A 144179-nucleotide genomic window follows, 5' to 3' on the forward strand; every position below is an offset into this window, starting at 1 on the left:
GTATTTATTGGAAATTAAAATGAGACAATAAACAGTAAGATAAAACAAGCACTGAATTGACAGCCTTTCAGCATACAAATTTCCACGGCTATGAGTTAACAGATATCAGCGCTTAAATTAAAATACTTCTCTCTAATTTTCTATATGCCTATTCTTAGCTAGAAAAATCCATGTAGTGAGGAATTCTGTTGAAGCCCTTTCCTTTAATTTGCAAGGAAAGAAGAAGAGCCCAGTCAGCCTCCAGAGACAGTGGATTCTGAACAATATTGCAACTTGGCAATAATGAAATCCTTTCATCCTCTTTAATGTTTGCACCTGACAGCTAAATTCAGAAACTCTCAATTACTGGAAGCTAGGAATATCAAAGTGTGCTTCAATATTGATTGCAACCATCACTCCAAGAATATCTATTGGAAGAAACGTGGGCATAGGCTGCCCATCTCCTCTTCTGCGCCCAAGAGATATGGGGCAGTAAAACCTTGCATGGTGAAAGAAATTGCATCATTGCAAAGCTAGCTTGGACTGTGTCAGAAATGTTTTTTATCAGCTTTTATTTTTCAAAACCCTTTCATTTGCTTAGAAAAATACTGCTTTCCCTCACATTTATCTCCATCCTCTTCTCCTTTTAAATAATTTCAGAAGGAGAAGGTTAAGCAAACAGCCCTGAGGGAACACCTAAGTCAAAGGTTACCTTCAGGGGTATTTTCTCTAAATTTCTTCCTGTAAAAATATGCGGTGGGAACAAGTTATCTATCCCACAACAGAGAGGAAGGGAGAGCTGCAGCTGCATGAGCTCAGAGACCTGGCATGACGCAGGCTCTAGAGGAACCCCCCCACAAACCCCACTCCAGAGAACCGAGGAAGAAATGAGCTCCTCCCTGCTCCTGGGAGTCCTGCCTCTGCTTGACTTCACAGGAGCTGGCAGGAGCACTGATGGGAGTTTCCACAGAGCCAGAACTCCTCTCCAGGATATGAGATTCAGCACAGCGCTGTTAAACACATCCTGAAAATCTGCCACGTCTCATGAAAAAAAGAATTGGAGGTGGTTTCCCCTTCTCCTCTGCAGAGAGTGAAGCTCCTCACAGTGTTTGTATTACATCCAAATATCTTCTTCAAACAAAATATTTCCCTTGTGAAGCAGCACAGCCAAAAACCTGGAGGAAACCTTGGTACAACTTTTCCTCTGAGATGACAGTCCTTGCTGGGATAAATAAGAGAATAATTCTGTGACTGGGGAAGACATGCACATCAGCAATGTGGGGTGTTGGATTAAGAAAGGGAAAATACAGTTTAAATGCTATTGTTTCTAAAATAAAATCTGATCTCTTTGCTTGTTGGCTTTTTTAAAGGACTGAAGACACATTCAAATTTTTTATGTATACGCATGTGTAGGTAAATAGTTGATTTATATAAATACATTATGTATGTTAGGCATTAAAAGCCAAACTAATTGTGGAAGCTTTTTTTATTTTACCCAGAAAAAATATATAAAGATCCTTGAGGGTAGGACATTTTTCTTCTCAGTCATACAAAGATCAGCACAAGGAATCCTGGATAATACCAGAGGTTCCTGGACAGCACTGTTGCATGAAAAGTTGGTTACCTTTCTTGTCCCATTGCATTATTTGCTATCACTTGTGTTGATAAAGATATGCCCATCTTTTACCTCCTAGTTACTTCTCAAAGCTTTGCTGCTCTTGCATTTAAAAAGAAAATTTCAGTAAACCAGTAAAGATAATTTGCTGTGCTTTAGAGACCCAACTTAATTGGGCTCTCTGTTTACGGTTGTTGTACAGACAGCTACTTGTTGTCCTTGCCTAACTAAAGTGATCACACTGAAAAGACAAATTTTGAAGCTTTCTACCCCACTTCTAAGTCATCTGGCCTGTGAGCTGCAGAACCAGCAAAGTCTCGTGTCCTGAACATTACTTCCCAGCAGCCCACACTTACATTCACATCCACCACAGGTCTCCCCACAATACCTTCAGCTCCTCCTTCAAGTCCTCCCACTTGCTGGGTCTCATCCCCATCAGGCAGACAAATCAGTAGTAGCTTGTGTGGTGGCTTTTTGTGGAACAGGCATCCAGCAGTGTGTTGAGGAAAACACATCTGTTCCTCCGCTGGTGCAGCTACACAGCACACAGCTGCTGGGCTCGTGCTGCAGACGCACGCTCAGATGAGGAATTAATTTTGGCTATCCTCTTCTATCCACTTAGTAAGTTTTCACTGATTTGGTACATTCGTATCTTTGAAGTCAGTTTTGGTGGAAAGTGGTAAATGGGCTCAAAAAGATAGGGGATATGAGAGGACTAAGATTTTGTGATTGCTTAAATCTTTTCACATAAAGCTAAAATTGCCTACTCCCAAAAAATGTCTTTTAAAATATATTTTATCCACCAAACATTCCATGCAACTGGTTAATGTGCCACAAGGAACAGAAAATCTGAAAAAAGTTCTTTTCAGACTACTTTTTTTGGGCCAAGCAGCTATTTTTTTCATTTCCACATTAAACAAAAACGCCAGTCATATGTAGGTTAATAAAGTGAACACAAGGGAGATGTACCTCTAAATTGGAGCCAGACGGTGAATAACAGAGCAGGAATGTACTTAAACCTCGGTACCAGCTCGTGACAAGGTCTGCTCTCTGTCTTAGCCCTTGGATTTTGGAAAAAAGCTTCAGGAGCTAAGAGAAAAACTTTCAAGCTGACAAATACTCCTTGCCTGGAAAAGGCTCCTGTTTTAATTCAGCACAGATGTGACTTTTAATGAAAGCATTATGGCTTTGCAGCTGCATGGATGATATAAACCTTTTTAAAGGAATAACTGACTCAAAATGCTTTATTTTCACTGCACCATTATGCTTGACCTTTGCTGGGGTACAATCCTAAAAGCAGCTACGATGCTGTTTATGCTTACTTGTCTCTTATCCAGTCTAATCTTGGGGGAAATGGGGCAGCCTGACTCCTGCTAGATGAGGAAAGAGAACAGCCCCTACCTCCCATGTGGGACTTCACACTTTGCAGGATTAGGTGCCCGGTGAGTATAGACACCAATGGTAAACAAAAAGGAAAAAATCTAAATGCACCAGACAGGGAACTGCAAAGAAATACTGGGTCACATTAGCACAGAGTCACTAGATGACTGAAAACTAGGTCAATGTGAGGAACACTGGGAGCTTTTGCTGCAGCAGTCATTCTCCAGAAATTAAGCTGGATCTAAGGGCTGGCTATTTGGCTCGCATTCAGACACCTGCTTCACACAGGCACAGGGGTAAATTGTAAACCTAATTTCTTCCCTTTGTTTCATGTCTTAATTCTGCTGGGCAAGAGACAAGACAGACACCTGTGTAATAAACTTTTTTTTTTTCTGTTTAGTCAGGTAGCATCTTCTTTATCTCACCTAGCCTCTGTCTGATTAGAGTCCAGTAGTTTCCTTCAAGGCAGCAGCTTCTCTGGGGGTAATTAACAACAGGTACCTTACAACAGGATAAATCAGCTCCTAGGGAGAGGCTGTCTCTTTCCACCTATAGAAGCTCAGACCAGACAGCTTTCAGATAGCCATTAAGGTGCAGCAAATCCCACCCTTATTATATACAAGCCCAGTGAATAATTAAAAAAATAATACTGAAGATCAAGCGTATCTTTTCCATCTCACAGAACAAGCACTGTTGCTTTGAACTTACAACCTAAAGTTTATTTTAGGTAAAACCTTTCAGTCCATGTTCTTTCCTGCTAATGTTTCTGTATATTTATTTCAGATTTGTTCCCCTACAAGGAAGAAGAAATCAACCCCCTGTGGTCAACATTTTCTTTCACCCAAAATGCCCTATATTGACACTGCACAAGTCTGGCCCTGATTCAGCAGAGCACTTATCCATTTATTTAAAGACTGCTGAATCAAGGCCAGAGGTACCATCCTGTGCTCAGCAGTGAACTAATAAGCCAAATATTGTGGAGTCAAGTTCAACATGCTGACAAATTCACATTTATCAACTTGGATTCCTGGAAGTCTCCAGATTTCTGCAAAAAATTTGGACTTTCACTGATTATACTCTCTGTACTGGAGGTGCAATATGTTGCATCTTCTTACCTACTCAGTACAGTTTTAAAAAATATTTACCAATGGCCATGTAAATCATTGGTACAACAGCCTCCAATAATTGACCCATGAAATGTGTATAATATGCAGAGCATATGGAAATAAAGAAAGCATTGTAACAGACCAGTTCATTTCCTAGGGTAGCTGGAAAAGGAAATAAGGAAACCCTGGACAGCTGATGAGAAAGCCTAAACAATTCTGTTTAAAGGGAGAAAGTTTAAAGTTATTATTCTTTAGCAAATCATCCAGAATGAATTTCATCATTCTTGATTCAAATGTGGGTTTTTGACACTTTAATTATAAAGAAACCATTCCTGAACCACACAATATGAACAGAGATGCCATAAGTTTAAGTAAAATGCTATTACCAGCTCTTTTTGCAAAATTCACAGCCTCATTCAAATTAAACAGCATTTCTCTACAACAGAGGAAATGAATATTACAAAAAATGAAATTGTATGCACAGGTTCAGGAATATTTTAATTATTTTATGCTTTCTATACATATGTATGTGTGCCTGCGTGTGTGTGGTTGTCAAGAATGTCATGCGGGCAACTTCCAGTTTAATAAGTGTATCATTTTCCCCACAGTAAGATACTTTCTTATGTTCTTGAAAATGAGAAACATTCACTACAGCAGTATAATGAAGCAATGTTCGTTAAAACCAGATATATAGGTAACACATTTCTATTACCACATTACAGCATCCACTTAACTAAAATATAGATGACTCTATGAATTCACCCAAGTTTTTTGCTTGTATTCTCCTTCTCCTAATTTATTATTGAGCTACCACATTTATAACAGATTTGTACAACTTTGCCCCAGGAAAAAGCACAACCAATCTGCACAGTACAATGTTTACCCTTGTCTTTTTTTACCCTTCTCTTTTCTAGTCACAAATCATTTTCAGAAGCGCTGACTGTTTAGTTGTCAGTTTCCTCCCCATTTAAAATTTAACAAAAAACCAAACTTGAGCTCAATTTGTTTTTCTTTAATAAATACATGCTTCTGAATAATGCAGAGTGAGCAGTTACTTCAGGAATTACATAATACTCTAGCTCAATTGATAACATTTTCAGCCTGTAAATCAGTTTCTAAATTTGCATGACAAGCACAGTTCGTATGACATTTAAACTAGTGACTTGCTTTACAAATTTATGGACTCTTCTCCTCCTATAATGCTAAAAACACAGGAAGCTTTGGTGCTAAAGTATTTTGATTCCAAAACATTGCAAACTCTGTTTCACATTTACGGGATCTCTGTTCCTCTGCCATGCAGTAAATATTCAAGCAGTGAAAGGGCACTGCAGAGGGTACAAAACATAAAAGGAGACCGACTGTAAGAAGCCATTTTCAACACCAGCCAGAAGTGAGTTGGAGCCCTTTGCCCTACCATATATAAAGAAAACAAAACCAAAACCTTTTAAAAAATCTTTCCTTAGGGAACAGAGCAGACATTTGTAGAACTTCTTTTCTTATAAGTTTTCCTCAACTCAATATTAGCTGAGGGAAAAAAGTGAGATGATAGTTGCAAACAGAAGCAAAAGAACAGTAACAAACCTAATGTCTCATATTACGTCATTTCTCCATTTTCACATAGACAAACATGAAAATGTAAAAAAAATAAGATTGTCTGGTTACACTGAAGGTAAATATGGCAATATTTTTATCCCACTGGCATTTAGGCAGCTTAGGATTTCCCTGATTTACTGGGTTCCTTACTGTACATCCTTTGTCCAGCTCTATTAAAATACAGCACATGCAGAAGTGTATTAATTCAAATTGCACAGTTGTACATACACAGACTGACCTGATTTATAAGAACAGTCTTCAGTAAGTACTTAACACCTTGAATCTCCAGCTCAGCTGCACTCAAATGACTTATATTGGACTCAATTCTCACCTCAGCTTGCTCAAATACAAAACTCCCTGTGGTTTGGGGGGATGGTGGCTAATCAAATGCCAACCAATTAATGAAAAATAAGAGGTAAGACACCAGCCACACTGAAAACCACCAGCCAGCACAACAGGAAACTAGACTGAGTGAAATTATAATTTCAGAATCCTACTAATTATTTGCAAGTGAAGAAGGAAAACCAGACTTGTGGTTAAGAACCTGTAATAGGACTTGGGACCAGACAAATGATCTGTTTCTTGGTTGGGATGAAGTTTCCCTGAACAACTTTGTGCTGGCCAATTTCTCTTCCATATCATTTTCCCATATATGACATGATAATACCTACACCTGTTTCCTTGCTTTTCTGCCCTCTTTCCTCACCTTCACCCATAAGAATCACTGACATGGGAGGTCCTCTCTCCTAAATGTCTGTTACAGTTTTTTTGAAAAAATATATAGGGCTTAGGTTAAAGGAATCTGATATGTAAAATTTTACAGTAATATTTTTAAAAAAAAAAAAAATCTTAGAATTGCTAGAGAAAAGTGCTGAGGACTCAGGAAAGCTATATCTATATGCTATTCATAAAACATAATTTTTATGCATATTAAGATATTGCATATTGCAACACTGTTCAACCTTACCATATCACAAGCCCTTAGCTTGGCTGTAGAAATATTATTTTTTCAGTAATATTGCATTGCACAAAGCTTTCTGCAAAATAAATAGAATCAGCTATGAATTAAACATTATTCAATCTTAAATAAGTCTGCATATATAATTTTACAACAAAATCAATGATATTTTCCATTTTCTTATTAAACAATATAGTCAGCATTTTTCTCTAAGCAGGACTACCTTTTGGGGAGGTTCTAGGGCTTATATTATGCAAAACATCAAAATACAGGGCCCAATTCATGAATATATATACCTTTTTTCCAGGAACCTCAGCAATTATAAAACTTGTTTAATTTTTTTTTTTAACTCTGCACTGAAATATATTAATTGACTGGATGATATGCATGCTTGCTAGACCACAAGGGGCTGAGTGACCAGATAAAAGCCTTTCTTACCCTTATCAGTAGGCCATACCAATTTGCCTACTGAAAGACTTAGTTATCTTCACACAAATATAATCAATGAAGTTTAAATTTAATATTATGTAAGACAAAACCACAGAAATGCTACAGTACACAGGGAAAATAAAAGCTTTTAAAATAGTTTTCCTCCTTTTTAGCAGTCTGTACAGCATGACATATCCCAACACATTGACTACATTAATATATGTATGCGTTAATAGATCAATACTCGGAGCACACTTGCTCATAATGCATTACAGATGGTTCTCTGCTAATTATTTACATTTTGCTATATGGAGGCTATGCTGCTTACTGCTTTGATGATACTTTGAGTTACTGTTTTGATGACTCTGAATAACTTTGAAGACTTCAAGGTGATGCTGTGTTCCGCTCACACAAGCCTTCTCTTGTTTTTATATATGTGCTCAGCATGCAAATTCAAAGATTTCTATTTACAGGCCAGGCACTAAGTGAAAAACAATCTGTATCAGATAGTCTAAAGAATACAGTAACCTGTGCTTCTTATTCATTATACATATATATTCATTTATATACTTGACCAGTCACCAATTCAAAATCTAAAACTTATTTCTCCGCTGGCAATGTTTGTGTTGCCCTCTTAAGTCTTTGTGAATAACTATGTTCAATTTCTATTCTGAATTTTTCAGGAATAAATCTCATACATTGATCTATCCTATTAAGTATCATCCTCTGTCAATTAGTTTTCTTCATCCAAAATCTTATAATAAAAGATACTTTTGGGGGATAAAATTATATTATTTAATGTAATTGAAAAGAGCAATGCTGTATTTATCAGTAATAATATCATTAACTGATTCATCATTCCAAGCATGTACATTTTTCAATATACTATTTCCATTATTTAGATAGAATTATGAAGTCAATTTACATTTACATATTCTTTTCTGATCTTCCTGAAAGAAGAATTATATGAAACAGAAGAGCAAAACACTTCAGAAGTGGTCTTGTAGAAGTCAAGAGAATACTTTATTAGTTTAAAGGTGGAAGAAGGCTTCTGCAAAAAACTTCCAAATTACTTTGTTCCTCTGAGTCACTTTAATCCCTTGCAGAGAATATCTTCTGGAGTGACCTTCTTGAACCTTTGTGACCAAGGCAATAAAACACCAAAAGACCTAGAGATTAGAAAAGAGAGTCTTGAAACTAAAAAGAGTGTTCCTCAGGGCTATAAGTTACACCAGCAGAGAGAGAATGAATCCCAGTGGGAAGTGAAGATCCTGTATCCCTACCATTAATTATCTGCTTCGTAATCTACTCCCATTATAATTGTAATACTTTCCAAATGCAGCTCTCCTTTCTCATGCCTGCAGCAATGCACGTTGTTCCCTGTCTGACAAAACCAGTCTTTGTTTGGGAACCACAAGCTATGTAAACTGCAAATCAGTCTTTAAGAAAAGAATCAGATCTTTGTTGTGTTTACACTACACATTTCTCTTCAGTGTTTTATACAAATGATTTGCCCATAGAACCCCACAGATATTCCAAGAGCATAATTTAAGAAATACTGATCTACATGTCTAAATGCTGTTTTATTCCTTGCACAGCTTTACTCACCCCATGCGTCTTCATTATTTGCTCATCCTTCTCTATTATGTTTGTTCTTTCCTGTTATTTAAAAACAAAGAAAACAAATTTTATTCTGGGGTACTACTGAGGACACCAAAACCCTGCTCAGAACAATCCATGAGAATAATTTAGACCACAGACAACGAGAGTGCATATGTTTAAGAAGAGCAACGTGTTAAATCCTAGAGATTGCACAACTTGCCTCCAGCGTGTGCTCGGAGCACTGTCCACTCGCCCAGCCTGAGCTGCAGACCACACTGCCTGTCAAAGGCATCACAGCCAGACCCTCTTCACTGCCTGTCAAAGGCATCACAGCCAGACCCTCTTCACTGCCTGTCAAAGGCATCACAGCCAGACCCTCTTCACTGCCTGTCAAAGGCATCACAGCCAGACCCTCTTCACTGCCTGACCACGCCATGCCACGCTCTCCAGAGCCGGACACAGGCACCGAGTGCTGTGCTCTCTATTTGCAGAATAGAGAGGTTGATCTTGCCAGGGTTGATCTGGCTCTGTTATTGCACATGCACTGATGACAGAGCATCTCTCCCAGACATGGTCCTGGGCCTTGAAAAATACAGGAAAGAAAGTTTTCAGGGAAGACAATAAGACATGAAGTGCACGCCTGCAATTTCACAACAATGTCAAATTTAATTTTATGCCAATATTCTACATGGCCATATATAACATAGACAAATTTTAGAGGGCTTCATAATTTTCTTGCTCATGTCTTTTCCAAGGAGTACAAAATTACTGGAACAGTCACACTCCCTCAGTTGGCAATGCTATTTTTGCTAAAGCCTAACTCCTGATTATATTAACTATAATTCAGCAATGGCTCAGCTGTTAATGAAATATAAGAAAGAACATTTAAAAAAGAACGTGGCCTATGGTTTATGAAAGGATTTGTGGGAATTGGGGAACAATTACCTTTCACTAAGACACTTGCTCTGCCAGCTGCATACATATATTCTATCTCCATGAAGACCTCAGTCCACGAAGCTGAAATAGTCTTTCAGGAAAGCCAATTGTTTAGAGGTGTTCATTGTTACAAAGGCAAGCAAGATAATCAAGAATTGATCATTTATAATTGTATATTTTAATAATAGATATGCTGGCTTGAATCTGGAATGTTTCTAAATTATTTTTTAATTATTCAATACCCTTTTTGCTTCTTTGCTTTAATTTTTTTTTTTTAATAACTTGGGACATATTTTATCTTTAAAGTTTGCTGTTTAATTTTCTAATACTTTTAAAACACAGAAGAGAGGCAGCAATAATCATTTTACATTAAGCATCAGGAGAGGAGTAATGAAGTGGAATCACAGTGTTCAAGTCCTTCATTTACAAAACACTCTTTTATCCCAAACACCTGCATCTTTCCCCAGGCTAAGGGAGCATTTTGACTTAGAATGTTAGAAGCTCTAGTGCATTATCACTTCAGATCACCTACAGCCAACTGATTCTGGGTGCCAATTAATGTTATTACCACCTAATCAAATGCTACTTAATGCAAACTGTGGGCTATACCCTTGGCTTTGTATACAGCCTGAGATTCACAGATGAAGAGAAGAAACCATTTGCAAAGGGCAGTTTGCAACAACTGCAAATATTGGGTTAGTTTCTAAGCCAAGACAGAGAATTAAAGAGAATTATATGTATTTCAAGAGGGAGATCTTATTATAATTACTTTCAAGGTATTATATGCAAAGGTCATATTGTCAAGAGTATCACAGGTTTAGAGATTTCAAAAGCATAAAGCTAAGTAGGGCTCCCTCTTCTGTAGATATATTCCCAAAACTGGAGTGGGGGAAGGGTGGGCTAGTTAATCTCCAGAGATTCTTCCAACCTCAGCTGTTCTGTGATTCTCTAAAAATTAGCCTTCCAGGTGGTGGGCATGCAACTGTGGTATACAACCAGCTGTGGTACACAGCCTTGTGTCCTCTCACAGCCACATGAACGGCTGCTCACATACCACAGCCAAGGTATCTTCCTTTTCACCTTCATCTTCCTGAGACAACACCTCAGCCAGCACCTTGTAATCTAAGGTAGCATTCTCTGAGTTTCTCCTGTCTTCTCTGTAGGTGTTACTACAGTATTAATGATTAAAGGAGCAGACACAGCAAGCTTGGGCTTCCTGCACTCAGGAGAAAGCCAGACACAAAAGGATTAGCTACAGCTTTGCTACACTTGTGTTATCATATGAAACACCAAAATATGCACTAAAACCTGTTCTGGAACTCAGGAAATTTAGTATTTCTTTCCTGGGTGATGCCAGAACCACTGAACTTCCCTGTATTTTGTCCCAGGAACTGCCAACAGCTTACCCCAGATCACATCAGGTCTTCAGACACTTGCAGCTGTCTCCTGGGAGTTTGCTGGCAGAGTGTCCTATCCCTGCTAATGAGCAAAGAGGAAGCTAAACCTAAGGCAATCTTCCCTTGTATTTATTCTCCAGGTGCTAACACTCTGACCAAAGAAAACAGCAGCACCTACTCTCCTCACAAGCATGAGCACTGGTCAGCATGAACTTTTCCACCACATCAAAGTTCACTAAACAGAACATGCACAAGCCTCCCCCTATAAATTCTGATGGGGCAAAACCTGCAGTAGCTATATGATAAAGGAACTAATCAAGCTTTCACTTTCCCAGTACAAATTCATGCAAGAGTTCTGACAAAACTTTTTGACAGCTTTAATGCCCTTGTCCTGACAAGGAATGACATAAAAAACATGAGGTCTAAACCCAAGTGCATTGGTTTGGCTAATTTAACAGAAATGCTCACATACCTGTTTGTGATCCAGATCAAATGTGGACTTAACAGACCCAATACTGTACTGTGCAGCCACCACCTTCCTGAAAAGGGGAGTAAGTGCTTCTCACATTCCCAGCAAATACCATCCTATCAACATGCTTTAAGGATTTTGTGTGACAGAGCAAACAGTACACTTTTGCACTTCTGACTCAATTTCAGAAAATCTCGCACACAGAACGACATTTTCCAATATCTTCCCAGAATGCCATTAAATTTACACGGAAGCTGGGCTTCAGTATCTGGGCCTGTATAATGTGTTGGGTTAGTTGCAATCCATTCACAGAATATGTGCTCACCATCTGATACCTTATTTGAAACCCTGCCAAAACATACTTGAGATATAAGTTATCTTACAAATTATTTCTGAAGAATTTCTTTTCTATTATAATTAAAAGCCTACTTTATATACACTAGGCATCTTATTTCCTTAATTATTATCAAATAGTTCCTGAATGGTTTATGCATTCATCCCCAAACACCCCAGCCTGTTATTCCCCACTGGAATATAGCATATGCTGAATAATAATTCTATGAATATCTAAATTACAAATATTCTTTTCCAATACCTGTTTGCTGACCAAACTTTTCATTATCAATTAGGCAAGGCTAGAGAAGTTACCCAATATAGGCAGAAAAGAGCAGTGTCATGCCAGCAGATATGCTCCACGTGTTGTGTGCTGTGTGATGCCTTGAGCATGGGCTCACTTTGGACAATCCATCTGCATCTGCAGCTGATTTACACTTGACATCATTGCCAAGGGTTCTGCAGCTGGAAGGGCAAAGTCCACCACATTGGGTCCCCAGGCGTTGCAGAATCCATTCTCCAAGTTGTGTTTGATTCGAGTTCATCATGCCCAGACCTTAGCTGCTGATAGCCTCTTAGTCTCTGTGGTTTTCTTTGCTTGCCTTTCAGACCCACCTTGAGAAATTTCTCTCAGAGTTGATCACAACTGGGTTTTGATGCCTACTGCTTTTATTATTCTCTTTAGTACTATTTTCTAGTGAAATATAGACACAACCATATGCATTCAAACAAAATAATCCTTATTCTCTTTTGACCAAGTGCCAAAAAAACTTTAAAATGAATGGCATTCAATCCCTTAATAACACCTTTCTCAAACTTGAATACATCAAAGAAACACTCTGAGTTTTCTGTTCTAACTGTTTGGATTTTATTACATGTCATACATGACAATCCTAACAAACCAGGAAAACAATATTTTATTATATAAAACTTTGTTTATTAGCAAATTCAATTATTTTTGGTGAAGCTTCATGCATCTATCAGAAATCCCAAGATATGCTTGGAATTGCATAGAAATGTGGGAATTATAGTTTTAACGAAAGAGAAAGGCAGTAAAAGTCTGGGGTTTCTGTGTGCTCCAAACTCCTATCTGATTCTCAGTCTAACTGCATAAAGTCAGTGCCTTGATTCTAATTTTTGAAGAAAATAACAGGTAAAGTCCTTGCCATATTAATAGCTGCTTTCAACTAGACACCACCAAGGTAGCTGCAACTAAAGTTTACTGTAAATGGTTGCAACCATAATGAAGGCTATTGAAATTCAGAAATAGAATACTTGAAGAGGTGGAAGCTGTGAAACTAACTCCTAGAAACAGGTCAGAAAAATGCAAAGCGCAACTCTTTTGGTATGTGACTGCATATTCAAGGTCCTTTTGACTTAAACCTTCTTTTGTTGCAATGCTTCCCAATAATATAAGAGGTATAATTGTAAAATATTTGTACCAGGAAAACATAGTCAAACTGAGAAAAATGTGAAAGAATAAAAAAGGGGTTTTATCTGGACAGTTTTTGAAGAAACAAGAAGTTAGTAAGAAGTTAGTAAGAAGTTAGTAAGAAGTTAGTAAGAAGTTAGTCTGCAAACTGCAGACTAAAGTTTAAAGCTTTCTGAAGTTTTGGCTTTTGGTTGTGGGGGCTTTTTTGTTTTGTTTTTTTCATATTAAATTTCTTTTAAGGCTTTTGTTCTAACCTATTAGAAGTGTGGTCTTGCTGTAACTACAAATGAAATTTTAACTCTCACTTCGAAGAAGCAGCACAGACAGTTCTTTTTGAAGTGATATAAAAGACAAGTCCATGTAAAAGATTCCTATTTTGATATAAGAAAAATGTTGGCTACAGAGTTTCTTCAGAGAATGCTCAAAAGCAAACAAAAGCTGCTTGGGAGTTAGATTAATTTTAATGAGTTTCCAGGAACATTTATGACATATCTACCCCAGTGACCACAGGTGGATATCCCTGTGGGTAACACTTGGCTGCTCCTGAATAAAACAGTGGAGAGCAAACAAACAGAAGAGACAAAAGAAAAAAAGGAAGATATTTATGTCAGGGTGCACTTAATGAACACCTGCATTTCACAGGTATGGGTAACTATTTACCACCTTCTTCCCTCCAGATAAATATCTACTAAGAATTTAGTCCTCTTTCTGTATCAGTGACAAATTAAATGAAACCCTTGAAGAGTGCTTGGAGGCAAACTATGCATAGGTTAATTTTCTTTTTTTTGTATGTCATGAAAATAATCATCATGATAGTTCCTAATTAAAAAGGACTTAACCCTTTGTGCACAGTCATGCTTGTTGCTTCATAACAGAATGATTATTGTTTTGGATGTGGAGAATGCAGTTAAACAGAGTTTCCAACTTTAGTGGTCCAGCTGCTTGGCATCAGAGCACCCCAACAGGTTTCCATCAGAAAATCACCTGTGTAAACTTCAAACTAGCCACAGTAAGAGAAACCACAATGTATTATTACATATGGGAGAAAGGTCTCAACATCCTTTGCATCACAGCTAGTTTAGGAACTTGGCTCATTTGTCCAGATCTACCTCCCTTCCTCTCATTTGCAGTGGTGATTTATGCATCTCTGACTGGCCATGTGCAAGATATTTGTGAGCCCCAGACAAGTTACCCAAACAGGGTAGCAGCCTGAATGCAAGCTATATACATAGTCCATGGGCCACACTTAACAGGGGAAAACAGCTAACAAACACCAAGAGTGCCCAAAAGCTAATTTCACAGATAGTGTAGAAGGGCAGCAAAATAAGCAGTACATTCTAGATACTGCTAAATAAAAGTCCTGAAGGGAAGCAACCACTCTCCACTGCACACTGCAAGCAAACTAATGGCAATTCCACGAGGGAAGGCCATAAGTTACTCCAGAGCTGCCCAGAGCAGAAGCTGAAATTCTGGCATGTCCAGCACACTGTTGATCACAGGCTGACATCTGTCCCCAGCAGCACACACCATCCTGCCCATCAGAAGTGTCTGTAAAACACCAGTGTCCTTGTGGTATGACAAACGTGTATGCCAATATAGGACAGCGTGTTTTTCAAAGATGGTCAGGGACTGACAGGAATCTAGAATAGCTGAAAAATTAATTGTAAAGGCTAGATGTAGAAGTCATCTTAATGAAATTTACTTAGGTGTCCCATAAAATTAGCCACCTGAGCATATCCAGGAACTTTGTTCCCACTAAGTTTGAAATCCTGAGCACTGGTTGGATGTCAGTTCCTCTGGAGAGATCTATTCAAGTTCAACTTCATAACTGGAAAGGAAACATTTGTCTGAAATAGCCATGGAGGGTCAGATTGTTTAGACTTGTTTTAGACTAGGACACTTGCATTTAGATATTCAAGTAAGCATGTCAGACTGAACACTGCCCTAACTTCTAGCCTAGCCTAGGAAAATATTGTCTTCATGGGCTGAGGAAAAGGTACACCTGCAATAATCTTCTCCAGGATCTGCAGTCAAGCAGAAGTCTGTGCAGGAGTTTTCTGGCTCCTGACTAATCCAAATGGGTCATTTTCATGACAATTTCTTTTTCCTTATGAGCAAAGAGCAATTCAAAGTAAAATCATAGAGCAGTTCTTCCTCAGGTATTAATCCCTTATTACTTTTTGTTTTGCCTTTAAAATGTTCCAGAGGAAATAATTTCATTCAAGTAACATTAGTGCTTCTTTCCTTCTATTCATCTCGGTCCCCTCTTTACTTTCTGCTCCACCATAAATGACAGCATTTTTGCTTCACCTTCTCTTTCTTGTTTCATGGGCTCAAATGATTCTTTTATAAGTGGTCACACAATCTTCTGCTGCACTGACTTGGTTCTGAAGAAAAGAGGGCTTGTATTCTATATTTTAAATGCTAAACAAAGCGAAAAAGGATGAAAGTTCCATTGGCAAAATATTTTTCACTCAGATTCTATCTTGTATGTACTGAATGTGAGGGTTTTGCATTCAAAAATTTTGGACACACAGTAAGAGAAAAATACCTAGAGAAAGTAGCAGTACGGGTATTATTGCATTCATGTCAAAACAAATGTTCCATACTCTGATGGCAAGCAAGTCAATCCATCACCAAGGGTCAATTGCTTTTGCTAAATGTGGCTTAGCTGTCATTAAAACAAATACACTGTTGTGACAAAAGCATCATAGGAATTATGCTCTGTGCCCCTTACAAAAGGAGCCTTGACATCCTACAACAAAACTGGACCTTTGGTACAAAAGGCCAGAAGCTTCAAATACTCTGTGTATGACAGAAGAGAACAGGAGAGGTCAAAGTGCACCTCCTGGTGTCTTATGTCCTCATAATAGCCGCTAGTGAAAAAATGAATTATCCTAGGAAATTGGCCATATACAACAAAGGCAGAGAAAGGACTCTCAATGTTCTTTGCCAGCTTGTCAAGGGAAATCCTGACCTCAGGTCCTCAGTGATGGAACAACCAGGTACCCAAACTGCTTCACAATCAACTTGGGACACCCCTTGTGTCTTGCCCAACATCCCAATTCTGACTGTGGCCAAACTCCAGTGCTACTGGGAAGTACATTACAGAATTTGAGATTCTGCCTCATTTGGGAAGCGTGGATTTGCAGATTCTTTCAAAAATATTGCAAGACTTTTCTCTCACAGTATGTTGATACCAAAAAGATCCCTGCTACACTTTAGTCTTCAAAAACAAAACAATATATTGCCTCAAACTAGAATAAGACTAATTCAATACAGAAATTTACAGATAACATGCAACACTTGATTTCATTTTAAAGACTTCACTTACAGTCCCCCTTGGGTTAAAGCTTTTCTAACACATCAGGAGAATCAAGCAAACAAAGTCGATGTTTCTGCATAGAGTATTTTAAGTTCAATACTTCAATATTTATGTATGGCATTATTTACCCTACACAAAAATACAGGCTTTCTGCTTTTCATTTATTCAACACTTTAGAACTGCTAATACCCATGGGTATATTACACCCACAGGTTTATTCCTCTGACAATGCTTACCTCAGGAAAATGAAATTTTACATTTTAAATTAAAGGCAGCTCTAACTTGCAGTTGTAATGTACTGTAAGAGATTATTATATGGTATGTGTGCCAAAGGAGCTACCTTATGCTGGTAAGGTACACGATAGTAGGGACTGCTGTGAATGAATGTGACACATGAGAATGAGAGAAAAGATACATCAGGTAGCTCCAGCTTCTGACTATTACAACTCCACACTGCTGAAGTAATTTTAGATGTGGCTGATAATCTGCCAGAACCCACCAATCTCTACAGCCTGGCAAGGAAACATCACTCACACACTACTCACATGCAAAAACAAACCATGTCTTTGTAACTATGCAGAAAAAATTATGTCCCCAGGGTATCTTCCTTTTTGAATGGCCTTGGCATTAGCTCTTCTGTCATTGAATGTTTTATCAAGAAATCTTTCTGATTATATTGCATAAACAGAAAATTCTCAGTGCACCAGTTACAAATATTCATATTCCTACCAAGCCTAGATCTATGTTAGTTGTCCCTCTCTATGATCCCTATTCAAAAAAGCCATTCTGAAACAAAGTTTTTAATGGTCTTCCCAGACCATTAGCAACTGAAATGCTAGCCTGCTATACTACCATTGTTTAGTTCTACTCCCACACCAGGGAAACTCCTGGTTCATCACTGCCCTCCTCTATCTTCAGAGCCAGGAACACATTACCACAAGAGGAGGCTTGGCTGTACCATCTCCTGTACACACTTGTATACTGAGAGAGGTGTAAAAAGGCAAGTTCATTCAGGAGGATGCTGTACTATCTTATGTACAGTTGCCTAATATATAAAGATATATATATATATATATATAAAGATATATCAAGCCTAAATTGATTGCTCCCTGAATCCCAAAGATTACTCCCACAACCCTGCTACAGCACACAGTAGTTAACAAATCTTCAGAGTGCTACCATTTGTCAAGGTGTAGTTTGTCCTCCTTAAGGCAGCAAGAATAACAGAGTTCATGTCCCTTGACAGCCTTAAGTGTCCTGCAGAAAGAGACTGCCCATCCCTCATAAACAACCACAAGAGTTCATAGGATTTGTGGTCTGAAGCGGGCCAGATGCTCCCTCAGAGCACTTCCAGAGGTCAGAGGCAGCGGTGCTAAGGATGCTCTTACACTCTCTATGTGCATTGGCTGGTCTTACATCAGAAGAGTGTCTTAAAAAGCCTGTGTGAAAACAGACCGCTTTGCCTTCGGGCATTGTTTGCTGCCAGTGATTGCAGCATCAGAGTTACTCTCCCTGATGTGGTCTATCGAGTATTTTCTGCTTAAAACTAATAAGCTGTGAGAGTGTTATTTGTTCCCCCACCTCCCACTTTTTCTAATTTTCACTGCAAACACAGCTTATTTACACTCTGTCTCTTTTAAAAATCAAGTGTCAACCAAGTGCTAAACTGCTGCTATTTGCCAACGTTTCATTAACACCTTATTAACTTCCAACAGCTGAAGGTGACTGGACCCTCACCTCTGTTTATTTCCTCAAAGTAACAGTTAACTGAAGCATCAGGATAGAGGCACCCCTGTAAATATGACTGAAAACAAATATGCAAGCAGAATATAATCAGGCACAACTTCAGCCAGATCTGCTAACTGACACATCTAGTTAATTTTATGCATCGTCACATACTATCCAGTTAGTAGCTCAGATTTTTATTAGAGATTATAATAAAGATCTCTGCTTTTTCTCCCTAGCCCATATCAGAAACTGGCTAAAACAGAAATACAAACCTTGTGCAAATTAGGCCACCAGTAGTTTGCTATTTCATACAAACAAAGGTACAAAGGTGTGATCCTCTTGTCATGTAAATCAGCACAGCTCCACTGATTCCCATAAAAACTGTAGTGGTTTACACAGCTGAGCCTCTCCCATGTGTATATACATTCTTCCATACTGAATTCCAGTCCATGTAGATATAACTGTAAAAGAAAGGAGAAAAAGGAAAAAAAAAAAAAAAAGAAAAAAAAAGGCAAGCCTGAAGAAATAGGACTCTCAGAACAGGAGGATAGGAAACATCCTTCTTCAGAGGTATCTCTGAATATTAGGAATTAAAACTATTCTTCAGCTTTTCCATATTCTGCTGCCCTAACCTCCCTCTCCTTCCACCCACTTCTGTGTTCTCATTTAATTTGAAAGGAAAGGGACAGGAGAGCCTAGATATATATGTTTGCTCCATCTCTCTGTCTCTCAAATGGTTTTGTGGAAAGCAATATAGAGATTTTTGTTCCTCTGCCCAAACAGACAGGTTCTTTGAGCTCCAGTGATGCTGGAGGAACTGGAGCTCTCATGGTTGCTCTCCAGTTCATACTTTTATTTTGAATGGCATATTGCTTTCTAGGACTGCATCACATATGTATTAACTCTGGGAGCTGTCAGAGTGCTAGTTATCACTTTTCATTGTCCAAACAGGAAGAAAGCAGATGTTTCCAATAAGCTAAAGAGGGGGAGGTCTCTTCTATGAATAAGCATTCAAGAACTTGAACTAATCAACAATAAAATTTTCATACATATAGTAAAAAAATTAAAAATAAAATTAAAAAAGTAACACTTTCTGAAATAAACACTGGAAAAGCTGGTAAATCACAAAGCAGCTAGGGTGAGAAGAGTAAAAGGAAAGGAATTGGCTGGCATTTAGTCAGAAGTCTAAAGTCCAAAAGTACAAAGAATCATATGGGTGATTAATGAAACATGGATAAAATAAATGGGATGCTGGTGCCACTAACAAAAGCAGTGTACCTAGTTATTGCAAGGGTGGAACCTTGAATTATAGTTCTCATCTCAAAATATTATGTTAAACTAGAACATTTATAAATATTTGCAAGCTCACAATCTGAAAATTAATGTAGCTTTTCTGATTTTTTTTTTTTTTTCCATCGACCCAGGAACATTCCCAGGTTTTACTAGTTTTAGTATAAGCCAGTGGATAACTTTTAATCTTTTATTCTTTTAGTGTTCACTCTGTTTATGCTTATTGTTACACATAGACTTGTGTTCAAGGATTTAAAAAAGTCTGCAGGGGGGTATATTTTACTTGAGGATTGAAATGAATGCTTTGCTCTCAGATCTCTGCAAGTACATTGGACCAAATTTTGGTCTCATTATCACCAATTTAAATCTGGAATAGTTCCACTACTCTCTGTAATGTTACTCCCAATACATGCTGATTTAACTGAGTTCACAAGCTGGTCCATTGACCTAAGTGGTGTCAGTGGGAATGTACTGTGAAGAAAATTTGATCTACTAAATTCAAATCCTTGAGGTGTTGTTCTAGCAGCCAAGTTGTTTAGAAAGAAAACACTGAACTTGAATGTTGACCCTCCATCCCAGCTGGATCTCCATGTAAACTGTGCTCCTGCTGTAGCCTTTTAAATAGATCAGCAATTTACATTTTAAATAGATCAGCAATTCAAATTAGTGAAATGCCAGAATGTAGGTAGTGTGTAGTGGGGAGATTAAGCACTACCTGAAATTTCATCAGTGTTCAAGCAGCATAACTCTCCGTACATTTTCTGTGAGCAGGGACTGGATGGGCTGCAAGGATTTGGCTGCTGCGTGTCTGTACCCAGGGATGGCAGCAGTGGCTCTTAGCTGAAGGATGAGCAGAGATGGCCATAGAGTCCCAGATTGTCACCAGACCTTGACTGGTGATAGCAGGTGGGCTGAAGCATGAATCTTGCTGGGGAGAAACATGACAAAAAGGCATCTTGGACAACTGCGGGAGGCACAACAGCGTTCTGGCCTGGCATGGTTTGCTGATGTGGATGTGCCCCACAGGTATTCAGAGTGTGGAGAATGGAGTACATGGAGCAGGGATGTGACAAGGTGATGGCACTGTGCTGCAATTTGTACTCCTTTAAATGCCCCAAATGTTTCCAAAAATAGGAGGCATTTGCTTCTGGGAGTTCTGGGATCTACCAATACGGATGTGGTTGCCTCTAGGTTTAATTGCAGTGGCCTGTAGGGTTTTAAATCATATTCTTAAATTTTAGTGACAAAGTCGGTGGTCCAAATCTCACCAAAGATAAATTACTGGCTGTGAGACCAATGCATAAACAGAGGAAAATGTTAATGGAAAGGCCAGCGTAAAAGTGTACGACCACATGGTGTTTTCTTCAGAAGGCCCCAGCCCATGTCAGGCTGTGTCATACTCATGCTCATCATGCTCATCAGGTCCTGCTAGACAGGATCTGTCCTTCTGCCCTCCCACAGAGCCACACACACAGCAACACGCACTTGTCCATGAGAGCCCAACACGTGCTCCATACAATAAACCTGTGGGATTATTTATAAGGTAGAAGCAGCCAGTTCTTCTGAACAGTGGTGGGAAAAAATGCAACCGACACAGAATGAGATTTTAATGAGATGTTTTGTTTGTTTACTGCTTTTTGCGGTACTTCCCAATTTATTTGTCCCTCCCTTCATGTATTTAACCATTGCTGCTGGGCAGTGAAAAGACTTTGCGCTACATTACCTGCACCTTTAACCTTCAGCACTAATTTTACTTTGAACAGGCCAGATGATTTCGGGGTGATAAAATGCTGCTGCAGTTCTCAAGCCCAAATAATTTCCCCCTCAAAGAAATGGTGAAGCTTCGGTACTTATGCTCATCTACGTCCCTTCCTTCACACAACAAAGTGACTTTAATTGCTGCCACCGATTAAAGGCGTGTAGTGCAGGCATGCACCCCTCACCCCGCGCTGTGCTAGGTCTGTCTGCCCCTGGCTCAAGGAGCACCACTGCATTTTATCTGCCTCCCTGAGGGCCTGACACACAGTGCAGAGCAGTGTCACACACCTCAGCGTCTGCCTCAAAAAGCATCTGCGCCAATCACAACACAATTATTCTTAATCCCTCCAGCTCTGGCATTCGATCACCTCACACCAGGAGGAAGAATAGGGGGCAGTTGCTTGGGATAAACACGAATGACTGTGGGAGATGCTCTCAGGACCAGCTCTGTCAGCGAGGACATTTGCCTCATTGACAGCCCCACGCAGCCTGTCGGCTTGGCTGCCGCTCTCCACAAGAGAAATGGCAGCATTTCAGGCTCTTAAGGGTGTGATTGATGGGTGTTGTCGGTCCCTACCTGTCAGCTCATTGCACTGACAGGAGTGAGATCCCCCAGGGGAGGCAGCCGTACAGAATACAGCCCACCCGTGCTGCTCAGTGAGACCCTGATGTCCTGCTGCAGCGCTCCTGGCAGGTGGCAACCTGCTCGGCAGGACGGGGGAAGGGCAAATGAAGAGCCGGGAGCACAGCCTTTGCTGGCAAGGGCAGTGACATCTCTCTCAGAAGTACCTGGAGACGCTGGAGCAGGGCTGCCAGAGCAGCTGAGGCAGGCTGGCTGCTGCAGAGCGCTGGTTCAGCCTGGGGTTAGGATAGATCCTGCTGCTGCAGCTGCAGCTGAGGGGACGTCAGTGGGAGAAACTTGTGGGATGCTGGCACGACTCCATGGCTTTGCATGTGCAACATTAAACACGTGCAGAGGGTTTGCAGTATGTGCTCCTGAGCCCGAGGGATGACAGAGGTGATATAACCATTTACCCCCGCCTGGAGGAATCCCCCACAGATGCCCATGGCAGAGCTGGCAGGCGTAGGTGTGAATTCCTTACCCCGCAGGAGCGAGGCTCAATGTCATCTGACTGTTCTTCTGGTTTTGCATCTAACTACACAGAAGAAGCTGGTCAGAAAAATAATTCACCCTAGGAGCCAGGAGCTTTTTTTCTGTTTTGTGTTTGACAGCAGGAGGTTTAAGGCTATTTTTCAACATTGAAGTTTAAAGAGGATCTTTTCATCCACAAGAACGTACGAAACCTCAGACCATTCAGCCAGTGTTAACAGGAACAAAGCAACAGCAAGAAAATCCAGCTGCCTTTCTGCAGTTCATTCCCTTTCTAGCTGTCCCCTTCTCTTCCCCACCCTCTGCCCCTCCAAACCAGCAGTGGTTAACCTTCGAGCAGCTTGACCTGCCTCTCCCTGCACCTGGCTCAAATCAACCCCGATGCTCTGGAGCCAGGAAAGCCCAGCGGGGCCATCCAAAGCCCAGTGAAGTCAGTGGAAATACTCCCACTGGCTTCAGGGGAGGCTGCATCAAGCCCAGTTTGAAGCAGAGCCATCTTTCCTTTAAAACATTTGCTCGACAGTTCGGATCCCACAATGTCTACGCATTAATACTTTTGGGGACTTGCTAGGGTGGCTGCAAGGCAAGCGCTGACGTCACAGCTGGATCGCTCCTTTCAGCTGGTGCCTGGGATAACAGCCTCCCTCACAGCTTCCCTTTCCCCTCCAAATCAAAGGCAGCGGCTGCAGCTGCACAGACCAGCGAGTCTGTTTAGTTTCTGTGGGCCAACAGCCACCAGCTGTAGAGGCTGCTGTGCTTTTTACTGGATGGGAGCTTTTAATTCCAATAGACAATGTGTACAAATATTTCCCATACCAAAATTGTTCCATATCTTCCTAAGTTAATTAAATGCTAATTTTCTAATGAGGTGGCAACAATGGCAACAACCTGTTATCAACATGCTAGCTGGTGCCCGTAACCAACCGGTGAACACAGAACCCTTGTGCTGTTACTAAACTGCATTCCTATATTAATTAATTACTTTTGCAGCTGCATTATTCTGAAGCTGGACACAAATGTGAATAGTAATTAAATGAAAAAAACATTTACATCATTTGTAGATTCCAGAGTTGCTTTGTGGAATTTATTATTTCACAGTGTTGTTATAGAAACCCCTCATGTGTTTTCATGTCTGCTGTATGCTAGTTTAGCAAGAAATGGTGAAAGGAAAACTCAGGACGAAAATGCTATTTGTTGTGGTCTAACCCCAGCCAGCAGCCAAGTCCCACACAGCTGCTAGCTCATTCCCCCACCAGCAGGATCAGGGAGAGAATCCAAGGAAAAAAGGTAGAAAACCCATGGGCTGAGATAAAGACAGTGTAATAAGGAAAGCAAAAGCCATGAACACAAGTAAAGTAAAGCAAGGAATTAATCCACTGCTTCCCAAGGGCAGGCAGGTGTTCAGCCATCTCCAGAGCAGGGCCCCATCACACATAACAGTTACTCGGGAAACAAACATCATCAATCTGAACACACCCCCCCTTCCTCCTTCTTCCAACTGCTTTATGTACTGAGCATGATGCCACATGGTTTGGAACATCCCCCTGGTCATTTTGGGTCACCTGTCCCAGCTGCATCTCCTCCCAACCTCCCATACACCCCCAACTTCCTCGCCATCATGGCAGTACAAGAAGCAGAAAAGGCTTTAGTTCTGGGTGAGCCCTGCTCAACAATAACTAAAACATCTCTATATGATCAGCCCTGTGTTCAGCACAAATCCAAAACACAGCCCCATATCTGCCACTGTGAAGAAAATTAACTCTACCCCAGCCAGAACCAGCACACTCCTCAGTATACATTCAGCATAAATTAAGGTTTAAAAGTTCCCTGACTTGTGCAATAAGAATGAAATCTTGGAGTTCAGGTGGAAGGCTGTGCATCTGTCATGGCTTTATACTCAGAAGAGAATTTAGGTGCTTAAAACGTGGCAGAGTTGGAATTTATGTGCTTACATCCAAAAGAGAGATTCTGCTGTCTGTGTCAGGAGGTTTCCAAACTCTAAGTTCAGCTGCCAGTACAAAAGTTTCCCAGGCATCTTGAATTTGGTTCATACACAAGAGCTCTTTGGTGTTAAAAAGGTCAAGTTGCTCAGCATCCACTTCAGGCACCACCTTAGTTCAGACACAAAAATATGTTCCTGTTTATCTTCCCCCAGGGCTGGTTTGAGCACTCCAAGAATTTCTACCAAAGAGCTCTGAAATTGGATTTTTCATAAAACACAATGGCAGCTATTGATTTCTTTTGAAATATGGCTGCTAGAGTCCTCCCCTGTTCTAAGCTACTGTAGTATTTGAATGGGATATGAGAGATGCAGCTCAATGCCTTACTACACCCAGTCAGAGCCCACAGAACCACAGAGTGTCCAGAGTTGAAAGCGACCCACAAGGATCATCGAGTCCAGCTCCTGGCCCTGCACAGGACCTTTCCCAAGAGTCACATTATCTGCAAAACAGCATTGTCCAAACAATTCTTGAACTCTGTCAGGCCGATGCCGTGACCACTTCCCTGGGGAGTCTGTTCCAGTGCCCAACCGCCCTCTGGGTGAAGAAGTTTTTCCTGATATTCAACCTAAACCTCCCCTGATACAAATTCACACCATTCCCTTGGGTCCTGTCACTGGTCACCAGAGAGAAGAGAGCAGTGCCTGCCCCTCCTCTTCCCCTCACGAGGGAGCAGACTGCAATGAGGTCTCCCCTCAGTCTCCTCTTCTCCAGGCTGAACGGACCAAGTGACCTCAGCTGCTCCTCACACAGCTTCCCCTCAAAGCCCTTCACCATCTTTGTTGCCTGCCTTTGGACACTCTCTAATAGTTTATTATCTTTGTTACATTGTGGCACCCCAAACAGCCTCCAACACTTGAGGTGAGGCTGCCCCAGTGCAGAGAAGAGCAGGATATTCCCCTCCATTTCCGGGCTGGTGATGCCGTGCCTGATGTACCCCAGGACAGGGTTGGTCCTCCTGGCTGCTGGACCAGTGCTGACTCATAGTCAACTTTTCACTGACCAGGGCCCCCAGAGGAACATATTCCTCTTGCAATATACTCTGATCAGAAGATTTCATCTCCCTGGAAGTCGTTCTGAGATTTTCTCATCCCTTCTCATAGAAAAGGAATGGTAACTTCTATCAGAACCATGATTAAGAGATCCAGCAGGTCCTCCACTTTTGACAGAGCTGGCACCTACTGCCATCAAGACAGCATTCAGATGGTGGGAAATGGACAAGTCTTCTTGATGACATTGAAATGAAAAAGCCTGTTAAAGAGCCATTTCAAAGTGGGGAAGGGCATGGGATTTCAGACAGGCTCCTTCCTGACTTCCACATCTCTGCGTCATCAAGTATGCTTTACCCTCCAGCACCTCCATGTGCTGTTCATGGACTCTGGACACCCAATCAAGGATCAGGGACTGAGAAATTGCATACATCAGTGGTAGAGAGTTGTGATGGGTAAAACCTGCACTTGTTCTGAATCCTCTTAAATCCTGGGGTTTGTATTTGGGAAATTCCAAATATTTTTCTGCCAGTGGCCAGCATCCTTCAGACGTGCAAAGGACAAACTTTTCCCTAGTTTTGGAGAACAGACTAAGTTTATAATGACTAACAGATTTTATTAGGAATAAATTTTATGCACTATGTTTAGATAACAAGGTAATGTAACTTCCACGAAGAACATTTTACAGCCATTCTCTTAATGGTATGGATTTCATTTACAGGTGAGGTGTGCCTGTAAAACATTTCTTTGAGGGCTTCACAGAGCCAGTGTAATGATGTCCTACAAAGGAATAATGAAGTCTGCCAGGAAAATTAAGACATAATATAAAATTCATGTTAAATGTGTTTAAAACAACTTGTTTACTGAACTCAGACAAATACCTCTGAACTGTTTTCATTACATTTACTACTACCTAAGTTAAGTAAAAAAATACAAAGCTGATAGTAAACTATGAGTTCATTCACACTAAGGAACAGGTAGACAATTATCTCTGCTGATTTCCTGGCTGCTTCCTTCTACTCCTAATGTGGATAGAAAAATTCTTAGTATTCACCCCTAGTAGATGATGACAATGACAGTAATAATAATGATAATGATCATGATGATAATAGTGAAATAATTTACATTTAAATAAAATGTTTCCATTAAATAATTCTACAAACTTTGCAAAATGATACAGTGGGACCACTTTACTCAGTTACTGAAATGCAGCCACCTCTGGAGTGAACCACAACATCTGCTCAAATATGGGTAAGGTCAATCCTGTATGATAGATTAGGATCAGGAGAACGAATAAGTACTATTATATAATAATGAAAGAGAAAGTATTTGAGTCCAGGTTTGTAGGAAAACAACAGCTAAAACCCCTTTGCTTCAGAGAAAAGTCCTACATGGTGTTTAGTAATTATTAGGTTTTTGAGTTTTGCTTCAATGTAATGGCAAAACCTTAACATGAGCAGTGACCCCAATACCATAGTGGAAGAAGGAAAAAACCTGGCTGTGACATACGAGCACCATACCTTCTCAATGGCTGTAAAACATATTTTTTTTTTAATCCAAAAAAACCATATTTTTTTTGAATTTTTTTTGAGGAGGTTTTAGGAGGAAGCCTGCTTGCACCATGCACTGAATGAACTGCTTTTTAAGATGACTCTTTTCATCCCAAACTATCACTTTCATCTTAATGAATTTGGTATTATTCCGCACAATGGATTTAATTAAAGATATTTAAAGTATTTAAATTATTAATGATTTAATAATTAGAAATAAGTATTTTAATCAGTGACTTAATAATGTATATTATTAAACTTATTTTTTTGCAAATAATGGTCTAGGCATTATTATTATTTTTCCCTGTATTTTCTATTCAGCACTGTTAAGAAGTTGCAACTTTGTTGTACTGGCTTGCTGCAAAATATAGTGAGTGCAAAATATCTTATTTAATGCAGCCCAAGAAAACACACATGCATGTGGGAGAAAGAAAGTGACACAGTCTCCTAGAGCTCTGCTAAAATCTCAGTAGCAATTAGATACAGTGGTGTGAAAAACACTGGAAAAAAAACAAATCACAAGTCATAAACAGAAAGGTCATAGTTATGCCAGAGAAAATTTACAACTTTTATATCACTAGAGATAGGACAAGAGGTAATGAAATGAAATTGGAAATGGATAGGTTTTGGTATTAGGAAAAAATTCTTTACTGTGAGAATTGCACTGTGAGACATTTGAACAGGCTTGCCAGAGATGTTGTGAATGTCCCATCCCTGGAGATGTTCCAGGCCAGGTTGGATGGGGCTCTAGGCAACCTGGTCTAGTGGAAGGTGTCTCTGCTTATGCCAGGGGGGTGTGAACTAGATGATCGTTAAGGTCCCTTGCAGCCCAAATCATCCTATGCTCCTACGCATGTGCCCACAGAGACTTGCTCAGCACAGTATCACGCATAATCATGTCTATTTGTTCCCTCATACAGGCAACAAACATGGGCTAGTCTGGGAGCAGCTGGAGACAGCCCTTCAGAGACCACACACCCAAGCACACCCACAAGTAAATTTAATATTACCATGGCATGAAGTGGGTCCAGCATTACCAGATAGGCTGCTGCAGAAGTCACTGTGGTTCCGCTGTGGACTGGGAGCAGACATCCTGGCAGGTGGTGGCCCATTTGGTGGCATATTCACACATCTGCAACTCCAGACTGTCTTCTGCTCTACAGAGACTGGTGTGCCCAGTTGCACACTGTACATTCAAGATTAGTTGAGAATCAGCCCTTAACCAAACCAACCTCTAAATTCCCTTCATTTCTGACCAGAGTTGGATTTAGACACCAGCCTCCTGATAATTCAGCAAATCTAGGCTGTGTGTCCCCTGTGGCTTCTGCTCATCCTGCCATGGGCATTCCTGACTTGGTTTTGTCTCCAGGGCATTGCTTGCTCAGTTTCACTGCAGGGACCCGGCCTGTCAATACTAAAATTGCCTGGAAGGCTGATCCAGCAGCAGGGAACACATCAGCTGCACTGGCCTCCAGGGACTCTGGACTCCAGAGCAGGCAATACCGCTGGGAGAAGTGTGTCACGTTGGCGTAACCATGAACAGACTCTTGCCTTCTCAAAATAAGCTGCTCTGCTAGACACACTGCACCCATCTCTGTGCCACTCACAGTGAATCAAGTGTGGGTTGCCCCAATCTGAGTGGGTTTTTTTTTTTCCCCTTTAATGCAGCTGCCATATATCCAAAAAGCAAGTCATTAGGAACATAGCAGTATTAGTCAAGTCAGCTTTGTTTTTCAGAGGGATGAAAAGCAGTGATACAGTTCACAAGTAGGAAGTGTCAGTGGGTGGGAGTATTACGCAGTTCTCCAAGCCCTTTCCTTCCATGTGAGCAAATTCTCATTCTTGCAGAGACCTCCTGCATAATTGCTGCTGAAGGTCACACAAGGTTTGCTTTTCCCAAGCTCCCAGGCAGAGTGAACTGGCCAAAGGCTTGGGATTCAGATAGAGAGGAAGTGCTGCCCCTCCAGGCCATGGCACTGCTGTGGATTTGAGGCTCTGGAAGAAGAGCCTGCTCTGTTTGCTGGTTGCTTTCCTCATTTCAGTACCATCTATTCAGTCTTCCAAATCACTGATTATTCCTCCACTGGGACATAGATGGCCCAAAGCTTTTTCCACTGTGCTTTCCAAAGAGGAACAACAGTGCCTTTCCCAAAAAACTTTATTCCAGTTCCACCTCCGAGGAAAGCCGTGATATCTGCTTCCCAATAATTAAGAATAGTATAAAGTAGAGGTTTATACAGACTATCCACTTTTTCCTCCTCATTAGCCTGCCAACTTCATCTCTCAGTCCATGCCGAGGTCAAGGAACACCTTGTGAGAGGAATAATATAATACAAAATCTCTCAGTGTCTCTGTATTCTTGAAGACTTCTGAGACACATGAGCACAGATACATTGCTGGTGGATCTGGTTTTGATATTTGGCTGTGAGGGATGTAATAGTGGGGTATCTATATTAGCCGTAATTTAATGAACTGAGAATTTTATTTCTGCAGGTCTCTAAACCAGGGCAGTTAGGTAGCCTAGTGTTTTGTAATCCTGTTTTACTTAATTAAAGTATTCCTGTTGGCTGGGTGAAAAGATGAGTTATGCTGTGACTACCACATGATGAAAGGAGATGTCAGTAGTGTACATGACTTCTTCCTCAGACTCCATCAGAGCTAGGGCCTCTGTAATTCCTCTGGAAGAGAATTAGCATACTTGTTATTGAAATATTTTTGGGGGTTGGGATTTTTTGTAGTGTGTGGGTTTTTCCTCATATCCAGCTGCATCAATTTCCTGATTACAAGAATTAAATTGTTTAGTTATCTGTAATGTGCATAGACTTTCGTGAAGCTTTACAAAGGAACCTTTGCTGTTAAGCAAATAAAGGTTTATTGTAGCACCTGCAGTTCCTATAATCCTGAGTTGTTAATGAACTGAACAACTTTTCTTCCTTCTTAGCATGAGAAACACTTCTCATGATCTTACTCATGAAAAGACTGCATTGAGGTCCCCATAAGTTTTCTTGGGTTTCTGCCATTGGAGGAGGGAGTCCATAAGCAGCAGCATCTGGCAGAACATCTGCATCAAGTCCCTGCTGACATCCTGAGATCTGTCTGCCCAGGCTCACTCCTCCCTCCATACAGAACTTGACAGATCGTGTACCCCACTGCCAGACAACCTCAGCAAATACTTCTCTCTCCAAGGGAGGCTGTGTCAGTTTTTCAGCATGTTTATCCTGTGTTACCTCATTGCTCACCTGATAGAAGACTACTCAGACTTTTCAAACTGCTTGGGCTCTCTGGAAGGAACCTGATAAAGAACCTTGATCTGACCAAGCTGGAAAGCCTGATCTAGGTGCAAAGATCAAATCTAGCCCTCTCCAGACCAATAACCAGGAAGTTTTAATTATTTACAAATGACAGAAAAACTAAGTAACTAAGATAAATGTTAATGAGTGGATGTGACAGATCAAGGCTTTGGAAGGAAGAAGCAAGGAATTGCTGAAAGTCCCCAGGCCAGTTCTGTAGCTGTTTAGTTGAAATCCAGTTATATATTATTTCTGGTATTCTACATCACTTTGAGTTTTACATTATTGTAAATACCCTGTGGTACATTTTTTCGAAGCAATTGAGTACCTCAGTGTTTAACAGATACATTAATTTTCTTGTTTAAGTTCTGGGAAATACCAGATCATTTTCCATTCTGAGTTGACAATGATCCTTAAACTAGTGGTGGAATAAGGGGAATAATAGCTTTGTGGAAATTATTCTAGAGATCTGTACTGCAAGGAATGGTGGATCAATGGAATATTCCTTTCTGTAATTGTATTATCTTTTAAACTGAACATGTTTGATGCCTATGCACAGCTCCTGTACTGCAGGAATGATTCTTATTTCAAAATGCCCTTGCTCACAGGTAACACTTTTTCTTTTTTCTATCTGTAAAGATGTATAAAACAGAATCTATCTTTTTTCTGTAGATAGGAATTAATTTAGTAAGAGACATCTCTTCTGTGTATAGGAGCCTAATATAGTGTAGAAGAAACACTTGTTACTGTGGGTTTGAGGGTGCTACATTGACAAGCAAAGTGGGCTGTCTCAGATGTGCTGCCTCCCCATCACTCCATAACATTGACATAAGCCCAGTCGCAGCCGTGTCTACTTGGGAGGTTGAATAATGCATGGGAACAGTCTCTTGAGCATTTATTTTAGTCCTTTCATTTGTTCTTCAGGCATTTCCCACACCATCCCAATATCAACTTGAAAATTTCCTAAGACAGAAGGTAAAACCCACTGACAAGGAACAATTTCAACACCATTGCTCTTGTTGGACTCATACATCTGATATTTCTGTGGAGAATTTACCAAATTTCATCATTGCAGTCTCCACAAAAAGTCATACATATTACAAGTAATTCTTATTTTGATGTAACCCTTAACCAAAGCAATGTAATTATCATTCTGTAACATTTCAGATAAGAAGCTATATTTGACCAAACTGTATCACTGAAAAATAAAGGGCACTCTTCTATTAATTAAAGGTAGCTGATGATCAGTTTATGAGAAAATAAAAAATTCAGATGTATTCTCATGAATAACACAGTCATGTTTATAACTTATTTTAATGTGAACTCAGAAGCCTCCATGGATAAGTGCAAGGACTATGCAAAGTGTCAAATATAATTCACAAGAACAGGCTGCTTTTCAAAATAAACATCTATACAGTGTACTGGGAGAATGCCCCCACATATACTGCTAACTAACTTTAAATTAATTTGTGGCTTTGGTAATGGTCTCAAAAAGCCAGTCCACTCTCTTTTCTGTTTAGTGCATCCTGTTATTACTGGAGCAGTAGAGTGGAATAAAGGCAGAGTACTGCCTGAGAAGAGCAGTTCAAGACTATGATTAATGAACAGATAAATATAAACATGGTCACCTGCAGTCATGAGCTCTTTAGGGCAGCAAAAAGCCAGGGTACTGTTGTTAAAACAGCACTGCCTTAAGCAGACAAGCACAGTACTTTAGCTCATCTTAAGCTGAAGGAAGTCATCAAAAGGGAAGTAGAGAAAAAACTGAGTTTCACCACACTTGTGGCTCTGAAGATTCCTCAGGCAGGAAAGGCTAGATAAAGCTGCCCTGAATTCACCATTTGCTGTCACCAAAACAGAAAAAGTTTTACTACATTACACAGTAATAGTGACTTGAAGCCTCTTCAGCTTCAGCCAGGTGAGAGCAGGGGACATGGCAGGTCACTCCCCAGCCCCTCCTTGCAAAAGGATAAGGCAGCAGGCCTCATACTACCAAAGAGCAGTAGGTATGTCTGGCATTCTTTGACTGGACAGGAGCCCCACAGCCAGCAAAACAACTATGCAGAACAGTTTCAAAAGGATAACAAAAGACAATCTGGCACCTTCCCGAGAACCTAATAAATAAAAGTAAAAAGGCTGAATGTTTCAGCTTCTATTTACTTGTGGTAACAAATCAGGCACCAGTAATGGTAGGAGATTCACCCTGTAGGTTAAGCTCTGCTCTATTCTTTTTGTAGCCTGTCCAAAGCAATCCAGGACTACTCTAAACACCAGCAGCTCCCCACTGAGCAGGAGAGATGCTTTAGAAGTGCAGAGTCAGCAAAAGGGCTCCCCTGCCATTTCCCTCCACACCCCTCCTCTCTGCTAATAGTCTCACAGGAGAAGGTGCCTCTAGAGAAATGTGGACATTGCCAATATCAAAACACATTTAACTCTGTAACAGACACACAAAGCTACTCTAGCTTGGCATAATGTGACCTTTTTACACATGAAGGCAGCAGCAACTGCTCTGACTTATGCTTTATGTAAATCCCCAAACCCTGTTTTTTTTCTTACTTAAATAAATGGTCCATTGGTCCAAGAAGAAGCTGCTTTGCTCCAGACTCCTTTATCTTCTTGGGGCCCTTTTATTGTCCTATGAAAAAGAAGTTGTGGTAGCTCTGAATTGATATCAGACTTAGCTCTTCGTGAGCAACACGGTGAGTTGTGAGGTGGTTGGCTCCCAGAAGAACTGGCCATTTTGCTTTGATTTTCTTCCTGTCTTGCTTCTGGAGGAAGTGCGATAGACACACATCTGTCACCAAACTCTAAACTCCATATTCACCTCCTGTGGCTGCACTATTTTAAATATCTATGATATCTTTGTGAAATGGCAAAAAGAGTACTAAAGAACTTTATGTTGCTTAGTTTTTCCACAATTCAGCAAAACAAAGCTCTTTGCAGCTCATATTTGTAACTGACGTGGACATACACCTTTTAGGAAGAGTTTGGGCAAGGCATGAACAATGGTCCAGGGTGGACAGCTTTTCTATGCTTTATGTAGCTATGTAAAATAAGACAACAGAATTAAGCCTATTGATTGACTAGTCAGGTATTTATTTGCTTTTAACATGCAAAACCAGTACAACAATCATGGAATCTAGAAAAGATGTAGCACTGAAAAAAGTATTCATGCAGAATGAGTATTGTACTTGAACTATCCTCCACAATCATCAGTTAGTCTGTCCCAATATTTATAGTTCATCATTACAACTGCCAAAACTGGCAACCACCAGGACTGTTGTCTCAATTAAGGACAGTAAACAGATTGTCCCATTTTTTTAATGAAAAAATCTAAAATGTAATACTTCACAGTTTAACATGTTTATTCATTTAAACGAGCTAAAAAATAGTGGTGTGACATCTGCTTGAGAGACACTGGTACCTAACATTTTGGCTGTCTCCCCTCTAATTTGATTGTGATTAAGGGGGGATAAAAGGATGAGTAGAGGATTCTGTCAATTAAATGAATTGATGAACTTCAAAAAAATATTTTTTCACTCTCGGGAAAGTGTAGAAAGAAATAAATCTACCAAAATGCATTACAGCAAACTAAGAAGATGATGGGGAAAAGTACTGCAAAATATCTCTGCTGGCTCTTTCAGGAAAAAATACTGTAAGCATAAGAGCACAGATAATCTTTGCCAATTTATTCATCTCATGGCTTCACTTCCCAAAGTGCAGGCATAATCCACTGTAAAATCTTTTAGGATGCAGTTCCAACATCACATTTCTGCTGTCTTATTGATGTGCCATATTGTTATTTTCTTAGTCATAAGCACCACTAATTACTATGCTACTGTAAGTAGAACTTGAAATGTGATCAAGATCTGTAGCATCTTTTTTATTTGCACTCTAACTTGCCTACTCTGCTTTTCAAGTACAGTTCTCTACAGAGAATCGTCCTGAATGCATTTGACCTTAACCAACTGGCTCAGTTGTGCCTTACAGGGACAATCCCTTATCAGTCATGCCTCCACTGGGAGCTCCTATCAGCTTTTTTCTTCTGAAAATGGCAGCATTCAAAAGTTGGCCCTAAGTCAGCAGATGAGCCTCCTCCATAGGAGCAACTTTCATGGAAGAGGCATGAACAGTTCTGTAGGGCTTTCACTGTGCTTTCCTTTAGCAGAGTTGTTCAAAACCTACGTTTTCAAACAAAACTTTTAGGTCAGCTGCTCTAGAGGACACCTAAGTAAACAGATAAGTTTGCTCATGTTGTAGTTACCTGCAATGCACAATCTCCCAGTCTACAAGTCCTGCTAGAGCTGGTTTGATGCATGGAAGGAGCTGATTCTGAATCACATGATGTCTATATGACATGCAACAGTGAACTACAGCACTTTTCAAGAAAAGTTTAAATGTATCTCTAAAGTCTATTAGGGAAATGCTTAACATGCCCCCTAAGCTTCCAGTAAAATATGTTTATGGAGTCTAGGTAGTAGAGCTAGAGCCTTTCCTTGGCAACGTTCACTAGAAGCACTAGTAAAAATACTAGACTGCGGCTTCTGTCCTGAGATGGTCTACATACTGGTTCTGCTTTTGAAGAGTCAAACAGAAAAGGAACACCACCTAAGAAGATTTACTGGGAAAAATCACTGCTAGAAGACTGTTACACCTTCCTAGCCAGAGATTCTTCCAGACATCTGCTCCCACCCACAGCACAAGGAGTCAGTACAGGCATCTCCTCCATAACCCCTGCTAGAAAGAAATTCAGTGTACTCCAGGAGTAGAGGGCAACTACCGGTGTCTACCTTTTCCTTCAGGTGAATATCTTTGAAAAAACTCATTAAGCTAGGTTGCTGTGTAAATTATTTGATCAGCAATCCTTCTCTGAAACAAGCATATAAAATTACTAATTTTATAATAAAAAAAGTGTTGTAAGACTGAAGTGATAGAACTGCATGGATCAACTCCAGAAAGAGATCTGATCTATTAGTATTGGGTAGGATGCCAAAGGAAGATCTCTTCATTGTCTTTCAAGTATTCATAGGCCACATTTAGCTTTGAGTTTAGTGGCTAGTACTGCCTAAAATAATCCAGATATTCTAAAACTGACAACAGTACTTAGTTTTGAACATTGTGCTGTTTAGATTGCGTTAATGTCCTTTCAAATGTACACATAATTCAATGTGTTCAACATTAATAAGAGAATCAAAATAGAAAAAAAAATCATTTATTAATAAAATAAAGACTGAGAAACTCATACAAAGATAAATGGTCCAAAATCCAAAAGGCGTATTTCAATCTCAGATATAATTAAGAGCAAAATAAGTCACATGTCCCATTAGGAATTATTGTACTGGTAAGAGAAGACGTGTATTTGCTGCAATACTTACTATGTATTTTGTACAAAGACTGAACAGAAGTCTACTGGGTCTAAGAAAAAATAAATTTTCCTGTTACATGAGAATATCCTTCTAGTACTTGACAATGTAAGAGTTAGTTGATTTATACTAAAAGGGAGTAACTTTAGATTAGACATTAAGAAAACATTCCTTATTCTGAGGGTGGTAATGCACTGGAACTGGTTGCACAAGGAAGTTGTGGATGTCCCATCCCTGAAGGTGTTTGAGACCAGGACGGGGCTTTGAGTAATGTGCCCTAGTAGAAGGTGTCTCTGCCCATGGCAGAGGTTTTGGAACTAGATGATCTTTTCTGTCCCTTCTAACGCAAACCATTCAATGATTTCATGATTCTATGATCTTTCATGCAAATGGAAAGACCTAATCCAAACAACAGACAAACTGCAAACTGTGGGCAATATGGACTCATAAGCCATACATTGGGGAAGCTGACAGAATCACATATATACACACTTTAGATTTGGTCTGATTCATAGTTTTGGGAAATGGAATATTCCTGTTCTAGGAACTTCATGTTCATAAATTTGACATTCAGTAAGAATTGCTTGCTTTTTAATGCAACCAATTGAGAGAGCAGGTTACGAGATGACCTGAGTGAAGGGAGTAACTACACATCTTTCTCAGACCATACATGACCTGGAGAGCTGTATCCAGCATGTTATAGAAAATGAAAACTGCTAATGTAAAGTAACAGGACAGGTCTGCAGCTTCTGTGACATGTGGTTGTGTGCTGGTGAAGTGAAAGGCACGTCACATCCAAGGAGACAGCTTGTGATATGCATTTCCCTCCACTGGAAATTGGGCCATGTGTCAAATAATGCTTCACCATATATTGAAAAAGTTGCAAGGTGTTTGGTCATGTGTGTGACTAGTAGCAAACTATAAGTCATAAGCATGCATAAATGTTAAGATTTTGTGTCTGTAACAGTCATAATTAGAAAATGAGATACATGTGCATATCTACATTTCTCTTTCATATATTTTTTGGAAGACTTGTACTCTGAATTTCTAGAGGAGCTGTTTCGCATGACAAAGTGAATGAAGACTATGACACAGATGAAGTGGATTCTTAGAGACTTATAATGTATATGGTCATAGTTACTGTATGTTTTAAAAATTAACTGTATTGATCCAAGTTTCTTAAGTGGTGATAATGGGACTGTGTCAATTTAAAAGAAATATATTTCCCATTATAATATTTGCTGTGATTTGTATCCCTTTGTCTTCAAAATCACTATACAAAATCTTAGGCATTCCAGGAACAAGACAGTAAATACCTCAGTTGCAATTAAATCTAATATTCAGCTCTGAAATTCATGTCAAAGAAAAAACCAAACTAGCTCACTAACTGCAGAATTATGAAAACTTTTCTGAAAGTCAGTCTACTTAAATTTCCTTGCCACATTCAGCACTGATGGCTCTACACGTTCTTGATATTAAACTGAATCGGAACTGAATCTCAGAGAAAGACTGATCACATTTTTAAGAGGATCAAAACTGAGTCTTTACATCCACAAGCTCAGTTATATGCCAAACACAAAGCAGAACAGGATAAAGCCAGAATTTTAAAGCTCTCTGCAGCTGCTCTGACACACCAAATTCTTCAAGTAGCTTTTGGCTACCAAAAGGAACAAAAATGCTATCTAAAGTGCCTAATTTGAAAGGTACTTTGCAAGAACTGAAGGATGCAATGGAGCCAAGATTTACAAGTTATTAGTATGCCAGGAAAAAAATAGTTTTCACATTACTTACAGCCTCTCACATTAGTTTGATGATTAAATGATTGTATAGCTGAAAAGGAATGTTTTTATACAACATGCCCCTAACAGGTAGAGCAAGTTGATACCAAAACCATCAGGAAGAGCATAATTAAAATACAATTTTGACTTTATATGAATAGTAGACCAATACACTAATTAAAACTAACATCAACTAAACTTTCTATTTACACTAGTTCAGACAGCACAGGAGGCAAAGAACTGTGTTTCAGAAGCATATGCGAATGTTCGAGCTTCTGTCATCCAGGTGCCATTTCTAACAGAACACATGTGTGCTGAACAGTTGGCAAAAGAATGAAAAAGATTACTGTAGATCTACGGGAACACAGAATCTGGAATGACAGAAAATTAAGTCCATATAGAAGGTGACAGACTGTTTGTAAAAAGATATTTTTTTCCTACCATTTCTTCCATCTTCATGCATGTGCACACACTAACGAGAAAGATTAAAAGGGACAGAAAGGATGAGGGGGTTTTAATATATTTTAAACACAAATGAAGAAAATACTTTATTTGGTATTTCTGCTTTCTTTTCAGAAAGGAACAGAAAACTAATTTGGTTATTAGGAAGCTCTGATTCCTAAATTTGGCCAAGGCAGACACTTCTGTGAAGTCAGCATCAATACCCATGATAATAGTAGCACCTGTCTTTTACAATCAAAATTCTCTGCCTGAGAAAAAAATAATGTAAACAATAAACTTCATGTATTGTATTGTTGCTCCTGGCTTTGGTGTTAAACAAATACACTTGGCCAGGCGTAAGTGTTCTTATTTTGGAGACCTGGAATGTGACCGATGTATTGCAAAACTTTCTTAAGAGTTTGGACTGAAAGAAATGGCATCATTTACTGTCTTACAGTGAAGAGTCTGTGTGTTCCTACGTAGTCTTGTTGAAGCTGAAGAAATCTTGATGATAGATTCATTGCATCTACTAGTTTTCATCTGGATCCAGATCAAGGTCAACTTCATTGGAAACATTAAGATAAAAAAAAGCATAGAAAGCCAACAAAAATACCAGTATAGCTGCAAGGACAAGGGCAACTTCCTGTAGAAATAAAAGAAAACAACACAAAAAATCTGTTAGAAATAATACCATATTTTCAGATTAATCAGGAATAAATATTATTTCCCTTCTACAATGCATATTAAAATAACATCAGACATATATAATTGCATAAGGCATTGATGCTTTAATGATTTCTCTATTGTGGTTACCATTTCAAATGTTGTAGAATCCATTCACTTAATAAAGATTTTGGTGAGTCTGATATACCATCAGAAAGAAGATATTTAACTTTAAAATCTTTAGTCTTACCTAGAAATAGGAGCTTTATGTCTTCTTATTATCTTATTCCCTCTTTTTTAAAGGAAAAGACAGAATTCACAAACCACAGTTTTGAACACAAATTTAAGTTATGAATTTACACTGTGAATTTTGATGTTTTCTAGCAATATGTTACTGCTTTTTGCCAACAAATTTGTAATTTTTTAATGAAGCAAACACAGTATGGTGGAAGTCAATGAAAATTGCTACCTCTACCTCCCAACCTCCTGGCATGCAGTACAATATGGAACTACAAACTCCTTCAGAATTGGATGAAACTTTTCTTTCTTCTGCTCTGCAATAAGGCAAAAAGCACAACAATTTGCACTTGCACTTGATTCTCTTCCCATAAAATATTGCAACTTGATGCATCTTCCTTAATTAACATAAAAGAGACTTCCAAAGTATACATGATTTATAGCAGCTTTCAGAAGCAGAAAAATGTTTTTATACTACACATTATACTCATTATGTGACTGCCTATCATCTTAAGGCTGGACTCTGTAAAAATATAATTACAGTACAATCATCTTCTTTGTATTTCTTTTGTTTCCTATATTTCTTTCATTTTTATTTCTTTCAAAGACACTGTATTTCACATTTTTAAGTTTTTATTTTTCTGTAAGGCACAGCACACTTCCTATAGTGCTGAGTCTCATTTTGCTAGGCAATGAAAGATGAATGATAAATCTGAGAAAAAATCCTTATGTCCCTTCAGCTCACAGAAAGTATGACTCTATAGCTAACAACATCTACTGCTTGACTCTTGATCATCATGATGAATTTTTAAAATTGTGCGCTTGAGATGCTCCAAAGGTTAGTTTTAACCTCCAAACCCCACTCTCCCTCTAAGGAAAGAAGCAAAACTTCCCCTCCAATTCTCAGCTTCATGTTAAGCTATAAAACCATTACATCAGAACAATCCCAATGTACATTTAAAATGAGAAAATAAAAAAAAATCAGTGATTTAAAACATCTGATCTGAATTTGTACAGAGGATGTCGCATCAAACCTACTCTGTCAGTGGGACTGAAAGGAGATGCCTACATTGAATCAAGACAACAAGACACACTTTAGTGTCCAAGGACAGAATCTATCCATCTTTGGTGTAAGATTCATTGTGTCCTCTAAAAGCAGCCAAGTGAATTCTTCCCCAAAATGACCATTTCTTCTTTTAGACTAGAAGGGAATGAAGATGGCACCTCTTGTGTGCATCGTGGGATTGATCCTACCCAGCATCTCTAGGTTGGTGACCAGCATTGTGTCCACTGACGTGAAGGAGTTAAAACTGCATTTCATTTTTTAAAGTCTAGACCATAATCTGGCATTCTTCTATAGAACAGCATTTAATTTGCATTTACATGAATGCATTATATAGTTTATCAGAATGTTGGATCAATAATTCAACATATGCCATCTAATAAATTTTGAAATACTACTGCCTAGTTGGCATATGTTCTATAGGAACATATTCTTTATTCTATAGAAACCTTTGCTTTATATTTTATATGGATGATTGAGATGTACTTTAAATTTGTTTTACCACATTAAAATTGCTCCTGCAAATTTGCTGAGGCTGTTGGCTACAGATTTCAATTACATTTTCTTCTTAGAATTGTACCAACCTCTGTAGAATCAAACTTCATCCTCCTGATTTCATGATTTGATTTTTAAAAAAAGTACATCTAATTCATTCACATATTAAAGGAAAGTGATTTTTGCTTTGTTGCAGTTGCAACACGTCAGTATCTCACAAAAGGGCATGGCAGCATCAGACAGGTTTCATTTATTTCCTTGTATCCACAGCTGTGCTCCCAGACCCATCTGGCCACACAGCTACTAATCTTAAGAGGATGTAATAAACAAGTGACATACAACTGCAGGCTCCATCTGCTCAGGAGTGGACAACAAAACCATACAATGCAGGCACCATTCACACTTGACACAGAGAGCAAATTCATTCCAGTATTAAAAAGTTTTTCCCTTGTTTGGATGCCACACTTCCCACGCTTTCTGCTTTACAATAGGTTTACCTTTCCCCTCCCTTCTCCCCAGTCTCCCTTAAGAAATGCTGTGGGTAGCAGCAGCAAACTTTTCAGGAACCTTTGCATTAAAGATTTGCTTCAAAAGAAGTGGAAGGGAAAATCTTGAGTTTTATTCTTAGGCTGCCCAGTAACTGCTTGACAGAAGCAGTTCTTTAATTCCTCTGCCTAAGTTTCACAATGAGTAGCACTGTGATAACAATATTATTTTCCTTGCACAGCCATTAGGAACTGGGTGGGTGATCAGTATTTATGGCAGTGAAAAAGCTTTACTAAAACTCCAGGTTTGAGAATTATGCAAGAACCTTAATTTTGAGTTACTGAAAAAGGCAGAGTAACAAAAATTTAAAATAAATGGCCTTACAAAGCACATCTGGCTCTCTGCTAGGGATATGCAGCCTTCTAAGAATTGCATCCAGTTTATGAACTTTTATAAATTTTGCAAGGTAAATAGCAACAGAGATGCTACACCACCGTACTGTATTTGCAACAACAGATATATATTGTCATTTTAATTTGTTTTATACTTTTCAGGCTTTGCTATCTGTATTTTAAGTCATGCATAGAAATGAAATGTTAAAATACTCCCCGCTTGGCATATATAGCTCCCTTTCTCTTGCACTTTATGGATCATCCCCACCATCCTCTGCAAAATCCATTTACTCAAAGAATTTCACCATGAATAATTAAAGAATAGGGAAAAAGTCCTATAGAAATACACTTAAAATGATCAGAGGGTTTTTTCTCCTTTTTTTTTCTTTTATATCACGGTTCAGAACACTAGGAAACAACATTCCTGCTCTCAAATCCCAAAGTACTGTCACAGAAGCCTTTAAAAAGGAATAGAATTTTCTATTTTATTCTTTTACATGTAGAATAATATATGTAGAACCCTACTGATTTCAGTTTGGTTAAGTTTTCCAGAAACTTTTCATAAAGGAAACACATACTATTACAGCATAATGAAAATTTAATTCTCCTATCATTTTTTGTCAGTTTTATGTCTCTCATGCCAAAAGACTTGGATTATGTACTCAAATTCACCCTGATAGAGCAAGTGGCAGAGCTGGGATCTAAACAAGATTAACCAGGAGAGGGGGTGAGGAAAAAATGTTAGCTATGATAACACAAATCTGGACACTGTGTATGGCAGCATCATATCCTAAACATATGGAGAAATATCATACTTCCAGGAAATGTCAGGGGGGGTTTTACATGGTTTTTAATTGTTCTTCAAATAGAATCACACTGTTTTTACCTGAAATCTGCTTAAAACTAAATGAAAGAGTACTACAAATTGCTCTCTTCGAAATGCTAACCTCTCCCTAGCTCTTTCTGAAAAGAGACAAAAAGAAAATCATGCTGACCAAGGATACCTGTGAAAATAAATATATAGGAATTGACAATCTTTTTACCTCATGTAGTTTTTAACTCAAGACGTTAGGTTATATTCACTGTGACCATGAGTCAACCATGAGTCAGTTTCAACAAAATCATATTTATAAATGAATGTTTACTTCCTTAATGCAGGAAATTCTATTGCTAAAAGAAGGCAACAAAAGTAATTTATGAACTTTCATATACACTTTTTAGGTTCTTATTTTTTACTGTGAAAATTTCAGATGGAAAAAAAGATCATTGTTGTCTCAAATAATGAGAACAAGGCACTATTAGAGAGTCATTGAAAACACCTGGCGATATGCTCACAAAGCAACAGGATTCATTTTACAACAACTAAATGCAAAATAATATATACAGATATCAAAGATGCAGACAGTCCTTATAAAGTGGAGTACTCTGCCTTGAAAAACTGTGACTCTAAGAAGGTCTTTGGATTTCATGGGTAACTACTCCCTCAGTGTGATTTCTGGATGTACAAAGGTGGAGGGATTTCCAGCAGGGAGATGACCCGTATTTATTTTATCATAGAGAAGAATGAGAGGCAGTTTGGTTACAGCATATAATTATATACACCTGTATTTAAGTAAAGCATTTCACAGTGTGGGGTCCTTTTATCCTGTTTACAAGAAACTTTAAAGGCCCAGCTGCAGTTAGATAAGTTCAGCCTTAAACTAAGACGCCATTTACTAGGAGCAAGAATGATTGAACATTCTTCAGGAAAATATGGACTTTCGTACCTGTGACTTTTTTATCATGTGATCTCTCCGAAAAAAAGTAAATTTTTATTTAGCAATTGGAAAGAATACTTCAGCTTGGGCTTGTGTCAAAAGAAGGACCTGGCTGCCAGGAGTCAGCAAACTCAGCTCTCCTAGCTGCCCCTCTCCTTCAGAGACCTAAGAAAACTCAGATTACTTCCATGGTCAGTACTGCATTCTGAGCCCCCAAAGTATCAGGTTATTAAAAATAATAGCACCCTATGTTTAACCGCTCAGACTTTTTTTATACAGCATCAAAAGTTTTCTTTTGCTGTTGACATTTTCCTCCAATTACACTGATTTCATTTCTAGGATTTGATGTTTTGCTGTTGCTGATTATTCTTTGAAGTGCTACAGACTGGTCCTAAGTAGAGACATAAGAAATCTTGAGAAAGATGATCTACTGCTCCAAGGTAATGCTGGCACAGTAAGCTGCTCTGCATTTTGTAAGACACATAAGTTGGTTTGAAGACCCAGTATTTTGGCCATTACAAAGTGCTTGGACTTTGCATCATTTGGATGAAGTTTTATGATCTATAACATATAGACTTACAGATCAAATTATCTATTAGTCTCTTGTGGCCTTAATTTCTACAAAGCTATGAAACTGTATCTTATCAAATGTAGTTCACTAACTTAGCAGATTACAAACAGCATGAAATCAGAGAATATCCTTTGCTAAAATACACTAGGAATGTGTTGTTATCTATTCCTATCTAACTTGTTCCAGATGAGATAAAGTCTCCATAGTGAGGTATCTTACTACACAGCAGATTAAGCAGATATGCAAAAGACTGACAGACAGTAAGCTCTCATTTTGTTTAGGAAATATTTTTTCCTTATCTGAATTGATGTACTGTGTTGCTAATAATTCTCTGTGGAGTGATATTGTGCAGTCAATTATGTCTTTACAAGTACTTTGCAAATACTACTGTTAAGATTTGTACCTAACTTTCAAGAAGAGAGAAAACTTCATCAGTTGTCCTATGGACCACTGATTTGTTCTTGCAGCCTGTGAAAAATCTCTCCCCAAGAACTCCCATAACTTTAGTTTCTGCGTACCAAACTCCAGCTATCTGGGGGCCAAGCTTCCACACTTCTCAAACCATTTTCTGCTTGTCACCCTCCTGCTGGCATGTTTTCCTCATCCACTGAGGGCAGAGCTAGCACCAGTGGTTGAAAATCCTTCCTGCTCTACTTGGTAAGGATGGGCAGCTGGGCTTCCAGCAGCACAAGCCCCATGTGAAGGGACACAGAGAAAGTTCAGAGGCTCCCTTTTCAGTACTGCTACAAAGAATTTTGTCTTATCCAAACACCAGGAGACATACAGCATGCTGCTTTCACTTGGAGTTGTTTCTTGAGACAGGGGTCCTGCTTTTCCAAGAGACACAATGTATTTTGGCACTGTCTACATTAGTGTCACATATGCAAACAGAGCCAGTGCAATAGCTCTGCTACAATATTTAATCTTTAAACATGTTTAAAGAGCAAATATGACACACCAAGTACTAGGATGGTCACCCTGCTTGAACTAACTTTGTAGAGTTATTAGCGCTCAGCTGCTTCTCTGACATTATCAACACAGATAAAAATCCCTCATTGGGGAAATGAAAAAGTAGTAAATGCCAGTGACTGAAAGAAACTTTGTTACTTTAAACCTTGCATTAAAATGACAAGGCAATCAAAGTTTGACAAGACAAGCTAATTAGTATGCCAGCGATGAAATGTGAAGAATCTCCAGGGGATTGGCTCTGAAAAGTTTTATGTCATTTACAGGGTCTTTTTTAAGCTAATGTTGTCAGCTCTCATGGTGAAATACACAACAGTTGAATTTCATTATCATCATAGAAATTAAGGACTAAAATCCCTTCACTAATTTCTAGTCCTCTTTTTTTCTGCCCTAAATACTACACTAAGTCTTACTTTACAGCCAGGCATGTAAGTTCTTCAGGACACTAATGCAAAACAACCCTAGAGTTACCAATAACATAAAAAAGCCTATTGTTTCAAATGGCTGTATGGTACTTATTGTGTCTGCTTATTATTTCACAGAACTACAAATGTATGACCCCTTACCAGAGCATTTGTACTTTTACATTTATCCTTCCTCCACAATATTTTTATTAGCTTCAACTTAGCTTTTTATATAAAAACTTAATTTATTTTGAAATGCTGCACACCGCATCATGTACTGAATAGATACATACATAAACAAATAAAACACATTCCAAATAAGTGTATGTGTCTGGTTTCTTCTCAAAGATTTAAAGGAACTTCGGACATCTCTATTTAAATTGCCTGCTTATTATATTGCATAGTAGTTATATCACTTTTTGTTTTTTTCTCTCAACACAGACTGAAGTTAATCAACTGCTACAGCATAGAATTAGGGCCTACTTAATAAAAAACTAAAATCCCAGCCTTTGGAAGGTGAATCATGTTGCTTATTACCATTACTCATCCCAGGGAAAAGAAGGAGCTCTTAAGAGACAGTAGGGAGCGGAAATGTGTTTCAGCTTGCAGTGGCAGGCAAATTCCCTCCTGACCTACCTCACCTCTCCAGGTGCTCTCAAACAATAGATATGAGGCCCTGGAATATGAGGACCAGGTTGATGAGAATGTGGATGAGGATCCATCCAGGTTGGAGGGGTTGCCTAGGGCAGGGCAACCCACCCCCTGCATCAAAACCTCCTCAATTAATAAAAAAACGAAGGGTAGTAGCCATTGGTGACTCCCTTTTGAGAGGAATGGAGGGCCCAGTGTGCCAACTGGACCCAGCTCATAGGGAGGTGTGTGAGCATTTGGGAAATCACCAAGAAACTTTCCAGCTTGGCATGGCCCACTGACTATTGCCCACTGGTTTTCCAGGTGGACACATACAAAGTCCCAACAAGATTAAGGATGATCAAGCAGGACCTCAGGGCCTTGGGACAAATGGTCAAGGGATCTGAAGAACAAATTGTGTTCTCTTCTGTCCTGCCAGTTGCTGTCATACCAAACATAAATTGTCAAGAATTATTTCAAAAATTATCCAGAAAACAACAGAGAAGTATTTAGGATAGGTGTGGAAGATGGATGTAAACAGATGGCACCTGTACAGCTGAAAGATCTTAGCACTGGACTGAGCAAAACAAGCTGTGCTTGAGAGAGGGGTATAGGTTATGCGGCTTCACAACTAAGCATCCTCTCCAGGGGCAAGGAAGGAGATTTCCCTGCAGACACTCCAGAAGCATCTAGTGCCCATGGTGAAGTTCTGCTGCTGGAGGGATTGAGCAGGGTGAAGAGCTGTCACAGCGAGGTGGGAAGAGGTGTATCTTTACCTCAAGACATTAAATTCGCCTTGCTTCTGTGCCAAGCACTGCAGGGTCTGTCAGCAAAGTGCAGAGTTTACTCTACAGAAATTGTCCATGTTCTGGTAGAAGTATTGTCACATTTAGTAAGCCTGAGGTTGTTGGCATTAAGCAGACTCAGTGAAAAGGATACAATCAAAAGCCATGTCTTCCTTCCCCTACAAGCAAATCCTGGAAGGGAAAGGTGCCCAACTTACCTTCCTTTTTGCTTCAGCTCTGTCAGCTTTTCTCAGCTGATTTTCTCAGCTCCAAATTCAGCAATTTGGAAGCAAAATAAATTCCTGTGATCTATTTGGGGATGATTCAGGGCTTTTTTTAAGGTCCAGAAGCACAAAAAATATTAAAGTTGGAAAAAAATATTTTATTTTTTTTCCCTTTTTTTTTAAAGCAGAAGCAGAACTGTAGACCTGAGACATCACACAGTGCAACTAGCAGAACCCCAGAAACACCCCCACTCAGGACCTGGAGAGCACATGTGCACCTTTGATGGCAGAAGTCCTTTATTCACTAATACTCAATTCTTCATTACATGTATGATTACACATATGCCTTCCCATTCATCAACATTTTTAGGAAAGAATTTCTTAAGAAAATAAGAAAATTAAACAGGTTTTGAAGGACGAAATCTCAAACTCTTCTCACTAGTGAAAGACATGCAAAAAATGTGTATATTTTAAAAGAATGAGGCTGTACACTGTCTCCAAGTAGAACACCACTTTTAAAAGGTCACATCATTGAAAGAAAAATTAAAAGAAGAAGGGAGATTTAATAAGAAAGAAAGGAAAAAGAACTCAAAAGGTTAATAATTTATCCTTTAAACAAAAAAGGCAATCTACTTTTTCTCATTAAAACCTGACACACAGCACTAACTGAGGAGATTATGTTGTGAAAACACACTGCATCGCATGGTAATGCTTGATCGAGATCAGCAATCAGGAGCAAAAAGAAAGCACTGTTTCGTGATTATAATAGCAAATTCTGGAAGACAACCAAATACATCATCTGGCAGCTGAACAGCTGTTACAGCTTGGTAGTAATACCTTTGCATTTGCTATAAGCTATAACTTGAAAAAATTGATTTCTCATCTGCCAGAAACAAGGAAATGTTCTTCTTTTAACATTTCTGAAGTTTCTTTTACTAGAACAGCCAGGTAATGGATCCACTTTTTTATTTTCCTCAGGTTTTACTCTTGCTGTATTAGTTAGATTAACAAAGTAAGTTTGAGGAAAAAATAGTGTTGGCAACATAAATAATGTGTGTTCACATAGATCCTGTTTTGATGACACTGGGTAGTAGATAACAGAAAATATTTCTAATTGTCCTCCTTGCTAATATTCACAGCTGTGATCAAAAGTAATTGTTATACTTCATACCTGCCTGAAAAGGCAACATTTTAAAACTAAAGTTTTGTACCTTTCCATCTGTTTTGCTGTTAGTTAAGCCTTCTTTTTCCAAGTCAGGGGCAGTACACAAGGATGCAGACTGAGACAATAATGCTGAAAATTAACAGTACTTAACAAAATACTTTAAATTACTGCTGGTATAGGATGAGAAGAGGAACATGGGAGATGTTTATTGTAATTTGTCTAACTATATGAAATAGTTAAAGAATTTGTTCTGTGTGTAGACCAGCTCCCTAAAACCATCAATTTTCTAAGCACACAGTACTTTAAACCCTAAGGTAAGCATGCATCATCACAAGGATGTAGACTATGTAAAATCTTTCAGCATTTCAAATATTCAAGTCATTTTAGGATTAAATAAAAGAAGCTAATCATAAATATTTTAGATTCTAATATTCTACTAAGATTTTGAAGTGTCATAAACAATATCTCTCAGAAATCAATATTCATACAGTACATCTATGTGGAAAAGCAACAAACAGAAAGGTGGTTTGAGCTATCAAAGAAGTCTCTACCTTTACGCCTAGTGCAGTTTTCTTGGCCTCTGCTTTTAATCTTGTAGCTCTTAACATAGGCCTGGTTTTCTTATAATCTTGTTTCCCTAGAGTAAAAAAGCATATTTAATGAAAATCACACAAAGATAATATAAAGAATGTGAACATTTATTTCAGTTGAAAAGATTTAACATATTAAAAACACAGTCCAGCATTTTAAACAACAGTTACTCTGTAACACAGGGATTCAAACAATGGAATAACCACGCTTAACATGGACAGTGACAGAAACAAGATCCAACAAATCAGTGTAGAATCTGTTACTCCAAAGTGACATCAAAATACATGTATGGATAGATATCCACTAGTAGAAAAATAAATTGTTCCATAGGAATCAGCCAGCAAATAAGAAGATTAAAGGTAGATTATGTTTTTCCTTCTCATTGAAATCAAAACAAAAATTTTCATTACAACTTTTCTTGGTTAGTCATCTCTAATGCACATATAAATGTGCAATACAGGACATTCTGGTGAACGTAAATAATTCTGAATTCTGAATGTTCATAATTCTGAACTGGAACATTATTTGCAGATATCCGAACTCAAGAGATATGGAGATCAGCCTAAGTAAACACTAATAAAACCATTGCTTGACATCATCTGCTTGTAGAAAAGCGTTACACAAACTCTTCTAGATGAACTTTCTACAAGTTACAGGGACTATCTCTTGCAGCCACAAAGAGTGCAGCCCAGGGCTTGATTACTGAGAGTCCATATGAACTGAGTTCAGAGGAGGACATTCAGAAATGGTAGAAATGGTATAAATCATTCATCTCAACTTAATAATGAAGCTTGAAACACTTGATATCTCTCAGGGATAATTCCGCTGTCTGAAAGGCCTGTTATTGTTGTATTATGAACTATTAACCATAGTTTATTTAAGTTAAAAGAAGAAAAGGTACAGTCACAAAAGGAGAAGAAAAAGAAGAATCTGTGAAGAAACTGCTCATAGGGATAATGACTCAGTACAGCTGCTTTGGCTTTTTTAAAAAGTCCTTTTCATTTTTTCCCTCCTGATTGTGTACACATCTTTTTTGTTCTTTATGCCTAATTCCAAAGCTGAACTATAATGCTTAAAGCAGAGTGTCTGGCCTTTTCAAATCACTAAGTTTACCTATTTGTACATGAGCTTTCATTACTGTTATAGTCAAATAGTTTAACCTTTCCTCTAAAACTTTGTCCAGTGGTTTTGTATACAAAAATCCTATTTGCCCAAGCAGATGTGATTTTACATTCATAATCAATAATGCAAACTTCTAATTTTAAGGCTACCCTGAAAAGTGGGATATTATAGTATTAATATTAGTATTATATTATAGTGATGAAATTCTGAAATGTGAATGTCTTCTTTCAGTGATCCACCGAATTCATGGAAACACACCTCTGACTTTGTCTACTCCTTCTATCATCCTGCTCATACCCAATACAGAGATCATCTGTGTAGCATACCATGAATGCTGAACTTGCACTACAAATTTGCTTTCCTTATACAATCCGTCCTCAGTCCCATGGATTATACATTGTGAAGGTCTCCATACCATTCTTTGGTCAGATATTATTCATTAAAGACTTGAAATAACTTAAAATACTCAATAACAAATGGGAAAATAACTGAAGCCATATGTATTAGGAATAATAAAAAAAGGCATCATATATCCAAGAAAATTCAGAAGATAAGAGTGAAGAAAGGATGACAGAAAGATGATTTATGTCAGACGCTCCAATATATTCATCCAGTCAATACATCTTACTAGCAGGACAGGACCACTGCAGCATTATTTTTCAGAAGTCAGTAATATCTGATAATAGGATGTATCAAGAGTACAGTAGTTTTTTAGAACAGCTGGGGAAAGACTTGCAGAAACCACAAAAATGGCTAAGTCATGAGATGAAGCTAGCCAGAGAGAGCACGTGTTTCTTCCCTCCGAAGTCCCACACTCATACTTCTGCCATGAAATGGTTAAAAGATCTTTCAGAATTTCCATTACAAATGGTAGAAGTTTACTATTCATAAAAATACACTCCAGGCTGAAATTTGGCATAGACATATCCCAGCCTTGAATTTTTTTGTTTGTTTGTTGGGAGCCAACTTTCATAAGTGATGCAGCTGTTCTTACTTACTTGTGAATAAACTATAGAAATGTATCAATCTGAAATGTTTTAAGCATGAAAAATATCTTCATTTAGAACTATATAACTGACAAGCACTAAATTCAATCTCAGTTCTCATAATTCAAGTTTGCTGCTCTTCCATCGGGGCAAACGAAACAAGACAGTCAGAGATTTCCCTTCCAGTGATGCAACAGCACTAGATAACGAAAACTAGAAAGCTTAGTAAGGTCCATTAGGAAAGGGACACAAGTCAGTTAGTAAAACCCACCTCTCTTTTCCTCCCATTGCCCATTCTCCCTCCTCCTCTTCACAACTTCACACAAGTGTGAAGGTGATGTGAGCAGGGGCAAATATTGCATAGAAGACCCAGTCTGTGAAATACATGTATTTCACATGGGCAGAACCATGTTTATTCATCTCAAATGAGAAAGACTATTGGTGCTCTTCCCCTTGGTTTCTGGCACCCTGCTACTCTTTATCCCAGTATCATGGCTACAGATAAGACTGGATTCTACTTATCTAGAGAATACTCCCAGATTTAAGTCTGATATGAAAAATTAACCCTCCTATAACAAACAGGCTATTTCAGTGATGACTCTAGAGCTGGAAATTCTCCAAATCCATGCACCTGCCATTAATTTACCACTCCTCCTTGCTAAACGTAATAGCCAGAAGGAAAAAAAATATGGTAGGGAAACAGTCTGAGTCCACCAAGTGCAAAAGTTTAAAAAGGGCATCTGTGGACTTCTTTGTAATGAAAACCAGATTCAGCAATCCTACTAAAAGACTCTTAAAACATGTGAACTTTCTGAGGCCTTGGGAAAGACATCTGCTCTACAGGAGTATAAAGAACAATGAAATGCAAAGCTCCTGCCATGTGAATACTGATCATTACCACCTGGAAAACAAGCAGAAAAAAGTAATACAGGCTCCCTACAGCCTCCCTTCCTTTGGGATTTCAAATTCAATCAGTTGGGATACGTACATTCACACTCTCAATGTCTTCTAGTTTTATCTCACTTACCCTGCAAACTGTCTTGTACATTTATCTGCCAGAGTCATGAGTTTAAGCTATTTCTTCTTCTCAGGAAGTGATCATCACAACCAGTTGAGACAGACTCATCAGACAAAGCCCCATTTGTCTTGCTTTATCCAATGCCTGAGACACCAAGTTTTTGTGATGGAATATATGAAGGCAAGAAGAAGCCAAAACGATACAACTGGAAGATTTCCAGACCAAGTCTTACTTTTCTTATTACTTAAAATCCTTACCTCTTTGACTAGTCATTATTGTTATCAATTTATCATCTCTCAAACTCTAAATTCTAGTGCCAGCTTCCCTTAACTTTTTTATAACTACCCCTATTTATTTATATATTTTTAAACAAATGTACCATTTCTTTCCTTTTTCAGGTCCATAATTTCCTTTACATTTTTAAGGCCAAAGAAATACTTCATGATAAGGCAACTATTTTTACTGACTACAGCTCTCTGCTTGTCCCGCTTCCTTTACAGTCCCTCCAAAGATCATCCACCTTCCCATTCAGCGCTTGAAGTAGCCTTTGCCATTCAGAAACTCTACAGAGCTCATCTTGCACCTTCTTCCTTCCTTCCATCCCTCTTTTCCACTCTTTTGGTGGCAAAGTGATCCCAGTAGCACCTGAACTGAGCTCTGCCATGTTTACAGATCCTGTTTGGAAAACCTTCCCCACATAGAAATGAAGACTGTTTTAGTAGCTGTTGCATTAGAACAGGATGAAGATAAGGGAGCTTCTTAGCTACTAAAACAGCTATATTGTGAAAAATTACAAAGGCTGCCTGTTTCAGAGTGGATATTAGGGATTCGTAAAATCTGAAAAGTTTGTTTCTCTTCATGTAACTAGCAAAAAAACCTACGGATTTTGAAGTATATTTTTTTTATTTAACTCTGTTTACAAGGGAAATTGAGATACCATACATCTTCTATTCAATGATTTTAATAGCATATTAGAGATGATCTGATCTCGCATATTCAGTATTCCTTTTTAATTAACCCTCCAATGACATGATGATAAATGCAAAAATCTAAATAATATGTATAAGCTAGAAAAGTTCATTTAAGTTCTGGGTTAATTTATTTTTAGTCTACAGAAATACTGTGACACTGCCAGGTAGTATGCACAATATTGTACTTCTGGATATGTACAAGCTCCTTTATTCATGTAACTGAGAATGCAGGATGTTGAGCACTGTATTTCAGAAAACTGACTACATTTGGGATTGCACTTAATGATGCTGCTGTTTAAGACACAACCTGAAAAAATCTGCAGAATAACTTCACGAGAAAAAAATAAATTCTATTTTCCAACCCTTCTAGATATTTACTCTTTCATTCTAACAATAGCTCATTACTGCAACTGAATAACAGACTAAAGACTGCCTCTCTGCTTTTCAATTCATCAGGCTTAAGCAGAAACAGGACTGCATCTTTGGTCTTTGTTGATGCTGCTGTCCAAGCTTATTATCATATGAATATCTAGTTATTGTTTTATAAATGTTCACATTTCAGGAGCTCCCTGCTTTCTTTTCTCTCAGCAGACTCTACAATATCCACCTTCATTATCATCATGTGGCAGCATTGCTCTTCGCCTGCATTTGCTACTTTAAAAATTAATGCACTGCTATTTTCTGAATACTGTACTGCATAAGCTGCTTATGAGTACATTATGCTATCAAGCAAGCACATGCAGAAAAGCTTCCTAAACTGTTATTCTTTCAATGAAAATACAGCTGGTTCTGCTTCAAAGGCACTTCTTTTCACCTGCAAATGGACTTGCTTCTACACTTATTCCTCAATTCATTGTCTTTTATTTGTGTCTGCAAATCTTTAATTGCCTTTAATTAGAAAGAAGTAAATTCAGTGCTTTAATCTTGCAAATACATTCAATCATAATTCTGTCTGGGATGAATACCAAGTTCTATTCACTGACTGATCTTTATAACAAAGGTATATAAATTTATTGTCCGTTTATATAGACCACACCAATTAAGCCACAATGGAAAACCAAATAGATAAGAGTCAAAATATTTGAAATGAGAAATGTGCAATCTAAATTTAATTACTCAGACAAATAATTTGAAGATGAGTTATTTACAGCATGCCAAAAAAACCTGAAAGATAGTTAAATTTTTTAATCAACGCTAGAGATTTAAAATTCCTTTCAACATTTTCACTATAATTCCTAACAACCAACAAACTGCTGTCCTGAATCTTTCTGTGCTGGTATTATAGTTATACTCAAAACATTAGTAAGACATTTTCCATACATTAGAAATCCATTTCATATGTTAAAGTACTGCTTAAGAATCAATAAAACTACAACTAGAGGGTAAATTTTAATTACCAGTAGTAGTTTAAGTAAAGTACCTTACTGTAACTGATACTGAAAACCATATAAAATATATACATATCTAATTAGAAACTAGAGACAGATTGTGGCAAGTTTTACTGACAAACTGCAAGTGTGAAATCGCACATCTAGTTAAGCTGAAATCGATCGGTTTATTATGATTATTGATATGAATTAGTGAAGGTTCCAGTAATCCTCCACAAAACAAATAGAACAAGAAAACAGACTTCTGGTCTTTTCAGGGTTTCCACAGTCTGCCTTCAAGCATCCTGTCCTTTTCCCTGCAGTAACAGGGGTAAGGGAGAATTAGATCTCATTAGCATGGATAAAGCCCCAGGATGGAGGAAGGTTCAGTCATGCCATCTTCCACAACTTCCTTACATGCAAGACACAGAAGCTCACGCCCATTACACCTGATTTCAGTTTTAGGTGATTGCTAGTTTAGGTCTCTCTTTACTTCCCATAGAAAGACTTCTCCAAAGAGTGACAGCAGCCTAGCACAGCCTAAAAAGCTCCCAGGTGCTGCCTGTTTTATTGTCAAGAACAACTAGAGATGTTCAGAACCCAAGTCAGGTGGGTCGGCTTCCACTCTAAGGTTAAACAGAATAAATATGAACCAAGGAAATAGTTCTAAGGGACAAATGAAGAAGAAGAAACAGTTCCTACATGACTTTATCTTGATTCAAGACATTTACAGACATGGCCAAATTACCTTTAAGGTAATTATCTTGGGTATTACTAGTACTATAGGGAGAATATCACAGAGCCAAAAAGAGACTGCAAATTGCATTGAAAACCACAGCCTGAATTCCATTCCTGCTCAGCTATGACATGGTGGCTCCCAAGCCAGTTAGCTATGCCTGTGCTACAGAGCTACTCGCTCTGTACCATAATTAACACACTACTTCAAAACTGCTCCCATGTACCAGCTATGGTCCTGCTTTAAGCTACAGCCTCAGGGGAATAGGTTAGGTTAGAAGACATTCCTGGGGATCATATTACCCATCCATCTGCTCAGAATAGAGACAATTTTTAAACTGTATTCAACTTGAAAGTCAGATCCAGTGACTCTGGGAGCAAGTCTAACTGAGCTTATCCAGTTGAGTTGTTACTATTTCCAAATGTAGATTCCACAACCTCCCTAAGAAACTCCTCCCAACATCTGGCTATCCCTCTAATAAAAATATTTTTTACCTACCTACCTACCAGGAGTTTTCATGTTATAACTTGCCTTTTCCTATCATTGTGCACCTTTGAGAAAAGTTAGGCTCCACCCTACCTGTAGCCTTCTATTAAGTATTTGTAGACAGCAGTAACATCTCAGCTGAGCTTTCTCTTCTTAAAGCTGAAGACAGCTCTCTCAGCCTCTTCTTGTACATCCTGTCCTCCAGATGGACATCCTGACCCTTCACAGGACTCACTCTACTATGTCCATGTCCTTGTTTTCTTGTGCATCTGCATGGCACTTGCCTTTTTCAACTATCAGGGAACCACTTCCGTGGAACCAGCTAAATGGCTGACAGCTGAAAGAGAATTTAGTCATAAAATCACATTGCCTGAAGTATCTTAATGTCATCATTGCAATAGAACTAAAGCGCACCAAAGGAATTCAGTAGGGTCAGTAAACAGCAAGTCATGGACTAAAAGGATCAAATCAGTTTGCACTACTACCAATTCCTTAACTTTAGAGTAGTTTGTCTTTTAGAAGGAGAAAGCATTTGTCTTCTTACATGCCTTGGAACTCCAAAACTGAGCTCTATCATCTTATATATATATATATCATCTTATATATATATATCATCTCATAGTAGTACAATTTTTAAGTGCCTTTCTAAATGCCAACAAATTAGGTGGCTGGCATGGGAAAAGAAGTGTTTTCTAAAGTGCTTTGTAACACCATTGAAAAGCACAGAAGTACCTACACACCTGCCTCCTAAAGTGCACGAACAAGTATATCATTCTATGATCTTTGAGAGATTTTAAACCAGTCATTGTATATTCACTGAGTAACAGAACTTCAACCCAGTGAAACTCTACTCTCACAGAAGACATCTTCAACATGCCTGGTTCATTGTGAAAGTAAGTATTTATTTAGAATGTTGAGGAACCTCATAAAAACAAAATTCTATAGGAATTTCAAGCCCAAGCTCAGTAAAAATCAGTTGGCAAAGCACACAGCAGTAACAGTTTTATAACCTATGTCTGAGAATTGGCAACACAGCCCTAGCTCACATCTATGGAAACAAGATCAAGCTCTCAAGTATTTATTATTGTATTTTGCATTATTAATGTCACACAGATAAATTCAATGATCATTCTTTTCCTAAGAAGCAGAAGTGAGATTTTCTTGTTTTTAACTGATGTGATTCCAAAGGAAGTTTTTGGAGTCTTAGGTTAACAGAAAAATTTTTATATGTCTTATACCTACCCAAGAGTGTGTCTGTACACAGAAAAGGCATGAAAACCCCCCACAGCCTCTCTATTTTATTCAGGTTTAATGGCAGCTCAAATCACTGACCATTTTTCAATCTTGAGAGACGGAACAGCTTGACACTAATAATACATTTGCAAAGGACACATCATCATTTAACACAACATTAAGTGCTCAGGGACAACTTTTTACCGCAGACACAATGTGCTCTGAGCTCAGGGTTGACATTTAATGCTACAAAGATAATCCAACCAGTCACTCATGAGGGGTACATTAATTTTCAAGCAACTATATTTCAGCTTTAAGCCAACAAGAAGGATGCATTAAAATGAATAACTTCATTTTATGCTGTATGCAAGATTTAAAAAACCCAAAATATAATGCATTCTTAAGTACACCAAAATATACCCATTTAATTATTGCTCTCTTTCCCTGATTCCAAGCCAGAAGTCTGGTAATATTTGTCAAATATAATATTCTGACTGGAAGCAGAAAATCCCTCAAATTTTTTGTGAGTTGCCATGAAAAGCAACATTTCATTAAAAAATGGTTTACATTTAACATTTGTATTAGACATACTTTGATTGTAACAAGTAATTAAGAACATATTTAAATTAGCACCTTTTCTGATACTTAAGGAATATTTTAAAAACCGATATAAGCATTTAAGAAAATAAATTCTGGAAACCAATTATCAATAATGTACAGAACAACAAATAAAAACAATACTTTAAATCAGCTAATTATTCCAGTAATTTGTTTTCAATACCTGTAGAATATATTCAATTAACTGCAAGACTATAATGAAAGAGCTGAAGAACATTAAAAATATTGATGCTTACTACTACTATTTTATAGGCAGTCCTTTTTCATGCCTTTCAGTGCTAAACTCTGTTGCAATCCTGTGCTTAAGTCCAACAGGTGCATGGCTACAGCCATTAAAAAGTACTGGCTTCATGTAAAAGGAGATTCCACACACACGATGGCAGCTCTCAATTAACCTTTCCAACAATCTTGATAACATTTCCTACTCAGACAACTATGAAAACATTAAATACCTTTCTTAAAAATAAATTAACACAATTTGAAACAGATCATTGGGTGGGTATTTTGCTTCTTTCTTCTCCATTTATGTAATATATACATACAATACTTTGTATATGTTGTTTTGAGTACATTTGTACTACTTTGCTATGGAACAACTGCTCACAGTTACACTTTCATATAAACAACCATATTTTAGTATAAATTCTGAAAATGAAAAAAGCAAACCGAAACTACTACTGCAGATATTGTTTATAAGAGCATGTAGTAGCAGTTCAAGAGAGAATGGCCTCAAATTGAAAGAAAGTAGGTTTAGATTAGATATTAAAAAAAAAATTCTCTGCTGTGAGTCACTCGAAGAGGTTGCCCAGAGAAGCTGTGGATACCCCATCCCTGGAAGTGTTTAAGGTCAGGTTGGATGGAGCACTGAATAACCTCATCTGAGAGGTGTCTCTGCCCATGGCAGGGGTTGGAAGATGAGGTCCCTTCCAACACAAACCATTCTATGATTCTGTGAACTATTCACTATCAATGCAATTAAAAGCCATATTTTTACCAAACATCTGATGAGATGATTTTTGGGCAACAGAAACTATCATACTATTTCTTTGATTATAAGTGGTGTTAAAAAGGCAGCATAAGGTGTAGTAAGACACACAACACAATGGATCTTTCTGCATCTGATTCAGGCTGCACCCAGCTGCAATTTGGCTTACACTGATTTTATTAATGGTTGGCTGCAAACAGAAGAAATGTTTTATATCTCCCCCAAAAGTGGAAACAGATCTTACTGGTATCTTTTATGTACATACTTTTCTTACACATTCAATCAGTCTGCCTGTGATTCTTGCTGTTACAAACCCTTTCTCTAAGATTACTGCATAAGCATTTTTTGAGCATACTCAGTTTATAGGTTCAATATTTATGCCACAGTTAAGAAACTTACCCTTTTTCTGTTACATTATATTCTGTTTTTCCAAGCCATTTCACCAATTTCTCATATTTAGTTTGAATTTGCCTCTCATACTGGTATAATCTGCAGACTAAATTCATCATCCCATTGCCAATCACAATACTGGGCCCAAGCCACTTTAGGTCCACTAGTAACTACTGAGAACAGCTTTCACATCAGTTTGGTACCCATCTTGCAGTAGCTTCATATTCATATAACTCTAGTTTGTTTACCAGAATACACTGACAAGGTCAAGGTAAATGGCACCTCTTCCTGTTCCCCATCAGGTAAGCTCACTACTCTATCAGAGAAGAAAATTGAACTGATTTGACAAAACACATTGGCTGTAGCTGATCTCCTTGCTGGACTGTCGATCCTTACAAGTCCAAACTGTCTTATCCTGAAGAGCTTACTGTGAAGGATGAGGAAGCTGCATTCAATAATCTATGAATATTATATGTTCCATCTGTTTGCTTGTTACTGTGATGTTGGTTTTATAATTACCAGAGGTTAGCTCCAATAAATGCTGGCCTGTGCTTAGGCAGCAAGGTAGGAAAATACTACTAATCTCTATTGAGAGCACTTAAAGACAACAAAGGAAAATACAGGGACTGATAACCAGGTCATCCTATTCAGTTGCCCACAATCAAGCATATCCATGTAACAGATGTTCCACAAAGTATCTTCTGTGCTCTTCTTGTCACTGCAACTACAGAGCCAGAAATTTCTCCCATTGTCTTATATTAATTAGTGTTTTTTGACCTTGAACAGAACAAGAGCAACTAAAATCACAGAAGAAGTCAGATACCCACTGGTTTATGTTTTTAGAAGAAAATTCAACATACATGCATATAATTCTAGCAGCAGCATCAAAAGGATCCTGGTTAAAAGGATGCCACCTTCCTGCTTTCCCTGCTGAAGAAAATCTGTTCAGCAGCCCTAGACCATCTTAACTATCAAGAAATTCTTCCACACCACATCTCTGGCATTAAGCAGGTCCAAATCAACCAATGCCTAAAAAATGTCGTCAATATCAGTAACTTTAAATTTATTCCTAATTACTCTGGTGTGTATCATACTACTGCCAGACAACACTAATTCCCAAAAGTGGTTGCCTGAAAAAGCACCATATCACCAAGTACTGTAGCAACACTACTAAACCTTCTGGATAAAGAGTCACTGGTGTTTCTTTGCTGTCACTGACATCACACTACCTGAAATGTCCAACCTTATTAGGTGACTGGTGCCAGTCCCCAGGGCATAACACAGTAGGACTGTGTCACCACAGGAATCTGGAGTCATCCCTTCTCCCATGTCTAATGCTCCTCTACAAGTACCTCCAAGGAGCCACAGAGATCCCTTACAATACCTCACCAACCCTTCTGCTGTGAGTGCTTTGCTTAAAGGGGGGAGGATGATGATAACTGGTCTAGGAAGAAAATCACACAATCTGTCACCCACACCTTGGAGGTGGCATGGAAACCCTGAGCAGATAAAGCCATATGAAACATAGTGCAGGGTTTCACCACAAATACCACAATATATCTGTTTCTATCAGCTTCAATTTTCTGTTCTTACACACAATAGGATGGCACAGTACTTGAACAGTATTAAAGCATGTATCTGATTTAATGAAAAACAAACACAGCCTTGCAGTAAACAAAGATCAACAAAGCACACGGTGAACCAGGGACAGAGCACCAAAGACAGTATAGCTCAGGAGAAGCTACTAGGGTCACTTCCCTGTGACACCTGCTTTATTGAGCAAAAACACATTTTAACATTAACCTGAGACTCTGCTGCCGAGTTTACATTAACTCACCACTGGTCACAACTTGCTAAAGAAAAGCTTCCCAGGTCTGAACCAAATAAAGCCTGAACTAGAGCTAGAACTTGTGGTGAACAGACTAAATTTATGGATTTAGAACAAGTATGGGATTCATGTTGTTCACCTAGGAGCAGAAGACCTACAAGAGCTGAGGGGGATATCCTATGAATAATCACAACCATGCTTGAAAAGCAAAAGGAAGAAAACATCTCAGTGAGGAGACCCACAAGAAGTCAGGTACCATAAGAATGGTACAAATGTGATCCTGAACGCCTTAACTTCTGATCTAGTGTCTTATCCAGTGGATGCTTTTCTCAGAATTGAAAATAAATAGAATGGTGTCTGCCAAGATGCAATAATTTCTTACTTGTAAGCCATATCATTCTGGACCAGCTGTATATAACAAGTCCAGACCAAAATAGAAGTTGTAATTTATTAATTCTGCCTAAGTAAAAGGTTTCCAGTAATACTGACAGCACTTGCAGCTCTCACTTCAATGAAGCACATTGCAAAGGATGCTTCGTCAGACCTACATATCACTGTCACTCCAGAAGTCAATGCACTGACAGTCGTAGCAGAGGTGGATGTTACAGGATACTGTGAAAGTGATTATGTAAGATAGAAAAGCAGATTTTTGGAGTCTCACTCCAGCAATGCAGAAATCAGAAGCTTTTAATGGAATTAGCCAAGAAGGGAACATCTCTTGTACACATCACCATTATCCCTTGGGATCCTAAAATTACTTATGAGGAATAATCTCTCCAACTCACTCATAATTTTAGCACGCCTAAGAACCACATATCTTCAGTTCACCCATAATTTAAACTTCTTTCCTTCAACAGAAACACCACCTGACAGGTCTTAACTAAAAGTGAATGACAGCAATAGCAGCTTACTTAAAAGGGTAAAGGAAATGCATATTTATGAGCACCCAGAGTAATGGTTTATGGACCTGAGAACTAAAGGTGTAATAACGTCTTGAAGGCATATTAGGAGACAGAATTTTACATTCAGGAGCCAACCTGGGCTTCTGTCAGTGATGAGATGAGTGTTAAGATAATAGGATAAAGGAGCTTGGCTAACTTTTAATTTTTCAGACCTTCAAGTCCATTCTTTTTCTCTTTCTGAAGGCTTACAGAAAAGGAACTACACAGGTGCGTATAGTAAAATAATGGCATCTTACTCCTAACTTCAGGACCGGACTTACTGTCTGATAAGTGAATGTCTGGAATCCTTCAAAAATACTGCAGTCTAAAATACAGAGTGAAGAATAGCTAAACTTTACTTCAAACCTTCTCTTTAGAAATACAAATTTTTCAGTTAACTTATATGTTGCATTTTTTCCAATAACTGACATCTGAGTGATGGTAATGATTTTATCTGAGACCCTTTGACTTTATTTCAGCATTTGCATCAGGATCACGGCTCTGTTGATATTTTAACGAATAAAATCAGTTGGTTTCAGTAACAGCCTTACTTTGAACATCACTATATTATAAATGATTTAGATAGTGAAAGGCATGTATTAGGGCAAACTATTCAAAGAATCAAGGGTTGCTCCCAGTATCCTTTTTTCCAAGTCTTTATTCCACAGGATGATCTTTTAAGTATGATGTCCCTTGTAAGAAACATACAAAAGATTGAAAGACTATTAAGGAAAAAATTCTACCATCTGGAAAACTATTTGATTAGATCAGATAAAGCATGGAGCTGTCTTCTACTCCTGAATCTTCCATAAAATTACTGTATGACCTTGGGAAACCTCTTTTCCTTGCAAGACTTTGGTACTTATCAAGAACTCTGGAGATCCTAGTCTAATGGTATAATAGAAGTAAAAAAATCCTCATGAATGTTATTTATTAGAGATGATTCTCTGATGGCCTATATTAACTTATTTTTAAAGATTTTAAAACTACATTTACAAATATAATCAGAAATAATTAAACAAGTACCTGAGAAAGTAACTAAATCTGCTACTGACCCTTGAATTCAATTTCTTATTTATTAAAAGTGTGTGTTAAATATTTATAAACCTGTGGACAAAGCAATTCCAGTTTCTGGAATTAAAATTAAATACAAAATTAAACAGAATTACACAGAAAACTGACTTTTAGCTATGCTTTGTTCCTCATAAATGGTACATGGACAGTACACAAAGGTTCTATGTGCCATCCCCTGCCTTCCCTTGATGAAGTCCCTATCTAGAGTAATCTAATGTGGTCTAGCATGTGACACAGGACACAGACCATCAGCCATGCACTACTAGGTGGCCAGTGACTTGGTCTTAGTTCAACTCCATCTCCTCTGAGAGATTCCTGATACAAACCATCAGCACAGAGAATCCCCCATCTCCCAGGTGGGCTCCCATCAGACAGGACAGGCACTGATCTGTGCAAATTTGTTAAACTCTGTGAATGGCCCTCTATTGACATTCCCCAATCTGGCTGATTCTGCTCTTTAAACACACCAGAAAGGACACTTTCATTATACATAACATGCAGAGTGAAAAACAGTCAATACATTTCTTTTTCAAAGTAATTTTTCAGTTCCTTGCAACCTAGATGTTTGTCTCACATTTGGAATGAAATGGTTTTCTGAATGTCTCATTTTGCAGATAGATAAATAGACAGATATAAGAACACAGAGCAACAAGAAAAAAAGCCACACACTCTCCCTATGGCCCATTTTTCAACAGCTCCATTCCTCAGAAGAAAAGAGACACAATGTCACTTTCATTAGCAACATGGTCCTTGTGACAGACATGCTTTTCCTAGAGCCAAAAAAAAGCCAGCAAATCTAACTATGCCAAATTCTAAGAATTTAGCAAAGGATTTTTGCAAATGCAGAATAGATGTCACTAAATTATTAAAACAGTATTACTACAACATTTGAGTTTAAACTGTTCAAATGGCACAGTGTGCCTAGTCGACACACCAGTGTGGTATGTTAGTGACCAACAGTCCCCAGACATATATGTGCCTTCATCACTTTCTACTCCAGGTGTTTACTCTGCTATAATCCACTCCAGCCAATATATCAACCTATTCCAATTTTTACTGAGAACAGAGCTCTTCCAATGTCCCCCATACTGGTGTACACTTCTAAGATCTGAGCAATTCTATGGGGAAGATTTCAGTAACTGCTGCGCATCTGCATGAATTTCCTTCAAAATGTGATAAACTCAGTTAAAATAATACTTGGAAAATGACTATTTTACATATCCTGTGTAATAAAAAAATAGGTGGAGAAAGAAAACTCCACCTAAAGAAAGCACCTCAGTCAGTGGTGTAAGCAGTGGGGATAGAACATATTACTATGCCCTTATGCTACCACCTTCGGCACCTGCTGTAAACTGTTTGAAAATCTTCCTTTTATGTTACTAAATAAAATATGTTCCCAAGTTCCTTGTCAACCTACAGACACTATATGTTTTTCTTTTCTGTCATTCCCTGGAGATGAGCTAATTGCTAGAAGTATGTGGTACGAGCCCCTTTTAGCTTCCTACTGAGATTTTTTGATGACAAAATGCCTGTGTCACATCCTACCACTGGGACATGCTGTAACAGCTAGGACCAATGGGTAACATAGGAAAGCCCTGTCTAAGATGTACAGCTGGGGACCCTCTGATAAACTGCATGCTATACTTACTACTAGACTGTTAAGTACTGTACTTCTGTAATATAAAGAACAAAAAGTGCAGCAGCACCAAATGTACACTCAACAATTTATTAAAACATCCCCAAAACAAACAGAAAAAAAATGATGCTGTGGAAATATTGTGATAGCTTCACCACACTGTGTTGAGAGCACAGGCACTAAAAAACAAAATTTGCTGTTGTGATCAAAATCTGTCCCTTTTCCCCTATCTCTCTCCTTTCAGCATGAATTTCATGTTCTCTCCAAAAAAAAAAAAAAAGAAAAAAAAAGGAAAAAGCCTGTGAAATTCAAGATTATGTTGTCAGTTCCCCTGAAATCTTGATGTTGGTAAAAATATTCAGTATTAATTTTTCCACAAGTAAAACTTCAGTCAGAAAGTTATGGTAATCCTTCCAAATGCATTCTCTAGCTATAAATACCTCAGAAAGCTGCTCCACTTCACAGTGAAACTTTGTCCATATGGAACATATGACTAGGAAGGACTTGGTGAACTACTGAAATCCAGTGCTTTGCTAGAGAAGGCACACGTATCATTCTGTTTTCTTTAAAACTGATCACAGAAAACGATCAGTTGGAAAACAAGTCAGAGCTTTCAGTTTGGGGTTTTTTTGGTTTTTTTTTTTTTTTTTTGGTTGGTTTGTTTTGTTGCTTTGTCTCAATTTGTGTTCAGCTGTGCTAAACAAGGCTCTTCTTGGTCTTCCCTAGTAGTTCTTTCAGCATTTCTTTCACTTTCAATTCATCTTTCTTAAACACAGATGAGCAAAACAGTACTCAGTACTTAAAACTCACTATCCCCAGTACCCTATTTAATGGCTTTAATTTTTTTTATCATTACTTTAAATACATACGAGGATAAAGTACACTTTTTTCATGACCTTGAGTAATCACTAGGAACAAGGGAACCTTTCCACTAAGATTTCCAGCTGACGAATTGGTATCACTGGTTGTAAATTAGCTGGTCATCAACATGCACAGTTCTTTGATACTACTTTGGCCATGAACAACAAATGGTGAAGAAACAGAATCAGTTTTTCCAGCACCAAAATGTTATTCATTTTATCTTCACACTTACGGATTGGATTTTGTTCCCAGTTACAAGGATAAGCATCTGAAATAAACGCTAAATTCAGTAGTGTGATACCTGCCCCAAATTTCCATCCCGAGAAAATCCAACCTTCCTACTCATGGTCTCTTGACTGTAGGAAGTGTTTCTCTTCAGACTAAAAATTACCTGAAAGGTAGCTGAATAAAGCAAAAAAATTAACATTAAACTATGCCTTTAATTTCTCTTTTTTCATCTGTGATAGAAATAAGATGAGGAAGACAATCCTCTGTGGGATACATTTTTCTTAGAGTTGCTTTTTTAAGAGCCAAAATGTTTTATTCTCCCTCTCTGAGGAAAACATGAAAGCACTCTCCCTCTGCCCTTTTCATGATGATTACTCATTAGAATTTGGTAATTTTCTCTGTACAAACATGAGTTATATTTCCTTCTTCCATTAAACCATTTTGATAGAAACTCTTTCATGGAGTATATATGCTACAAGGTTTGTGGTTTTCCAAGCTGCCTATCAAGACACACAGAGCCTCCTGTATTACAGACATGAATCTTTCTTGTAACTCTACCAATCTTTTCCATCTGGTATTGTACTTAACAGGTGGATTTTCTGAGGCACTTCACACTATGAAGTATGTTAAGGATTGTACCTTCAGTTCTATTTGATTTGCAATTTATTCAATGTTTCTCTCTGTGCATTCTAGTTTGCAGAGTCCTCTGCTATTCCAGAAAAGACAGAGAGGACTGCAGCCGATCTTTTCTGTGAAAGTATTTCTTCAGAGACAACCCCACTACATTTCACTCCACTTCTTTCCACTGTTCAGTAGGCATAACACCATCGTACTATACCTGAACATTATGGGAAAGGCTCTGCCAAAAACAGGACTGCATTCAGGTTTTGTTATGCCTACCACATGTATGAAAGGCAACATCATTTCTCATTGAAGACAGTGTGAAATACCTCTAAAAATACATGGATTTAAACTATTGTAGTGATTAATCATAAAGTAACAGCCTGCAGGCCTACAGAGGCCACTGGATTGAAATCAAAAGTGATTCTGAGAAGCTGAGGGAAACTTACACAGGACACAGCTCCTTCTTGCGCTTCTTAATCTGTTCAATCTGCGTGTTATATTGAATAAAGACTCCCCCCAAACTCGGCTGATGCATGGCTTGGCTTTGGAAAGCGTTCAACAGCAATACTGGCTTATAGCACTTGCTGGCTTGAGTTTTGCCACACACTTCAGTTCCTGCAGTGTGCTGTCCTGGCTTTGATGTGTATTAGTTTATGCATGCATCCAGACAATAAAGCAGACCAGGGAGTTCACTCAACTCACAAACTGCTCAGCACATATTTTACTTCAAGCTGGATCAAAATGGCATACAAACAGCTCTGCCATCCCAGAGGATGGTATACTATACAGTGTAACATGGTGGCAGGAACAAGGAGAGAGAGGTAGGTATTGTTAAAGGTCACTTTGTAATGTTGAAGCATACTTTCCAAATATCTGGTTGCAGGTGCACCAATATATTAGACAAAGTGAACAGGAACTGGATTAAAGAGTGTGCTCATTCCAACTGTTACAACAGTCCCTGACACATGAACCCACTGTCACCTTCTCCCAAATTCCTACACATGGCTCAGGAAGGAACTGAAAATTGCATGGAGCAATTTTCCATATGCAGTGTGCATGCAGCCACTGTGTTTTAGTGATAAGAGTTTAACAGTACCACCGGTGTTATTTGACCTCTGTGCCAGAAAGCAGTACAATGCTTGCTTAACCTACTAATGCAGACATGAATCATCACCCAAACTCATACTTCACCTGTTAGAACAGAAGCCTGTAGAGATTATTCTTACACATCTCCACTCAGCACGGGCAAAAGGCCCCATTTACATTCTACTTTAACTTAAAACTTCTCCCTGCTCTTCAGTTCACAGTAACCGCAGGTCCCTCAGGCCAGGTCTAAACAGAGCTGCAGACTCATTCTGCCTGTGATGTGAATTGGTAAGGTGCAAGCAGGAGATGCACTGCCACAGTACACAGCACCACGGCTAAGTTAATTAGTGCTGGTAAGAGGTCAATACAAGCACTGTGTTCAAGAGGCCCAAATCTTTAGGTTTGTGCACAATGTGAGCTCAGACTTATTCAACACATCTTCAGTAACTCTGGGCTGCGCTCTTACCAGTATGCTATAACCTTGAGCTGAAGGGACTATGTCTAATGCTGAGACAGTTTCACTCCATATGCTAGTTCATTATCCAGTTCCTCTCTGTTTTGACTGCCAACAAATAATGATGTTTTTCAACACTTCTCCACTAGGAACTGAATGCACAAACATCGCATCATAAATGCCACCCAACATCTGCCAGGCAGTTACCATCTTCCCATGACTATCACCTAGGCTGAACCTAAGCAAGTGATTTACTGACAATCTGTGTCACATCCTCTTACCTACCACATCCTAGATCATCCAAACATCAATGCTTATGAATTGCCCACAGGTATTCGGTTAAAATACCACAGGAAAATTATTTCTACCAAAAAACCCCCCATGCATTCTAAAATTACTGTTACTCAGTTAATAAAAAATCAAATATTGCAACTGAGGATATCAGTTTTGATACAAATCTTATAGCACCAATGCAAATATGCTGATAATGATAAGATATTCACAAAAAATAAATGAACAAAAAAACAGGCTTTTCCACTTTGCCTACCGAACAGGAAGTCAAAATTCTTGAAAATACTACTGTTTACTCTATGAGTTATTCTAGAATAGTATCAGTAGCTTAGCTGAGCAAAATTCCCTCAGTTGGTCCTACAGTGAATAGGGTATCTATGTGACTGAGATAATGACAAGTAAATGACAGATTTCAAGTGAAGTATTTCAAAAATTAAGCAACAGATTAGTGACTTGCCTTATATTATCTATAAATTTATTAACTGTAACCAGCGCGCTCAATCAGGGCATATAATTTGCTTTCCCACATTCCACACATTGTAGAGCTCTTTGTTCACTTCACAGGGCTTTTCTGTACTGATTCAACTACTACACAAATGAAATATCTCAAAATAACTTTGAATGTGTGAATACTTTCAATAGTACTTATTTTAATCAGCCTTTACCATCAAGTAAAAGCAAAAGCTAGTCACATGTTTGAGATTTCTGTAACTGTAATTCAAATCAAGCAAATGCCATTTCTTATTTTCATTCTAGCAGTTTGAGCTTAAGACCATTCCACCCCGTAAGTTCTTTTCTTATCCAACACTTTAAGCCTACAAACAATATGTAGAGCTGAGCAGACAATCCCATAAATAGTTCAAGACCATGAAAAGCACAATATAGCCAGTTCCTAACTTCCAAAATAAGGCATAATACAAACAAAAGCTTCCACTGAAAAGAAAAATATTTTTAACACAATCCAGTTACAGAAATCCATGACAACATGAAATTAATGGACTGCATGATAGCAATCACCAATGTGATTCATTACATTCAATTCATTACAAAAGCCAGATGACTATTCTGTGATCAAACTTTCTCTGAATGTGGACATCTAACTCATTCTTTTCAGGCCACAAATAGGTGCAATACCCGATGAGCTATAATGAACATGGTTACATTCTGAAGCACAAAATACAAAAGTCCCTTGACCTCTCAGCTTGATCCAAGGTGACTCATGTCTTTCTTCTTAGACCACTGTCCCTGCAATGCTTGTCAGACTCCTTGCTGCCTTCACTCCTGCTAGCCCAGACAGGGGAGGAACAGCAGAGGTAACAGACCACCACTTTCCATTGTAGAATAATGGCTAGACAAAACTTAACGGCACCCAAAAAATCCAGAGCAACTTCTCATAGCACTGTAGCTAAAGCAATGCAGTTACAACTATGAATTATGTTCACCTTAAATATCTATCAAGCAGATACTGAGAGATGCATCTGTGCTGAGCATTTCATTCTCATGCCTGCTCCATTGCTTTGTTATGATGAAATGAGAGGAAATCCAATTTGTAGTTCACTTCCCCAACTCTCCTTGCATTTTTATTAATGCAATAATACCTACAAATATAAGCACATGCAGGACACATAGAGAATGTGTATATATGAACACTGTACACACCAAAAAAATTATGTCTGAGATTTTTTACAAATGGGTGTCTAAAATTAGATTTACATATTCACACTGAGATGAGAGTACTTTGAAGTCCAGCTTTCACACATGAGCTAAGATTTTCAAAGCCTGGTGAAAGAATTTCTAAAAATGTTAAACTGTGCTGCCTCTGAATGCAATACAGACATGCTTATATGTGTCTATAGTGAAAATTTTATGTATTTTGTAAAGGATTATAAGGGTTTTTTCTTGGTTGACTTTGACTAGAGAAATGAATTCATTGAAGAATTGAATGAAGCTGAAAGTACAAACACAAATAAGTAACATTGCAACAGCCCTGTAGACACTGGATGCCTTACAGGAATTGCAAGTTCTTGAAATAACACCATGCTGAAAGCCGGTTCAGCAACTGGAAACACGTCAAATTTCACTCTCATTTACACCTACAAGAAATTCGTAGTAAATCCACTGAGTGAAAAAGTGATATTGTTGATGAGATTAAAATAAGAGCAGACTATGAGCCTCCATCTGTATAAGAGTACTAAACAAGTGTAGTATGAACATATAGTAAAAGTAGTGTAAGCAAACAAGCTCAAAGAAACTTTTACTGCGGAGAAAGGATAGGAGCCAAGGGTTCAGATACACAACCTTTCTCCTTAGCTTCTCTTCAAGGTGTATGAACACATTCCCACAGTCCTCTGGATCGGCAGCCACCCCCCTTCCCATTCTTGCTCAAACTGAGTCTATGTCTGCCCAACAAATGAAAACTAAATAATATCCACACAAATCTAAGCACATATCCAGATCTACCATCACCTCTGATGCTCTCAGCCAAGGCAATAAAACACAGCTCTGCTGCTTTGGACTTACAAAATATGTGATCACAAGATGGATGTGCTTAAAATCCATCATCAGTCTTCAGAGATCATATTTAAAAACATCCCAATCATCAAAAATGTGGATTAAATTAGTATAGCCAGACTAGGTTTTACTTCATAGTATTTTCCTCAGCTGCTCCCACTTTAGTTTCCAAAAAGTGATTCCATTGGCAGAAAATTAAAATCAAAACAGCACTAACTGACCAAAGGATGCAGTTTATTTTTTGTGACACCGAAATTCAGTTGTCATAAAACCTCCCAAAAAAAAAAGTAGCTACACATGATATCAGTGGCCTATCACTGTGAAGTATGGAACTCAGATTCCAAAACTTGCCAACAGTCACACATAATAGCAAAAGGAGGGCTTTTTTTTTCTACTTCTCTTTATTACATGTTTAGTAATGGATTTTTTATTAGAAAAATTCAAGAGAGCAAATGTAATGTTCCATATGCAAAAAAAAAAGGGTGCACAACTGCCAATTCTTGGGTTTTTTTCACTGTAAATAAACAGTAGGAGAAGACTTTCTGAGTAGTCAGTATTTGCTCCTCCTTTCCCACAGGAAATAGGTGACTGACATTAAAATAGGGGAAAAAGAAATATGACTAGTTAAAAAAATACACTGGAGAATTTTTAATCCACTGACATCTGTCCTGCTACATTTTTGCTTATGGCAGAGGAGAGCAATCTCAATGATGTAAATGTTGCTTTCTGGTTCTGTGCCCTTTCTTAATAGACAAAACATAGAGGAATTGCTTTTTTGTGACAAATGGGTGAAATTTTGAAATTTTCAGTTCCAAATCAGTCCAAATATTTTTTGCTGCTGCTGTTATTTCCGAAATTACATCTAAAATTTTCATGCTGGTAACAAGCATTTCCTGATCCAAAATAAAACAACCACATTTCACTTCAAAGTATGCAATGTATTTCAAAGAAAAGTATCAAAATGTAACATTTTCCCTCTTTTTAAGCTGAAAAGGAAGGCTGATAGTTGACAGGTTTTTTTGAGTATGCAATAGCACTACTCAGGACAAGAAAAATAGAGGCACACTAACTACATAAAAATACAGAGAAGGTAAACAGTAACAGAAAATATGAGGTGATGGTATAAAGACAACTCTTTTAGTAGTAGGGCAGGTGGAAATGGCAATCTGCTACAAGAAGGGCTTCTGTCTGGAGACAAAAAGGCAACAGGGCCATGCTTCAGCTGGTAGCTGGAGGCAGGAACCCCAGAGATGTTTGTGCTGCCACTAGTCCCCAAGCACTTCTCCATGTCAGGGCTACAGTGACACCACAGCCCTGGCCCTGGGATGAAGCACCTTTCTTCTGGACAAGTCACCAGTCTCCAAACCAAGGAATTTTTAAAAGGCCCAGCTTCACCCACTATCTATTAGTTCAGGTGGGCACTGTTCTCTCCACTTGTGTGCTGCCACAGCAGGACTCAGGACTCTTACCCAGTCCCCTTCCCTGCCCTATTGCTCCACATTTGTGATGTCAACAAGCACCACCTCCACCACCAAGTCACCATGCTCACTCTACCAAAGTGAGTAGCTTTGTGCTTTCCAAAACAAAAAGAAAATGTATTTTCATTCATAACTTTTAGTCCTTCCCAGGGCATACGAGGAATCTTATTTGCTCCAAAGAACCCATGGGCTATGCCTATATAAGTTTCAGCTCCTAAAAGATCAAACTGGCAAGTCAGGAGATACAGAGCAGACAATAGGCAGACCTTCTAGTCTACAAATTGAAGGTTGAATGACTGGCAAACAACCTCTCCTCATGAAAAATTATGCTATAGCAACACAATAGTAAGGGGAGCCAAAAGTATGTCTATTCCTGATTTGCAGACCAGGTTTTAGTTATGCTACAATCCTCTCAGTATGGCTGCTTAGGATCCCACAATCACACAAGTCATGAACACTACCCACAAATCCTGCGGCTTCCATGCCGAGCAAGCGACACACCAGATGAAGAAGGATGGAAAATATACATGTGGAATTGTTCAGGGAACTTAAAGCACACATAACAGTAAACAAAGCAAATATGGTACAAAACCTGTTGCTATTTTCACAGCATTTGTGGAGCAAAGCTGCATAAATGCAGAAGGATGCATACTGCCTCACACCTTTCCTCAGATTCCAGCAAATTAAGCACAGCAGCACAAACAGCAGCAGGGAGAAGGAAATGCTCTGCAGAAGAGCTTCCCTGTTTGCTTCTCCACTACAGGTATATATTTGGGTATGTGAGTGAGAGATGAATAAGAAGTGTTGAAATTACTTTTCCTCATGTCTCTTCCACAGCCTTGGCTGCTCATGGAGATTTGAACAGGGAGAGATCCCTTGGTGCCATTCCACCTCCTCCATGCACAGCTGAAGCCAGTTTGAAAAGACTGCTGTGGTTGTCCCCTGTCCACTTGGGGATAGGCTTCACAAAGCCATTGCCAGCTTGGTCTGATAACTAAAAGACTGCTTCTGCTCCCCACTGAGAAGGCACTGCCACTGTCAGATATTGGAGCACTAGCTTAAGTGGCACTACAGAAAAATTTTGGCAGGTGGCAGGAGAGATGGCTGAGAGCCAGCTGACAGAGAAGAGCAGTATCAATCTCTGTGCTGGGGGAATCCTCTGAAAATGCTACTGAAGCAAACAGCAACCGCTAGCGGCACAGAAGCAAACAAGACATGAGTGATCCTGTTCTCACGGAGAAGAGAAAAAGGCAAACGGCTGAACTGAAGTAATCAACATGAACTTGAACCATGGCACAGGGCAAACATGTGGCACGCCGTATGGAAACTCCGAACAAAACAGAAAGCTTGGAACAAAATGAAATTAAAAATCTGCTTCTATTTCAAATTACTCCACTAAACATCTAACTGAATATTGTGTTGGAAGTTGATATGACTTTGTGACATGTTGTTCCTTGAAGGCTGCCATTTTCCATCAAAAAAAAGGTATGAAAAACGTTTCAATCTGGTTACCTTCTATCCAGCAAGACTAGAAAACATTAAGTTGTAAGCTAAAAAATAACATCACACCATTAGTCAGCAGGAGATAGCTGTTCAGCCAGCATCTATCATAATGTTTTCAACAATCCATAGATACCAAATGCCTGGAAAAGAAGGCCGGCAGTCACTCCAAGCACAGATTTTGAGCTTTAAATGCATTTGATAAATCTATTCTTTTAAAGACAGGCCCTGTGCAGTCTCATTTTGTTTACTGTTTCTGAATATAATCTACCTCAGAAAGGGTAACCAAATTTCCATCTCCAAAACAAATGAACCTGGAGCATTAGGGCATTCTGTGTTCTGAAGGATCATCTGTTCAACAGCTTCACACTAAAACATCCCTGCAAAAGTACCTAAGCTGTCAAATCTAAGTCTTAATGCATAACTGCATTTAAAAAAAATTATTCTGTATAATTTCTAATAAGTACCCAAATGAAATCAGGCCAAGAAGAATCAAGAGGAATGAAAATGAAGAATCTAATTAAATTAAATTAAATAATAATGAAATAATAATAAAATGAAATGAAGAAGCTAGAGCATCTCTCCTATGACGAAAGACAGAGATCAGAGAGTGTTTACCTAGGAGAAAAAGAATAGGCTCAAGAAGGACTTCATCAGCGTATATAAATAATTGAAGGGAGGGTGCAAAGAGGACAGCATCAGGCTCTTTTCAGTGGTGTCCTGTCATAGGACTAGAAGCAATGGGCACACACAAAAACACATACCAACAAAACCTTCTACTTTGAGGACAGTGAAACACAGGAAGGGAGGTTGTGGAGTTCCTATCCTTAGGCATATTTAAAAGCCATCTGAACACTGTTCTGGGCAACCAGCTCTAGGTGGCCCTGTTTGAGTAGGACAGATGGATGATATGATCTCCACCGGTAAATCTTAACTATCCTGTGATAAATGGATGAATTATTACCAGTTATGCAAAACTATGTAAGAAAAAAACCCCACCACTTTTATATTCATTAGGGCAATACTGGATGATATTTGTCAATAATACACCTATTTTCCTATAATACAGCTAAAGGCACAGTAAGACTAGAGTGCTCACTCCACCAAGCTCAGCTACCAGGCCTAAAGATAACCCAAAATGGTTACACACAAAACTCAAACACATCTGCAAAATTTAAGTTTAAAGTCATATGCATAAATTTTAAAAGTCCCCCTCTTACATTCATTAAGTTCAGAGAACTAATTTCCATTGGCAAACTCTATAACAGTATCACTGAATGACCAGGAACTCAACCAACCATCATCAGAGCAAAAGGCAGAGCACAGTCTATTCAAATTCTCTGTCCTCTAAGTAGTATTACAGTCACAGAAACACCTCCTAGGCTATGTAGTTTATTTGCCTGCTAGCATGAGATACATAATCTACATAATAATAAACCCTACAATAATTTTTAACACCTGCCTTCACCTTTCACATCAAAGAAAATTAGCTTATTATGAACCCCTTCCATATTCTCAGTACCCAATGGATGCAGCTGCTGCAGTGTGTAACAGGGAAGGTGCCAAATTGTTCAGAAAATACACCAGGGCAAAACTGCCAAGCCAGTAACATAACAGCACCTCTGAGTGCTGGACTCCAGTACCAATACTCCTAGCACCTTGCTATATAGCACAGTGTCCTCCCCCCTGCTCAAGGCACAGCTCATCCGTCCTAGCATCTCACAGCTTTGAGAAGTCCAGCTGTGGACTGTCCACACAGAAGTCATGTGCAAGAAACAGCACAAGCTGTGAAAGAGTGGGAGGTAATTATTTGAGCCTCCTACTTAAATAAAGCTTTACACCTGCCCTCTCCAGGGACCCTACTGATCACTACACTTTCACCTGCAGAGGAGGATTTCAAAAAACAACTCCAACTATGGTCACCTGAAAGTGCTCACAAAAAAACAAAATAAGCAACCCTAAGGCTGGTGGTTGAAAAACAAGTGACCATGATGAAAAACAAGTGGAGAAAACACCAAAAAGCTAATACAATCATCTTCTATCCAAGCACTCAGTTGCGTAGGATGAGTTGTCCCAAAAACAAGCTGCAGGGTTCATTTCTCACCAAACACATTTGGGTGAAATATGTGTGATGTCATCTTCTACTGGACAAGTTTCCTTGCAAGGTTTTCTATACAAAACCTAAAAAACCCAAAAGCAGAGAACTCATATTTTTAAAAATATTCCGGTTGTATCTATTCCTCATCCAAAAAGACACTCACAAGCTTTCAGCAATGTTTCTCTCAGAATGAGCCTAGAAAATCAGCCACACAAACTGCCCAAGACTAGGAAACATAGACCACTCCATACCTATCTAAAATAAATAAAATACAAAATAATCCCTTACTAACAACTTGATGAGAAGTTGAAAAGACCACTAAAAAAGTTATATTAAAATAATCAGACAGAACTAAAAAAATTAAGACATGATAAAAATTAGACTGCTCACATAACCCTAGGTCTTTCACCTTGAGAATGCACACTGTAAACAACCTTTTTTTCCCCAGACACTTGTTTTCTGCATATTTAAACAGATGTGTGTGCACTTAGCAACTGTAAAACAAAGTCATTTACTTAAATAGCTGAGTACAGATTAAGGTACTTTGTTTTATATATAAACTTTCAAAAGACTGTGACTCTTTCATATTATATAACATACAGAGACAAAATCCTCATATATGCATTTCAAAAATAACTCACCTCTGCATTTAAGCAAAGAAAGAGGGATTTGTGTTTGCTATGTAAGTATTTATGTGAAGGTACACGTGTGCATGTACATACTTCACATATATGTTATCTACATATGTACTAGGTAAGGATAGAAAAAGTCCTAAGAAAAAAATTAGCACGTTTAAAATATCCATTAGTGTGAGAATAAATGCAGTTATACAATGCAAAGGTCTGTAACACTCAGTGTATCAAAAATCATGATGAATGAGGAAAGTACCTTGTCAGATACTTAGAAGAAAAAGAAGAAATTAGAGACAAACAGGAAAATCAGGGAAGTTCCAACAGTTCAGAAACAATGTGAAGCCACTTCACTGCAGTATTTCACTAGTGCTTCTAAACACACAGCCCATACTTTATCTGAAGTCACACAAAATACTTCTCTTCATAAAGTTGAATGAATTACTCAACAGCATATACAAAAGGAAGTTTTTGAAGGGAAATGCTATGTTTTGTTACACTAGCGGGCCTTGCTGAAAAAAAAAAAAAAGTTTTGTTTTTATTTTAAGCACACAGACTTTTCTTTTGAACTCTTACCTATTTGTTTCCTGTACTGGTCAACAGGAGTCCTTGATGTGGAGGCATCTTTTCTACCCATTGTTTTCAATCCAAAAATCACTGTCAGAATCAGAAAAAACAACAAAAAACAAATGAAAACAAAACCCACAATATTATTCCTAAATAAATTACTAACAAAATCAATTGCTTATAAATCAGAAAAAATGGTAACAAGCAACATTTACATGATTATACACAAAGCGATAAGTCTTCCCAGAGTATGAGACACTGGAGTTAATCATCACTATTCTGAAGACTATTAGATACATTCTAAACATACCTTTTTCTCCATTGCATGGGTTATTAACATTACAGAATGCCTGTTAGTTTGAATGAAAATAAAGAAAAAAGAAAGGATTTAAACTGATTGCACTGTAATTCACCATTTGGTACCACTGAATTACATTCCTATATAATTTATTTCTTTAATAAACCAGGGAATCAATGTAGTATTGTGAGCTGCTTCCAGTATTGAAAATACATTTACACCACACACAGGAGCCGGAGGCAGTAGTAGGCTGCGTGCATCCACAGGTGAAACTGCTCAGGAAACCCACCTGCAGACACAGCCGTCCAGCCACCTTGAGAAAAGAGAGGAGCAGATACCACAGCAACCCCACACTCTCCTATCTTCCAGCCATGGGCTCTAGATATCTGTGAATGAAAAGGAAGTAAAGAACAAAAACTAAACCTGTATGCATTTTACACCTCTCAGGCATGGTATTGATAGTTTACATCACCTTCGTTGCTTTAAGTAACAACCATCTTGGCTCTTGAATGGGATTCTCATGTTGCACAGTCATGTCACCTCACAAGGAGGTGACACTAGAATTGCACAATATACTGTATAATCATCCATACAAAGATGTTCTTTCTGGTATATTGGTGGTTCCACACCATTCATGTAACTGAACAAGCATCATCTGAACAGTGCTCTAGCAAATTCCTGATGTATCTTTTAACGAGCAAAACTTTATGCTCTCATATTCATCCCTCACAGGGCTGCCACTCAAGTGGCAGATTCTACAAACACACTCATTTCACCTCTTTTTCCCTGGTTAAGAAATAACTGGCTGTTACAGTCATACTTATTGCTCAAAACACGAGGATTAAACCATTTTGGCTGGGCTGAAGACATTACTCAACATGGTGATGATACACCCCACCATCTGGCTGCCTCTACAACACAAGAGTCCCAACATCAACACCCACACTCATGAGAGGACTGAAGTTTTCAAGAAGTGTCAGATTTACTGCTCAAGCACAGGAGACACACAGCAGCCAACCCCTGCCTTTTCCAAACTGGCCCTGGCAAGCACCATGCCAAGGGCAAACTGGCTGAATTATCCTGGGTAGCCACAAACCACGTACAGATTGTGCACATATGGCTCTGGAGTATCTGCAAGAGTTATACTTTTCTGTAAGGCATAACCAGCTGTGCTACAGCAAGATGAGCGCCCCTGGTCACTGCCAAGGCACGCTTTCTGGGAAGTGCAGCCTTGGAAGGCACTGAGATGCCAAATCACGACCCAAAAAACATGCCATGGCACTGCTGAACACTACTGTGAGCATCCCAAATTTAAAGCATTCACCATTATTTTCTCCATAGCTTCAAACATGATTTAAAATATAGCTGCAGGAATGATGGCCGCTAGTTATTTGTACATTTTAAAACCACAAAGTTTATTATTTTATATTTATCTATTCTATAGGAACTACTGGCATTTAATATCAAGTGACAAATCCAGGCTCCTTAATTTCATTAGTGGGACACATGACATAACTTGGATGTTCCGAAGTCAGCAACCTGTTTTAAAATGTATTCACGAATAATAGCAGGGTAGAGAAGAATGCCACTAATAATCTGAACTGAAAATTCAATTATAGAGTTCTAATTTTTCCATACATCACTGTGGTTGAATTCAGAGAATACTCCCTGTTTTACGTAAAACACCTTACCAATGAACTGTAACTCACCAAGATGCGTTTCTTTCCCCCTCTGTTATGGTTCATAGAAATTCTCTAGACTGAGTTGTATTTCATAACATTCACATCATAATAATTAGAGTGGAAAAAAAAAAAGTACTATTTGAACTTCCAGCTAACTGAGGAGGTAACAGATACATTTTTACACTGCAAAACTAGTTCTTGGCTTTATGTCACTGTTAAGAGACTGTTTTGATTTGCCTTTTGCAATTTCCATAGTCTATTAATGGTTTATAACAAAACATCAGCTGTGAAAGATGTTTGCAGTTTTAGCAATGCCAATAAAACAGAAGAAGAAAACACAGGCAAAAATTATTTCCTGACTTAAAATAAGCCACAGAGATATTTGTGTTTGCCTGCATGGCTCAGTGTCACTGACTCTCGCATCTAGAACCACGAGTCCTCTATGTTCTTCAAAGGGATGCAGTAATCATCATTCATTTCCACTGCTTTGATGGCTACATAGCAAATGCCTGAGAAACCCCGGAGACATTGGCACACAGAGCCCAGTGTCTAATAAGACAGCTATTTGCATAGAAGATCAGCCACAATTTAGAATGCATTGTGATAGATGTGGAGAGGGAATAACAGATCTATATTAGCATGTACGAAACTGAGATTGTTTTCACAATTTAATTCCTTGGGGACTACAGCTCATCACCTTCTCTTGTAAAGAATCCCACATTCCCCAAGGAGGCAACTTGCCATGAGCTAGACTTAAACTAAAATATGGATTAATAAGAGGCAATATTTATTATTTATGAACTTTGTTGTAGGAGAGGTTTTCAATGCAACTTTCTAACCATTTCTCAAGAAAGAAAAAGTCTGAAACATTTGTGAATTACAAAACTAATTCTCCCCATTTAAAACAGGAGTGGTTATCCTACAATAATTGGTCATCTTTACTGTAAAAGAAATTTACAATCAGGTCTCTGACCCTTTTGCCGGTTCTGACATCAGCAAATGGAGGATCTGGCTTCTCCTGCATTTCTTTGCCAACCAAAGGGACAGGAAGCACACCCTGCTGCATGCATCCCAAGCAGCCTTCAAGTCCCTGAAGTTTTAAAGACTACATAACCATTTAAAAACACATGTAAAGGAGCTTGTCCCTGCTCCTTTTACTGGCTACTGGAAATACTTGAAAAACAATTTCAGATAACATGAAAACAATGTGAGCCCTCCTCAACTTTCAAGCTTTTATAAAAGGTGGTTTTAAAAAAGTTTTTACAAAAGATGGTTTTTCAAAAAGAACAAAGTGAGGCCCCAACTAATGATTTTTATTTCTGCTTCAGAGATACTACAAGATTAAGAGATGTCTTCGTTTTTGTGGAACCCTTTACTATTTTTTCACGCCCTTTGGCTTCCCCTCTAGTAATTCACCTTTGAAAATTACACAGTCAGAAAAAGATATCTTTTTGTTTTTCTCTTCTTTTAGTCCTAAGCAGTGGTTGATAATAATTAAAACACATAATAAATTGCTTATTATCACATGTAACTGCCAATAGTATTCTGTGAAATTAAAACTAGTCCTAAATGTCCATTTCAAGTCTGGCTACACTTTAAATCCCAATTCACTGTTTTTCATGTATACATAGCATTTTCAACACCAATCAAAAAAAAAAACAAAAACTGAAGCAATTACATTAATGAAACAGAAACTTGCTATGAATGACTTTAGAAATACTAATAAAAAATAAGAATAGGATCTATATATACAGAGATTGCACTTTGTACATTATTGGTGAAATACAAATGATTAATAACAGTGATAAGCCTTAAAATGTAAATCAGTGAACTCAAAAGCCATGCATATTTGCATGTGTACAAACTTTCCTAGCAGTGATATTTGATAGCATGCCTGCACTCTCCCAACAGTAGATTGCCTAAATATTAACAATGGGCACATTAAAGAAATAATCAGTGAAATGACTGGTTTTATAGCTGAAATATAGTTAGTCAGCTGAGAGAAAAGCAAGTAAAACTTCAGGATGGAAAAGAACCACTACCAAATGTCTCTGGCATCTGCACACATACAGAGGTTCCTCATCTCTAATTACTAAATATTAAATAGATACCTACCTTAAACATAACTCCTTTTTTGTTTTGTTGGATTTAATGCAAGTTGATCATCTGAACTCATAAACTGAGTAGTTTTTAACATGATTCAAATATGCTATGAAACTTACTGATATCACTGGAGGAACTGGTCTTCTCCAAGTTAATTCCACAGCTGATAATTAATGGATATTTAAATATTTACAAGTTACGAGACAGGAGAAGTAGGCTTTTGTCCACCTAGATAAAATTCAAGGAGCACATCAGATCATCTGCAAACATCAAGTTATGCCAAAGAACTGGCAGCGCTACATGTAAAGTGGAAAACCATGTGCATGCAGGTATTTTGGAAACTGTTGCTGCTGGTTATTATAAGTGGCTTTTTTCTGTTGTTGTACTGCTGAAGTACAGTAACTAAGTTCTGTCTACATGGCAGTGGAAGCAGCCTGCAGCCAAAATAATGTATATTAATTATTTAATCATACTGTAGTCAAGAAGAATTTAAAAATCTTTACTACTATCTTAAAAAAAACTTCTACAAACAAAATACATTCATATTCTTTTGGTAAGCCTTACAGTAGTCTTCCATTCCTCTGGAAATTCTCTCACAAAGAATGAGACTATTATTTCAAAGGAAAGGGTCCCCTGCCCATGGTGATTCTTGCAGAATCTATCTCTGCTTTATCTGGGGATTTATTTATTTTTCTGTTAATAAAAGGAATGTAATACTTCTTTACTTAATTTAACCTTGAACGCAGCAGAGGTGATTTAAATTTAATTAAATTTAGGAAAATTAATCAAAAACACAGGATCCATAACTCCAGTCAGAATAGATATTAAAGTAATTTCAACTTTCTACACAAGGACAACAAACACTGTATGACATCCCAGGATTCAAATTATACAGGAACTAGAACTTTTACTCAGACATGTATCAGGCTATTTCATAGCTTCATGTAAGCACTAGGAACAAAACACATTGTTACTTCCAATTAGTACGCTCTGCACTCTACAGAAAGGACCTGCTCTGTTGCTTTTTAGCTGTACAAACTGCATGAAATTAGCTCTGTGTTTATTTACCAAAGTAATAAACAGGTAATAGTTCATAGGAATTTTGAGCATATTCTCATGAATGTTTCAAAATCCTAAAGCAATATATTTTGAAAAACTAATTTCATCAACAACCCAGATTCCACTAAATTTCAGGAACGTACCTGAGACACACATGCTACGCAGGAGGCCAGCTCCACTTCCTTTGCAATGGATGAAGAAAGAAATGTAATGGTTAGGAATCCAAATCACCTCTGGCAATCTTGCTTTCTTGTTAAATTCCTAAACCTCCTCAGAGTGACTAAAATTTGGTGGGATTATTTACACCAATATTTGCATTTTCTCATCTAATGAAGAGTCTACATAATTTTGCTAAGTATAAACTGTTTTTAAACATATGAGGAGTTGAAAAGATTATCCTTAAATGTACTCACAGCTAGGAAAAGAGTGAAAATTTCAAAGGTGGCAAAAGTTGAATAAGATTATTTAAAAGGTGTTGGAATTGACCCAGTTTAAGTAGAAGAGAAGCCTGACCCAATGCAGTGGGAAAACTTTTAAATTGTATAAGCTCACACCTGGGATTCCCCTAACTATTCTATGCAAATTGTTACTAGAAGGTTTCCTGTTCTTCTTGTTACTATTGGCTACTTTTTGCCACAGTGATTGTAATATTCCTAATTCTCTTTCCCTATTGGACCCTTCCCCCAGACCCCCACCTTAACGCCTCCCTGTTCTCCAATATATAAAAGTAACTGTGCTTATCCCTTGACCCTGGTCTTTTCCAGTCCATCTCCTGGTGGAGTGCACAGTGTACTGTTTGTTATTTTTGCCTTATTAAAGCTCTGTTCCCAGATAACTGGATCAGACTCGTCTCTCTCACCAAAGATGCCAATAGGTGACAAACCCAATGACAGTAGCAGCTGGTCTGACTATCTGGGTCAGGACTGGACTGCTACAAAAAGAACTGATACTATTTATGTAAAACTGCTTTCTTAAGCAAAAATAGGCTATTAAAAATGTTAAAAGGTCCCTTCCATTCCCAGAAGAGTAGTTTCTCTCTGCTTCTACAGAATGGAATATGCAGTAGGCCAAAACACACTTACAAAAACACTATTTACACAGAAGAGATCTATTTAGCAATTGGTGTTATTCTTGTGATAAAAAAATACGAAATTTTGCAGAAGAATATTCCTAACTGTAGTGATTCTACGGACCTTACATTTAATTTTCATTACTAGGTTGTTATGCCTTCAGAACAAGATTCCCTACTTACTTCAGAGATGAGTATAGCTATATAGCATGTATGAAACATATACTCAATTTAATATGAAGACAGATCTTAAAATTCCAAATGTTCAAACAGGGACTTTTTCCCCCATTTTTATGAATCTATGGTGGCACTGATATGTCAAGAAAATATCCTTTAAGAAGTTCATGAAGGAATAAAGCATACAAGTGGTTCATTTATGCCTTGCCAGACAGTTCAAAATGTAGTACTTCACAGAGGGAGGAGTAACGTCTGCTAAAGGGAAAATTACATAGTAAATTATACCATATGCAGTATTCCAGAGTAACATTCTTCAAAATAATAGAATCTGTTATTCAGAATCTGAAACATTTTTGGGGGGAGTGGGAAGGACATGGGATTATGGCAGAAATCAGAACTAAAAAGGGAGTTCTCCCTGTGTGTTCTCTTGAATGAAAAAACTCATTGCCCCAAGGCAGAAGATCCACCAAGGATGGATATAGCTGTAGACACCTCTGTGGCCTGAGGTTTAGGGAGGACGTCACCACCACCACCACAGAAAGCAGAATGAAACACAGCTCTGTCTCAAAAGTTCATCAAGTTAAGAGCAATAATAAGAAACAATTATTTGCTCTGTCTCAGTAACCGACCCATCAGCAGAAGACACTTTTGCAGTTCTGTTAAATCCCAGCAATTTTACTCCCTCTTTGATCTCCACCATATACCCCCTTCAGCACTCATTTCCTTTGATAACATGGGGACTAACTTAAATAACAGGTATAAAGTAGAGGTCAAAGACCTTAAGTTTCAAAATCAGCTAAGTCTGCCTAAGCACTTCACTTTAATAAATTATGAAGTTGCCATTCTTAAATTCAATAAAGTCCCGTATGGTTTTACCAAAGTCTTACTCCAAAATCTCAGAAACTCTGTTTTGCCCTCCTAGGTGTTACAGCAAGGAAAGAATGACTTCTTTCCTTCCCTTCTTTAAATGAGAAATTAAACCCTCTATTCTCCCCTCATTAGTTTTTGGGAACTGACAAAAATTCTATTTTTCCTAAGTGCTACTTTTTTTCTTGGGACTGCCACAAGCCATGGCCTTGCTATAAGCCTGAATGCTTTAATTATATACACTTGTTAATTTCTCATTTGTAGATTTTTAAGCTTAGGCTCATTTTTGATGGAAATGAAATTCTGATTTCTTCCTCAAGTGAGAAGTAGTATTTAGGGATTATCCTTCCCTTTAGTATACCCATCTTAAACTACAGCTCTCAACCATCTACGAAGTTTTCAATATTGCAAAATGGGACAATCATGTTTATTGAAAATAAATCTTGTAACTTCTAAAGTTATTCACACACAAAAATTGGAACAAGGAAGCAATTTCATATTTATCATGCTTTTGTTTCTACGGTGACTTTCTTTTCATTTGCCTTACCTTAAGACTACTAAAACCATAAGATTTCAAAGCAAATTATTTAAAAACTGAAATAGTTTTTTTGAAGTAATATTTCAAAACAAGACAGTTTGAAACTGCTGTAATTTTTCCTTTCTTTTCATGCTCTCACTGTTTGTAAAAAAAACAAACCATGTATGTATGTGAAGCTAAGTCTCATCTTAATTTTTCTCTATTAATTCTAATATTGATATCCACCTTCTTTTAATATGTCTATCTTTCAAACAGAAACCCAACTCTCAGCAAATAAAATTATCTTAATAACTGAAAACCGAAAGAGAAAACATCCACAAATATGCCACACAGGCACAAAGCTGGGAAGCAGACAAATGTGTCCTTCTGCAACATATTTCACTGTAGCATAACACAATGTCCCATCACACGACTTCAAGTCAGTAACTGCCAAAACTGGTCACTGTATTTATAGCCTAATGATTGCTTCCCTTCTTACCCTGAGCAAGCTTGCAAAAGTTGAAAAGCACTCTACAAATGACAGCAGCAAATAATACTTCAGTCCACATAAACCTAACCGTAACACTTCAGCAAAACTGAATTATTAGTTCCATTACTAAACCTGGTGCTCAAAAGGACTTAAGGGGTAATCTCTCCACCCAGCATTCAGAACAAATGCACATTTTTTTCCTTTCTCTAAAGCTATTGCAGCTCAGTAAGTAATAAATAGGCTGATCTGTGAATGAAGAAAAACAGTTTTATGCCTTTTTTTTTGTTTCACGTGCTGTATTAGGCATTCAGGAAAGCAACTCAGCTTAAAAAAAAATCATTTAGTCTAGTCACCAGGCAAAAGAAACATGAAGTATAAGGAGATTTAATTTGGTGGGTGTTTTGTATATATGTTTTCCTTCATTATTTAACAGCTGATTAAGGACAGTAATCTCAGAATCGGTCAGGTTGGAAGAGACCATAGTAGGTCATCTGGTCCAACATCCCTGATCAAGCAGAGTCTTACTGGAACACATGAAACAGGACTTCATCCAGATGCAGATCTTCCCCATAAAGATCAGAACAAAAAGCTGGCATGCATTTCATCAACCTTAACACAATATATCTTTTTTTGTACTTTCTTTAAAATTGAGATGAAATCCAGTGGATAACCAGTAGCTAACTTAGTGTTAACATAAAGTTCAGCTCTACAACACTAATAATGAGCTTAATAGTCAGCTTAGTAAACACAGACCCACAGATGTTAACAGCAGCCTTTTCAAAACCAAGTCCCATTTGGTTCTGAAGGATTAGGCCATAACTGGGTGAAAAGTTTAATACAGCATAAATAACATCAGCTCAGTAGTTTACAAAGTAGTTCAAAACAATAGGCCAAGCACACTCTCTGCAGATTTTATCTAAATTGCTCAAGACTTGGCTCTCCTGAAAACTACCTTGAGATCCCATTAAAGGCAATGATTTTTAAGATAAAGAATAAAGTAATAGCTTACACGATACCATCTCTTTGGGAGCTTTATGCTGTATTTGGGAAAAATGGGGAGTATAAGATCATTAATATCTATCTACAATCTGAACCTTGAACAAAGATTGAATTAAATGAATAGATCAAAATCAGGCTAAAACCTTTATATGCACCAAATGAAAAAATAAGCTTTGATAAACATCAGAAAATCTGGTAAACTGTTTCCTTGCCTCATTTTAAGGCAGAAAAAATTGTGGAGGGCAGCTGGGAAGAAAGGCAGAAAAATGAAAAATCATCAACCAGCAAAAAAGCATCAGTTGAAACAGAACATCCTATGAGCAGATGAAGATTTTGGATAAAACCATTTGTGCAAATGCCTGTTTGGGCTCTTTTCATGGCTCTTCCCACTAATGGGAACAGAGTGGGAAGAGACTGCATCTCCATCTCTTCCCTCCGTTCCTGAACAGCATACAGGTGTGTGTCATAAAGAAGAGATTTTGCTTCAGGGTTCATTGTCCAGAAGAATGCCAAAAGAAAGAATAACACTGAGACATGTTAAACGAAAGTATCCTTTTGTTTTGAATCAGTCAGTATGAGTAAAATTCTATTTACCATAAAAATACTAGTAAAATACAAACTGGAACACATTTTGATGGGCGGCTGCTTTAGGAGATGGCACTTTTTGTAACATCCTGGATTCTGATGTGTTAAAGGTTGGCCTTTTCTGGCCTAATAGATACCTCTGATGAGAGATTCCTGTACCACAAACCAGTTACAAACAGAATAGTTATATGACTGCTAAAAGACATAATCTGAAAAGCAGTTTGTGAGCATTTCTTAAAGAACCTAGTCTGAGATAAAATGGCAGATGACAATCCACTCCATTTGCTCATATTTCCTGAGGGCATCTCTCTAAATACTAGGGGTGTCCTGGGGTAGCAAACCAGGACAAGGGGTCCTGCCCTTGGCTAGAGGCAAAGCAGAATATTTCTGCCATCAAGTTTTATTAGGAGAAGGTGATTGCACTGCTTGAAATCTAGCCTTGTAGATGATACGCAACAACAAAAAAACCTTCTAGAGCATACAGTAAAATGAGTTCAGACTGGTTTTCTTAAGAACACACCACCATCACAAGAAACTGCAGATCTGTTCTCTTCCTGCTACAATTGCCCAGTCTGGCCACTACTGTACCAACAGCAGTACAGCTCTGTAACTAAGTTTAGAAGTTTAACTGGGTCAACTCTGAAAATGAACCTGTTTCCTCTTCTTTTACCTTTTAGCAGACTTTATCCCACGCACTCAGCTTTACAGCTGTCCTAGTTGTTGCCACACTGACCTACAAATTTATTTTAATAACAAATAACAGCATAGTACAACGGAAACACCCTTCCAGCTCTTCACTATTTCCAGCAATGACAATGCATAAATGGGAAGGCTCAAAAGCAGAAAAGAGATGAGTTTGGTCAGACAATCATCACTCTGAGCTTTTGCCTCCACACATCATTCCTTCCCCTTCTAGGTCCCCTTCAAGGTAGAGGACATATTCTATAGTGTCCTTCTATGGTCACATTATAGAATTGAACTAAGCCTATACAATATACAGTACTCGTTTGCAATAAATGACAGAATACAAATGCTTTGAATTCCTTAGTCTGCATATATGGCTATGTTTTAGTACAGCATCCACATTTACATCATAATTTCCACAGGTCTATATAAACATGCATGAAGATAAACAGGCACTCCTACCATGCAGAACTGGAAGAATTCACCCAGAAGCTTTGCTCTGTAAATTATTTCAGATATATTTTAATGAAGCCATAAAAGATATTAGCAAGTGTGCCGGGAACTGTCAGTTTAAATTATTATGATCTGTTACTCTAACAGAAGTTATTAGTATTACTTAACCCACTGGTGTTCTTAAAATGAAAAGAGTTTCAAGTCTTTTTCAGTAGGTTTTGTCTATAATATTTTTTCCAGAATATCCTTCCTGTTTAGCCTGTTAGTCTCTAGCTTTGCATGCACAAAAAGATACCAAAATAGCCCAGGCTTTCAAATTATCCTATCTTTCAGAATAAAAAGTAAGCATCAATCAAAAAACGCTTTATTAACCTTTTCATTCCAAATTACAGAAAGATTCATTCATAAATTAAATAGCATGTCAAAAAATTCCAAGGAAATCAACATCCACCCTTGCCTTTACCATTTAATGATCTCAAATTTTTTTTAAAAAAACAACCTAGTAAACTATTAGTTGCTGCAATTCTTAGCAGTTCCATTAAAATAATACTCAAGTTTGTAGAAAAAACATGCTCTTGAAAGCTTTCCATGCTGCATATGTATACAGCAAAACAGAAACAATGCTTTTCATGTCCTCTGCATGAAGAAATGGCAAATTCAGACAGATTCGGCAGAGCCTTGCCTAGGACACTAAGCAGCATGTATGCAGGAGGGCCTCTGCAGCAACCAGGTGGGAGGGAGAGCTAACAGAGCTGGCTGAGGTAAGGCAGATGTGTGGTCAGAAACACAACGGCAAGCGTGAACCCAATCTCAAACTCACCTCTCAAGGGCAGTTCTACTAACAGGACTAAGTCTGTGTCTTTCAAGACCTTCATCATGCTTTCAAATTTTTCAGGACATGTTTTCCACAGAAGTAAAACTAGATGTAACATTTCAGCACTGGTCTTATTATTCAAATCGTGCTTCTAACTCTCCTCTCCTAGGCAGCACCAATCCTTCTTGACACTGCCCTGCACTTGAATCCCCTTCGTCTACACAAACCTCTAAGTCTTCCCTCAACCACAGCTTTACAAGATAAAAGTTTTCCATTCTGCACACACATCTAGCATTCCTTGTTCCTCGGCACATGCACACAAACTACATTCTAATATACTCATGTTACCATGGTCTCATCCATGCTTTAAGCTTTATCCTTTCTTCATCAATCCAGCAATCACTGAACTATTCATCCTTTGCCACTATTACTTGCATGTTTACAGTCTATACACAGATAACTGACCAAAACGACAAGCACATTACACCTGATGCAAACGCTGGGGGAAGTCCCCACAAGCTCTCAACCATTGCCAGTGGCCTCCCAGCCATTACTTCTGAGTGCTGGCAGCTCACCAGCTCTTTATCCATTTTATTGTTACTGTACAGTTTTAATTTTAAAATTAATTTTAGTTGAGAAACAGTAAATCAAGGACCTAATCAAATATATATGTTAGCTATATAAAGACTGTGCTTTCCATTTGACAGCCAAGACACAAAAACAAAACAAGTAATCCACTGCTTCAGGTTAACAGTTTCCTTTTGGCAAGAGCATAAATAATACAGAACTGGTCTAGCAGTAAAGTAAGTGATGCAATCTTAATTGGAGGCAGTGTAACCAGCTCCTCACAAAATGACAGCAACATATCGCCTACTAAACAATTTCTATAGCATACATATTACATGAAAGAAAGATCTATGGTTTTTAATATAAGCTTTAAGGTATGATCACTTTCAAAATGGACAAAAGTCAGTTTAAGCAGAGGTGGTGATATAGTAAAGCCAAGCCTGGACATGTCCTCCACAATGACTTGGTGCAGGGTGAAAATAAAGGTAATTAAAAAAAAAAAACAAACTTTCAACATGATCAACTTAAAACTACAAAGGAGTCTCATCAAGCAGCTCTGGGTGTCTGAGAGGCTTTAAAATGTCGCTGACCCAGGTGCTTAATCTCCTTCCACAGTTTAGGAGGCTGTAAGAAAGGAAAACAAAAGGGGTTATATTCTGTGCCCAAGACCCAGGATGTGATTCCCAGCCTCCACATCAGCACATGGCACCCTAAAAGAAATGTGAGTTCAGGTGAGGGAAGTGAACTGAGGCGCATGTACTGCCAGCTCCTCTATACACAGACTGCAATCTGAGGGGTGGGGAGAAGCAACCAGCTGGCACCATCTTAAACTACAGCATTTAAGGCTTCCAGAGTACATCTGTCAGAGCCATTTGTGAATAAATTTCAGCATAAGAGTTTGTAGAATTGAGAACTTCATATGTAAAGATTACAATGAAAACACAATAGATAAAAGCACAAAAAGCTACAAAGGCTGATTGATAATTTAAATGTGAGAGGGAATTATCATGGGTAAACTTAACCTTTTCTTCATTTACACCACACAGCACAGCCAGTGAGAAAACAATTAAGACTTCAAAATCTACTACATTTTCCACCCAATCTGTTTCCCCAATATAAAACCCAGTTCATTAAATAAAAGGTTATTATTTTATTCCACTTTATTTTATTTCAATAGAAATACATGAGGATTAATTTAGCTTTCTGGCTAGAGGCAACCAACTAAAGACAATGCAACCCCACTTTTAATTTGTCTCACCTAAGACTAGAAATAACAGCATTAATAACTGACAACCAATTTGTGTAGAAAATGGTGTGCTTCAGCTTGTCCTCTGGACTTCAACTTTCCAACTATCATTCCCAACACTACCTTACTGCCAGCGTTTGCTCTTTCCCCCTCTCACACTTGTCCTTTCTGCTGTGACTTCTCCACCATAAGTTCCTGCTGTCAGAACAGTCTTTCCTTATTTATGCATTATACCAGCTCAACATCTAGCCCTGGATTTCTACTGCACCCTTCCTTTCCTATCTCCAATTCTTCTTCACAAGCCCTTCTGGGTTTATATTGGCTAATTTGTCAGCTTTTCTTCCCAATTCTGCCTCTTTTTTGATTGTAAATCATACTGAGTGAAGGATGGTGACAAGAACAATCACAACACATGAATGAACAATATTTTGATGATGCATGAGTTATACTTAAAACTGCAAAAAATCCCGGAACAGAATAAACTGTATTGTGCAAAGCTCCACTGTATCACTGCAGTATATGTTTAGAAAGGCAGAATCAAACTCAAAAAATCACTAATGCTGATTGTTAGCCCTGTGGCAAAAAAAACACAAAACAAATGAGAAACAAAGGAATTAGCGCAGTCCATGTCAGGAATGCCTCAAGTATTTACTCAACTCACTGATTAAAGGGGTATCTGTGCACAGCTAGTGATATAAAAGCACCTGGGATTCCATGACATTTTCCCATGACCTTCAAACATAATTCTAAAGAATAAAAATGTATCAGGAACCATAGGCTGTTGCAGATAATTCTGTGATATTAAAGCTGCATTAATGCAAGTCCTATTTGAAAATACACAGGCAAGAACTCGTTATTCTTCCACAGCCATACCAGTGACCATCTATGTTTGTCATTATATGAAACAACAGCTCCTTTCTCTACAGCAAACACCACAGTTTTTCTAGAACTGTTTTTCCTTTTTGTTTTCTTTACAAAAGGAAAAAAAAAATTGTTACCCGCTTATTTTGTGTGCCAAAAAATACTTCAAGAACAAACCTGATTATTAAACAGCTATAAGATAGACTGTTTCTTCATCTCCTCTACCAGACATACCATGAGGTTTATGTTGCACATAATGCTGCAGTGATATATCATCAGGATTGTTAACTAAAAGTAGCTTCACTGTGCACGTGATTGATAAACTATGGAACTATTAAAACATTAAAAATGTTAATCTTCGTAATAATCTCCTGAAAAATTTTTATATTAATTTAAACCATGGATCATTTTAATATTTAATCATTGCAGACTTCACTTGGAATGAGGATAGCCATTCACTGAAAACCACTTCATTTTTTATTTTGAAAAATGATCAGCTACTATTTATTCTGTAAATCTCTTCACATTTTTTCCTTACATAAAGCAAACCTGCAAGCAAATGAAAAAATACACAAGAGCAGAAACATTTAAGGCAGAATTTGGGTCAGAAAACATTGACTTTCACACTCCTGTTTCCCAGGAGTAACTGCATTACAACAGTAGTATTGTATGAGAGTCAGAGGACTGGGGGAAGACTCATACTGCAAATAGAAATCACTGGCTTCTTTGTCCACACCTTACACTCATCTATGTTCCACTCTCTTTACATATCTCATAATGTGTAAACATAATAATTCATTATTTCTTCACAACAGAGTGACACAGCTCCCCACAATATTAAACCAGTTTAGGTTTTTCAATGGGTGACCCAATTTTGTAACATTAGCCCACTCCTATCCTCTCCTATAATTCACAGCTTGCCTTGCTTAATGCAAGACTTAGATTAATATGGAAACAGTCCAAAGGAAAAAAATCCAACTTCCTAGTTTTGACAAAAATCTCACATGAACTCTAATCCTAACTGCAATTAACAGTAACTAGTCTTGATGGTATCAACTAATTTTGAAAAGGTATTTAAAATTATCTAACCAAACTAATTCATGGTCTAGAGAAACAAATTTCACAGAAAAATGCAAGGACAGTATCTTCACTGCGCTGCAAAAATATAATCCAAAGAGAACAACACTTGTCTTGTTTTCTACATAGGGTTTACTAAAACTGGTTGTTTTCTGGAGCTACTGCCATAAAGTACACTGAGCTTCAGATGCCTTTTACACTGGGCTGCAGGAATTTGGCTGAAATGTTTGAATTAAGTAAATCCTAAAGATACTCTGGGCAGTACCACAGGTTAATATATTAGCTTACAAGACTAGATTTCATTCTGTATTTCTGACCAGTAGCAAGGTAGATCTTCAAACTGGCACACAAACTGGCTTCCTTACCTGAAGAAGCTGCAGAGTCTAACAGCAAGAACTATGAAATCCAGAACGAGCAAAAGTGAGTGCAGCATCTTTCAGTGCATATAAACTTAGTCTGGGGAGTTCAAATTCATAGAAAAAAAACACAACCAACCAACCAAAAAGCAGTAATGAAGGTACTGCTTTTACTCACAATTTTATGAAGAAAGTAGGTATCTCCTTGCATATTAGCTTTCTCTAAAGTATATTCTTAAGAAAAGACATACGGCAAAGTCCTAGTCAATCAATGTGATCAGTAATAAACTCTGGAACTCAGTGGCTTGTATCCAAAATGGAATGCATAATTCTGTTTATATGACTTTATAAAAGCCTTATATACGTCTTTGTACAAAACTCAATGTAAGACTTAAAGCTAAATACATAAGGAATTGTAGCACTGTTAACCAGCATCTCTGCTTTAGTAATCAAATTTGAAGTAATCTTTCAAAACTTAGATGTCTGAAAACTTCCCATGTTTGCATTGAAAAAGTATTTTCTATATTGTTTTTGCAGATACAAAATACTACTTTTAGCACAATAAGTCAGTTGTAGAACACTGTGGTAATCTCTTCTTGGCTACATAAATCAAATTCACAGAATTCCCGAGATTGTTGATGGACCTCCTGAGGTCATCTATTTGTGCTCATCTACTCCTGCTCAGCCAGGTTTATCTAGAAAACTATACATAAATTACATCCGAAGTAGACTTACATTTTTCCAGCTTCCACAATAACAGAAAGAAGTCCAAGAGGGTAGATTGTATTAATCTATGCATGATGAAAGACAATCATGTCAACAAAAAAGCTGGCCAAATTTTTCTTTAGGCGAGCAGACAAGCTATTTTCTGAACAATGGTCAGCCCGCCTTGTATCAAAGAGTGAAGTGATTCAGTCAAGGATGACATGCCAAACAGCAGTACTTAAGAAACAGTTAAATTTCCCCTGGATTTGTAGAATTTGTGTCTCTCACAAATATCACTTTACGCAGTTTTCCCCTATAGAAGTTACGTACCAGTAGCAAAGGCTGCATTAGAACTCAACGTATCTTTAATAGCAGATACCCTTCCAATCTGATTAGTAATGAGCCTGGGCCCCAGCAGGAACAAACTCAAAATCTATGGCATGCAATTGAATTACTGAGTGTGAAGGTGTGTGCTGTATATTCAGCCCAATTACACCATAAGCTCTTTCAGAGGTTTCTAAAACTACTATGATCTGTCCTTGTAACTGTGGGCTGATGGAAGGTGGAGCAGCTTGAGAGCCGCATGAGCAGCGTGGCAGAGAACCTCCTGCCAACAGTTTACATTTAGAAGTTTTTGCAGCTCACATATTCTCAAATATTTCTGTGCAGGATTTTCTGACCACAGGCATGACCAGAGCACTCTGCAGAGAAAACAAAGAAGTTCAATGTACCCGGAACACATCACGCCTGTAAGGCAAACACAGCCAGCTCAGCACTCCGGGTTGATCAGATTTACTGCACACCCACGGCCGGCCGAACACATCCAGCAGCGCTGCACGCGGGGGATCAGCACACACACAGCACCGGACTGTCCAGCTCCAGACACCCTAACACCTCACCACCAGACAGAGTTACACACACACACACACAACCACACCGCACGGGCCGCCAGCATGTGAGCAGTCGTGCTCACGAAGGAAAACCGTGAGCTATCCTCCCATGGAGGCACCGCACGCTTCGGCCAGTTCGGCCCCGCTGGCGTGCACGGGCCAGGCCTCGAACACGGCCCCACCGAGGAGACCTTGGTGAGGGGTTTGTTTCCCTACAGTTTGGCTGCCTAGGGCTGCCTAGTGAGAGTCGTACTTCTCCGAGCACCGAAAAGCAGCCCTGGCAGCCGAGAGGTCCCGGTACGATGAAACGGAACACCAACGGCGGCCGCCGGACACAGCAGCCCCGCAGCTACTCCCGCCCACGCCCAAAATGGCGGCAGCACCGCCGACCCCCTCCCACCCCAGCCCCTCCAGCCCGCGGTCCGGGGGCGGAGCTTCCCGGATTGACAGCGCGCTCCGGCCAATCGCGGGGCCGCGCGCTTCCCGCCGGCCAATGGCAGGGCGGGCCCGCGGCGGTCAGCGGGCCGGCCGCGCGCGCCGCCGGCGCGAGTCCTCTCTGCCCGCGGGCCAATGGCGGCGCCCCCGCGGCGCGGGAGGGGCGGGGCTGGCGCAGCGCCCGTGAGGGCCCGGCGGCCGCGGCCGCTTGCCCACCCCGGGACGCGGCGCGGTACCTCGGGCCGAGCGGCAGAGCTCCGCCTCTCCCTCCTCCCTCGCAGGGGCCACTTCCTGTGCTAGCGGGGCTCCCGCCACCTCCTGCCCGAGCGTCCCCGCCTCCCGGTCCCACCCGCTGTGCCCGGCCCCGCGGCACATGCGGCGGCGAGGCGGCTCCCGGTTGTTTGCGGTGCTGAGTGTGTTGTAGGGTTTTCAGGGAAGATGCTTTAGGGCATGCTGAATGCTCAGCTGCGGAGTGGTTCAACATACCCCGCTCACATCCTCCTCTCCCTTTTATACCGCTGAGTTTCTTGCCAACAGAAATGTTGCTCCGGACTTGCAGAGCGGAAAGCAATTAACCACTTTCACATTGCAGAATCACAGGATGGTTTGGGTTGGAAGGGTCCGTAAAAGTCATGTAGTTCCGTCGTCTTCATTTATCACAAGCCAAGTCGGGACTTGCATTCAAAGTCCTAAAATGAGAACACGTGGAAAATTACGAATTCCAACAGGAAAGTCTTTGCCTACCTTGAGATGGTGCCTGGCCTTTTGCAACAGATGTTACTTCTGTGCAAGAAGCAAGCCAGTCACTCAGAACAGTTTACTGATTAATATTGCAAGTGCATGCCTTGCTTCCTGCAAAATGGCACTTGAAAACCAAGTGTAGCACTCCCCTGTAAGGAAAGATACACAGAAAAAGAAATATTTGCGTTTGTTTTCCTCTGCAACTTTGGAAGTGAAAGCCATACCCAGCTGAAATTTCTCATCTTTCTAGATGACATGCGTACAGAGTGGAGAATGAGCCTGCAGAAATGTTGATTACTCAGAGTCTGTGTCTGGCATGTATACCAAACCACAGTTTTCTCCAGTCATTTCCATTGCAGACTGAATAGATGCTTTAAATTATACTTTTTTGGTACCCTTTTCTTTGGTCAAGAAATCTCACACTAAGGGTATTTAGCTGCTTTGAACATGGCAGGTCACCGGACACAACCTTATGTTTTCTTCCCAAGAAATCTTGTTCTCCTCTGGGACTGGAGTTAGTACACCCACCACTGGCACCTTCTCTGGTTTTTCCAACTTCTGTGTTCAGAATTTTCAACAGCAATTTTATTTCATCTGTACTCCTAATGGTAGGGCAGCAACCATTTATGTGTAAAGTATTTTAATACTTCATTTTGGTTCCTTGATTATTTTGATATGATTCACTTAAACCCAAATAATTATTATGCTCATGGATATTTGAATATAGTATTATGTAAAAAACAGCAATCACATTCAAATAGACATTACATGTGATTTTTGGCTGTCAAATCACAAGCAAAAATATTCCATTAACAAATAACAGGATCAGCGTTTGTGGCTACATTATTTTGTATTATGTGAACCACATAATACAGAACTTTGTTCATATGAGCCCTCCTAATGATGACTTTGTCCACATGAGCCCTAGTAGCAAAATGCATCTGGTTCTAGTTCAGTTTCACCTAATTTGACCTAATCACAATATTAATTTTGGTACTTAGTTGTTCTTCTAAGTAATAAACCAGAGTATGCCCAGCAGCCTCAATCTGTAAAGAAGCCATAAGGAATTATGACTTCATGAAGAAGAGCTCTATAACCACTGGGATGTTTTCAGCATTTTGGTTTCACTCTTTCATGTCTTCATTCTCAGTCCTCATTTTATGGGAAAATTGTTTGTTTCCCACTGTAATTTTTTTTCTGCAAGAAGGGATTCACACTGGTCAGAATGGAATGGTCAGAAGGGCAGTTGACTTTCAGACAGTGAAGTGCTACTGACAAGCTTGCTGTGCTTTGTGTGATTAGAAGCATACTGGGTGGAGTATATATGTCCTAGGATATTTTTAATCTGTTTTTTACAGATAGTAATAGAAGAGAGGTACCATTACTGTTATGTGACTGTAACTGAAATGTATGTCAATCAGGGAAGGATTCTTGTTGACCTTGCCACACCCATCAATATTTGCTGTCATATCACTGGATCAGATTAATGTAAAACTCTAAATATATTTTTTTTTTTTAATTACATGGTTTTATCTCACAATTTTCTAAAGGAAATTTATCAGCCATTGTTTTCATTGTCTTTTCCCGGCTTTCCTCCTGTTTTCATTCTTTCACAAGATCTTTGGCTTCTGACAATTTGACAAGAATCTGTCCCTTTTTGTTCTCATCATATGCAATGATTTTTAAGTTTATGATTTGTGAAACTTTTTTTAACAGAAGTGTAGTTAAGCCCATTGAAAATAGGTTTCCTTTTTTATTTATGTTTTGCAAAGCTCCAAGAAGCTGTTCCTGAGCTTTTAGAGTTAAGTTAGTTTAGGTAAAAGGTTGTGAAATGATGCTCAACATCTTTGTTCCAAGTTGACAACACAGATTAGATTAACATACAGAAAACTATCTCCCCAAAGTGCAACAACTTGTCTACTGTCTATCCTGATGTCTCTTAATGTATGTCTAAACACTAAGTTAAACTCAAAGATGTGAAACAATGTTCTTAATTATTTTTATTCTATTAATCTTGCAATCACCAAGAAGAAGTTTTGTCCCATTTCTTATCCTGAAGTGCAGCCAATATTGCCAATAAAACAGCTATTTGACTGGGGCTACTATTCAGGCTAACATTGAAACTTTCAGGTTTAAAATACACCATCTATCATGACTGACACCATGTTAAGATTTTCAGCTGGAAGCCTGGAAGGAGAGAGGATGGGCTCCATGACCCTCAGGTAATACCTGACTTCAGAACTTCTAAAAGTTCTCCCCATCTTCTAAAAGTATTCCCCATCTAACTAAAAAGCTAAAACTCTCTTCATGCTCCTGTCACTTCCTAACAATGTAATTTCTGGTAACTTTGACAGATACTATATTGCTTTTCTAATGTCCAACCAGAACTGCTACTGAAATAAATAATCACTTTAGCTCATCTCTTTATCCATGTAATTCCTCACTTTGCATCTCTCCAATGTCTCCTTATGCTGTCTCTGTACACACTTTGCCTTCATTTTCAAAACCTTTCTTCCTATCCTGTCTTGTTTTCACTTAGCTTTTATATGTCATTTCTCACCTCTGCCTAATAAAGAATTTTGATTCCACTGCTTTCTTTTTTTGTTTGTTTTTTACAAGCCCTGTTTTGCTTTCCCCACATGTCACTGGTTCTCTCAAATCCACCCAAAAGAGAGCTACTGTAACTTCATGCTGCTAGTGTGCTGTGCCTACTCCTATCCTGCTTCTCCCACACTTAGAATTTTTTCCTGTTAGTTCGTGTCTGGTCTCACATTTCAGTTCTAATTTCTTCAGTGCAAATACCTTCCTCTTGCAGTATGTTGGGTTAGTGGTTGACACCACTATCCCTAAAATCAGGCATTCCTAAAATCCCTGCAGCATAGCCCCAGACAGCTGTCCTTACCCATGCTTCCTGCAGGGATAGGAGGGTCATGGAGCCCATCCTCTCTCCTTCCAGGCTTCCAGCTGAAAATCTCAACATGGTGTCAGTCATGATAGATGGTGTATTTTGTGACACAGACAGCCTGCCATTAGGACAAACCCATTTCACTGAACCATCTGATGGTAATGACTTTCACTGACACTGACCTAGGCTGGCTCAAGTCAGTGTGCTGGAGGTGAAAGGCTTCATATTCCATTACCAGGACTCTGAGCCATCAAGTCTGCTCCATCCCACCCCTACTTAATCTGTATTGATAGACTTGGTAGCATTTTCCTAGCTGCCATCATCCATACAGATGTCTGCCGTTGTTTTGTTGATGCGGTCAATCAATATTGCGTTAAATATTACCTTCAGTTTACCCTTAATTGTCTGAAGTAGATGTGATATTTTCATTATTTATACAACTATGCCATTAAATTATGCTTTCCAGATTAAAAGAATAAAAGATTTGTTTACATTATTATTATTGCTCTGGCATCAACTTTTGGATTTCTGTGTAAAGAAATTAATTTCCTATCAGAGCAGGAAATGGAGACTGACAAGCTCTAGCCCCTGTTGCCTCTGGGATGTAATTATGCTTGCAAATACAAAACTAGAAAAAATCATAAGCTTAACACACTAGACACTCTTGAAAGTTTCATCTCAGCATGAAGCTATGTTTTAATTATTATTTTTGTCTGCATTGTTCAGATCGACAGTGCACCAACTAGAGTAAGTGCTTATCCTAGTTAATTCTTCATGAGACTTATGTCATTGGAAGATGCATTTAATTTATTTCTTTTTGCTTTCTTTAAGCTGGCATGGACTAAGTGGTTATCTATAAACATTCCACAAAGGTTTTACTACTTCAGGGCCAGATCCAAAGCCTGTTGAGTCAATAGGAATCATCTAAAGTCTTTGGAACAGGCTCTATTAAAAGACAGAAGTTAGCTGTGATTTTTTTGGGAACCTTGAAGAACAAAAAAGGAAAACACTCCGTTATATTCTACATTAACAGATTTCCTACTTGACACAGATTTCCCAGTCTTACGAAGCAAATCTGGACACTTAGAGATCCCCACTTACCTCAAATATATTTATATACATATTTAAATTATAATGCATTTCAAATAATTATAATTATAAAGCATTATAATAAAATCTTTTCCTGCTACAGGTTTCTGCTTGCAAATATTATTCTATTTAACACATATAGTTGTTATACCTGAACAACTGTCACCTCTGTTGCGGAAGAAGCTTTTCTTATTTACTGATCTAATTAGATAATTACAATCATGTATTTCATATTGGGGGAAATAGGATATTTTGAAAATTACTGTAACACTAGTTTGGTTTATTTTATTTAAAAAAGGTTAGCTGCTAAGTATCAGCATAATAGTTATCTATTACATTTCCATTTATTATCTATTATATTAAACAAAAAGCTCAGCTTTCAGGAATGAATGTGGGCTTTGCAATGACAAAATTAACCTAAGAAATGCTCTGCCTCCAAATACTAGTGTGGTCATCTAGGAAACAAAAACCTATTTACAATTCTATACATTATTTGTAATATAATTTGGGATCCAGACTCTCCAAATTGCATTATAGTGTCCCAAATTACTAGGCTGATACAGTTCTCGTCAGTTTATCAGAGAAATCTCCTCCAATTTGTATGAATAATAAAATATTCTATTAAGTCTGAGCTTGATTTTCTCCCATCCCAGATGTGTGCCTTGGGTATGCACCATCCCCCTTTCTACATCACTGTCCCAGTAACTAATAGGGAGTTGAACACATCAGTAGGATAAACAGAGATCGTTTTGTCCTACACCCAGTTATGCAACAGCAGAATCTTTAGGACCCTCTCCTGGCAAGGGTGGGACCTGAAATCTCATTTTATATAATTAATACATTTCATGGACAGTTAACAAAATTAATTAAATGATTACATGATACAGACCAAAGTAAGTATGGCTCCTACAAAGGTTTGTCTCACTCCTCATGACACGTGTTTCAGAGAAGATTTAGTTTGTCACAGACAGCAGTATCGTGCTGTCTATATTCCCCAGATTCATAATTTACAGTCAGAAGTGAATGTTAAATAATTTAATCATTTGTATATGCTGTGCTATGAAAACTTGTCAATTCACTGTTGTGCTGAGTTTTGCTGAGCACGGGGACACAAGTTTGAGCAAAATGTCTTGTACGCTCTCCGAAGGAGCTGTGGAAATGCAGAGATGGAGAATTAGACTTTTTTCTGCTGTGGTTTGTTCCTATACGTAGTCTAATCTGTAATTAAGATCCAAAAAACAATAAATAATAACAAAAGAAAAAAAAGCAGTCTGTTTCTGATATCTCATCTGAATCTGTTTGATTCCATCTTTCAGCTATTGGCTCTTCTTCTGTCTTTATCTATCAGAGAAGTTTTCAGCATCTTTTCACTGAGAAGATGCTTATATACTGTCATCAGACCACAGACTAAGCGTACTTTTAATAAACTGAGATTTGGGAAGTTTTACAACTAGGCATTTCCTTCAGCTCTCACATAATTTTTACAGCTGTCTGCTGCAGTCTGCCTAATTTATCAAAATGCTTTCCAAAATACAGATTACAGAAGTGCATGATTCATTCCAAAAATGGTCCCATCAGTGACAAAGTCAGAATTAAAGCATGTCATTAACCCTGGAAGTTACTTTATTACATGAATTTATATCCAACAATTAAGCATGTACTTTGTCGAAGCTTTGCTTTGGCAGACCGCATTGAATCATTTGGAGGCAGTGGCCATAATGTTTTCAAAATATTGGTTTTCAGAATAAAGCTTTTCACCTAAGTATGACTTGTAATTCTTTGTTTGGCTTCATTAAACCAAAAATGGCTTAATGGTTCCAGGACAACAGAGGATTCTTATCACTCTTAATTCCATCCTGAATGTTATTTGCCATTGGCCTTTTAAACAACCTTTCTGTTCTCATTTTTTTCATTAAAAATGAGTTTATATTCCTCACTGGAGCTTTGGCAAAAACCTTAAAGCATCTGTGGCTCACTGTCATTCCAGGAAAAACCTTATTAGAAGTGTATCATCAATCATAGCTATATTTTGGGTTCACTGTCTATTTCTTAATACCTTTAATGTGTGCTCTATTGATTTGTTACTAGGAAAGTCACCCTTCACCATTTCTTCCCACAAACACAAGTGGACTGACAAAATTCTGTAATAAGTTTAATAACAAATTCACTATTAGAAAGCAGGTCTTGACAACCTCTGCCTACTTACGACATGTGCTGTGACTACAGGCCACTGAAGTGTGAGAGCAGCTTCAGGACCGTCCCCTTGACCGTGTTTGCTGCTGGTCCCTTTCTGCGGTCGGAAGGGATGACAGCAGAAGTGGTGGCAAGTGCTCTGCAGCCGTGCAGGCACCAGCTCACTCGCTGTTTGTCTGGCATGCTGTTCCTGGCAAGGCTGCCCATCCCAACACCTTTTCCCTTTGGTAATGATTGACACAAGACAGAAGGATCCTTCATAGAAAGATCCTGGCATCACCTGTGAGGGAAAACAGATGGGATTTTTACACAGCCTGAATTCAAGAATAATGTGGATGCTTTTTCTGTCAGCACTTCAAACCACTAAAGTAAGTACAGACATAGCCCATGTTTCCTGGCTGGCCATGGGTCCAAAGACATAAGGTAATTAGGTCCTGAATTCCCCTTTACTGAGATGTGGCTTTGTGGATTTCATTCTCCCCTGTGTCTAAATGTTATCAAAACCAGAGTTTGGACAATGAATCTTAACAGCATAATGGTAGACAGCATTCACAGGGAGCATCCCTGTTCTCCTCCTCGTTTTGCAATGGTAGAATAAGATTAGGGCAGTAAGAAGCTGGAACTTCCCAAATCTTACGAGTAATTGCCAAGCATTGTTCCAGTTAACTGAGACAATACTGAACCATAGTGATGCAGTTTTGCACTCTAATGTTTTATCCTCTCTGCTGTATATTGAGGCTCTTCTTGATGCTGCCTTGCTTTAATAGCTGCATGGATTTAATTTTTTTTTTTTTTTTAAAATGAGATTTGCATCATAATGATCTAAACATAAGCTAAAATTACATCAAAAGGATATTCAAAGTTAGTACAGCCAAAGTGAGCCATCTTTTCAATATCTCTATTCAAATAAAATGTACCAAAATGAAGGGCAACCAGATCTGACTGGAATTACTTCAACACAATTTGTAAATACATCATTACTGATAGTACTAATGTTACATTGTGTCACCCTGAAAACTCAGCTTTTTGAGCTTGTTGACATAGTTTCTAAAGACTTTCCCAGGACGGTAACTGTAAACATAGATATGTGTACATTCTTTCTGTTACATGTCTTGTGATGGACATCTCTCATGGCCAATGCAGTTGGGAAAGTGTTATCCTGACTATCCAATCCCTGGCCATGGTCAGAAACCTGTAAATTCTGAAAGAAGAAATAAAGTTTCACTTTCATTTCACCACACCTTGACCTGAGTCTGTGTGATTTATTTCGTGTCCAACAGCGACAATGTTGAACTAGGCATTATATAAATACACAACAAGAAAGGTATTCTTTGCCTGAAAAATAACTGAAAATGAGCTTCGTGTAATATTATGATCTAGTGTCCAACAACTAAAAAGTGGACACGGTTTCAAAGAGGGTCATTAACTTCCAAGGAGCTGTTAAAAGATGTCAACACCAGTGTAGGATGAAATATGAAAAAACACCCCATTACATAATAAGAAGCTCTTTCTTAAAGATCAGGTGAAAAAAAAGTCTCGAGTAGCTCAAAATAACTGGAAAATTTGTGGTTCAAGCCCAATCTGTATTTATAAATATAAAACTGGTTTCTCAAAAGATCAGGAATTTGGATTAACTTTTTACTGTGAAATCTTTTCCAGGATAATTGAATTCTGTAGTGACAAAGTACATGCGAATAATTAGCAACAATTCAGCATGGAGAATTAATACTTGCTCTACATAATAAGGTGAAAGGTAGTATAGATGGAAACACTATTCTTAGTTATGAATATTTTTGTGCATATTATTCTTTCATCCAGTATCTAGTATCTTCATTCTTATCGAAATTTTATTAATTCCTGAGTTATATGCAAAAAAATTTCATCCTGCAAACATTTATGTATATGCTTTATATTATACAATCTAGTGCTAAGTTAAGAAGAGTTCTAACTTCTAGGGACTTAAGTTCTCAAACACTTCCTTTAAAAATCAGATTAAAATAAAACCAGTTTTTCCTTCTTAACAGACTGAACATTTTCATGTTAACAGAATAAATAATAAATTAATGTGACAGGAGGTAGGATAAGTATGAAGACTGAAGTGCTGCATTTACAGCTCTAATGTGTTTTGAGAAAAATCAGATCAAAGGCATTTTATGAACAGAAAATTTCTATTTCCCTTTTGGGGTAAATTGTCTTTACTATGGAAAGAGGAGTACTACTGGGAGCAGATAATCTTTTTTTGAAATCTGTTTTTCTAGAATGACTGATATACTTTTTCAGATTCATAGCCGGTAGTCTTTTTCTAGCACTAATCATGCAAGTGATGTCATAAAAAGTAACTTTTTATATAAGTTTTAATCACATATATTTCAAATCTCAAGTAGGCTGTTCAGACTAAACACTGTTTAGAAGACCCTATTATACCATGCAGTAGTGTGTGATGAGGAGATGCTACATTTATTTTAGGAGAGAAAGAAATCTGTATTTCATTTGTTACACTGCTAACTTCACTTTAGGTAATTGCATTCAGCTTTATTATTGCCCAGAGCAATAACTGATTGTTAGTTATTGAAGTCTGAAATGATTTTTCTCATTTCCCAGGGGAATCTGGAGATTTACATGGTGCACAGCAGTAACTAATAGATATAATCTGGTCATAATGTAGCCCTATAATGTGTTATTTACTTGTTGAGAACATGGATGTTAAACATTTTAACATTTCCTCAAGAAGTGTTGCAGATTTTACTCATGATATGTGAGCTTTAAATGTGTACTACTTTTATTTTCACAATGGTTGCAATGTCAGCAACCATTAGAAGGTATATAAAACACTGGGATCACACACCTGTACTTACCCAGCTTCACAGGAGCTTGAACACATTTTATCCTCAAATTCTAAAATGAAAACACATGAGTTAAAAATAACCTATGATAAGTAAATTTCATCAACAAAAGGTACTCATGAGTTTGACTTGGAATACTGCAGGAGGGTGATTAGATTGAGACAGAGGAAGGTTTTTATGGAGCAGAGCTTGCTTTTCTTGCTCTTCTCCAAATTATTTGTATCTATTTTGGTACCAGTGTATGTGCAACCTGGAGTATTTTTAAGTAGCTGTGGGCATTGTTTTATGAATGTCTCATGCTACTCTGTAGCCAAAGGACATTGAGGGTATGCAGTCACAAGCAAAATGTCCCTGGATGTATTCTGGAAGCATCAAATATTTTAAAGATGGGATTAAGATGCTTGAATTTAGGCATCTAATGCTAATTTGCATGCTGTGGTGTATTATCAGCCTGCCCCCCAGGATCTTCATATAAGGCACAGAGCCTGCAGGATTTTTTTGCCTTCAGAAGCATCCAAGTGAACATCAGGTGTCTTGTGACACACCTTTGTAGTCAAAAAATTAGCCCTCTGAAATGCATTTATTCAGTGCCCAGCACAAAAGACCTCAAACTAACTCCCACTTCCTTAAGGCAGTAAAATAAACCTTAACCAGTAATTGCTGCGACTCTTCAGTTCTGTGTCTGCCATTGAACCACATTCATAAATAAGGTCTTAGAGAAAGAAGAAGAAACTATTCTTGGTAAACTTGGGTTCATTCTGACTTTCTTAGTTAAAATGCTCAGTTTTGAGGTTACAGTAAAATGAACTGTTAATGCTAGATAAACAAACAAATAATATGAAGTAAAGCAATCTTAGCCTAATAATATATAATAACAATGGAAGTATGTTATACGTTATACTCAAGTAAATAAAATACCAACTGCTGATTGTATAATAGTGGTAAACATGTTTTATTAAAGTAGGTTTTCCTTTCCATCAAATATGAATGTTTTATGAAGGTTTCAAAGTATTCCTCATGGAAACATTAAAGAATCTGATCTTCTCTTGGTCCTCAGGGGATTTGTGACTGTTATTCACATTAAATCTAATGAGAATTACTGATATAAATACCTGGTGCATCAAGAGGCATCCAGGCTCTTAATCCTTAGCGTCTTCATCATCCTTTCTGCACAAGCTCCACCTCTTCCCAAGCTGCTGCTGCTTTCATTCCTAGAGCTCATTTCCTCATACAAAAACATTCCTTCTAATGGAGGAGTGAGCACTTTCTTTAGTGAGGACGATTTCTTGAGGAAAATCCCCTTCCTTGACTAATTGTGGTGTGTGCTTTCTTTTGTGCTAGAGACAGACCCTATTCCACCGAGCAAAAATCTGGATGCCATTTTAAAGTTTTATTGGGATCTGTATTGGATGGGGAGGGAATCAGAGCTATTTCTGCTCTCTGGATTCATCTCCAGACTGTTTATTGTCAGGGTGGGAGATGAAAGGCAAGAGGGAAGGAACAAAGCAGTAAAGTGAGGACTGCAGGAGAAAAGGAGGGGGAGTGAGAAAGGACAGGATGGGTCTGTGCTCTGATAAAAACAAAATATACAATTAAGGGTTCAAAGCCATTCCTTCCCAAACAGCAGTTAGAAAGAGCAAAATAAATTAAGTACAAGCAATACCATCCTCCCTTGAAACACCAACACTTACTATACTGCCTCCCTCTCAAAACACAGAGCAAACAGCCAGATCTGTGTCCTGGAGTTAAGTGTGCCTTTAAAGCTTACAACATGAGATTAAGCTGTTTAACATGAGATGTTCAACATTCAGTATCCTCTCTATCTCAAAGCACAATCCAAAAGAAGGGTGCTTATTTTTTTTAAGTTTTCCAATGCCAGCCAGCCTAGATTCACTGCTTCATCTGCATTGCACAAACTATAAATAAAATCACTTGAAGCAAAATGACCGGGTTCCAGTGGGTAATCTTACATATTATGCTTTGATGGATCGCTGCCGATAACATGTACTAAAAGTGTCACATTTCATGCTAAGGCCATAGATCAGGTAACTCCTGCACTGGACTATCAGCCAAGGCCACATACACAATCACTAATAGATTATGGCCAAAAATTTTTTTAAAGGATTTTAGTCAAAATTAAAATGACTTAATCTCTCCAAATCTTGTAGGGCCACTTCTTTTCCTGTATCTTCATTCTGATTAACATAATATAATATAATACAATTAATATAATATATATGTAAAATAAGTTTCACAATGGTAACATCATTATCAATGATAGCATGTGTTCTCTGCTAGTTCTTTTTCCTCTCCCTAATCACTTCCATGAAATTCTTCCCTCTGTTTTGTCCATGCAGGCATATTAGAAAAAGGTCCTGTGTTAAAGAAGCTTTCAAACTTCCGATGCTGGCTGGTACAGCATTACATCTGCCCTCACTAATCCCAACTCTCACACATTGCCCGTTTCATATTATATCAGGTTTTAATAGGATTCTTTTTCTGATAAGTAAAAAATCTATACAGAACTAGAATATTGTTATGCAATAGCTTACTATCTCTAATTGTTATCCTTGTACAGTTTTTCGTATAACCACACCTATGTTCATCTGACTACTTCAGAACAGCAGCTCTCAGTCTTTAATGAGTCCTCTTTTCTATACTGATTACAAACCCACCATTATGTGTTTGTCACAACCCTCTGCACACCAATATTGGAATCTCTTCTGATGACACTCTTATTCGGTGCCCAGAATAAGATTCATGAGCCATGTTCCAGAAGAATTAGGCAAATGCAGAACAGACAAGGAAAAGCTTTGGATACTCATGTAAATGAGATATATTTTGTATGGCAGTGGAATAGAAGACTTGCAGTTTGGTGGGATGCATGCCCAGAGAATGGGAATGCCTGGTAGGAAAACATTTGAGCTAGATGGTAAAGCTAGTCAAATAGCAAAAGGAATATGGCAGTACTTTTATGGAAGAGTAATACAATGGTATAACTGACCATGGATGGCTTTAATTTTATTACTAAGAAGATTTCTAGCCATTTGAGAGCAGAAGGAATGGAGTGATTTTCAAGGAAAGCATTAATAGCACGAAATCTGACCCTTTTTAAGAGAGGCATTAAGGAAAGGGCATGGTGTGGTGCTTGGATAACCAAGACGTAGACTTAGTGATCCAGGGATTTTAATTGTTCCTTGTTTTTCACAGACCTTGGAAACATATCTGTGAATTGCTACATCCCTTTCTTGGGTACTATATACACAATTACCTCTGCTGTATGGGTTTGTGTTGCTATCTTCCAGTTTATTCAAAGTGCTGATAACATTTCTTCCTCTGAACACATCCACCTGAAAAGGTCAAAGTAATATTTTTCTATTTTAAGTGTATTAGAAAAATAGACTTAATTTAGTGGTCCATGTTAGCTTCATTACTAAGCAAAATAGGAATCAAAATGCACAGTTTTTGCTAGTGTCTTAAAGAACTGACACTCTAACTTGGTAAAACCAATTTTATTGAAGCTCCAACAGACTTAGATAAATACGTCAATACTGTACATACCCTCTCTGGCTTGCAACAATGTTTTGGACAGATTAACTGAGCAAATAAGGCAAGTACACATTAACTGTATTGACTGTCAGGTGAATAATGCACTAAGTACATATGCAAAAAATAAATTACATTTTCAATAAAGAAACCAGGACCTATTAAAATCTGCTTCTAAAATTAATTGTTTCAGTGCTTACTGCCGTTTGATACTCTCAGACTGTGTTAAGAGTTAAGAGCAATTATTGGCTCCTGCATTTCCAGAAGACACTTCATTAGGAAAAATGTTTTGTTTCAGAGGCAATGGAAGTTTCCACCATTCTGCTTGTCCATCAAAGGCTGACAAACAGGTTATCAGCTGCTCAACCTGTTTGTGCAAAATGGGAAAAAGTCCTACTGAATTGAGTTTACTGTTCTTTATGATACTAGTAATTTTTGCTGCAGTTCTAATTTCTCAAAAATTGTTTAATTATCTCCTCACATCCTTTGCCCACACCTTTCTTCAGGGTTTGCACTGAAATATCCCTGTGTGTTTCCTAACATACTCCATATGGACACCTACAGTCAAGACCTTTATAAGAACAGTCATAAAAGTTTCCCTAGACCTTGGGACACGAATTTTATCACCCCATCTGACACAAAGCCTTTGGTATGGTCTTTCATTAAACAGCTCAGGACAACAAGATACCTTGATGGTGATGGTAGGGAAGCTACTGCAATATTCTGGTAATATCTTACAGATTAGTAAACTTTATTAGTAATTAGTGGTGTATTTGGCAAGGTGAGAGCCACCACAGTGGGATACAAGTGCTTTTAGGGTGGAAACATCACTGTCCCTGGGTACATGTGGTACACATTCTGAACCATTTGTAAAGAGGCTGTTACATAATCTTACTCCCGTGTTTTACCTCTTAGTCTGCACTATTTGTTTAAAGCATGAGATTGCGGTTCTTAAGAATACAATTTTTAACTGACCACTTTACAAATAAAATGGACTACACAAAAATGATGTTTTCCCATGCTTTCAGGGATTATTAAATGGCCTTGTCATCTCCTGGAGGATAAAAAACCCCAGTGTTATTCATTTAGAGTTTCTCCCTCTTGAAAATAGCCTGTTGGTTTTATTATTGTAAGGACTGGTCCACTGAACTTAGTACAGCCTCTGAGGTCTCAGTGAGAATCCTATGATTAATGAGGTAGCCATTAATGTCAGTAGATTGAACAACTGAAATCTGATTATATTAAAGTGCTTCCCAAACATTAGGGTCACATTAACAGTTTATTGAAACAAGCTGATAAAATTTAAAATGGTCATCTAATTCCCTAGGGTTCCTAATTGTTGCATGATAAATCACTCTGTAGAGAAATCTATTACAATGTTCCAAATGTGAAAATGTAATTTACTGTACCATTAGTAGGGTGTTTGAAGCACATCAGTTCTTTCATGGGGGAGTTTTGCCAGAATAAGACAAAACTCTGTATATGAAGGGTTTTTTCTTACAGATTGAGATAATGCACAGGCCTTGAGCTGCCTAAATTATATAAGAAAAATGAGACATCTTAGGGAGACAAATCATTTGGCAGTGACTTGCAAGTCTATTGCGAAAAGTACAGCATGAATGAGCATTCATCTATGTTTATAGTATTATTCTACTTACAAGCGTATTTTTGCAGAGATTAAAAAGTTTTCATGGCTCAGTTATGGTGGTTTCTTACAGAGAAATAATCAGCTGAAAAATCACACATTTCTGGTTACAGAACCTCAGATGCTCAAATGCAAATTTTTGCACAGAGGGCCTGAGTTACTCAAACCTATGTCTGCAGAATTTGGGTCTATCTTGATAGTGTTTTCTCCTTTCAGTGTCAAAAATTACCCCACACACCTGTATTTGCATCTTTCTTTCCTCAGTTTATTTATTGTATAATTTTATTACTCCCATTCTGTGCCTAGGTAGAATTTGAGCTTCTGAGATTAATACATGTATTTCATTGTGTGCACGTAAATAAATAGCTGAATGATGAGCATCTCAACATGCCCTAATTTAGTCTCTAGTTTGGTGAGTTTGACCTCAGTCAAGCAGTCACAATGAACTTAGCTTCCAGTGAGAATGGAAAGTGGTTTAGTACACAGCAGAACTATTTTTAAAGGAGGAAAAATATGTCAGCTTAATCCCTTTCATGAAAAGAGGGCTAAAATACTGTAAAAATGAGTGATAGAATGGGAGAAAATCTTAGAGTCATAGAACGGTTTGGGCTGTAAGGGACCTTATAGATCATCCAGTTCCAACTCTTCTGCCAAAGGAAGAGACATCGTCCACAAGATCAAGTTGTTTAGAACTGCATCCCATCTGGCCTTAAACACTTCCAAGCATGGGCCATCCACTTCTCCAGGCAACCTGTTGCAGTGTCTCACCACCCTCACACCAAAGAAGCTTTTCCTTGTATCTAATCTAAGCCTTCCCTACTCTGTTCCTTTAATTTGGAGCCCATTCCCCATTGTCCTGTCTTGCTCTTGTAAAATGTCCTTCTCTATCTTTCTTGCAGGCTCCCTTCAGGTATGGAAGGGTTGCAGTTAGGTCATGCTGAAATCCTCTCTTCTCCAGGCTGAACAATCTCAATTCTCTCAGCCTCATAGGAGAGGTGCTCCTGCCCTCTCATCATCTTGGTGAGACTCTGGACTTACTCCAACAGATCCATGTCCTTCCTGTGCTGGGGACTCCAGGCTGGATCTCATCAGAGCAGAGGGGCAGAATCCCCTCCCTCCCCTGCTGTCCAGGCAGCTTTGGATGCAGTCCAGAACACAATTGCCTTCCTGGGCTTCCCAGTGCTCATGGCTGGGTCATGTCCATCCTCTCATCCACCAGCACCCCCAAGTCCTTCTTGGCAGGGCTGCTCTCAACATCCCTAGCCTGTGTTGATAGCATGGCTTTCCCCATCCCAGGTATGGCACCAACCCTTGGTTAAAAATGATGGCATTTGTACTTAATATCCTCCCAACATATACCTGGCTCTGTTTAAGTGTGCCATTCAACCTGTGACAAAATTTGATTCACATTGCATGTGAAATGGAAATTTGTACATGTTCCACGTTCAAAACATTGATTGCAGGATGTGAAGTTCTTAGTACTGCTTGCAGCTTGTAACGTTTGGAAGTCTCAGCTGCACAGCAGAGTTCTTTGTACAAGGAGAGGCACAAGCACAGGACAAAAAAAACCCATGTTTCAGTAAGTTCCAGCAGATGAAAAAATATATGGCAGATGAATGTAAGGAAGTGAAATGGAACATTAAAACAAGCTGCAGTCTTAGCATTGTTTGCTGTAGGTTTCCCAAGAAAAAAAAAAAAAGGAGAATTCTAGGCTGGCTGTGCAGAGAATAATAAGGAGCAGCTTTGTGAAAATTTGCTTTTCCCAGAGAAAGCAGATCTGGAGGAGGAATTAGTGCCTCTGCTTCTTTTTTATACAGTGCCTCAGTGGTCACAATAGCCTCATGGGAAATTCAAGTGCAGTTTTCCAGGCTTAGTGGTGTAGAAGTCAGATTGAAGAGGATGCAGGAAAAAATTTTGAACAGGAAAAACTAAAGATTTTTGAAATGGAAGAGACAAGAAAGAATTATAGTGACAGTTGAAGACCAGTCTTTTAAAATGGGAAAAACATTTGGTTTTATATTCAGATGAAAGAGGAAGATGAGATTAACCAAAAGCAGAGTGAGAGTGACTCTTAGGTCACTATCTTAGAGGACTTAGGGGAGATCAAGCAGTGGAATTAAAACAAAATATACTGTTAAGCTGTGGAATTCATTGCTACAAGATTGTAAAAAAGACTAAAAAGTGGTGCATTTGTTCAGGTTTTTGGGTTTTGTTGGTTTTTTTTTTTGTTTTTTTCCAATGAGATTAGACTTTTATGTAAGACTGGTTCATTCATACCTATTAAACATGACTGACCCAATGGAACCTTCAGCTTAAGTCAGTGGGAAATGGTGAATTTCTTTTTTTTTTCTTGTCACCTGCTTATTACTTTGATTTCATATTGAAGTTTTGTGCTAAAGGAGTCTCTAAAGATGATGAACATACCAGTCCTTCTAGGATGCTGATGAAAATACCAGGCTTTCAAGGGCCCTTTTGAAACCACTGGAATGGGTCGGCCTGATCTTTCTGAGAGACTGAAGCCTGCCCAGAATTTGAGCTGGGTCTGACAGGACAAAACACATTTCCTTTTCATCTTCTCAGATCTTCCTGTGTCCTGATGGAGCTCAGGCATCCAGCTGCCTTTCCCCAGGCACTAAGCTCAGGACTGAAACTGTGTGAGATTCAGTTCACTGTATTAGATCTACTTTCTCTTCTCTGGGCTGTGCAGCTCCTTGTTGTCTCCACTCACTTTCAGCCCTCCTATTAACTTTGTTCTTTTCAGTTGATCAATCATTTTCCCCACTGCAAGTGGGGGCAGAGGAAGAAAGAATAGTCCCAGGGACCAGTAAATTTTGCTGTGAAATACTTACAGAATAATGTACTACTTTGGTGAATTGGGATTTTTGGCTGGGTTGTTTTTTGGGGGTGGGGGGGATTGTTTGGTTGGTTGTTGTTTTGGTTTGTTGTTTTTTGTTTTTTTAATGAAGAAATAGGATGGAAAATGGAAAAAGAGTATGTAGAGATGAGGAAGGAGAAAACAAAGACAAGGCAAACCAAGAAAAGGAAACAAATAGAGGGATGCAGATCTGCATACCTCTGGTTCGAGTTCAACTGTTACTATGAAGTCATTCCATTATAGTTCTCATTTAGATCAGCATTTATTAATCACTTTGGAAAGTCCATCATAGTTGGAATGATCTTGGAAAATTAGTGCCTGTAAAATCTAAGAGTGACAGGACCTAGATTACACAACAGAGAGAAGATTCTGCTTTTTCTTCTCACCCTTGTGTATTGCTTCTCTCTGTCTTCTGTAGTCTGACACATGGGATAAAGGATTTAAGAAAGAAGTAGAGCAGAACATGTGAAAATGGTCTGGTTCCACTGCCATGCCAGCACCAGCACCAGGAGTAGAGAAGAAAGAAGGGAGAAGGTTAAAGTCTCGGTTGAGAGTGTCAACATAGTGAATTGGAGGGCTTCTTTTGGGTGTAAATTTGCATTATGCCTACACATGGAGCAATGCAACGTGTTCAGATACACTATTACACTTGAAGTTTCTCTTTTTACTGGAAGCAGTTGAAGACACACCGTGACAAAATTTGTGTGGTCCACCTACAGTATGGCTTCAGAAACCTCCACCAGTTTGTCCTCTGTGCACAGAGTGTGTGCCTGGACTGGAACTTCATTCAGACCTCCTCACCACTGAATCTATAGTGTGGGCTTACAATACTGGAGCTACTCAAGGCCCCAGCGAATCAAACCTCAGCCTTTCGTACTCTGTGCCATACTGATGTATGGTCATCACAGAATCACAGAATGGGTCAGGTTGATCTAACCTCCCTGCTCAAGCAAAGTCATCCCAGAACACATGGAATGCATTGCATCCAGAAGTTTCTTGGATATCTCCAGTAAGGGAGACTCCACAGCCTGTCTGGACAATCTGTTCCAGTGCTCAGTCATCCACAGAGTAAAGAAGTTATTCATCATATTCAGGTGGAATATTCTGTACATCAGTTTCTGACCATTGCCTTGTCCCACTGCTTGGCACCACTGAAAAGAACCTGGTTCTATCCTCTTCACACCTTACCTTGAAATACTTATATATATTGATGAGGTCCCCTTTCAGTTGTCTCTTCCCAAGGCTGAACAGGCCTAGATCTCTCTCTTTCATGTCTGTGTAAATCCACATGGATCAGAACACAACACAGAGATACCAAAAAAACCACATTGATGAAATGCACTGGTAGAAGTGCTGAGCCCATGTGGTGTCACCAATGGAAGTAACAGTGCTCAGCATTTTGGAGGACAAGTTTGAAGACCCAGCCACCAACCCCTTATCTCTGACCAGTTTTCTCTCCTATGCAGAAAGAATAAGAAGTGGGAAGAGACCCGAGGAGCTGTCTCATCTAGCACGAGTTTGGAGTTTCATTGTGCTAGGTTGCCGTGCTGGTTACCTGTATGAAGCAAAGTGATGTAGAGTCCCCAGGAAGGTGCAAAGGAGAGCCCCTTTATTGCAAAAAACAGGCCTTTTCCAGAACTTAGCTGGTCATTTGTTTACATAGTTTTAAGGCACAACAAGCCCAAGCCAACCAACCACCACACACCAAGATGTGGACCTGCAGCAGTCACACAGCACGTCTCTCACGTCTCTCACGTCTCTCACGTCTCTCTTCCCCTATTCCAGCTGAGTCACTGTCCCATAGTTCTCTTCTACTTAGCCTTAGTAACAGGCCTGAGCCATGATTTTACCAGGGTAACAAGGCCCTTATTTTATAAGGCTTTACCTATATGCAACAGTTATCTAAAAAGGTCTGCCTCTCAGACCAAAGGGGTACTGCTGGGATTTGCATTATACTCAATGCATTACTGAGCATCCTGAAGAATTGGCAAGAAATAAATAAATAAGAAAATAAACTAATAACAAACTAATAAATTAGCAGACTGTTTCCATGACAGTGACTGATTTCCTAGGCTATATGATATTAATTCACTGCACAGCTATTAGTTTGGGAGGCACAAGGCTGTACATCACTCACATGCTTTCTCTCCCCTTTTTTATTCTTGAGGAGTTGGCTGACTTTGAATTGAAGACTGCAGAGTCACAGTGGCTGTGGATGTGCCCCCACAGAGTTTTTTTAATACACCATTTTGTTGGGGAAAGGTTCTTCAGATGTAACTTGTCCGTCAATTTTTCTATAATTATTGTTATTACTGCAATCTATGAATGATATCTATGAATTTCTGTGGATTTATGAAAACTGTGGATTGTTGCCATAATGTGTAATTCAGCTCCTCTGAAGCTGCTGAAGGGTTTGCATGCTGGTTTGGAAGAACTGCTTGTACACATCACATTGTAAATTGGTCCTTTAAATGGTTGGCAGTAGAGGTTTTTGTGATACCATTTGTGTGAAATTGCCTTCTAGGTTTTGATAAACTCGACTGAAGTCAATAGAACTACTGCAGAGATGAATTTGGACCTTTGTATTTTGTTTATTCTAAAAAATAAAAAAGAAAATATATTGCCTTTTTGGAATAAGGAAACATACATAGTATTTACCTGAAAGCTCTCAAAAGCTTTTTCATAAATCCATGTCGTATTTTCATTCATGTAAATGTGTATTTATATTTTCACAAAAAACCTACTTATTAGTAGCACAGTTAAATAAGTGTTTTGGATGTACAGTAGGAGTTTCTTAGCTCAAATGTGATTTACCTTATCAGCTATAAAGGCTACCAGGATAAACACATATTTTGCTGTAAGTTAAAATGCATATTATTAATATTTTTATAGCAGTTTACATTTATACAGCATCTTTGATCCCAAATACCATAGTGTATTATATATATGAATAATCCCATTGAACTGGTGTGAATAGTCCATTGAAACCAATGGGACTATTCACACAAGCAAGGCTATTCACATGAATTAGAGCTATAGAGTCTGGCCTTCATTATATAATGTATTTTTCCTCCACAAAATTGTCACTCACCATACATGTTAGTTACAAATGAAATAATTGCAGAGGAGATGAAATTGCAAATGTTACTTCTTTCAATATATTTTCAGAAATTTGCGTATATGAATAAGGATAGGAGGCCAAATAATTTGATCTCTCATATATTAACATAATAGTTTAATGTTGATTTATAATGAAGATGTCTCTTGCTAATGGCTTATCCCAAAACAACTTCCTACAAATAAGGAGCTTAATCCCTAAAGTTCTTACTTCAGGAAGTAGGTTTTAATCATGTTAAGAATAATTTCATTCAGTGGGATTGCTCATGAGTTAAGATTCTAGGATCAGTATCAAGGCCAGATGAACAAGTGGCTAATATAATTGATTTCTCTTTGGTCCATATTAAGCAAACATTTTACACTGAAACAGCAATTTGAAGAATCAAAAGTGGGTGACAAAGACTTTGAGTTCTACTTTTCATTTCTGCGTGTTAGACATGTTCAGGAAGCAAAAAGATTTGGGATATGATACTTAATCAGCTCTAATTAAACAACATACCAGCCGTACAATTCCCTGAGAGAGTAATAAATTTGGCTCTGTTTCTGGTGAAAGGATTCTAGCTCTGCTCTGCTTCGCTGGCGTTGTTTGTTCCTGCCTTCTCAGCTCACCCTGCCCTGTGTCTACCCATGCCATTGTGGAGCCATACATTGATCATGTCAAGTGCCAATCTGGCTGAAAAATAACTAACTATTTTTTTGGGGCCAGTTTAGCTTTTATCCCCACTATTTGTCCAGATCAAGTCCGTGACTGTATAAATAGCTGTTCCAGCATCAGGAAGAGGGTGATGCTCCTCTGAAAGTGCAAAATGGGGGAAGCACTTCCTTCAAAACTGCCCATGAAATACAGCATTAGTGTGCCAGGGCTGAGATCATCTGGGACCTGAGCATTGGAAAGGCTTCAATACTCAGTGGCAGTTAGTTTTCCCCCATATACAAGCAGAATGAGGTCTCTTGGAAAGCCATCCCAGGACACAGAAATAGCAGCAGTGGTATTCAGGAGAAAATTGCAACTTAAGCATTGCATGGGCTCTCACAAGGCTCTTATCCACTCCTCTGTAGCCAGGACAGTCAGGATTAAAATTTGAGAAATTGTCTGGTAAAGTGTGAAGATAAAAAAGAGCTGCAGCATAGTTCTTGAACCTTGGCAAGGTTCTGATAGCAGAGGGGCTACTGGGGTGACTTCTGTCAGAAGCTGCCAGAAGCTTCTCCCATATTCAACAGAGCCAGAGGGAGACGGACCCAGCACTGGCCAGTGCCAAGACTGTCAGCAGCAGTGGTTGCACCTCTGGGATGATCTGTTTAAGAAGGGGGAAGGTTGTTGTACAGTTGCATCCAGAGAGAGAGAGACAGAGTGAGAATATGTGACAGGAACACCTCTGCAGTCACCAGGGCCAGTGAAGAAGGAGGGAGAGAAGGTTCTGCAGGTACCAGAGCAGAGATTTCCCTTCAGACCGTGGTGCAAACCATGGTGAAGCAGCTGTGCCGCTGCAGCCCATGGAGGCCCATGGGGATACAGAGGTCCACCTGCAACCCCCATAGTAGGTGGACTCCTGAAAGACACTCTAACCACATGAAAAGCCCAGGTTGGAGCAGGGCCCTGGTAGGACCATGGTGGGAGCAGCCCTTGTGGAGCACGTTTGCTGGCAGCACTTGTGACCCTGCAGGGGTCCAACACTGTTCCTGAAGGACTGTACCCCATGGAAGGGACCCACTCTGAGGCAGTTTGTGAAGAACTGCAGCCTTTGGGACAAATTTGTATTAGAGAAGTTTGTAGAGGACTGTCTCCCGTAGGAGGAATTCCATGCTGGAGCAGGACCACAGTGTAAGGAGTTGTTTATCTGATGAGGAAGGAGTGTGAGAGACAACCTGTGATGAACCTCCATTCCCTGTCCCCTTGCACTGGCAAGGGGAAGGAGGGAGAGGGAACTTGGCGTGACGTTAAGCCCAGGAAGAAGGGAAGTGTGAGGGGAAGATACAGTTCTGTTTATAAAATACAGTTATATTTCTCATTATCCTGCTCTGATTTGATTGGTAATAAATTCAGTTAACTTCCCTAAGTCTGTTTTGCCTGTGAGAGAAACTGGTGAGTGATCTTTCTCTGCCCTTATCTCAGTCCATCAGCCTTTTATTATATTTTCTCTCTCCTGTCCTGCTGAGAGGTGGAGTGATGGAGCAGCCTTGATGGTCATCTGTCATTAAGCCTGGTTCAACCCATGACAATAGCACAGTGACTGAGTCACTGGGGATGCAAAATCCTTCAGATCCCCATACTGCCTGATCTGGAGCATTGATCCCATTGTTTTGGGATCTTACCTGAGGTGCTAGCTAGCACATGGGCTTGGGAAGAACCACTTCCTTTTCTTATTTGCCTTTACAGTGCAGTGCAATGCAAAATATCTCCAACAGGGACACCAGAGGGGACCCACTCCAGAGGGAGCACACCTTGGCAAGTGGGGGATGTGTGAGGTGACTGTACTTACATTCTTGCTTTACAGCAGACCTTGGAAGGGACCTTAAAAGTTGTCTTGTTCCAACCCCCTCCACCATGTGCAGTGACACCTTCCACTAGACCAGGCTGCTCAACTCCTCATAGAACCTGGCCTGGAACACTTCCAGAGATGGGGCATCCACATCTCTGAGTAACCTCTTCCAGTGCCTCACCACCCTCACAGTAAAGAATCTCTGAAAGTGTCATATGAAATCATAGTAAAGGATAGCAAAATTTTTAAGAAAACATATTTAATACTTTGCATTTTTAAGTATTTATTGCAAATACTTCAGATTTGCTATACCTTTAATACTAATGTCATCCTTAAAATAAATCACAATGTGTACTTCCTGTGATCTTTTCAGAACGCAATAAAACAGATTGTTTTTAATGGCTGTTCCAGCAATGAAAAATATCTGTGTTAGGTGGAAACAACAAATTGATGCTTTTTCAATTCCTTTTAATGGCATGAGGATCTTTGCAACATGCTGTGAAAAATATTCTCTTAATGATAGGCCTGTGGCACAACTTAAGGAGTCATCAAGAAATAAATGCTCTGCTGTCTGGCTGGCAGCTTGGTGTCCCTTAATTGAAGTATTATAAGATTCTGTGCAGAGTAAAGCCTCCAGGGTTTTGTAGCTAAATGGCACGGACACCTCTGATGAGACATGCAGATGAAGATGTGTCAATACAATCTTCACCAATTTGCTGTAATAGCAGAGACTGATTAATTTTATAACCACGGGTGCTTCTATTAGCTAACCTAAGGAATGATTTAGACTTTATTAAGCGACTTATTTCTATCTTTTTCAAGAGACTTCTGCAGCATAGTTTATCTCCAACTGCTAGACAGCAACATTTTTTCTTATAAGTATTCTAAATTTATTATTTAAGGACAGATCATGAGCATAACTCAGTTATGTGCAGCTTAGTGGGGGCAAATCATTGTGACTTGGCAAATCAACTGTACTTAGGTTGGTGTGTTTCAAAAAATAAAGTGGCTTGATATCCTATGCAACTGAAATGGCAGCTCCCGTATACATTTTTAATGTACAAAAAAGGAAATTGATGCAACTAAACCAAAAGAATGTGGCTCTGTATTTTTATCTTTTTTTTTTGCTAGTCTACAAAATCATTTTAATATTTTATTATAATTGCTTATGGACATCTAGCGTGATTTGGTTACCCATAATCAACCAACACTTTATATTTTAGGGCTTCCTTCAGTAAAATATGAATTACCACATGGACAATGCATTTCATGATTGCTTCACGCAGTGCTGGCTGTGCAATCATGCTGCACTTTCTCTCAGGAATAAGGAACCCAAATGAGTCCTGTACATTCTGGACACAGCAGACAGTCAGAAAAATGTCATATCCATTTTTTTGGATAGCAAAAACCCCAAACTGATGGCTGTCATCAGTTTCCTTTACCCATTCAGCAGGAAAACTGATGGCCATGTTTTTTCCATCACAGATGTCATCATGCCTCCCACTGAGGAAACTCTATGTGCTGTATTGTACCCTACTGCTGCCTGCTGACACAGCACTGTGTTGAAGGAGAAGGTTTGTCCAATGAGTTCAGAAAAGCCTCCTTCCTTACTCTTACTTACCAAGAGTACTAGTGCATACTGACCTTTTATATTTTTCTGTTGGCATTGTGCTATTTTCCATCTAGTCAGCCTCATACACAATATTAAAGAATAGGCTGTTTACAAAAGTCAAGTTTAAACATGCCAAATTATAGCCATCAGCAACCCACTTCCAGACCATGGTCCAAAGTTTCACTTATACACTAATGGCAGGGAGAGCAGTTACTCTTTGCTCATCGTGGTCCCAGGATCTGGACACAATTTAATTCAATCTTGTGCTCCTTTATTTACAGTCTGATTCTGGGATGGATGCTTAATGCATGAACTCATCTGTTACAAGGTAGGAGAGCTGCACATACAGTCTGAAGTTCATATTTTTCCCCTACCAGCAGAAACATGAATGTGTGAGGGTTTCCTTGGATCAGGGATTTTCCTCCCGTTCCCTGTCCCCTACTGGTTTTGTGTTTTGATTTGTCTTTTTTTTTGGTGAATGTGTGATTCATCGTTTTTATATATTCATTTTTCAATTGTGGCTTAATTCACAACCCTCTTTCAACATCTATTTGTTTGACATTTTTTTATTACTTGCTTCATAATTTAATTTCTTTGACCAACTGTTGAAATTTTGAAAGAGTAATAAAAAATTCCTCAGTGGTGAACAATAAATTTTACTTGTTTTTCTGCAACTCACTTTAGTAGCAAGATTCTCCAGAATCACAGTATTTCTGTACCTCATTCTTACAGCTATCTGAAAGTTCAGTCTTCCAAATTACAGGAATCCCTACTTTTTGACTTGCCTGACATCTTCTGAAAGTCAAATTATTTCTAACTTTGCCTCTTGTAGGTTCCATATACATTTTTCTCATGTATCTGGTGCAAGTTCTATGCCAGCAGTTGTCTGATCTAGCATGGCAGATCCAAGTGCTTGTCGCTGCAGACATGTTCAAAGAAATCATTCTCCAAAGGCTTGTGGGAGCCAAAGGCAACTTTTTTGTGAAGAACAGAAAAAGCATCCCTTTGGAATTGAAGCAAACATTGGTGATCACCTTTCATCATGCTTGCTTTGCTTTTTCTTTCTTCCCTACATCTGTAGGCTTCGTTTTTTTTCCCCTCTCCAAACTGGTTTCTCTATCACCCGTGCAATTTTAGAGCTTCTGATCAGAAGTGGAGCAGCATGTGAAATATGGCTGCTTTATTTCAAGCAGGTACATGCCAGTTCTATCTAGTCTGCTTCCCTCAGTACTTCAGGCGTGTTCCTTCTGCAAAAACGAATTAATAGTGCCACTGATACAGGTTGTATTTGTGTTAAAATGCATAAGAACCTGCTCTGATACTTACATTTCTCACTGAATGCTGCTCTGGCATGATATCCTCATACCAATTAGTTTTCCTTTGCAAGCTTCATGGGTAGTGAGATTGTGGCTGCTGAGAAGTATTGTGGCATTTACTGAAGATCCATTCCCTAGTGCTTGAAGAGGTAGCAGAGAGGCACCTGTCAAGGGAGATATGATTGAAAAATGTCTTTAAAAAGTATATTTATAATGCGTGTCTATGTGTGTTTACATTTGCACATTAATTACCAGAAATATGCTTTAAAAATAGCTGTGCATGGCTAGATCATTTTATAAATTAAAACACTGGCCTTTACTTCACCTTATAATTATAATACATATATATATATATATAATATATTATAATATATTATAATTATAATATAATTATAATTGAAGCACTGCCTCTAGCACCCTGTAGCCTGCATCCTCCTGGAGAGCCAGAAAGGAGAGCTAAGCTCAGATGGGTTCATTGGCACCATATTACCCCATCCAGTGAAGTTCCCTAACCCTTGAATTGGTGCTGCACCTAACACTGATTGAATCACTAAACACTATTGATTTTGGCTTTCTAGAGAAACCATTCATACAGCCTAGAGTGTATAAAAGAGCTTCTATTCTCCCTGAAAATGATTTAGTATAAATAACTAAAATAAATGTCAGTGGGAGATCTGTGGACTTATTTAGCACAGGTAGGCCTCTTGATGTGTTGCACATAGACTGAATGTGTGTATGTATAGATTTAAATAACGATACATGTATTTTCAGTCCCAAGTTTGGCACATGACCAGAATGGACCTCAGAGTGAGTGCAAATACCCCAGACAAATTACATAATATGCATCTGTATAGGGAAACCCAGAGCTGAGGCACACCATGTCTATTAATCCTACCCCAGAGGCTAGTAAAGGCTGGAGAATGCAAACTCGTAAATACGGACTGTGGTCACTGGTCACCAAGGTGCTCCCTGGAGACTCATTTCTACCCACTTTGGCAAGGTGCTTTTGTGTCTTCGAGGGTGACCAGAGCTGGGGAAGAAATTCTGCCTTGTGGCTAGAAAGCACTGTCTTGTTTATGTCCTGCACGGACACGCCGCTTGCTTTGGCCATTTAATTTGGGTGCAGGTTCCTCACAATCCAGGTGGGTTTCCAATGTGCCCAGGAGGTTTGTTACCTCTCTCTCCTGTCTCACTGAAGCAGGAAAATGTTGGTGACTGCTGGAAAGTAGGGACCCTGTGCCTTCCCCAGATTCCATCTCTGCCCACCACAGGGCATCTGAGCATCTCCTGGTCTTTAAATGACTGTCTTGTTTAGGCTTTTTGGAGGTGAAGCGCAGAAAATGCAATACCATGCCAGATACAGATTTCAGGTTAACTCTGATTCATAGTCTGCTGCAGGCAGTAAAAAACTCTTTATCATCTCTGATAGACTCTGCATCAGGCAGATACTGAGGCTTTAACAATGTATTAAATTCTACATATGTGTGCACACACACAAAGTGTTCATAAAGTATATACATCTATGCATTGCTTTAAATTTTCATACTAATAAAGAATAATTCTAATTTATAGAGTGGACCCATTGCTCTGTTGGATTTTGAAAAATAAAAACCAAATAAATCTTCCCTAAAAATGGACAAGATTTTTTATGTTACATGTTCTTTTGGCATGACAACCATTGAAAGAGCTATTTAGTATGTTACATGGTTTAATAAAAATAACTTGTCTGGCAACGTCTGAAAGCTTTTGCAGCTGCAGGGGTACTTCTTGGAAATAAATTTGTGTTTACACAGGTGCAGCCATATTTAACAAAATTTCTATATGCAATGCAAACAGCTGCCTGTCTGTTTTCTTTGGCAGAGCTCTTTCCAACTGAAACAATTTGTATCAAACATATCTCTCTGTGATACCTATATAAACAATAGACAAAATTCCTGTGAAAGGAAAAGGTTTCCAATAATGCACTTTTTAGATAAACTGGAAAGCAGAAGCACCTTGACTAGAAAAGCTTGTCCCTTCACAAAATATTTTGCATGTGAGAAGGGCTCAGGAGGCCACCAGGGAAGTATTAAACACTCTGTAGGAAAACTCAGAGCTTTATCAAGTTAAAGTCAAGCTGAAGGATTCTATGTTCAATAAAAGACACTTGGCAAAGTGGATATTTTCATTAACAAGAGCACTGCTAGTAGTGATGTACATTATATTATTCAACTTTTGTGATATTATTATATAAAATGAAGAATTTCCCAAAATATTTAGTCATAACTCTATTTTCTTTTTTTATTATACTTTAAATATTTTGTTCTATTTTTTTCCATTGTATGAAATTATTGTTCACTCAGAAAGCTGTTATCTACTACAGTCTTAGTAACCCTGCACTTTTCATTTCTTTTCAAATACTCATGCTTTTCAAGGGCTGCCCTACTGCCAGCTTCCTTTCTTTTGGTCAAAATTCTATAGAATAAATTTATAAATTTATTTATATAAAAAGTATATTATATATATAATATAGATTTATAAATTATATTATATTATATTATATTATATTATATTATATTATATTATATTATATTATATTATATTATATTATATTATATTATATTATATTATATTATATTATATTATATTATATTATATTATATTATATTATATTTTTTATATTTATAAATTATATTTATTGATATAATTTATATAAAATATAAATTCTGTGGAATTTAAATAGTGGTCTGGAGTTTGGGTTTCAAAGACACCTTCCTCAGCCTTCCCTGTTCCAAACCAAAACAGTGAGTTGGAAAGATTTCTTCACTTAATTTATCTTGATGTTCACAATTTTTTCCACTTTTTGTTTGAGCAAAAGTGTTTTGTTTAATTTGCAGGAAAAAAATGTTAATATTAATATATGCTGCTATTGATTCAAATTACGTTCAAATATTTTTGAATGTATACACAAAATGCAGTTCTAATATTAAATATAATTTTAATTATTTCAGCAATGATGAGGAATAATTTTCTGTTCACATATGAAGAGCAAACTCTCCAAAAATATTATCTTCTCACAAATATTTTTTTGTTCTTTTGTTCATGCAGTATAGCAGGGGAATCCAAGCATGTGATATACTTGATCAGTCCTTTTACTTTATCAAAGAGTGAAGTGGAGAAGCTAACAATGCTTCTGGCAGCCTCACTAGAACAGAAACCTTGTGTCTAGATAAAGATTTTAATAAATTATATATTTGTGTAACTCCCTTGACTTCAACAGAGGATCCAGCGGGCTTTGTGCTGTACTTGCATTTGTGGAGCTGACACAGCTTCTGAGTGCTCAGAATGACAAATCTTTGTTAGCATTGCTGCAGCTTCGCAGAAAGCCCTTTATGAAATGCAGTTTAGCCTCCCAGCACCATGGGGGCTTGTCACACTCTCTCCCAGGCAGTGTGCTGGAAACATATTTTTAGTGAGGTCGCTTGTTTGTTCTTTCCCTGTGAATTTTCCCCTCAGTAAAAGTACAGTCCAACAAATGACCTTTTCTTAAGCCTATTCTGCATATGATATGCTCACATATCTCCACAAAATGTATTTACATGTGCCTGTTATGTCCCTATATCCTGTATAGAATGAGGCAGTGTTTCACCACTGCTTGGAATTATGGCCACAGAAGAAGATTCTGTGAGTGTATGTTTGCTACACTTTCTGAATTATTCTGGCCTTCTGTTTGAATTTCAATCTGATGAGCTGAGAACCCAGAAGACATATTAAAGAAAGTTGTGCTGTGTGTAAAGGCTGCTTTATTTTTATATGACTACATTAGGTGTGAGAACCAGCTAGAAAATGAAAATTCTTTTGGGGCATTTATCTTCTCTTTCCCATCTAAATAGCATTTAAATCATTAACTACAGTGTTATTATTTGTTTCCAGGCTTTAAGAAATGCGTTTCTACCATCAGGCATGCCTGCACATTAGTAATTGTGTAAGCTTTGTGGTTTTTTGAGCAATAGATTTACTAAGTGAATGAGGATTCCACATATCCCTGAAGCTCTTAAGTTTTCACCCTGCAAGATTTTCCTCCAGTGTTTTTAGCTGAGCTAGACTATAGGCTAAATTAGGATCACTGCTCACTGACAACCAAGGAGCTGGAAAATCCGGTATGTATGTTCATGGTAACAGTCTTTCTCCTAATAAATGAACAATTAGATAGAAGAGGGCACTACATTCAAGTGAAATAAAAAACTAATGAAAAAGAGATGGAGCAAATTTCATCTTGATGGAGAAAATTTTTCTCCACATCAGCTTGGGCTCATGTGCTCAAGAGCAATGATTTCACCAGAAACAGAACCGAGTCTGGGGCAGCTAACCAGAAGATTTGAAAATTTCAGTCCTTTGCTTCACTAAGTACAAACCAGTGGTTCTTGCTGCTCCTGAAGATTCTTTTAAGCAAGTTGCCTAAGTGACTACTGGACCCTGACATCTTTATAAACAATCCATTCCTGTATCTCTGTAAAACCATAGCTTGCTTTCCACCAAAATACCTCTCCAAGTGTATGGCCACCACCTCTCTGTTCAACCTCAGCTTGAAAAACTACATGAAGAAGTAGTGGTATTAAGTACATGAAGAATGGTATTAAGTCTATGAAGAGGCCTCCTAAGTCTATTAAGAACGTGCTAGACAAAAAATTCTTTACAGAAGTAATTATTATTTGTTTCAGTCATTTCTTCATTTAAGTTTCTATCTTATCTAAACCACTCATAAGACTTGTGTTATTTCCTATATGGGCTGTTATTTTTTTATGCTGTCTCTATGTGATTTAGCCCAGGTTTTTAGGGACCCTGAAGGATGAAGTGAAATGCTACAGAAGCCAAATCCTTATGCTTGGATCTGACTGTGAACAAGCACAAAGAAGCTGAAGATCTACTTTAAAGGGATAGCCACACTCTTAAAGTTTTAGTCAAATAGGGTCCTTGAGAAAATAATTTATTTTACATAGGTAGTCTGATGAACACTTGCTACTGGAATCCTCCCCTTGAAAGGAATTCTAGAACAACATCCCTAAAAATAAAGAATAAAACCTGTAATCAGTAGTGCTAGCTGTAAGTTCAGCAAGGCTGGGGATAATGTGAAGACACAGTAAATCCAGCACTAATATTAAAAAGATAATAATAAAAGCTATCTGAAACCAATCAGATAACTATGTTAACTAAGCTCAACTATGAGGCTTAACTGCATTCTTTGGTATAAGTTGTGTCTTGAGTTATGTCTCCAGAACAAAGACCTGCGCTGGGCAGTGGATGAGGGAGCCTTATTCATTCCTTTATCATTAGCTTATAAATCATCCCCCTTCCTTTTCCTGCTTTCATCTTACTTCCTCTCCTTGAAGATCCAACATCAATTTAGGTCAAGCTGCTATGTGACTGCCCTAAGAAACTCCATCTATATCTATGCTTTAGCACCTAGGTAGACAGCCTGGCGGAGCAGCCTGGACAGGACTCCTGGAGCACACACTTCCTTTGCAGGTAGACATTTCACCCTGCTCTGTCCTGATGAGGTCAGTAATATTCTCCTTTACAAACATGAGCAAGTGCCCTTACCCCAGCTGTATAAACATGAAGTTGCTGGGAATTAATCATCCCAAGATAATGTGAGGGAGAAACAAGGCAAATATACTATTGTATCATTCAGATTAATCAAATACACAGTAAAATTCTCTTGCTTGTGATAATGCTATTTGCAATAAATTAACATATAGATACTAGGAAATAAAAGCGGCCAAGGATTATTTGATAACTTTCAAGCAAGTGGCACCTCTCATATCCATATAATGAAATTTAATTCACATTGCCTTCCATTTCCCAAAAATAAAACAGAAACAGTTTTGTCCAACGTAATTCCTCTGTGAGCAATACTAGTTCCTTTCAGTCTCCCTCAGTACTCCTGCATACTAGCTACTAACTGACATGTGCCAAAACTGGATGGGAGAATGGACTAACAATAAATACTACAGACAGCCCTGGCCATAATTATGCCATGGCCATATTTTGCCATCATCACCCTGCCCAGCGTCCTGGCACTGTGCTCCATCAGTATGAAGTTATTTTGAAGACAGTGCAGTATTTTAATTTTGCTAGAGCTAAGGATTTATATAAATCCCAGATTTATAGCAAAATCCCTGCTTCATATCAAAAGTGGTTAGGTCTCAGGACTCTCCAAAAGACTTTGGTGATTTTCAGAAGAATGTTATACCATATCACAAAGACAATTAAGTAGTAATGATATTTATTTTTTTTTTTATAAATTGGTTTATAGAAGTCTACTGACCAGGAAGATACTGGGGTTTCTTGTTTCATTCTTGGCTGCATCTCAAAAGAGTTAGAAGCAAAACAATCTAGCACCTTCTTTTAATTGTCTCTGTATTTTTTAGGGTGAGAATAAAGATTATTATTCAGCACATGGCAACATCTCAAGTTTGTGTTGGTGATAAAAAAAGATCTGTATCCTAGGACTTTAATCTGAAGTCCTGCAAAGCAAAAGCCCCTCAATGAAAAGGACAAAATCTGTTTGCTAAACAATATAATCTCATTGGTCAAGTGCTTCTTGGTTGTTCAAAGCCCTTGAGAAATCTGATGTCTATTATTCTTGAAGGTGTTCAAAGCTGTTCTCTTAAGCACAGAATTTATTTGGCTTTGTAATCAGCAGGTGTTTTAGCAAAAGCAGGCTTTTTAAGGAGAAATTACCGTATTTTGTCCTTACTCTGGATAGAGTCACATAGTTTGATGACAGGCACAACCTTCTCAGTATTCCAGTCAATTGACTTTAGAGCACAAGCTGGTGACTGCAGTTACAAGCCTCTGTTGCCATCATCTTTTATTATGTAACCCAAGTTCTATTATTGCATCCCTGGTCTGCCTGTGATCACTCTGCCACTTCATTGTTCTGGCCTTTTCTGTTTGAAACAGATGTTTAAAAACATTTGAATAAGATATTTTAGTTTGTGGACTTCTTGTCATCATCCTGCAAATTTACAACAGTCAGCAATGTAAACACGTACTTGACAAACTCCAGCAGCTTGTAGACTTCAGAGTTCATCCACTCATTTCAGCAAGGCAGATGTTTCATTTTAATACTCTTCATACTATAGATTAGGATTATGCTTTTTCTTTCTTTTGCTTTCTTTATTTCTCTCTTTGAAAAGGGAATAAACCTGACATGCTACTAATGTCATTTCACACTGCGGGCCAGATGGCGAAAAATGCAAAGGCTGCAACTCTGTTTATGTATGGGAAAAAAAAGGAATTTTGTTTCTGAAAGACTTTCAGCTCAATCATTTGTTACTTTAAACTAAACACTAGATGATGAATAAAGTAGGACTATCTGAACTTCAAAAAGGTCCTTGAGATTAAGTGCTTAACAATGTAATGCATCTGGAGGAAGAGTATTACATTATTCCTGCTTGCTGCATTGGAAAGATGTTGGGAATGTTTTCACTGCAGTGGCTGCCTGTGAGCAGGGTGCTTGAAGACAACATTTGGCAGTGCCTTGGAAATTTCTGGAGATATAAATCATATTTCCATCACTTTTTATTATTATTAGTGAAAGATGGTACTTGAACAGACTGTCTGTGGTAAAATAGCTTGTTTTATCTGCCATTTCAAAGCAACAAAATTGTGTATTTACCAAGAATTGTGTAAAAATGTTTGCACAGAAATTCAGCATTATTACAGGTAACTTTAGACTCTGAAACTGAGGGATGGGAAAGTTTTAACCCATCAGGTTTCTCTTGATGTGTGGGTTATCACAGAATTAATCTAAAATTTGTGATTCTACATGATTTTTAGAGAAAGGCTGAGAAAACAAACTGTATTTTGATTTGTTTACTGTAAAGCAAACGTTTCAGCAGAGATCCCAGTTTGGGGATCAAACTGTGTTGGTTTGTTTTCTCATCCCACATCTGTGGTACAATTTTAGTGCATCCTGAATGTTGTGGTCCAGTTGCCTCATTCTGGTGTTTGGATGGACAAATACCAGAAAGGGTGGTATTTTCCATTACTCTTCAAAAGTAGAAGTGGTTCTTCTGCATCACTGAATGCTCCAATTTGCCAGAGAAAGTCAACCCTCAGAAAATGGTGGGTGCAGAAAGGAAGCAAATCTCAGGTGCAGAATCATATTCCATTTTAAATCTTCTCATTTAGGACAAAGTATTTCAGTTCTTGAGATTCTATTTATTTTTTTATTAAAATAGTGGTGAGAGTTTGTTATTTGGGGTTTTTTGTTTCTTTGTTTAGTTTTTTGCTTGGGTGGGTGGGTGGTTGTGGTTTGTTTATTTGTTTGTTTCTATTGGGAATTTTACTTCCCTAGCTATCCTCAGCTAGGGAAGTATTTAATTTAGTTAATATATTTAATATATTTAATTTCCAAACAAACATGAGAGTGAAGTTTGGACTAAGCAGGAGGAAATATTTTGTTCCTCTGTTTCATGAGGTTTTTTTTTTATTTTTCCTGTTACTGTGTCATCATGGTTTCTCTGTGACACCAGGTTGTGTCTGGAAGAAGAAATGCCTATGTAGCTTTCTTCAAATGAGTTATGTCAGATTTTTAGAGGAAGGAATTAACTATGTAAAGGGGAACAACCTTTTGAGATTAAAATTTCCTGAATGAACCCAAGAAAAACTCAAATAGAAGAGCATTGACCATCCTGTGACCTCACAAAATTGCTTCCTTCACTCTTGGCTGAACACAGTGATGATATATCATAGTATGCATGAGAATCTGCCGGGATGTGTTAGTATATTAGGTCCTGGTTAAGAATAAAAGGCACAGATAGAGTAGGCACAGCCTGAATCTTTCCCTGAAACATTTCCCTGTGCCGTGCTACCCACATGAGTATTCTCCAGCACCAAAGTGATCAAGAATAAAGGGAAAATACAAAAGAACTCTAAAAATAAGTTGTCAGTGGTATTTTTGACAGTTCTACTGATTACATTAGAAGGAGGCATCAAAGGAAATTAGTATAAGTCTTTGGTTAAGCCATGTAAATACATGTATTAAAAATGTAACTTCAGGTGTGTGTTGAAAAGATGAGACTTGAATTTAGGATATTATCAAATAAAACAAATTGTGTCTGTTGTGGATGTAGTCCTAAAGGTCATGGGCGTAATAACAAAACACTCCTTCTACTTAAGAAATCTCTTCTGTTTTGATATTAATATATATATGATATAAAAAAACACAAACCCTTATTTTAATGCTGTTTATATCTTTGTAATTCAAAATGCAGATTACAATTTTTAAGTATGATGCAGATCAGAAATAGAAGAGGACTGGAAGCTCTGACTGAACCTCATGAAATGCCTGCACTGTTTGAATGTGTCTAAATCTAATCCACCCTAACACTTTTTTGATTTTTGGCCAAATCCACATTAAAAGAGAAACTTAATTAGATACTTAGATACAACTGAACTTTTAATATGAGTGAATGACTTCACAATTTTTCCAGCATTCATACTGCCAGAAATTTCTGAAGTCTATATATTTATCATTAAAGTTCTTCCCTATTGCAAACTACCATATAGTATTGTAGACTTAACATTGTTAGTCTCCAGTTTGCACACAAACTCCAGTCTACATCCAAACAAGATTCAAGTGTGTGCTGAACTCATGAATTCATGGCTAGAATTTTTGAAATGTCTGAAATACATTTTTGAATAAATCTACTGTCAGTCTTCTTTCAGTCTTTTCATTAAGTCTTTCGAAACTGAAAGGGAGGTAGTTTGATACAGAAAGACTCCCTTACAGGAACAATACTCTGCAGCGTGAGTAGAAAAGTCTTATAAAATCTTTTTGTGTTACTTAATTAAAAGATGATGGGCAGAAGGGATAATAGGTTGTTTCTCAAATTCTAATGAATTTTATCACCATAATGATGATTACCAAATGTCTGTATTTGCAAAAGAACAGCAGTTCATAAATATCAAATTTGTGCTATTATTAACGCGCAGAATGTGCCAGTTTTTATCAATATAGGAATCTGGTAATTATCACTAAAGCCATTAATTAAAATTAAGAAATAACTAAATAAGGAATAGGAATGCCACTTACTTCTTAACATCCAAAGAGCAGAAATATCTACCTATTATCCCTTTCAGGCATCTGACACTGTGACAATGGAATAGAAGGATGTCACAGCATTAATAGTCCCCAGCTGCTGGGTGGATGTGAGCTGAAACTGAGGCATTTATCAAAAACAAATACCAGGGGAAGCAGGGAGACATTCATCCTGGGACAACCCTCTGTGAAATCAATGGTATTTCTGCTGCAGTGGGTGACTGATGGGTGTGCTCTGTCTAACGGGTGTCAGTGTGGCACCATGGTCCCGGTCCCACAGCCCAGGGAGCCATGGGGCGATTGTCCAGGGAAGGCAGCACCCTCTCACCCTCCCGACCAGAGCAGAGCCTCAGTGGGGGATTTGTGAGGTGTCACAGCATGTCACCCCTCCATCAGCCTCACAGGGCATTTGGAGGATTGTGCACAGCAGGGCAAACACCCACGAGTGTGCCCGAGGGGTGAGGATGAGCCACCACCAGGCATCCCTAGGTTCTCCTCCATGGCACTGGTAAAATCGGCTCAGAGGGCAGGCAGGAGGAGGCCTGGCACTGCAGGGCACGGGGTGATCAGAGAGCAGTGGAGGCTTGGGGAAGAGAAAGAGACTGTGCTTTCATTTGCTACAGTGAACCTGTGGTGCAGCTGGAGCCAGGCAGAAGAGCCAGAGGCTCAGCGTGGAACCATACCCGCACAGCCAGGGAGCTGGTTAGTGCACACCTCAATGGAAGCAGCCATCAAACCCCCATGGAGCACTCACTGCAAGCCAAATGAAGTCTGTGGGAAGGGGTGCTGCTGGAAAGGACTATACTCATGCTTACCAGGACATTAGTACTCACTTGTCCCTTCCTTTGCACTGGACAAGAAAGATTTTGAAGCAGAGCCAGTCTGCCAAGGCGGTGAAAGAGGAGGTGAAAAGGGTACATCTTTTTGAGGCACATACCAGTTACCTCTGTTTCATAAGAGGCTTTCTGCTCTCCTGGCATTGTGTTATATATATCTTCAGCCTCACTCGCTGCCCCCTCCTGTGTAAAATTTACACAAGCATTGAAAGATTGTGGAATACCCAAGGAAATAATTTTTCAGTCGATTGAGTTCTTAATGGAAAAACCTCCCTGAATGCTATCTTACAAATTAGAAGATCCCCTGCTTTCTAAATAGTTCAATTGAAATCAGCTTTTGTATTTATCCTTCAGGTCATTCAGGCTCAAATGTTGTTAGCTCTGAGTCAAAAAGTCAGATTTTTAAAGGGAAAATGTCAAGTCCTTTTAGGCTTCAACTGACCTTTTAAACCAGATTAGGGATTTGAAGCATTACACATGGATTTCTACATTTTATATCACAGTATTTAACAAATGATCAAATACAACTCCCAAGAATACTATTTTTACAAGCTTGACATTTCAGGCCTTAAAGGATGTTGCTGGTCTTTCTTTTACATAAAATTACCCTGGAGAAATTCAGCCTGTTTTCTGTTTCTTCATTTCTCTTTCATGAAGGAGGAAGTTCTGTGCATTGCATTCCATGCTGTTGTTCTCTCTCTGGCATTGCAAGCAAGAAAATATCATGATGAAATCCTTGAGATATGCTCAAAGTGATTGCCACAATAAATTCACTCTGTGGGTGTCACATACAGTTAGAGCACAAATCAGGCAGTTATAGATGCCAACAGGGCCCTAGGAATAGATCTGACCTTACTCTCGTGCCTGGACTGACAGATAATGCCACTAAAAATGCACTAAATCTCCCAAGGTGGAAATAATAGAAACCCTCATGAGATTCCAAGTGCTTCCCTCACAAGTAGGACAAAGGAAATGGATGTTAAAGTGGGATCATGGATGTGTGAGAGAACAATGAAAACTGAAACAGCATAACTTTCATAAACTGAAAGAGCAAGCTGGGTTGAGTGCTCAGAGATTGCAGATACCATGAGAACAAGAGGAGGAGTCCCATGCTCGGCTACTGTGCTCCATAATGGGTCTCTGTCCCTCTTACATCCCGTGAGCTGGTCAGTGGTATTGCATGATGGTGATACCCACAGAGAGGGTGGGGACAAGGTAAATTTCCTTCCTGTTCTTGGTCAAAGGAGGGAGATCCTATTTCAGAGGTATCACATCAGAGGACTCAGCTCTGCCTTGCTGGCTGTGCAACCCTTCTCGTTTTTTCAGAGGATGGCTCATTAAGTGCTAATCATGGTACTGGAATTTTTAGATGGACTGTTTCTCTGATCATAGTTGGAAAGAGACCAGTAAATGTTATCACATGGACCAATTAGGCATGAGACAGCAATAGGGTTCAGGTTTAAAATGCTCTGCACTAAACTACCAGCTCCTTCTATATTTGTAGTAAAGATAAGGTTTGTCATTTAGGCACATTGGTTTGTTTGGATGTTTTTTCTTATACCAGACCAAGACCTGCAGATCCCCTCACAAGCTTTACTGGTAGTTTCAAAATCTCTGAAGTCAATATTATTATGAAATGTAGAAGACGTCTCAAGTATTTTCACATAGACCCATTTTTGTTCAAGCTCTCTGCCTGGTGACTTGACTCCAACCCAGACAATCACAATGAAACATTCTGCTGCACTCTGCAATGCAAAGGGGTTAAACCACAAGAGTTTGTTACCAGACAAGCATTCTCCATCTCTTGATAAACAAAAGGTGTTAAAAGGGTAAATTTGTAGAAAAAGAGCAAAGACTACCTTCAAGTTTCAACCCTGTGCCAGTGGCATTTAGCACAAGTGGGTTTGTATTTTATTTGCCTAATAGGCAGTTACTGTGCACACCAAAGTAGCTGTATGGGTGTGGATAAAAAGAGGCTTGAAACATCTACACATTTTAAGTAAGTGCAGAGCTTACCTTCTGAAACAGAATTAAAATAATTAATAAAGTAATAATAAAGTATTGAAATTAATAAAGTAATTAATAAAGTAATTGAAATAAGGTTTCAAATACACAATTTATTGTTGTGTTGGAAAGGACTGAAGGGGTAAGTCTTGTTATAACCAAAAATAGTGCTGACTTTGAATCTCTTCTAGTAACTGTTAGCTATAAAGTAAATGCCATACAGGTGTGTACCTCTGTGTATGCTTTGATACTTTCTGCACTGTGACATTAGTACTGTCCTTACAGGATCAGAATAACTCACTTTTCCCACATCCTGCATCTGAAGGGGAAAACATAAAAGAAGCAATCAGCTGCTCTGTGCCTGGGATACAAAATTATTGTAATCTGAAGCTAACCCATTATAATTGGTTTGAGCAATTATTTACAGTCCTTAATGTTAGTTTTTCTGGTGATGTCACTATATTCAGCTCTTATTACTGATTGGTTTAGAATTCTAAGATATTCAAAATTATAACACAGAAAAAAAGCATTTGTAGCTTATAGCCAGACGTAGAAAGTCATGACAACACATAATAATAAAATTACCAAAGACATCTGACAGATGCCATTTTGTAATGCCATTTTTTTTTTTTAAATAAAATAAGCATCTATGCAGCTGTTTTAAAATATTTGTCAGACTTTATCAAAATCATTTACCTATCACCATATATTTGTTTCTTGCAATGGAAAATACCTGTAGTATGGCAAGATGAGGTTAATCTGAAGAAAATCAACATGATAGTTTTCCATTATTGGAACTCAAACAGGCTCGTGAACAAGGGATGACACAGAATAACAGTGCTGCTGCTGTTACACAAACATGCATTCACAGAACAAAGAGTATTTTGAGATATGTTTTTCTTCTAATTTGGCAACATTTGATAAAGAAAACTAGGCTATTGTGTTGAAGCTCAGGAAGGCAAGCCCTTTTGAAATAACATGCTCTCCTTAAGCTTCTTCTTTGCTCAAGTTTATCTCCTTCCCTTCCACCAAAGGATATTTTAATCATTTAGCCATTATTAGAAAGCCAGAATTAAGAAAAGCTTGTTAGAAACATTTGGATTTGTCATGTGTTCCAGTGTTAATGGGGAGTGCTTTGATACAAAGTTGTATTTACTTAATTTATAAATTTTGTAGGACAGATCTTCTGGTCGTCTGTTTTTACCTTGGAAGCAATTATACATGGAACCTTGTTGAACCTTTCATCTGACTATAGGCACATCTGTTTATGCCAAACAGCTCTGCATTAACAATTAGATGTTTGAGTTACACTAAATCTTTTGCAAGAAAATGCTCCTAAAAAAGGAGGGATATTGCACCCTTAGTTCCCATTCAGAATGTTCAGGACCTCCTTTCTCTATAACCAGATGTGGCAAGAAAACAGCACCACAAAACTGAAATGGCTAGTTAGTAATGATTACATAATGATTATTGCATCACATTTTATCTTCAATTTGTGGGACATCCTGTCACAACAGAGCTCTTTAGTAGGTGACATGAGTGTATGAATTTTGTAAAGCCTAAAGGGCACCATTTTTTTCAGAGCTACCAAGTAGGAACACAGTCAATTCAAAACAGAGTCGAGGGCAGAGAAGAAAGTTTGATAATTTTAAAACCCCTACCATTTTGGAAATTGTTATTTGCTTTGTTTAAAAAAATTGGAAACCCTCAGCTCTTGCTTCAGAGACACTCTCATCTCTCTTAAGAGTGCTCCAGGAATAGTTTTCAGCAAGTTACTTCAGGAACAGCTTGACTAATGAGGAACTCAAATGAGTTTCTAAAGCAAATATATCACTGAACTGTACTGGTGGAGCTCATGGTAAACAGTCAGCCATGGTCCTGTCTTTACCATGCAGCAAGGTGTGATGCAGAGGTTCCTGAATTAGTGCCAGATGCAATAGTAGCCCTGGACCATGTCAGTGTGCTGAAGCCAGCTCTAGGATTTCTGATTTGTTATCCCAACTGTGCTCAGTAGCAGCATGGACCAGCTGGGAGGGTGTTTCTGACACAGAACCCCTTGCACTCTGTCACATAATGACATCTAACAATATTGTTCAACAGTTCACAATTGGAGTTTCACCTCATTCTTCCCCTTTTTTCTGATTGCTCCAGTCTGAGAAGAAGTTAATCTTTCTCAAATTCAAGAGCATCATCAGAAGCATCCCACGTGTTGTGTTCTGGATCCATCCTGCCCTTTGGGAACACATGACTGGAATAACAACTGGGGCTTGAGGGGCTGGTAAATGCTCATGACTTTCGGACAGCCAAGAGAGAAAGAGATAAGGCGCATATAAAATTGTTCCTATGGCCTTATATAAGCAGAAAGGCAGGTACCATACTTTCAGAAATGCATGGTTGCCTTGATCTCATTTATCATCTACCTTTACCAGACTAAATTAGCCAGAACAGGAAGATCTGGCAACTACTCAGTTTTCACATCTCTTTGTACATGGCCTCTCCCTTCTAAGTACTTTCATCTTTTTGGTCTCTCCCTTTTCCTCTGCTTTGTGCTAAAGCAGCCTGTTCCCTTTACTCAAAATCCTGCTCAGTGCACCCATTCCAGTCAGCAGCTCAGTGCTTCACTTCTGTGTCTCAGGTTTCTGCCAAGTTTCCCCCACCATCCATGGATTTGGACATGAAACTTTTTTTTGCCTGAGAATATTTTCCCTTTCCCTTTGATTCCAGGCAAAAAGGCTTTTCTTTGCTCACTATTACTTTACATTTATATTGGGTCTATCTCCTCAGAGCACCCCAAAGCACTTTACATACTCCGTGCAGGAATCAGTGGAGGGTGAATGTACTGGGGCTCTTTTGTTATTTCTGTATTCTTAGTTACAGTACTCTGTGTCATAGAAACTGACTTGGTGACTGACAAGGTTAATTCTGCTTTGCCAAATTCATTCCAGTAGAAAAGCCACTGCAAAGTACAGTTTAAGTGCAGAGAATTTTAGAGGGAATATCAAGCACACTTCCTTCACTGTTTTAATCTTGCTCTAAGGGAATACATGAGAAGCATAGCTGATAGGAAAGAGCATTTACATAATTTAGGTTACTCCAGAGCACTTCATTATAATACATAGAAAGAGTGGAAAGAACAAGTGTTTTGGAGATGGCTGTCTGGGCAGCAGAACCATCCTTATCCAATGATGTAAATCAGTCATTTCAACAGTTGGGGAAACCAGGGTTTGGGTGGTGTTCGTCAGAAAAGTATGACATATATGAGAAAGAAAATACAATTTTATGTTTCCAAGTACATGACTTTATTATATTTCAGTCTTTCATTAAAAAAAGCTACAAACAAGGTATGCAAAATAAGATGCTGTTCACATTGCTTAATGAAAAAACACATATTGGTATACACAAGAACAACATATAATCATGTTTGAAGGATTTACGACCTTCAAACAACAGTTGTTTCCATGCTTATGTGAGAATAGGGGAGGAAGTATGATCATATCCAATCTTAAGAGATCAATTCTTCACAGCAGTCAAGGAATAGATAAATACAGGAGTCAATTCAACAAGCAATGTGGTATGATAACTTTTATTTTGAAGGTAGCTTTTAGAAGGGTAGCACACACCTGATAGGAGAGAGATTCCATGTAGAAAGTGGGAGCAGAGCTATCACAGGCTGTGAACAGTGAATGTTTGCACTGACCATGTGCTTCCAGCTGACTGACCCACTGACTTCAAACAACTTTGTAAATGGGCTTGGGTCTTGACCAATGCACTGCATTTTCCTTTTCAGTCCCTATCACACAGCACATCAGCACATCCATCACATCCATGTGTCCTGCTCTGGGAACTCACAAACAGCAGACACTAGCAGGTCTTTGTTTACCACAGCCTGTGCCACTGTCCTCAAGCTCCCGGGACACTGTCTGGTCAGGATGTGAAACACCTTCACAGAGGATCACACAACAGCTCAGACTGAAAATGCAAGCCATGCCACTGACAGTGGAAACAGTACTGCTTACAGCATGGGATTAAAGAAATTTTTCTTTCATCTGTTCAAAGTGTGATGAATAAAAATCTGTTCATTCTCCAGAGGAAAGGGCATTAGGAAAGTCACATTCCTGGCATGAGCATTTCAGTCAAAGGTCCTCTTCTTCCAAAATGCCTCTTGTTAGTGCCTTGCTGAATCCATGAAAATTCCTCTTTTAGCTGGAGCTGCTAAATAAGTAAAATAAGTTCTACATTTACACTGAAGGCCGTGGGCTTATTGACTGTGGTGGTCTCAGCAATTCAGAGTATACTCAGTTTGACAAAGTTTGGGCCTAGCATAAGTCCTTCTGGACTAAATGAAGATTGGTATCTCTGGATAGCTGGTCCTACCACCCATAAAGCAGAGCTGCCATGTGATGGAAATTTAGATTGGCAAGAAATCATTCAGTTCAATGCATCATACTTTGTTACAACAAAAGACCATTCCATGAGGTACATTGCATGGTGGTGATATTTTGTGGAAGATGACCTAGTTTGGCCTAACAGTCTCTGCCTAGAGTTACACTCAGTTAACCCTTCTGCTGCTGCTGATGATGATTGCAAGTTCAATGAGCTCTTCACCTCAGATGCTTAAGAAACTCAAGAGATAATCAAGAGTGACTTTGAGAGGAAAAATGGTGACCAATTCTTCCCTGACGGCTAAAAATCTTCTCACCAGAATGCACCTGAAATCCCTTTTTTGAAACTCTTACTCCCTGTACAACCAGGAATAAATGTTGCTGTTGTACTATCTGTAAGAGACCTCTGACCATCTGTCACGGTCTTCTGATAGTGTGCCAGTTGTGCATGCCCAAAAGAGAAACTAATTCTTACTGCATCCCAAAACATATCATCATAAAAAAAAGAGTATTATTGTTTTTAGTTAGGAATAGCACTAGAAAGAAAATTAATGGAAGGTCTGTTTATGTAATCTCATTATTTAGTCTGTATTTGTAAGGGGATTATTAAACAACTCTTCCAAGGTTGATGTGGCCTAGAATAGAGCTATTTCTTTCCAGTTTATCCAACAATCCTTAATACTCCAGTATTTCATCAATAACACTCCCAGGGATAGATAAACTTATGGTCATTCATTTTGATAACTATTTTTTTGAATCTGAGCTTCTTTCTGACTAACGTACCACTATGTTGATAAAGCATTTCAGGAAAAAAAAATCCAAATATTTTATAAGAATACAGTGAAGCTCTTCTATGTCATCCTCTCCAATGACTGCAGTATGGAGACAAAAAACTTCATGCCATCATGGCATGAGCAGCTTTTAAAGTATTTACAAGTACATTGATTTTGATTTCACTAAGGTTCCTCAAGGCAATTCAGCAAAGATTTTCAAAAGCACTATTTCATTATTCTTAAAACAACAAAATTAACTGGATAAATGAGTCCATGTCTTCCTTCGACCAGTTTAAAGAGCTTTCATTATCTTTGTGTCCAGATGGAACACAACACTTCTTTGTAAAGATGAATACATTGAATTGTAGAATTGGACCTGACCTTTTGCAGCACAAGAGTACCAAAATGAACACTGTTTGTTCACATTCAATTCCCACAGAGAAAAGTAAAGTGAAAATAGCAAGGAACTTCAAGCACCAAGGAGGCCTTCAGGCAATGGCATAGTCACTTGGAAGCTGAACAATGTCTGATTCACTTTTTCATAAGGCTTAAGAATCTCAAAAACCTCCAATCAGCCTTGATCTAATACCACATTCAAGGATGGTTTTTCTTCTCTAGGTTCAGTTTCACAGTAAGTGTAACCATGGTCCGAGAGCATTAGTCCAAGTGCACTATTCTATGAGTACCAGTATATCCAGCCAGGCATTCAACAGCTTGTAATTACTGTACAATCCTCCTACTGCATGATCTGCAGATGTACTGTCCAATATTAAGGCATCCTTTCCATTGAAATCAAATATATCAAGGAGAAATATAGTTTTAATTCAATATTTCAGATATTGATTTAATTTCAATATTTCAGAATACACCTACATTCTTCAAAATCTAGCTTTACAGTTGGAGCAACTAATCCTGCTGGGCTACTCAGACCACTCCACAACCCTCCCAGGAGCAATCAGCTTGGAGAGTTTGTACATGAAAGCACTTACCTTTGTAGGTCACATTTTAAAGCTTTACAAACCATAAGCTGGTGGTGTTGGTGATTAGAGATCGCATTTTTGTAATGTAGACATGGAGATGGGTCAACCCACTGCTCTAGCTCTGCCTGGCACCCTGTTTCTTGTTTTGTGGAAAGTGCACATCTGTTAAATGAGCTGGGAGATGCTGAAGGAACCCATGGGACACAGAACAACTAGGAATGGATTGCCACTGCAGGAGTAATTTCTCCAGCCAGCTGTCTCCTGTGTTTCTACTCTCCCTCCTGTGTTGAGGAGACCTTGGGAAAGTAAAAATAAAAGCAAAATATCGCATGTCCTCTGTATGTGTAGCACATCCCCTGGTCCTTCCCAGGGCATTAGGAAGTCATCATGTACTGGTCCTCAGTGGCAATGGGAGGGAGCTGTGTGTCCCACCCAGTGGGAAGGTTAGGGACCTGTGGCCAGGAGTAGGCGTTTTAAATAGCAATTAAGGAAACATTTGGTTTTCAAGTGCTCAGATCACTTGCCCAGGCAACACAGCCTCAATCCCTTTCCCCTCACCTTCAATGACTTTCACAGAGCTTTGTACCCAGTTGTGGCCTTGCTTCAGCAGAGCAGCTCCTCCACCTTCACCTTCCACCCATGGGGGCTGCCACTTGGAGCCACAGTTCCATCCCAGCTCGGACCTCTTCCAGCCTGGGCCTGATTCCTTGAGACAGAGGGCAGACCACTCCACCTCAGCTTGAGAAAGCTTTGTTATACAGCTGTCTTTGGCTAATTGGCTCTCTGAGACCTGATATTCTCCAGGACTGTTTTCACAAACAGCCAGAAAGACTGAGGGGTTCAGAAGGGGCCTCAGGGTGAAATACTTGCTCTATTGAAGTAAGATACAAAATTCCCTTTGATTTCAACAGGGTCAGAGTTTTACCCTGTAGCTTTAATTACCTCGCATTGTTGTAAGTGTCCTGTGCCACTACATGAGGAATGTAAAGTATGGTATGTTCAATAGTGATGTGTACATAAATGATTTAAGAGGATATAAAAGAGAAGTAATGCATTTAAAAGGCATGAAGTTACAGGAACTGACTTGTTTAAATCCTACCTATTCCATGCTTCATAATAACACTGAAATCTATGTGAAGGCCTGGTAATTTAACAAAACAAACTGGTTTCCTCAAAACAAGTATCTGTGAACACTGGGAAAAGTGTCAGAGAAAAATTATCTCAAAAAAACACTCCATAAAGAGAATCCACTTTCAAATCATTCAGTGTGTCCCTTCTAATAAAGACCTGAAGTTTTCATACAGATTTATGGATTTTAAGCAGGATAAGATGTCTGCCAGGAAGAGGAAGGAAGATAAATCTTAACCATCCTGCAAAGGAGAAGAGGATGCATGGTATAGGATGTTTAGCATGCTGGAGTGTAGTGGACATGGGAAACACATGCCAGGGAGTCACAAGTAGTACATAGTGGCAGAGAGCTGATGTGGCAGAGTGAGGGATATTTTGACAAGAGCCACAGTATGAAAAGTGTTCTATGCAAATTCTGTGCCTGGAGTAATGAATAGTGTAATTTTTTCCTCTTCTGAGAGTTTCAATGGAAAAGACACCTGGATTTCACAGAAAAGCCCCCACAGAGGAATTAAAAACAATGTTTTATTCATTTATGAAGCAGACCTTGTCTTGTGTGCAGATTTCATCATTTCATTGTCTCTGGTATCTCAGAAAAGAACAAACAGCTGGTTCCTCACTAGATGCTTCCACGGAGGATTTATTTTACTTTTTTTCCCCCAGGAAATTATCAGCCTATTTGTACAGGAAAGAACCAGACAATACTTCCATATTTCTGATTTCTAACCCATGCTGAGTGAAGAGGGGCAGTCAAGTTTGGGAGGGTAGAACAGGGAAAGCCACATAATTTTCTGGTATATGTAATTCCTTTTTCACTCACAGGCCTTCCAAGTGCTGGAATAAAGAACATTGAGACCAGATACTACCAATGACCTGGAAAGACTGCCCATGATGTGCACAGGGCTTCAGCTTAATAGAAAGCCCACAGTCCAGGATTCAGCTCGTGCATATGATTGCTATGTATTCAACCATGGCTTTTGCACCACAACTATTTTCAAGACAACTAAAGTGAAGCATTTCATATGCTTTTCTTTAGCCTTGCCCAAATTTTAAGTCATTATAAATTTTCTTTTTGATATTCTTTCAAGGTAGGATTGTAGAATAATTTAGGTTGTAAAAAACTTATAAAGTCATCAAGTCTTTAACTTAGTCCATTAAGTTAGCACTGCCAAGTCCACCACTTAGGAGTGTCCCTAAGCATGACATCTACACATCTTTTAAATATCTCCAGTGATGGCAACTTTACCGCTTCCCTGGGTAGATGGTTCCAATGTTTGGCAACACTTTCAGTCAAGAAATCTTTCCTAATATTCAATCTAAACCTCCTCTGTCACAACTTGAGGCCATTTCCTGTCATCATATCACCTGTTACTTGGGTGGGTAGAATGATACCAGATATTTGGTTTTTGGGGTAGAAAGGTCGTTCTGCTCTGTGTTTCAACTGCAGAGGTATGCTCCAGTTCTTATTTACACTAAGAGATTTCAGGGTCCTAATGTGCTGTGTATTATAAATGTAATGCTAGCAATTCTTCTATTTTGCATTGTGTTTTTAATTGCTTACATGATAGCTCTGAGAACACACAATAGAACTCAGTGTGTTTTCTTAAGGGAAGAAAAAGTTTCTTTCCAGCTCCTTTGTTATTACTATAACATTATTCTTTGCTAACGCTATTTAAAACTGAAATTTAATGTTTTATTCCACGATTTTCTCTAGTTTCTATATGGCAACCCTTCCTCCTTTTAGGAAACTCTGGGGAGACAGAATGTCTCTATCATGAGAATCCCTGCATAAGGGAATTAAAAAAAACAACTTGTAATGAAATATGCTAGCAATTGTATAAAAATACATTGTGTGGGACTTTTGCCTGTGGCAGTATGTACGCACATGAATGACAGTATTGTGTGAGACAGAGCATTGTGTTGTTCGGTGCCAGTGTATAAAGCTACACTCATTTTGCATAAATATTTGACTGCTTTCTGGGATGTCTGTTGTTTTGTTTTTTGGTTTTTTTTTTTAAGTAATGTTCCATTTCTCTTCCTCTGCAACCACTCCTTGAATTGTATGCTTTAACCATGGTTGTCACAATGTGGAAATGTTCATGTGTCACTTCAGTAAATTTTATCAAACTGGGGAGGGGGAAAAGGGGGAAGAAAGTGTATAGCTTGAGAACCAGCAAAACCATATCTATTTTTTATCCATAAACTCTGCATTAAATACAAGAGGTTATGGTTTTAGTCAGTCCTTTAAATTTCTAATTATTTGGACTTTGCAGTGTTCCACATACTTATGAATCATCTCCACATCTCCTGGGAAATCCAGGGATAAGATGCCAGAAGACAGTGTATGAATATCTTCAAGTATTTTCATTTTAGTTTTTCAATCCCAAGTGCACTTATGCAGTGAGGATTTTTCTCTTCTCTAATGCTCCAAAGAAGACATTTTTTGCATAGTTCATTTGATTATGAGAATAAGACACTCAAAATTATCTGGGCTGCTTACTTATTTGGATCCACTCTTTTACATCTCCTTTACATTTAAGAAGCAGGAAGGATACACCTGCAGGTGAGGCATAACACCTTGGAAGCTAAGGACTCAGAAGATTCAAGGGTAGAAAATACAGAGAAATTGATATAGAGCTTTCAGTGCAATGCCAGGAGGAATCTAGTTTCAGCTTTTTAACTTGATGGGCCAAAGAAGTAACATGTCCCAGAACACTGAAAAGACTCATGATGGGAAATGTGCACACAGTTTTAAACTTGAAATTTGAAGTTTGAAAAAAGTCTTAAGCTTATATGAAGCCTAGAGAGGATATGCTAGAAAATACTGTGACACATCCAGATTCCTTAATCAGACGTAGACTGACAAATGGCATGGAGAGTAGAGAGATGACTACTTTGGGATGATGAATCCCAAAGGACCCATGGAAGTCCCCATTTAGTCTAACAGAAAATAACATCTCACATCAGGTATACTGACAATATAAATAAAGTAACATTTAACACTGTGAATCATCAAACCACTGAGGTAGAGTCTCTGTCTCTTGGAGACTTAGCCAATACTGCATGTCTGGAAGGTGCTTGGTCGGCAACCCTTTCATAAATGGTAGTCAGCCCTCCAACCCTCAGTGTAAGGGCTACTGGGTAATAGAGCAGAACTGGGTTAATAGACCATCTGAACTGGGAGATCCAGTGAGATAATCTAACACCCCTTCAGGCTGTACACCTGATCAAGTCAAAGGAAGCTCTCAGAATGCAGTTTCAGGACACAGAGTCCTCTCATTGCTCCCATTTTGGAGCTGCTTCAGACTGGTTGGTTCACTCAGCACTTTCAGTTGTCAGCTGTGACACTTCCCATAGATGTCAGAGTAACCAAAACTGAAGGGAAGGCCAGAATTGAGAGCAGCTTGAAGCTTTGCCCAGTAACAAGTTGGCAAACTCAGTTATCATGTATATCCTGCTATCACTCCAGGGCAACCGCACAATTCTAAATGGATTTTCTGCCCTAGGTGTCTCATGGAGAGCATTCCCTGGAGGTACGCTGACTCACTAAACACCCAGTAGGTCTTGCTCTAAGCCATCTCATTTGGTCCAGTTAATTTTCATATGTGCTAGCAGGCACATGGAAACACTGCAGAGGACATGCCTCACTGTGCAGCTGATTGTTTTTATCATTCCATCATTTCTATCTACC

The 144179-nt window shown here is 38.5% G+C and overlaps 1 protein-coding gene across 2 annotated transcripts; it reads right to left on the minus strand.

Moving 5' to 3' along the window:
• Window positions 1-35408: 35408 nt before the first annotated feature.
• TRIQK (triple QxxK/R motif containing) lies at window positions 35409-94246 on the minus strand. Of its 2 annotated transcripts, none has more exons than XM_058832026.1 (5): window positions 94170-94246; window positions 76587-76683; window positions 76009-76089; window positions 48242-48327; window positions 35409-38495 (listed from the first exon to the last, which is right to left on the minus strand). In XM_058832026.1, the coding sequence occupies exons 3-5, from the start codon at window positions 76067-76069 to the stop codon at window positions 38382-38384; spliced, it is 261 nt and encodes an 86-aa protein (XP_058688009.1). In that variant the 5' UTR covers window positions 76070-76089; window positions 76587-76683; window positions 94170-94246; the 3' UTR covers window positions 35409-38381. The 2 variants fall into 2 exon arrangements, with proteins under 2 accessions (XP_058688009.1, XP_058688008.1); XM_058832025.1 differs by lacking the exon at window positions 76587-76683 and adding an exon at window positions 81285-81323 and having other exon boundaries at window positions 94170-94204.
• Between the last annotated feature and the right edge of the window lie 49933 nt (window positions 94247-144179).

This window comes from Poecile atricapillus, chromosome 2 (genome assembly GCF_030490865.1).
Source record: "Poecile atricapillus isolate bPoeAtr1 chromosome 2, bPoeAtr1.hap1, whole genome shotgun sequence".
Classification (NCBI taxonomy): Eukaryota; Metazoa; Chordata; class Aves; order Passeriformes; family Paridae; genus Poecile; species Poecile atricapillus.

Coding starts and splice junctions, on each gene's coding strand:
- TRIQK (XM_058832025.1), bottom strand. Junction 48,328..76,008: donor CCAGTACAGGAAACAAATAG/GTAAGAGTTCAA, acceptor TTTTTACTCTAG/GGAAACAAGATTATAAGAAA. Junction 38,496..48,241: donor AAACTGCACTAGGCGTAAAG/GTAGAGACTTCT, acceptor TTATTTCTACAG/GAAGTTGCCCTTGTCCTTGC.